General features: G+C 34.0%; 12 protein-coding genes across 22 annotated transcripts in view; 8 read left to right on the top strand and 4 right to left on the bottom strand.

Moving 5' to 3' along the window:
• Positions 1-535: 535 nt before the first annotated feature.
• On the bottom strand, positions 536-4,434 carry LOC114749259 (peptidyl-tRNA hydrolase 2, mitochondrial-like). The gene is made up of 7 exons (XM_028937757.1): positions 3,923-4,434; positions 3,785-3,843; positions 2,991-3,050; positions 2,843-2,912; positions 1,843-1,912; positions 1,021-1,047; positions 536-889 (listed from the first exon to the last, which is right to left on the bottom strand). The coding sequence occupies exons 1-7, from the start codon at positions 4,136-4,138 to the stop codon at positions 840-842; spliced, it is 552 nt and encodes a 183-aa protein (XP_028793590.1). The 5' UTR covers positions 4,139-4,434; the 3' UTR covers positions 536-839.
• Positions 4,435-8,627: 4,193 nt separating this feature from the next.
• LOC114749260 (TOM1-like protein 1) lies at positions 8,628-14,315 on the top strand. 2 transcript variants are annotated; one of them, XM_028937758.1, is made up of 4 exons: positions 8,628-8,725; positions 8,899-9,488; positions 9,848-10,093; positions 13,595-14,315. In XM_028937758.1, exons 2-4 carry the CDS (start codon positions 8,970-8,972, stop codon positions 14,024-14,026), a joined length of 1,197 nt encoding a protein of 398 aa, XP_028793591.1. In that variant the 5' UTR covers positions 8,628-8,725; positions 8,899-8,969; the 3' UTR covers positions 14,027-14,315. The 2 variants fall into 2 exon arrangements, with proteins under 2 accessions (XP_028793591.1, XP_028793592.1); XM_028937759.1 differs by lacking the exon at positions 8,628-8,725 and having other exon boundaries at positions 8,872-9,488.
• Positions 14,316-26,807: 12,492 nt separating this feature from the next.
• LOC114749248 (cytochrome P450 714C2-like) lies at positions 26,808-30,135 on the bottom strand. Its single transcript, XM_028937742.1, has 6 exons — positions 29,913-30,135; positions 29,132-29,358; positions 28,235-28,485; positions 27,696-28,128; positions 27,315-27,419; positions 26,808-27,233 (listed from the first exon to the last, which is right to left on the bottom strand). The coding sequence occupies exons 1-6, from the start codon at positions 30,133-30,135 to the stop codon at positions 26,808-26,810; spliced, it is 1,665 nt and encodes a 554-aa protein (XP_028793575.1).
• LOC114749247 (probable arabinosyltransferase ARAD1) lies at positions 27,086-44,966 on the top strand. Its single transcript, XM_028937741.1, has 11 exons — positions 27,086-27,092; positions 28,289-28,291; positions 37,402-37,888; positions 38,429-38,602; positions 40,157-40,314; positions 40,398-40,545; positions 41,384-41,499; positions 41,581-41,719; positions 43,023-43,133; positions 43,436-43,504; positions 44,623-44,966. Exons 3-11 carry the CDS (start codon positions 37,421-37,423, stop codon positions 44,752-44,754), a joined length of 1,515 nt encoding a protein of 504 aa, XP_028793574.1. The 5' UTR covers positions 27,086-27,092; positions 28,289-28,291; positions 37,402-37,420; the 3' UTR covers positions 44,755-44,966.
• Positions 44,967-53,168: 8,202 nt separating this feature from the next.
• Positions 53,169-59,684, top strand: LOC114749258 (cellulose synthase-like protein D3). Of its 3 annotated transcripts, none has more exons than XM_028937756.1 (4): positions 53,169-53,181; positions 55,696-56,163; positions 56,841-57,648; positions 57,739-59,684. In XM_028937756.1, exons 2-4 carry the CDS (start codon positions 55,706-55,708, stop codon positions 59,494-59,496), a joined length of 3,024 nt encoding a protein of 1,007 aa, XP_028793589.1. In that variant the 5' UTR covers positions 53,169-53,181; positions 55,696-55,705; the 3' UTR covers positions 59,497-59,684. The 3 variants fall into 3 exon arrangements, with proteins under 3 accessions (XP_028793589.1, XP_028793587.1, XP_028793588.1); XM_028937754.1 differs by lacking the exon at positions 53,169-53,181 and adding an exon at positions 54,076-54,363 and having other exon boundaries at positions 55,255-56,163; XM_028937755.1 differs by lacking the exon at positions 53,169-53,181 and adding an exon at positions 54,625-54,831 and having other exon boundaries at positions 55,255-56,163.
• Positions 59,685-70,149: 10,465 nt separating this feature from the next.
• Positions 70,150-74,803, top strand: LOC114749245 (probable low-specificity L-threonine aldolase 1). Of its 5 annotated transcripts, none has more exons than XM_028937736.1 (11): positions 70,150-70,308; positions 71,138-71,235; positions 71,799-72,252; positions 72,924-73,035; positions 73,253-73,303; positions 73,530-73,601; positions 73,665-73,797; positions 73,902-73,960; positions 74,085-74,185; positions 74,281-74,347; positions 74,540-74,803. In XM_028937736.1, the coding sequence occupies exons 3-11, from the start codon at positions 71,810-71,812 to the stop codon at positions 74,576-74,578; spliced, it is 1,077 nt and encodes a 358-aa protein (XP_028793569.1). In that variant the 5' UTR covers positions 70,150-70,308; positions 71,138-71,235; positions 71,799-71,809; the 3' UTR covers positions 74,579-74,803. The 5 variants fall into 5 exon arrangements, with proteins under 5 accessions (XP_028793569.1, XP_028793571.1, XP_028793572.1 ...); XM_028937738.1 differs by having other exon boundaries at positions 71,805-72,252; XM_028937739.1 differs by having other exon boundaries at positions 71,138-71,197.
• Positions 74,804-82,454: 7,651 nt separating this feature from the next.
• On the top strand, positions 82,455-87,703 carry LOC114749249 (receptor-like protein 32). The gene is made up of 3 exons (XM_028937743.1): positions 82,455-84,489; positions 84,582-85,493; positions 87,444-87,703. Exons 1-3 carry the CDS (start codon positions 82,455-82,457, stop codon positions 87,701-87,703), a joined length of 3,207 nt encoding a protein of 1,068 aa, XP_028793576.1.
• Positions 87,704-94,734: 7,031 nt separating this feature from the next.
• On the top strand, positions 94,735-102,343 carry LOC114749254 (poly(ADP-ribose) glycohydrolase 1). 4 transcript variants are annotated; one of them, XM_028937748.1, is made up of 11 exons: positions 94,735-95,013; positions 95,978-96,166; positions 96,559-96,662; positions 97,559-97,763; positions 97,866-97,970; positions 98,218-98,336; positions 99,370-99,513; positions 100,118-100,208; positions 100,364-100,561; positions 101,709-101,771; positions 102,035-102,343. In XM_028937748.1, the coding sequence occupies exons 1-11, from the start codon at positions 94,765-94,767 to the stop codon at positions 102,188-102,190; spliced, it is 1,623 nt and encodes a 540-aa protein (XP_028793581.1). In that variant the 5' UTR covers positions 94,735-94,764; the 3' UTR covers positions 102,191-102,343. The 4 variants fall into 4 exon arrangements, with proteins under 4 accessions (XP_028793581.1, XP_028793582.1, XP_028793583.1 ...); XM_028937749.1 differs by having other exon boundaries at positions 100,364-100,525; XM_028937750.1 differs by having other exon boundaries at positions 97,757-97,763.
• Positions 102,344-108,997: 6,654 nt separating this feature from the next.
• On the top strand, positions 108,998-111,526 carry LOC114749250 (uncharacterized). The gene is made up of 3 exons (XM_028937744.1): positions 108,998-109,555; positions 109,642-110,004; positions 110,694-111,526. Exons 1-3 carry the CDS (start codon positions 109,046-109,048, stop codon positions 111,282-111,284), a joined length of 1,464 nt encoding a protein of 487 aa, XP_028793577.1. The 5' UTR covers positions 108,998-109,045; the 3' UTR covers positions 111,285-111,526.
• A 1,835-nt stretch (positions 111,527-113,361) lies between these two features.
• LOC114749251 (uncharacterized) lies at positions 113,362-116,067 on the bottom strand. The gene is made up of 5 exons (XM_028937745.1): positions 115,863-116,067; positions 114,960-115,088; positions 114,308-114,352; positions 113,679-114,217; positions 113,362-113,457 (listed from the first exon to the last, which is right to left on the bottom strand). Exons 1-5 carry the CDS (start codon positions 116,065-116,067, stop codon positions 113,362-113,364), a joined length of 1,014 nt encoding a protein of 337 aa, XP_028793578.1.
• A 19,593-nt stretch (positions 116,068-135,660) lies between these two features.
• Positions 135,661-136,119, top strand: LOC114749252 (uncharacterized mitochondrial protein AtMg00810-like). Its single transcript, XM_028937746.1, has one exon. It carries the CDS (start codon positions 135,661-135,663, stop codon positions 136,117-136,119), a length of 459 nt encoding a protein of 152 aa, XP_028793579.1.
• Positions 136,120-139,547: 3,428 nt separating this feature from the next.
• LOC114749253 (uncharacterized) overlaps positions 139,548-144,179 on the bottom strand; it is a 5,064-nt gene continuing 432 nt past the window's right edge. Inside the window, exons 1-6 of the mRNA XM_028937747.1 lie at positions 144,053-144,179; positions 143,781-143,939; positions 143,272-143,403; positions 143,116-143,160; positions 141,339-141,865; positions 139,548-140,213 (exon numbers count right to left, since the gene is read on the bottom strand). The exon at positions 144,053-144,179 is cut by the window's right edge and continues 432 nt beyond it. Coding sequence (XP_028793580.1) covers positions 139,548-140,213; positions 141,339-141,865; positions 143,116-143,160; positions 143,272-143,403; positions 143,781-143,939; positions 144,053-144,179 — 1,656 coding nt within the window. The remainder of the gene's footprint in view (positions 140,214-141,338; positions 141,866-143,115; positions 143,161-143,271; positions 143,404-143,780; positions 143,940-144,052) is intronic.

The raw sequence follows: 144,179 nt of genomic DNA on the forward strand, positions 1-144,179 counted from the left end.
AAAATTAACCTTATACATGGTGAGTCAACAAGTGTGTGTAATAAATTTTGAGTCAGTGCAATTTTTAATTTTTTAAATTTGTTTTCATTTCAAGTTTAGCCTCTTAAATTTTAAATCATAAATTTTAAACATTTAAATTTATTTTCGTTTAAAACATTAAATTTTATAATTTAATAAAAACCTGAAACACTTTTTTTTTGGAACCAAATCAAAATGAATAAAAAAATTAATAGAACAAAAATTGTATTGACTCAGATTGTCCATTTAAAGAAAATGAGAAATGAAAGCTAATGAGGCACATATAAATTTGTAATGAAGTATTATTTCGCAAATTGAGTCTTTCTCAAAAATTTCAGATTCTTGTTCTAAAATTTGTCTCATCCTTGCCACTTCCCCTCTCTTTTCACCCTTCTCTCCCTATTTATATTTTCTCACCAGAAACCTAACACTCATGCCCATAATATGGATGGCACTTCCTCCTATTGATGTAGCAACCATTAATAGCTTGAAACATGATTCGTTTATGAAATCATAATTAAAAATAAGCATAAATTTAGATTCATAAATAAATTGGAACCAATACAATTCCATGAACCATCTTTTACATTAGGAAACTATCATTACATGTAACTAGACAATAACCCAGACTGTCATAAGTCATAACCCAATTTTTCTTCATCATCATCATTGTGGCCGTTAATTTAAGATTAAATATGAATCTTTATCAGGAGAAGCATCAATGCTTCTTGAGAGGCTAGGCTGAATAGCCACAAGCAGCAATTCTGTTCTCTAAGAACACCGGTTTTCATAAACAAGAGATCACTTGAATGAAATGAGGACTAGAGAAGTTTCAGTCCGCCGGTTACATCATCAACCACATCCACTGGCCCTGTACAAGGAAATTAAATTGAATATAAAGAAAAGGAAGAAAGAAATAAGCGTTGAGCTGAAAAGGAGAAGGAAGAGCCCAAATGAAAATGGAAAAGGCAGTATCCCATGGCATTAGAAAAGAGAATTTACCCATTATTGCCATCACTGTTCTGGAATCTAGAAGAAAGGAAAAAAAACATTAGTACAGTGAATAAGATAAGCGCTATATGGATATTAACAATAGCTGAGAGAATTTAATAATAGTGTACAAATTAAATTAAACAAAATGTGGAAACTACTAATGCCAGTAGTAACTACAGGTAGAAAAAACATCACTTCTTTCCACCAAAAAATCAAAAAGAAAAACTATCGTATCTTGTGATCGTCGTGATCAAGAGATTGTCACATTAGTTTTAGGACAACTGCATGAGTCCTATTATTCAATTATAACTTCTCTTCAAGATGTTCACTTTATCCAACAAAATTTCTATAACGTTCCCTCTCAAGACGTTCTCTCACCCTTTCATCTTCATAAGCATACGCATCAGCCAGTCTGATCAAAATGAGGAATTAGAGACCCTAGTTCATGGTCAATATATAGTTGTCAGTCATCTCTACAGCACTAGATCCTTCAAGCTTTATATGAACACGTTCTTTACTTCACAACTTGCTCATTAGCTTCCTTGTTTCCAGACCACTTCCCAGGAAAATGGATGAGATTATTTACAATAGATCCAAAGGAGACCAACTGTCTACTGACTAACGAGATATGGGCAGTCAAAATCAACACTGAACAATACTTTTCTTGAGAATCTGTAACATATATAAGATTATTGGCAAATGGAAATTAACTGTTGATCATTACAAGCAGAGCTTCAGCAATATCAGAAGAACAAACAACAGAGCAAAGGACCTGATAAACTTAAACCGAGAACTATACAATGACCCATATGCAAAGTGCTATTAACTCACTTGGTGCAATCTGTGTTCTCCCCGCATCAATTGTGATATGCGTAGGTAATTTCAATGATTTCGCTCTTTCCTGTCAAATTAAACAATGCGGATAAGCAAATAAAATTTGACATTGATTTTGTCTTCCGTGTATAGTTTACTAAATCATAATCCAGGACCAGTTTATTCATAGATGTGTTTGAGGCTACGAAAATTTCCTTCCGTTGCAAACAATGCAAAATTTCTAGCTAAATGTCCACTCCTGTCCTTTTCACTATCCCAAGCAACCATATATTATCCCCATATGACTCTATAAACATTTATCAAGAAACGCACTTCAAAAGATTATCAAGCATATGCATTTGTAGGGTTGCAGCCACCAGTAAGAACAGAAACAGATCTCCTTAAACTGAGGCTTTCTGTTAGTGTTTTCACAGCCAAGTCTCCTTAGACCAATATTTACACTTTCATGGTTTACTTCAAGATGCCCCTTTGTTACAATGGTAAATTCCACAACTTTGATCCTGCAGATTCGGGTCAGGTCATCTGCTAGATCTAGATGTTCCCCTCTGCATTTTGGTACCAATTTTATGACCTTAAGAGTACATAGTCCTTTCAAAAAAGTCATGAATAATCCAAATCACCTTCATTCATTTCTGGCTACTAAGTCTGATAGGATTTGTGTCCCCTAATTTTATTTTTACTTGCCGACCTACCCATTTGTACATTAAAGCTATGAGAATAGAAATCTGAACAAACCACACCGCTGTTAGCATGATGGTATGATAAGAAAACTATTCATGTGAACTAGGAATTAAACTCCCAACCCATTTTAAATGATTCATTAGCAGAAGTAGATTAAATGTCCAATTATGGATACTTCTGTGCATCATAATCATAATCATAATCAGCAACTCTGAATAATATAAAAAGGCAGGCAGGCATGCCAACACTCAGCTACTAAGTAGATTAAACAAAAACTTCGCTGACTTAGCACCAAATAATTCTAAATAACGCTCACCTGCAACACCAGCATATCTTCCTCGCTTTCAATTTTGACAACAACCTTGGGCTGTGCACACATCTCCCACCTGCATATTGACAAGCTTCATACTGAAGAGACACAATCACGGATGACCTAAGAGTGAAATCAAAACCTGTGGCTGTACCTATTCAAAGCTTTTGGAGCTCGATGGATAAGCTTTTTGTAGAGACCCAGAGTAGCGTGACTACAGAATAAAAAGAACTGGATTCAACCATATATCAGTTGGAAAACAAAATTTGTCCACTTAAATAAAATTAAAAACATAGAAGATCAACAAATGAAAGAGAAAAATCAGAACTAAACTTCGTGTTTAAATTACTTCTCATAAAGACAGTGAAAATAATGCATTCTTAGAACCACGCCAGTCAGCCCCATGTAATAAGAAATCATCCATATAGTATTTGAAGTTTAAAACATAGAAAGCAATGCTATCAAGTGGAAAATATTGACCTCTTTTGACCCACACCATTTTCACTCAAACCGCTACTGTCACTTAAAAACAGATTGTGATGACTGTCACCATGAATAAACACTTTTCATAAACCCTGCTATCAGTTCTCATTTTCGAAAGGCTTCAATCATACCAACAAGCCCCGGACAGAAAGCAGAATAAATAAGAACATTCAAAACCTCCTTAAATCTAGGATTTAAAGCAGCTGACCTATAATTTTATGGCCATTCTCAGTCATTCCATCTTAACAGCATCTAAGGGGAAAACATTTCTTGATTTTCACAAATAATGGCCATCAGAACTTGCTTCCAGATGTACATTTATCATTTGTTTTCTAAGTTCCAATCTTCAAATCACTCACTTTATTTAGGATAACCAAAAGCCAATTTCTGTATTACGAGTCAAACATTAAGAGATATATAATTAATGCATGCAATTAAAATTAAATTAAATCAATTAAGAAATACCTGCACTGAGCAGCAATTTTCCCTTTACCCATTTTAAGATCGTTTCTCACAACCAACACCTGCAGAAAAATGATGGTACATTTTCAAGCTTCCCACTGGAAATCAGTTAGTGGATTTGTAAGAGAAAGAATTAATTACCATTTTAAAATCATCAAGTAAATCAGCCAGATGTTCAATCTCAAGCGGCTCTTTGGGATTCTTCTTCTTCTTCCCTTCCTTCCCTTCCAACACTGAACTCCTTTTAGCTATCGCTGCTGAGATAAGTAGGCGAAGAGGATACTTAGAACCAATGAAATACCCAAAAGCAAGACAACCTGCCCCGACTAGAAGTGCATTCAACCATGTGAAATCCATCTGAAAAACACCTTCTTCTTCCCAAGCTCCTGAGAACTAGAGAAGGGTCGGAGGGTCAAAGACGGAAGAGGAGTTTAAGGTTGTTAATGTTAGGGTTTATCATGGAAAGTTCTCAGGCAACTCCAAAAGGGGAAAATTAATAATAAAATAAAAATGAAAATAGTGAAAGATGAGAAGGGGAGTGGGGGAAAAAAAAACACTTCGTTCGCTTCCGCGATCTGAAATAAGAATGTCAAAAGCTCGAGAGAAATGAATTCCCTCGCGAAAACATAGAAGGAACGATCCCTCCCGGCGCCACCCCAACCTCCCCCTTGCTGAAAAAGTAAGCATCTTACTAGTAAATAAATAAAGGGTTTATGCCATTTGAGTTGTGGGCGTCAAGCAGGTATATGAATATCGAGCCATTTAAAATATTTCATACTATTTCGGTACTTAATATAGGACTCAATTCTTGAGTTAATTTTGATTTTAAATATAAGACTCATTTTTCATATTTATCAGTTTTTTCTAAATTACCCTTATGGATATTCTCTCAACTATAATCAAGTAGAAAAACGAGAGGGAGCATTAAAAAAGATGATTATGGTATTTTAGGAAAAATATTTCACTTTTCTTATAATTAACTAACTTACCTAATTTTCTTAAACTAATCAAATTAGTTAAATAGGTCTTATATTAAGGACCGAAAGAGTAATATGATTTTACTTTTAAAAAGTATTAATTTATGTAGAAGTAATTGTGCTTTTAAAATAGGGAAAATTGCAAAAAAAACCTTGGAATTACAAAAACGCAGATAGGGACCCTTGACAACTTCACTTTGGGTTTTGACAACTTCAGGGCATATTATTCTTGTCAAAACCCAAAGTGAAGTTGTCAAGGGTCCCTATCTGCGTTTTTACAATTCCAAGGTCTTTTTTTGCAATTTCCCCTTTAAAATATTATTGTTGAGCAATTTTAACTTCATTATTAACTCTTCAAAAATTTGTTAAATGGATATATATTAAGCACCATAAATATTTACAATAGTTTTTATGGTGTTGAATCTAAAATTTTTTTAGGGTGCTGGATAAACTACAAAATACTATAACGTATTAAATACACCTAAAAAAATATTTTAAAATAGTGAACGTATCATAAAATATTTTAGAGTGCACCTTACAAAATACCTGAGAGTGTTGTGCTTTATGCACCTTAACTCATACCATTTCTTACAACAATAACAACATTCTTTATTCCATTACATGGGATTAGTTATATAGGGTTGGTTATATGGACAACATGATATTATTGTACTATATCAATAATCAAATTTTTAGACAATTGTTAATCAAAAAGTTGTATTCAATGATCTCATTCAATATTCTCTTTGGTTCCTATGCGGCTATGCCCCTTATAAGAGGATTCCAAATCATTTGATCTACCATTCTTATTAATGCTTACAAAGACTTCTGTGTACATGCTTATATCACCTCAAACAATTTCTAACTATTTTCTCTTCTATTGGTGTCATGCCTACTTTTTTCTTATATGATCATTTTGAATCTTATCTTTTCTTGTATAACAAGAATCCATCTCAACATTTTTATTTTTGCTACCCCATTTTATCATCGTAGTTAAATGAATTTTGATTTTTGTCCAAATAGTTCATCTTAATCTCTATAGTTTTACTTGTTAAAAGTATAGAGACTATTTATTAAACTTTTAAATAAAAAATTATAAAATTATAGACATTAAAATCACCGATTTAAAATTATAAAGACTGCACCAAAATTTCATCAAATCAAATCATAAGGATTAGCAATGGTATCACCCTTAGTTTTATTACTGATGAATTTAGTAATCGGTCCAAGTACTTCATTTTTTTTTTTTCAAACATTGTTGCCCATAGTTAGAACCCTAAAAATGAGAGTGTGTTATAAATGATTAGTTTTGTCATGTTACTTTTTGGAAACCATACAATGAGATCAAATCTCATCTTATTTACCACCTTTTTCAATAATTCACTGATCACTATTGCCAACCAGCAATGAGTAATGACCCGCGGCTAAAATTGCCGGTGATAATAGGAAGTAATTTATTATATAAAAAAAGGACATTTATATGAATATGTTCAAAAATTTACTTCAATTCAAGTTTCTTGAGGTTTTATTTCATTTGCTGATTTCATGAATTGACATTTGGATAATTTAGAGGAATTTGGATGTCATTCTTCAAAGTTAGAATTCTTCTTGATAGTGATGGATTGGGGGAGTCAACCCTCCTATGAAAACTAGGAAAGAAATTAATATATTTTAAATAAATCCATGGTCAAAAATTACATTTTACCTAAGCTACTTAGACTTAAATTAAATTTTAGCAGATGGCTCCATAGTCCAGTCTCTAATTATCAACCATCATATCATGTGGTGCTGATTAACCAACCATTTAATCAAGTTTGTTGCCTCTAAAATGTGTCTGAGGCTTTGAGTAACTTCACAAATCACCTTTCTCTTAAAGTAGCTTCAATATGATTAGCTAATTAATCATATCAGAGAATGTGCTTCCCTTTAAAACCAAAATTAAGGCGATCATTAGTTGCTTAGATTCCAAGCGAACTTTGACCCCCAAAAAAAAAAGATTCCAAGCGAACTAAAAGCATACCCCGTTGGGTAACATCCGTTGCCAGAATTAGATATCTACGTTTCTACAATTAACATTAGGTTGGGTAGACTAATCTTTTAGTTATTTTATTTTTAATTCATTTCTAACTCAATCCCTCACTTATGAACCAGTGTGACTCAATCTATAAATTTTTTACTTGCTTATAACTCAATCTTTTTTATTGTCACATAGGATAAGACAAGGATAATAATATTAAAAAAAAAAGATGAGAGACTAAATTATTGAGCTAGTTAGAGGTTTAGAGATTGAGTTGTAATAAGTTACAGTTGAAGAACTGAATTATAAGTGAGTTAGAAATTGAAAGACTTAAAGGTTAATTTTTTTCTCTAACATTTTATAAAAGTATTATCAAACTACTTTTCCAATCTTTAATATAGAAGCTAATTAGAGAGTTAATATTGGTTCCATATGTAAAACCTATTTTACATGTTTATTAATTTTTTTTTCCAAATTAACCTATTGATATTCTTTCAAAAATAACTAAGTAGGAGGAGAAATAGAGGAATTAAGAAAAATACTTAAAGTGTTTTAAAAAAATATCCTATTAACTAATTTAACTAATATCTATAATCTACTCAAATTGATTAATTATGTCTTACATTAATGATCGGAGTAGTACTAAATTAATAACAATGTATTGTCTCCTATTCTAAACATATAAGCTAGTTAGAAAGTTTCCTAGTCAAATAAAAAAAGCTAGTTAGAAAGTTTGTTTTATTAGTCTTAGATTTAAAACCTTGATCTATTTTAATCCTATTAATTACACATTAAACGGAATTTCTATAGATGAGAAAATTTCAATGTAGATAATTAAAAGTAGTATTGTAGAAAAATCATGGTACTTTTTTAATAAATAACTATATTTTTTATTAATTTAACTATTAACAATTTTTTATATCTATATTTTTTATTGCATGGAGTATTAATTTTAGAAATCCAAATTTGATCTAATTACTTCGTAATTTGAAGAAGAGAAGGGAAAAAAAAAAAGAAAAGTAAAATGAAGAAAATAACATATCACCAGTCATTATCTCTCTTAGAGGAAAAAAAAATGTATTGGTACATATATATATTTTTTAGCACATGTAATTGGTCTAACATATGTCCATTTTTATATTTAAATTTTTGAATGAAAATATTAAATACATAAAATTTTAAATTTTAAATTATTGATTGGCATTGATGTTGTTGGATTTTACTTTATTTCTGTTTTCATAAATTTTCTATCTCGCGTAACCCTTTGTTAGTTTCATTCATTAAAAGAAAAATTAAAAATAAAATAAAAGGTTCCAAAAGCTCGTGATTTTTTTTTTTGGCTTCCCAGCGGCTCGTGATTGTTTTTGCTGCATATAATTTCTTTTGTTTTAAAAAAATAACATTTCTTCAATAATCAAATCAATAATTAAAATAAGTTGAATTAATTATCTATAAATAATTGCATATTCTTCCGCCAAACTTATTCAAACAATTAATTAAAAAGTAGTACTCCTCCGGTCCTTATTATAAGACCCAATTTGACTTTTTATTTGGTCCTAATTATAAGACCCAATCCATTTTCTCTTTTATATTTATACATTTTTTTCCAAGATAATCCTTCTAATAATGATAGTTTTAGCCAATATACTTAATTAGCAAAGATATTTTAGAAATAACAACACTTATTTATTATAAATAACCAACTTAACTTACTTCCTTAATCTCCTCAAATAAGTCAATTGGGTCTTATAATTAGGGCCGGAGGAGTATTAATTATTAATAAGAATTAATGATGAACTTTAAAATCTCGCCGTACGTTTGTTGTAGGGAGTGTTAACAGAACTTTTCAAGGCTGCGAGACAACAGACTGAGGCTTCAAGGAACCCAACAACGCTTTTGCGCAGTTGTTGCGCGTGGTCTACTCAACCAAATTCATCTCAATATCCAAAGGTGCGTTTCAATTCTGACCCTTATACGTCCAAATACAGATTGGAATCTACCTTTTCGATTATGGAACTGACTTTTCTCTTTTTGGCATTTATGTTTTGATCCAAACATTTTGGTTTTGACTAACCCATTGTACGAGTATATCACTGCAATTTCCTCTCCGCTGAATTTTCTAGGTTTTGAGGACGATTGTTTGTGGGGTTGTTGGGGGGTTACATTTTAAAAGGGTGTCAGAAACAGGGAAGAGATGAGTGACAATTTGATGGATAAAGTCAGCGCCTTGGGGGAGCGCCTGAAAATTGGCGGGTCCGAGGTGGGTCGAAAGATGAGTGAAGGCATGAGTTCTATGAGCTTCAAGATGAGGGAATTTTTTCAGGGTCCAAGCGAGATTGATAAGCTTGTTGAGGATGCCACCTCTGAGAACCTTGATGAGCCTGATTGGGCTATGAATCTTGAGCTTTGCGATTCGGTCAATCATGAACAGGTCAACAGTTTAGAATTGATTCGTTCAATCAAGAGACGGATCGCGGTTAAGAGTCCTAAGGTTCAGTACCTGGCTATGGTTTTGCTTGAAACATGCGTTAAAAATTGTGAAAGGGCCTTCTCAGAAGTGGCAGCAGAGAAAGTCCTTGATGAAATGGTCAGGCTGATTGATGACCCTCAGACTGTTGTGAATAACCGGAACAAGGCCTTAACACTCATTGAGGCATGGGGGGAGTCAACCAGTGAGCTTCGCTTTTTGCCAGTATTTGAAGAAACGTACAAGGTATTTTAACAGTTTGGATGCTCTTAAACCTAATTATTTTAATCGTTATATGAAGAATTTTGAAGGAAATAGGAGGAAAAAAGCTGGAAGGAAGGAAACGATTTAATACAACATCGTAGGGCTTTCTTTTGTTTACTATTAATTACTGGTCCAAATCCCAATTCACTGAATGAGAAAATTTTGGAAGACTTTTTGCCAAAATGCTAATAATGATTTTAGAATTTTTTTTGGGATCATAACTTTGGAGTCTCAGGTTATAGTGCTTAGATAAATTCCTCGTTAGTTTATTTTTATGCCAGGAATCAATTATTTGAGAACTCCTTTATTAACTTTCCTTGATGACCACTTTTCTGGTCCAGAGTTTGAAATCAAGAGGTATTCGGTTCCCAGGTCGTGACAATGAAAGTTTGGCACCTATTTTCACTCCCCCTCGTTCAGTGACTGCTTCTGAAGTTCATGTTAATCAGTCGGGACAGGTTCAGCATGATATTCCTGTGCGGACTTTCACGCCTGAGCAAACAAAGGAGGCTTTCAATGTTGCAAGAAATAGCATTGAGCTTCTTTCTACTGTTCTGTCTTCATCACCTCAACAGGATGTTCTAAAGGTATTAATTTGTCATGTTGTACTGCTTTTATATATCCAATAATTGATAACTATTAATGACAAATGTTTGGACTCATATATGGTGCCAAAGATAGATCGTCATAGGATTTTGTTTGGAAGATTATCTGTCCTCTCTGACTAGGTACATAGCATATATCGTGCCATATTGTCTGGGGCTTTTGTGTCATGTCTCTGCCACATTCTATTGGGCTTCTCGGAACTTTTATTTGTGTACATGCTTGTTATGTAACTTATGTGGATAAATTGCACTCATTTGGTCCTAAATGTAAGAGTTACTTAACTAATTTGGACAGATTAAGAAAGCTAAATAAATTAATTAATTTTAACAAATGTGACATGGTCTTTGTAAAATACTTCTACGTAACGTTAGATTATATATCAATGTATAAGGTAGATAAATCAGTCTAGAAAAAAATGATAAATATGAGAGATAAAATAGATTAAGGTCTTATATTTAAGATTAAAGGTAGCTTCCTAACTAGCTCCTTGATTTAGGACCAAAGGAATATGATGTGCTTTAATTTTAAGGTCATAGGAGTTCAGAGATAATTAGTTTGTTGCTCCATGCTGTGGACCATAGTGCTACGAGACATTTATAACCTTGTGAATTTCAAGTAGCCACCCTATACACACTACTTTCCTTTAACTTTGCTTTGCACTGTATACCCTATGGCTAAATAGAGCAACACTCCTAATTTAAATCATTTTGAAAGGCTGAAGAATGTGCTTTTCAAACCAGCACCTGCTGCTAATGCACTGACATGACCAGACCTACTGCAATACCTCAACTGCTTTCTCCAAAAGATGAATGGAAAATTGAGGGATTATCTAATACCTAATGTGATTACTTTGATGATGATATTGCAGTTGAAGATGAGTTTGATTTAAATATCTTAGTTTAGACTGAAACTTTTTGAGTTATATTTTCATTTTGCCTGCAACCCTGTAAGTGTCAATGGTTAGCTCTTGGCTGCACTATAAATAGCTATGAACCATTAGCTGCATAATCTTCATGTTGCATTATAATTCATTACTTTCTCCAAAGCTGTTACATCTCATATCTTTGATTTAGCATATGAGAAACTCGATGTGAATTAGAGGGAGTTACGGGTTTGTGTGATGGTGCTGTCTAATAGTCAGTTTTTTTACCTTGTTCTGCTACTAAGGTTAGATAAAGAGCAAACATTTACTGAATTTTGAAAGGACCATACATATGGAAGTTGAAAATACTTGTTCTTGGTTAATAATTTTCATTTATTATGCAATACTGTGTGTCAGCTGCAGATATGTTTTGTTATGCCATATGTTCCACGTTGAATTTGCCATATGGCAATGAATATTAGGGTAAAATTCAGGATAAAAAGAAGCAATGTGGTGAGCGAGATGACTTCCACTGACGCGCAACTCTTACATTCATTGTGGGAACCTCCTCTTCCTGTACTCCTTTTATTAAATACACAACAAACTCCTTGTGATAATGATAAATAATGCTAAGACTCCTAGAAAATAGTTAACTTTATGACTCTTTAAGTAATAATGAACTGCTAATCCTCCAGTAGACCAAACTCAACGTGGGTTCTCAACAATTAGTACCTTTGTTTTAATTTTATTTACTATACTAATTCTGATGTGCAAGTAAGGTAGGGGGGGGAGAGAGAGAGAGAGAGAGAGAGAGAAGGGAAAGAAAGGGAAACGGATGGAATTAAGAGAGGGGAGGGAGAGGTAGATAAGCAGGAGAGAGGGAAAAAGAGGGAACAGAACTCAATTTCTCGTAAGCCTAGTTTAACTACCCCAACCAATTTATTTATGGCCTAATCCCTCGGCTCTTGTTAACAAACTAATCCTAACTTCCTAACTAATTCATATGTCCCCTATTTAATACATAACAAATTCACCGCTGGAGAGGGGGGGGGGAAACAGACAGGTAACAAAACCTAGCCCCCTAATATTTGGATCAAGATCAAATTGGAGTTTGCTACATAACGTATCCTGTGTTTTATTCCCTCCGTTCCTTATTATAAGAGACGAATAACCGAATTACGTTGATAAAAAAAACAGTTAAAATTAGTTAAGAACAATCAATGTGTAAAAAGTCTAATTTTTGTCCAAAAATGCCCTCATTAATAAGGAGAGAGAACATGAGAGAGAACAATGGTAAATTACTAAAAGAAAGAGAAGTAGGAAGGAGAGAAAGTGTGAGTTGGAAACAATAAATATGGGTAAAATAGGAAATCAACACAAAAAAGTAGATACAACTTTTAAGTGTCTCTTATATATAGGAACATGTCATAAGCAGCAAATGTCTCTTATAATAAGGAACGGAATGAGTATTGTGCTTTTCTTTCTTCTTTTTGCAATCATTCCATATTCCTTCTACCTTTGTCATGTCTAATTGTTCTCATACTGCTCGATTCTTCTACTTAATGATTTTGGCTCTCATATGTGGATGCATGTGCTTTGACATCCTACTTATTCGGTTGCCCAATCTCCATCTTGGTCTGATTGGAGCGGTTCCTTAATCAGCTTATCATATGTTTCTTTTCCTTTTTTTTGCCTGGGGTGTTGTTTCCGTGTTTCTGCCTAATTATTCTTGGGTCACAGACAGATTTTAGGTCTCCCATTTTTGGTCCAATAGCATTGTCCAGTCACAAACTCATTTCCTTTTTCTTTTTCGAGGCTGAAGAAGGAATTCCATTATCAAACCCTCTCTTCTCCACCAAAAATAAAAAATAAAAAATAAAGCGGAATAGAACAAATGATGTTGAGAAAGAGCATCTTCATCTCTATATAGAAATGAAGATGTTGAGAAAAAACATTGATGGGTCTAAGAATCCACAGCTTTAGGGAGAAGTAAATCACTTGCTTGATTGAATTGAGTTTATGACTGTTGTCTTTGTTGTTGAGGACAAAGTTGACTTTAAGAGAATAAATTCACCATTTTTTTATTAAAAGAATTATGGTAATCTTGATACCGCCTCTTTAAAGAATATTGAAAATTACTTGGTTGAACAGTTTTACCAACCTGTTTGATCTATGACAACTAACCAGTCACTAGTTTTAATTAATCTGTTGATTATTTGCATTTATTATTCTATATTGATGGCCATTGTCACCGTTGTTACAAATTTGCTATTTATTCTCCATTTTTTTGACCTGGACAACACCGGAGCAACACTTTATCGTAGATGCCTGTCAGCCATTCTTAATCCAGTTGGCTGGACATAGCTGATGTTAGACTATTATTTAGGCTTGTGCAATTTCTGGACAACCCACTCCCTCCTCCCAAAATAGAACAGAACGAAACAGGAGACTGAGGAAATTTGTTTTGAGTTTGAGCTTTTCATTGCTTTTGTTTTCCCCTTAATTTGATTACACTGTTGATATGTATCAGTTTTAGACTCGCAAGGTTCCTTAAAAGGAAATAAGCACACCCTAGAACTGTTGAATGCTGGAGGTACAAATCTGACCTTTTTGTCTGCAGGATGATTTGACCGCAACCCTTGTACAACAGTGTCGTCAGTCTCAATTTACTGTACAGAGAATCATCGAGACTGCTGGAGATGATGAGGCACTTCTTTTTGAGGCCTTGAATGTTAATGATGAGATTCAGAAGGTTTTCACCAAGTATGAAGAGTTGAACAAGCCGTCCACTACTCCTCCTCTTAGGCAGGAACCTGCTATGATACCTGTTGCGATTGAGCCAGACGAGTCGCCTCTTAATACTCAAGAAGATGCCTTGATTAGAAAGCCGGCTGGTCCGAGAGCTGGCAGTCGTGGAGGGAACAATGATGATATGATGGATGATCTTGATGAGATGATATTTGGCAAAAAAGGTGGGGAAGCATCACAGAATGCAGGCCAAGTTCCAAAGAAGCAGCAGTCATCTAAAGATGATGATCTCATTTCATTCTAATTCTAATCTGCCCTGGCTATAAACCCTAATTATAGGATACATTTGACTTTCATTTCATGGCTGGCTGCAAATTATATTTCAATGTTGGTCGTGGACCTCCATCAGATTGCTTGTTCATTTATTTTTTGCACATGCGTGCGTGCAATTTATGATTTAACTTCAGTATATAAGTTCTTGATAAGGTATAGGTGGGAGGCTTGAACAATTTTAGTGAGATGTTCTTCATATGTTTGCTACATTGCTTAGCAATCTGTTTGATTGTTACTTTGATATCTAGTTAAATTTCTCATGCATGATGCTAAGCTTCATGGTCTTATGCTTGAACAAAAATAAAGCAATAATTTATTGTCCAAAATATTGATAAATTTAATAGAATATTTGGTAAAATTAAGTAATTCAACTAGGCCCTCACCGATAAACGTGTATTTTTGCCATAATAACTTGGATGGTGATTTGGCAATTATTTCCCTCAATAACTTAAAATTAAAATTTGATTTTGATTAGGGGTATGTTGGTTGAAACTCAATTCATAAGATTCACAATAAGTAAAAGGCAACCGCACATTTTAATATCTCAATCAAACTAAACATCCACATAAGTTTATCTAAGCACAATGGACGTACATCAAGGGAGAATTCAATTACAAAAGAATAGTTAGGAGAGTCTGTTGAACTTATAAACAATGCTTCATTTATGAGGCTTCTTGATGTGAGAGATTTGCTATGATATTATTGGATTCCAACACAAATGTTTTGGCTATATTTGCGGCATGGCCTGGTTATATCTTGTGTAGTATTTTTGCTTAAGCTAGGAATAATCTCATGCTATTTTTGGTTGAGGCACTTGGAATTGCATGATATTCTCATCTAAGTGTTTGGTGTGGCACATATAACTCCAAACTTTATACCTAATAGAGTTAATTGCTTTAAAACACAAACATTCTGTTCATATTTTCACAATCTCAGCATGTCCGACCGTAAATTGTTTAGTGAGATATATGTTATCTCATAGTTTAGTCTTATTTAAGATAGCTATTATCACTGTCGATTGTATGATATTTTTGTTGAGATAGGTGTGATCTCGTGGTGATGCTTTCATCTAAGAGAGGTGTAATCATATGCAACACTCTCACACTTTACAACACCATTATAAATAGCAAAATCTTAAAGTGATTTTTGAGGCACTTAAGATAGGAAGTATCTCTTCTTCTTCTTCTTCTTCTTCTTCTTCTTCTTTTTTGAGGCACTTATACTTGCATGGCACTCTCATCTAGGTGTCTGGTGTGACACACATAGCTCCAAACTTTATACCTAATTGAGTTATTGCTTTAAAACAAAAATATTCTGTTTATATTTTCACAATCTCGGCATGTCTGACAACAAATTATTTAGTAAGGTACATGTTATCTCATAGTATAGTCTTATTTAAGACAAGTGATCACCATCGATCTTATGGTGTTCTTATTGAGGCAGCTGTAGTCTCATGGTGATGCTCTTATCTAAGGTATGTGTGATCACATGCAATACTCGCATCCGTTTTATAGCACACCATTATATATGGCTTTGTGTTCAAGTGATTCTCATCCATATCAACATTTAATTTCTTCCTCTCCCAAACATTTGCAGTTCTCAGCAACATCAGTTAAAATAATCTTTCTACAATATTTGTCCAAAGTACAATATTTCCAGCTTCAGATGAATGTTTAATTTACTTTATTTCCCTAATAATGACTTTCTTATGCTAAGGAACATAAAGCTTCATGGGGCTGGTCTAGTTTATTGGTTGGAAGGCATCCATTATACTTTGGCTCCCCACATATCTGATCTACTGGCAAGTTTTGGTGATGATGGGAGTATCAAAGATTGTTAAGATCGTTGATGCCGTTCTTTGCATCCTCGTTTTCATACTGCTCACTTTGTGGCTCTTGAAATTTGGGACATGATGATGGTAGAGGAACTCATTTTTGTACATGACAGACAATAATATAATAATGGAATATCATTTCTTCTATTTGGGACCTGTTCATTCTCTGAAGCCCTTGCGTTGTTCAGGACCCTACTTCTTCTTCATCTGATAACCCACACACCTTTATGCCTGTGGAACGAGATTTGATGTCAGAAAGTTTTTCACTTAATTTGCAAACAAAAGCTGAATCCATGGAAGATATACTTGTTGCTTTGGTGCAAGTGGGTGAGACTTGTCTTCTTTCCTAGTCCTATCTGTTTCACCATTGATGGAGAGGGATATACATGCGCGCGCGTGTGTGTAGTTATCAGATAGAGTTATAGAGTTACAGAGATAGTATCTCTTTTTTAATTTCATTTTTATATGTTTATGATAGTTTGTTCGTGACGTTTTGTATTGTATCAAGGTGTTTTTCTTGTTTATTGCTCTGTGTTGTAATTAAGTGTGTGTTTGTTGTTTCCAGTGCTTTGTGCTCTTTTGCTGTTTATGAACAAGGCATATCTCTCTCTGTTGGGCAGTAAAAAATTAAGCTTGATGAAAAGCGAAATTGTTTACCATTTTCAGGGGGAAAAAAAAGCCTAAATCTTTGGTCTTTATATAACTATTAATATACATTAATATTGATTCCTAATCAAGGAAAAGAAAAGGAGAAATGACTATTTACTTAGGGGGTGGTTGGAAGCATTTTTAAAAAACACTTTCATACAAATCAAGACAACTTGTATCACATATTTACTTTGTATACTGTTAATAGGATAGAAATGAAAATAGAGCAACATAATAAGAGAGGCACAGAGCTACATAATTCAAAATGTATTGTATTTCCTCACTACGATGTCTGTACAGTGGCTAGTTCAATATATAGAGAACACTATCTAGTACAATTGAGACACGTGTAAAGTAAACTCAAAGGATTGAAGAGCATTTCTATCTAGTTTGCATTATGGGCTTGCTTTTGGGCTTTGTTCAGATGTTGGGCTTCAATACGCCCTCGAGAGTTGAACTGGGCTGGAAGTACTGTGAGACTCGAGCACAGGGCAGAAAACCGAGAAGTAGGTAGAGGCTTGGTTAGAATATCCACAATTTGATCTCTGGAAGAGACATGCAAGATACGGAGAAGGCCAGCAGTGAGCCTTTCACAGACAAAATGATAGTCAAGAGAAATGTGCTTAGCCTTGGAGTGAAAAGCTGGATTGGCTACAAGATAGGTAGTACCCAAGTTATCACAATAAAGGAAAGGTGCATCATGCAGATAAATTCCAAGTTCATAGAGGAAGTCATGTAGCCATATAACTTCACTAGCACTAGTGGCAATGGCTTTGTATTCTGCTATGCTTGAACGAGCCACCGTAGTTGTTGTTTTGAGCTCCAAGCAATGAGATTGGGGCCAAGGTAGATGGCAAATGCTCTTGTTGATCTAGAGTCATCAGGTTTTCCTCCCCAGTCAACATTAGAGAAGACAGATAGAGTGAGTGAAGGAGAGGGCCGGATATGAAGTGTAAGATGAGAAGTGCCTCTTAGATATCACAAAATGCATTTGACAATAGTCCAATGGTGCTCTTTGGGATGATGCATATATTGACAAACTCAGTTGACAACAAAGGTAATATCAGGACAAGTAAAACTTAGGTATTAGAGGCTGCTAACAATACTTCTATAGTGTCTAGGATTGGAAAAATTAGGACCAAGAGAGGCAGTAAGAATAAAGCCAAAAGCAACAGGTGTGGAAACGGGACGAGCTTTGGACATCTGGGCTTTATCAAGGGGATCCAAGATGTATTTATGTTGAGAAAGAATGAGACCAGAGGAAGATGGAAGAAATTCAACACCCAAAAAGTAATGCAATTCTCCTAGATCTTTGACAGGGACAGATATACCAACCACGGCAATTAAATCTTGAACAACATTAATAGAAGACCTAGTAACAATTATGTCATCAACATAAATTAAAACATAGATAGTGCATTTGGAATTATGACAAATGAACAGGGAGGAATCAGACCGAGATGAAGAGAAGCCAAGTTCGGCTAATCGAGCACTAAGACAAGCATACCATGCACGAGGTGCTTGTTTTAGTCCATAGATGGCCTTGTGCAATTTATAAACATAATGTGGAAAATTAGGATGGACAAACCCAGGACATTGCTGGATATAGACATTCTTAGGAAGAAATCCATCGTCAAAAGCATTTTGAACATCAATATGATTTATTGGCCAACCATTGGAGATAGTAAGGGACAATATGAGATGGACAATGACTGGTTTGACTACAGGGGAGAAAAAATCAATTCTGAGTTGTTGATAAAAGCCTTTAGCAATAAGGCTGGCTTTGAACTTGTTGAGGGAACCATTGGCTAGATATTTGGTTCGAAAAACCCATTTACAACCAACAATATTCATAGAAGAGGAGTAAGCAACCAGATCCCAGGTGTGGGTAGAGGGAAGGGCGTGATATTCATCCTGCAAGGCTTGTCACCATTCAAGTATCTTGATGGCTTGAGAGACAGATGAGGGTATAGGAGGTGTAGAGATTAAGGAGTAGTGAGCCCATAGAGGTATATGTGAGAGAAGGTTAGGAGTGAGGGATTTGGGTTTAAAGATGTTAGCTTTTGATCTTATGACCATCAGATGAGACGGTTGAGCAGGTGGCGGTATGGTGGCAGGCAAAGTGGCAGGTGAAGAACCAGGGAAAGGAGAGAGAGAGGATGGTGAGGACACTGAAGAAAGGGAAGGGGAGATCATGTTGGGGAAGGGAGGAGAAGAGTAGGGTTGAATGAGGGAGTGGGCCTGGGTTATTAGGCTTGGTGATGGACGCATTAGGTTCACTAGTATTGGAAGTATTGGGCTAGAGGGAAATAATAGGAAGATGGGTACGTGGAGTTAAGAGGGTGTTGGGCTCACTAGTATTGGACTGGGCTCAAAAGGGAACGAGGTTTTCATAAAAAATGACATCCTTGGACGTGTAAATTCGGCCTGAAGGAAGATGTAAGCAGAGATAACCCAAATGATAAGGGGCATAGCCAAGGAAGATGCAAAGATGAGATCGTGGGGCAAGCTTATGAGTAGCATAGGGCCGTAGATTGGGCTAGCAACTGGTGCCAAAAACTTTCAAGAAATGATAGTTAGGCTTTTGTTTGTAGAGAACTTCAAATATGCTTTTATTATTTAATATAGAACTTGGCAGACGATTTAAAAGAAAAGATGAAGTTGAGAAAGCAAAGGTCTAGTAAGCCTGTGGAAGAGAAGCATGATGCATAAGAGCAAGACCAGTTTTGACAATTGTATGGTATCTCCTTTCAACAGTGCCATTCTGATATGAGCGTGAGGACATGTGATTCTGTGAAGAATGTCAAGGGAAAGAAAGTCTTTGTGCAATGAGCAAACCTCCTCAATCAGATTGGAAAGAACAGATTTTGGATTGATACAAATTTTCAACTAAAGAACGAAATTGGTGAAAGACACTACGTAGCTCACTTTTGGTGCAAAGGGGATAAAACCAAATATAACGAGAGAAGTCATCAACAAAAGATGCATAGTATCTGAAACCGTTTACAGACACAATGGGGGATGGGCCCCATACATCACAAAATATTAATTGAAAAGGAAAAATAGATTGGTAAGGGGAGGGAGGGGAAGGGAGATGGTGACTCTTGGAAGTTTTACATGCTGGACGCTGATGATGACGAACATTGACACTGGTGACACGAAGTTTATTTGAACGTAGAACATGTTGAACAACACGAAAGGCAGGATGACCAAGGCGTTGGTGCCAGTGAAGAGAAGAAGTACGAACGCCATAGTGAGCTTAGAGAGCAAGAGGGTACATGCACCTAAGATTCGAACCTTGAAGAAGAGGTGTCCCTGTTTTCTCATCCTTCACATAGAAATAACCAGAGTGAAACTCAAAAAACACATTATTGTCATCACAAAATTGGTAGACTGACGTTAAGTTTTTAGAAACAGTAGGAACATGTAAGAGATTAGAGAGGAGATATTTGCCAGTTAAAGTATTGAGAGTTCCAGAGCCTTGGTGATGAATAGCCATTGGTGAGCCATTGCTCACAAGAACTGAGTCATTGCCATAATAGCGTGTAGAGCTAAGATTGAGTTTCGAGAGGTCATTGGTCATATGGTGAGTGGTGCCTGTGTCTGGAAACCAAAGGGAGCTGTCTATGTTTGAATATCCTGAGTAATGTGCCGCAAGAGATGGAGGCAAAGGAGCCTATAGGGCATTATTGTTTCTTTACGCATAGGTTAGAGCAATGTGCCCAAAACTATCACAAAGCTGATAAGAAGCCTTCTTATCAAGTTGAAAAATGGAGAACACAGGATGGAAAGTGGAGTAACATCCTCTTCCACGATAAAGGCATTCGAGACCACGTCTTTTGTAGGGACCACCACATGTATGGCCTCTTCCATAAAAGAGGGGACCATGGCCAAAATTAGTAAAACCATGTCCAGAGCCAAACGAACATCCTTCTCTACCTCCACGAAACTTGCTTGGGAACCTGCTAACAGCATTTGTAGCAATTACAGTCAGTAGTGCGACAAAGTTTTGCTGGTTAAGACGCTTTTCAAAGGTTAAGAGGTGGCTTAAAATTCCTTTAGTGGTAAGTGAGGCACATTGAGTGGCTAATACGTTTACTATAATATCAAAGTCTAGCCTTAAACTAGCTAGCAGGTATAGGTAACAAAATCATCATTAGCGACAGACTTCCCTACTATAGCTAAAGAGTCTGCTAGGACAGTGGCACGTTTATAATATTCATTAATTGATTCTCCTTCTTCTTTGAGATTGGTAATTTGCTAGTGCAAATAAATGAGATGAGCTTGAGTTTGCTGTGAAAAAGATGTCTCCAAGCAAGTCACATAGCACGAGAGTTCCTATGCTTGATAAACTGAGGAATGATTTTTTCTGATAAAGAGGCAAGAAGAATGGAAAGAACAAGTTGGTCTTGTTGAAACCAAGAGATATAATCTTCATTTGGAAGTCCAGTAGATAATTTTGGTAGAGGAGGAACAGAGCCATCAATGTAATCAAAGAGTTGTTAACTATAAAGGTAAGAGGTAATCTGAGCTTTCCAAAAGAGATAGTTCTCCTGAGTAAGCTTAGTAGTAATATAGTGAGGGAAGGTGGATGGAGTAGCAGCAGAGTAAGAGACATTGGACAATGACGGTATGAAGGGTGGCATGGTGGTGGTGGACATATTCGGTGAGGGTGAGCCAAACATATTGTTGAGCTTACTAAGCTAGTCACAACTCTGATACCATAATAGGATAGAAATGAAAACAGAGCAACATAATAAGAGAGACACAGAGCTACATAATTCAAAATGTATTGTATTTCCTCATTGCGATGTGTGTACAGTGGCTAGTTCAATATATAGAGAACACTATCTAGTACAATTGAGGCATGTGTAAAGTAAACTCAAAGGATTGAAGAGCATTTCTATCTAGTTTGCATTATGGGCTTGCTTTTGGGCTTTGTTCAGATGTTGGGCTTTAATAACCATAAAATTACTTTTAAAATCATAGTTTAGTTTTTAGTCAAACACCACCTTAACTCCAATAAACTTTTGTCTCATTCAGTTATTAGTACACAGTTTTGGCCATATCTACCATATGAATGATATCTAAGGCGTGTTTTGTATTGTGAGATGCCCATCTAATTAAGGAAAATACTCATGAAATGTCATGTTATCCATGTTCTCTCTAATGAAAATGCTCCAAATGCCTTTTCTTATGGATTACACAAATTTCTATCATAATGAGTCATAAAGAGAGAAAAATAATCAAGAGAAATTTACGGGATGTGAAATCCATAAGAAAGGACACTTGGAGCATTTTTATTGGAAAGAGCATGAATGACATAACACTTCAGAAGTATGTAAGTATTTCTCCTAATTAAGATAGATGTAGTTGTGTAAGTGTAATATTACAATAACAATAACAAAACTCATCTCATTGGATGGGATCATTTATATGGATAGTGTTGTGTTTTTTTTTTTGGTACAACAGATAGTTTGATGTTATGGTGCTCTATCAATAATTAAGTTTCTGGATATATTGTCAATTAAAAAATCTCATTCAATAATTTCATTAGGTTTGTCAGTCCTCCTCTTATCCTTTTTAGATGATTATACTATTATTAACTTTACTCACTAGCACCTCCAATAACGTTCTTTGCATATATGTAAACCAAATTAAATGATTTTATATTATTTTTTTTCAATAGGAGTTACATCAATTCTTTTTCACATATGTTCATTATAAATTTTATCTTTTTTTCTCTTTTGTAATTAATTGAGTTATTGCTTTATGGTACAAATGTCTTGGCCATATTCACACAAATGATTATAGGAGTATTTTAGGAAATAAACTTCACTAATTTCATTAATCTTCATAAATTAGTTATCTAGTTTTTACATTTAGGATGGAAAAAATGTCTCTAATTGATCCTCGCATTACAAATATTTTGGGCAATTCACGCAACTGATCAATTGATAGCAATGAATTGTCTAAGATAATTGTTATCTCATGATATTCTTATCCGATGTGGTCATATGATAATGCGATTTGTTCATACACAAAGCTCCAATCTTTATATAAATATATACTATTCACACAAAATGCGGTAAGACTGGCAACAATAAATTGTATGTCTAAGAGCTCATTTGGAATTGTGATTGGATTTTTTAAAAGCAGCTTTTCAAACTTCATTTACAGAATATGAGGTAAGTATACAAGGGGAGTCTTGTCTCAGTTTACGTAAAATTACTTATAAGCTCTTATTATCACAAGCAGGTCCAAACAAGCCTCTTATATATGTTTTGTAGTATTCTTGTTTAAGATAGCTGCTATATATCTCATGCTATTCTTGTCTGACGCGCACACAGGTCTTCTAACTGAGTTATATATATTGCTTCACAACACAAATATTTTGGTGATATTCTCATAACTCGGTATGTCTGACAGCAAATATTGTTGAAAATGGTACGCGTTGTCTCATGGTATTCTTAATTACTACAGGTGTTGTCATTTTATGTCTCGAATCCATCGCAATGCAGAGACATAAATGGAATATATATTGAAGAGATCGACTTGTGACCTTGTTTCTGCTGTTAATTAAGGGTCGTAAAATGGTGATGATAGGAGCATCAAAGGTTGCTGGTTTGATCCTCGGTTTCCTCATTTGCCTGCTTGCTGTCTTCTTCCTCAGTCTCTTGTTCATCAAATTGGCCTCACAGGGGGAAAGCGACTACTGATTTAATTTGTGACAGGCAATATGGAGATTTTCTCATGTCCAGGATTATTTATTCTGCTAAGGTGTGGGTGTGTATATATATATACTGGGTGTGTATATATATGTATATATACTACCTCTTGTCTTTAATATATGAGCCAGTTAACTAATTTGAATAGATTAAAAAATTAGTAAAGTTAGTTATTTGTAATAAATAGGTATTTTCTTTCCTAAAATATCCTTATCATTTGATGAAAAATTTAATGTGTGCAACTACTACAAGGACTACTTTGAGAAAAAAATAGATAAATATGAGAGACAGAATAGATTGGGGTTTTATATTTAGAATTAAATTGAAAATCAAGCTAAATGTTCTATTAAGAACCGGAGATAGTATACATATATAAGGTTGTTCATTAATCAAGGAAAATGAGAGAAGCCCTTCTATACTTGTTCATCTCAACCCATGGCTTATGCTTATAGAACAAGATCTGGCGTCTGAAATTTCTACATGATAAAATTAAACACTTCATTTGGCCTCATGTGTTTTAGGAATATTCAGGAGACATTGTAGCAACAAGGGAGGCTAGCTCCTAGATTTATTCTGATGCTGAAGCTGATGAATCCATGTGTAATAATTGTTGCTTTGTTGCAAATCGGTCATATGAGACTTGTCTTCTTTTAGTCCTATCTCCTTCACCATTCATGGAGACAAAGAGAGAGAGTGTTTACCAGATAGAGTTACACACACACACACATAATAGTTTTAATTTGTAGGTTCCTTCGATTATTATATGTTTATTCCAGTATTTATATCTTGGGTCTGTTATTTATGAATGAAGTATCCGTAATAATCTCTATTGCCCATAAAAATGAAAAATTGAGAGGTTACTTGACCAAGCATTTAGGCTAATGGAGAGTTCGGTTTTTAAAAAATAGTTGAAATTTGAGTAAAATATCAACATGTTGTGATGCTTGTGTAGGTGTGTCAAAAAAAAGGCATCACATTAATTGGTAATGTGAGAGTTAGAATGACCACACTCTTATGAGGTTTTTGTGAAAATTCAAATATTATTTTGAAATGAAAGAGCATATCAAAATAATATTTATTGACAGCATTAATAAAGAAAAATTGAATATTGAATAGTTTTAATGCCTTAAACATGGAGCAAAAAAAATTCTTAATGGTGCTGAAGATTTCAAATATCAAACCGTGGGTTTTTTATTACACTTAAAGTGCCAAACGATTTCAATGCGTTATGAAACCGCATTGCCACCGTTTGAATAATTTAATCATCAATTCAAAACGGAGCAACCCCTTGAAAGCTTTTAAACATTTTTAATATATTAAATGATGATTTTGAAAATCAAAAGGGAATGTCATTTCTTTGCCTCCAATGGTTCAAATCATGCAATTAAGGGTGTGTTTGGATGAAACCAAACCATGGTTTGGAGAATAGATTCTGGAGAATAGATTCTGAAAAAAATAGATTTTGGGAAGAATAGATTTTGTGAAAAAGTGATTTTGAGAAGTGTGAGTGTTTGGATAGTTGTTATTAGAAGTACTTTTTATATATACAAATTGGCATAAATTAATATGATAATTATAGAAAAAATATATTTTATGATATATTTTAATTTGAAGGAATAAAATTGTTAATAATATATTTTTTATTAACATATATTAATAATATATAAGATAATATAATTAATAAATAATTAATATGTATATATATTTATAAGATATAAGATTAAATATGTTTATAAAAAATATGTTTATAAAAAAATAACAAGATATATATCCTATAGGCTCTCACACTCTCCCTTTTTTCTCCAAAAGTAAAAAATTTCTGCTTTTCCCAAAACCATGGTTTTGAACCCAAACCATGGTTTTGATTTTTTTAAGGGTGTTTGGCTAACATTTTTCTCAAACCATGGTTTGGGTCCCAAAACCATGGTTTGGGGTGCTTGCCAAACACACCCTAAGTCATTCAATGTCTTCAACGTTCAAAACTGAAATTTTATCACTAAGAGACAAGCAATGTTCAGATCTTGGAGCCTATATATATAAGGGGCATTGGCTAGAGGTGCAAATACATACAGCTCTAGAGTTTTCGAGCGCCTATTTCCCTTCTTGTGCGTTCTCTTACCTGCTGAGTTTACTACTATCTTTTGCTGTTCTGCTCACCCTATTTTGCAAGAAGAATCCGTTTATTCTTGGGGAGTGTCGCATCCTTATTTGCTGGTGGTTGCAGAATAGCTCTTAAGGACAGCGTCTTTAGGATGTGACTCGGATTAACTATTTATTTTGCAGATGCTACCATCCACACAACATACCCTTTTTTGTTTATTTGAACCCAAAAAGCAAAATTATTTCATGAAAATATTAGCCTCAGCATAAGATGTGTTTGCAGGAATATTGAAAGTGTAGGTAATATATTTCTTTTGTTTGAGAAAAAGGTGGAAACAGCTAAGGTGAGCAAAATCAAACCATAATTGAAAACCGAACCAAACCGAATTCAATTTCAGTTTTTCAATTCGGTTATTTCGGTTTTCGATTACACATTCAGTTTTTTTTTAATAATTCAGTTTCAATGTCCAGTTTGGTAAGTGGAAAAAAATTCAATCAAAACCAAAAAAACCAAAATAAATATATTGTATATTTATATTTAATAAATATTATTATAAGAAATATATATGTGGATATATGTGAACTCTTTAAATATATTTATATTCAATAAATATGGTTATAATACATAATATTATAATAAATCACATTAAATGATGAAATATTTATTAATTAATGGTTGTAATTGTGTTTTATTATTTTTTTAAATTTAAAATCACTTTTTACATTTATATATTTTGATTAATCAGTTAACCGAGTCAAAATATTTTAGTTAATTTAGTCTTGACTAGTTTAGTTAATCGGTTTCGATTTGGTGTTTAAAATTTGTTATATTCGGATATCACTTAAAACTGAGCTAAAAAACCGAATGCTCACCTCTAGACACAACTATACCATGCAGGATTAAAAAAAAAAACCATGGGAAAATCACTATGTAACCCCACATAATCTAGTCATTTAAAAAAATCTCACAAGTGAGTCATTTCTTGTATTAGAACTTGTCATTCCTTCTCATTTATTGTGGGATTTTTAGTAATAAAATTACTAACGTAAAACTGCACAGTACCAAAAAAATCGTTTCCTTTAAGTGCGTGAGCATGTGTGGTTTAATGAGGCAACATGTGGAGAACATAAAAACAGAAACATTGTTTTTCCTGCTATTGGTTATGAAACCAAAGTTAGAATCCAAGTTATTCTACTTATATAAGTGGGTTCAAGATCAGAAAGCAAGAATCAGAGGCATGTTTTCTATATGGACAATGGTGTTAGAGCAAGAAATATATAAATCTAAAGACAAGAAATAAGCTTTCTCTGCATAATATTTTGTTATCTCCCTTTATAATATTACAAGACCATTGCACAATGATAGATATATAAAGAAACATGAAAGCCGCTAGCCAGGGTGATAGTATATATGATAACCATACATATCATAATACTTACTACTAGAGCTTGGTAACCAGAAGGGGTGCTCCATATTTGGGAGAGAGGACCAAATTGTAGAAAGGAGAGTGACGATAATTAGGGGAAAGAGAGAAGGAGAAGTTTGAGAGGAGAAGAGTGAGGGCAATCTTGGCTTCTGTAATGGAGAATTTCTGGCCTACACATATTCGATTTCCGAGTCCAAATGGTAAGTATGCTTGTGGATACTTGCAAGCCTCTGAAACTCCTCTCTCAAACCTCTCCGGTTTGAACTCATCTGCATCTTCTCCCCACATCTCTTTCTCTCTGTGTATCGCACTTATGAACACCGAAACGTAAGTTCCTTTTGGCACCACCATGTCTCCTACCTTCACCTCTTCAAATGCCTCCCTTGAAACTCTTATTCCTGGCCCATACAATCTCAGAGTCTCTTGAATCACCATTGATAGCTACAACAAAACAATACCACATTATGGAATTAGTTTGAGTCACATAGTCATATGAACCAGAGGATATTTCTATCACTTTACATGACACTGGTCATCAAGTGGGAGAGAAGCCCCACCAGAAATGAGACCTAGAAATAACGGGTGGCATGCCAAGTGGCATCCTACATGGCATTCATCTTCCAATTGCTGGATGTGGAAGAAGGAAAGTTATGAATTAAGAATTCTGGGTAGAATACTTCTAGATTGCAAGAATATGATCAAGTCATTGTTGTGTTTTTTTAGCTAAGGATCTAGAAACAAGTTTCTTCTAACATTTAACTTATCTTATTTTCTGCGCTTTCTAGTGTTTCCTAAGGTCTCTAAATAGTTTTACTAGAGGAACCGTATCACACATTTAATAATGCAGTTTAAGGAGATATTAAAGACTATGTCAAATGTTTCAGCTAGGTCTAGGTTACCAACTTGCTTCATCTTTCGAAGTTTGTCCATATCACGAAAGCAGTGAGGCAATATGTTGGGGAAGGTCTCGAGAATTTCAGCTCGAAGACGATGTTGCCATTGAGGGTGCAAGGAGAGCTGAACGAGAGTCCAAGTGAGTAAAACAGCAGTAGTGTCAGATCCTGCAAAGTAGATATTTTTGCAGATATCCATAATTAGTTTCTGGGAATCACGTTTATGCTTGAACTTCTTCAATATTCCCCATGCACCACGCCTATTATTGTTCTTCTCCTCATCATCAGCTGTACTCTCAAGAATTATCTGAAGCAGATCCTTTTGATTCTGATCTTTAGAGCTTTGGTTATGTAACTTGTGATTATGAACCACTTTCAAAATCAGCTCCTTTATCTCTTTCTCCAACCTCCACACCTCTTTGTTCTCCTTGGTCGGAAGAATTCTGGGAACAAAATGCAGGTTTGTTTATATATCTCTGTGTGTGTGTGTGTAGACGATGAAATAGAAAGGAAAAAAGATGAAAGATAAAGGGGAAAAATGAATGAAACCTGGGGAATAAAAGTCCGATAACAACGGTGGGTTTAGCAAGGGCGTTTTGCAAGGCAGTAAGTTTGGAAAAAATTTGATTGCCAATATCATAAGACCCACCAAAGCAAACTTTGGAAATGATATCACCAGTGAGTTCCTTCATATCATTATCAATCACAATCTCTGCCATTTCCCCTCCATTTTCTTCTATAATCCTTTCCCATTTCTTGATCATTGTCTTTGTAGATTCCTCCATAAAATCCACCATGTTCTGCAAATTCCACGACAAACACTGCTACTTAAGAACTAGATAAATAATTTGTAGGGATTAAAAAATTTAGTTTAAATTGGTTATTTATAATAAATATACGATAGTGAATTACCCATGTAATCGTTTACATTACAAATTACGAAAAATTTTAATAAACTCTTCAATAGCCAATTGACATCAGTCAACTCCCCAAAAATTCTGAAATTTCATAGTCACCCCTTGGCCAAAATTTTATGTGTAAGAAGAAAAAAAATACTATTATTTTATGAGTTGTAAATCACTGAATTTGTATTGCAAATTACTGAATTCTTGTTGCAAACAACTGAATTTGAATTATAAATCTTTATAAATTTAATGGATGAATGAACAACTCAAATTTGGCAATTCGCAACTCGAATAAAATAAGGGTATTTTTGTCCTCTCATACATAAAATTTTGGTCAAGAGGGCAGTGAAATTTCATGATTTTTTGGGGCTGACTGTAATAAAAGAAGTTCTAATATGTACGATAAAAAAAGAGAATTTAAGAAAAAAATTCATAAATTTGAAAAATAAAATGGATTAAAACCCCTGTTACACTCTTACAATTAGAATCAGAAATAGTAATGGGCATTATAGAACAAGTGGAAGCGAAATGAATATACAACCTGAATCTTGGAGAGGTAAAACTGAGGGGCGATAAGATTCCTCTGAAAAGACCAGTAGCGTCCATTGCCAGTGATAATGCCAGAACCAAGCAATGGCTTTAAATGCTTGGTGAGTTGTGTGGGCTTACCAAGATCCCATGTCTTTAACCGATTTAGCTCTTTGAGCAGTTTGGGATCTCCCACCTGTAGATGTTGCCTATGTCCAGTAGTGTACATGAATGTTGCACCTGATCATCATAAACACATTGATAGATATTAAGACATTCGTTAGCTTAGTTAGGATTGAGGGAAAAATAGAAGGAAAATAGAGGGAAGAGAACCCCATGAAGGAAAATTTACAAAAATTAAAAAATCGGGTTAATATCATCTTTAATTCTTGAAATTTGATCTTGTTTTGGTTTTACTCTTCAAAAGCCCAAACTAAAATGAAGTCAAATTTTCAGTACTAAATATGATGTTAACCCTAAAAAAATGTATTATTGTTGGGAGATTTTCCTCCTAATGTTCTTTCCCCTCTAGTATCAAATAATGAGAGTAAAATAGTGGGGAGAATACTATAAAGGAAAACTCATAGTGAAAAAAATATTTTTGCTATATTTTTTTTACAATTTTTCCTTATAATATTCTTTCCTCTATTTTCCTCTCATCCTAACTAAGGGTTAGTGATGCTATAGAGACAGACAAACAGACACTTACGTACCATATTGTTTTCTCCAACGTTGGAGATATGGGAGAAGGGAGTGAAACCATTGTTCAGGTTGTGAGGTAGAGGAGAGATTACTGGAGAACTGTGATTGAATGTGTTCGATCTCAGAGAGGTTTCCCATGGGGAAACTAGGTTTTGGTCCTGTGATCCCTTGCTTCTCCAGAATTGATCTGATTCTTCTAGGTTTCAACCACAGCTTCTCCCATATTATCAGCACCATCAAGCTCACGACAATGGCTGCCACCGACCAAACCATCTCCTTCGTCCGCCATTGCCATGCCCATTCACCACCTTCCATCTCCCCCCCCCCCGGGGGTAACAACTGTGCCTAAACAATGTAAAATATTGCTGCTAATAAAGCTTGGCTCTCTGCTTGCGTCAGGGAACAATAATGACACACACATTATATTCATGTGTTTGTGCGTGTGTGTGTGTGTGAGAGAGAGAGAGAGAGAGAGTAATTAATTGGATTTTAAAATGAAAATATCTATAGTTATAAATAGTATTTATGGAGATATTAACAGATATATGGACGTTCCCTCAATTAAAGCAATATTGTCAGAGGTGTAATTAGAATGATGTTCATGTACTTAATTATAACGTTCATGCACTTAGAACAACTCATACATTGAATATTTAATATTTAATTGAAAATACATGTCATTAAATTTCAATATTTAATTTTTCCTTTGGGCAATATATATAAGTTTTAATCTCCCTTTCATGCTTTGTGATATTTATTTATGAACTCCCAAGATTCAAAGAACTTAATTTATGCTTTTATGAATCATGTTTGCAAAGTCCCTCCATATACATGAATTTGACTTATTATTAAATATATTACCAAATACATCCATGAATCTTTAATTTTGGGAATGCACCTAATTAAGTTGGAATAAGTGCAATGCAGTTCTTGAATATGCATGAATGTTCTAATATTCAATAATAATTCGAATATTCAAGAAATCAATTCACAATTTCTTATTCATATTAACACATCTTTGGATATCTCAAAAACATTTCAAGCTTTCAAGTTTCAACATCATCAATTAACAATATTCTTCTTCATTTGACTTTTGTCCAGAATCCAGAATTTCTAGCCTGACATGACCATGTTTTCTATCCTAGATATTTCAAGGTAAGGCTTTTCAACTATATATCTTTTTTCCTCTATTATATTCAACTTATTAGCTTTCTGTTTTCACAAAAGTGTTTCAGATTGCTTTATTTATTCTTTATAAATAGTCTCTTAACGTGGATTTGATTCATATTTTCATTAATCTTCATTGTTCATGGTTTGATAACAAATTAATAGAAATTATGTCTAGCTTTAGTCTAATTTTACACCTTTTACTATGGCTAATCTAAACAAAAGGAGGCTATATTTAGGTTGATTTGGTAATAATTTCAGTTAAATTAAAAAAAATTGGATAACTTATTAATAAAGTATATTAGCGTATAAAATTGACTCAAAAGAAAAGTTGTGTTCAATTTATTGTCCTATGAATGAAGCCCTAATTTATATTTTTTGTGCAACAGGTTGATAAAAAGCTGCAAAAGTCCTATTCGTTAAATTTGTATTCGACTCCTTACCAATCTCCTTTGGTTTACTCACATTCTAAACATTATGAATATGATATGGTGAGTTGTTTTTAATATTTTTATATACTCAGATTTGTTGATTCGTGCTTGCATTCATAAGTAGAGTTTATTGTTTTTTTTTTTGGAGAATTACAATGAGATTTCAATGAAAGGAAATAATTACCGGTAAGTTCTAATGACAGTATCCTGAAATTTGTTAGTACTGGCTGTTTTATTGTCATTAAGATTTTTTAGTAATTATGTTTTTTATTTGGGACTTCATAGTGATTCTTCCTTTTTTTTTTTTTGGTACTTCTCTAATCCTTAATATAGGACCTAATTAGAAGATTGATGTTGATCCTATTTCTCATACTACCTCCGGTCCTAATTATAAGACCCAGTTGACTAATTTGAGGAAATTAAGGAAAGAATTTAAGTTAGTTATTTGTAATAAATAGATAATGTCTTTCCTAAAATATCCTTGCTAATCAACTATATTGGCTAGGACTACAATTATTAGAGGGACCATCTTGGAAAAAAATACATAAATATGATAGACAAAGTGGATTGGGGTCTTATAATTAGGACCAAAATAAAAGTCAAATATGGTCTTATATTAAGGACCGGAGGTAGTATTTACTAATTTTTTTAAATTATCCCTATTAAATAATTAAATACCACAATAATACTTATTACTCATTAATAAGATACCTATATATTTTATAAAGTGAGTGAGTAGTTATTACTCATTAATTCCACACATACATCAATTCTACCATTTTTATTTTTAATAAAATAATTTAAAACATTTTTTGAAATGTCAGTTTTTTAAAGAAGTTTTAACTGAGGCTATTTTGAAAAACATGTCATATTTATGATTATTACCTAACTTAAGTAAATTTTTTAATTTAATTAAAGTAGTTAAATAGGTCCTATATTAAGGATCAGAAGAGTATAAAAAAAGAGTTCATTGTTTTTGTTTTCGGTAGATTAGGAATTTTTAAGATTTTGAGATATATAATTATTTCCATCTTTTTCACAGAATAATTTGTCTCTTCAATAAAAAAAATGTTGCTTTTCTTATGGTAGTTCCTTCGACCCTAATTATAAGACTCATTTTATAGTGTAAATTACATTATAACATAGATCTTATATTTAAGACTGGAGGAATATAAAACATCATGATGGAATTTTAATAATGAAATGAAAATTGAAATGAGAGTAAAATTAGATTTTGAATAATAGGAGAGCTTTAAAATATAAAAGACCTTAATACCATGGTCGAAAAATAATCAATTTTCCCATCAAATTAAATGAAAAGAAAATCTATCAAAGGTATGTGAATAACAGCAAGGAACACATTGAAATGTAGGAAGTAACTACCGTTGCTACTATTATTGCTGATAAAACCACAACTGCCGTCATCAGCACTGAGGCCATGTGGGTTTAATATTGATTCTCCGGAGAAGAAGGAAGAGGCTAGTCGAGGAGATGTGAGGGAGGGTGACGGTCAGACGTGGATGCGAATTGAGACCACATATGTTTGGTTGGGGCATGGTCTGAATTTGATGAAAGTTGGAGGGCATTCTGGTCACTAAAATTGGATTTCCTATAACTAAGAATTTTTTATAGAATTTTCCTTTCCAAGGCAAGGAAAGAAAGTTACCTCTTATCAAATAAAAGAGAAAGTCCTTTTTGTTGAATTTTATACACAGTAAGAGGTACATCCGTTACTATGATATTTCTTCCTTAAATGTATTTAGTATCCTGATATTTTGTACAGTATATATAACACTCTGATTTTATTTTTAGTGCATCGAACACCTTAAAGATTACGGTGCTAGATGTAACAAAAAAATAATATCAATACACTAAACGTATCTGAATAAGATCAAGATACTAAATATATTTAGGAAATAAGATCAAAGTACTAGATGCGCTTTTATCTTTTTATATATACCAAACAAGTCATTGTCGTCTACATGACAATATAACGTATCTCTTCACCTATTTACCACACCAAATAAGGCATATGCTTGCATCACTTAATGGCATGGCATACCATACATTATGTGCTCGTCGGTTGCCCGATACACATAATTTTTTGGGGGGCATAATATATGTTATAATATTCTTAAACATAAAAACAAAGTGTAGCTTAATTAGCTTTTTATGGGAATGTAATGAAGTATGATAAGATTTTGAATTTTGATATATTATCTCAATACTTATTTTCCCTTTAAATCCTTTCAGCCCCTCAAATAACTTTGCTGCAACCTCTGTTCAATCTCAATCTCTAATGGAGTCGATTGAGCCATGTTATGTGATTATTAATAAATATATATAATTAAGAAAAAAATTAATTTGCAAATCTCTATACTTTTATCCGATTTTTAATCAAGTTTTTGTAGTTAAACTTTAAGGACCTAACGAAAAAAAAACTACATAAAATTGATTAAAAACGGGGGTAAACTTATAGGTGTATGTACACATTAACTTTTCTTATAATTTATAAGATGTTATAAATGTGATTAAAAATGCGGTAAACTTATAGGTATTCCTGTCATTTTGTGGTTGAAAAGGAGATGAAGAAAATGAACCACTTTCTATCACCTCTAATTTCCACTAAAAACAATACAAATTTCCTTGAATGGTTGTACTCCAAAAATTAATATAAGACCAAAAAAATAACAAGTAAAATGTATAATAACTTATCAATGCACTTTTTGAGCTTATTTCAAGAAAATTATACAACACATAGGAGATTCATTTAGGCCCATTTGATTCACAAAGTGAAATCATGTGACGCTCTGTTATAACACCAAAGTTTCCCTGACCTAATTCTAGCATAGTCGGTATAACTAAGAATAGTGAATCACTGGTCTTAGGATCGACTCTCATTCGGATTGGACCTTTACCCAGTGGCTTAATCTTTGGATTTTATCCTTTACTACTTCTGCCCATCTTTTGTGCTGCTTACCTTTCTATTTGTTGGAGTGTTTGTGGTTAGCTCGGAATCAAATTTGTCACACAGGACAGAAGTTTTCTTCTCCTCAAATCATCTCCATGGCAATGACAAGCACCTTGAAGAATCAGAGATGTGAGTCTCACTATTCAGAGAAGCATATCCAATGGTATTTCTTGCAGCATCCTATCGTCCCAATCCAAGTGATGGTCATAATTGCACATCAGTACTGGTTTGTTCCAATTTCTGCAAGAAAATCAAGACAGCGACGAATAGAAATACATGTTCGTATGTCTTTTGCTCACACACAATTAAATTCATGTTGCTTTTCTCCCAATCTTGCCAAGGGAAAACTTCAGTTGCAGCAGCTAACTCTCCAGCGAGCTTGCTTTGTCATTTCCCATCGGACCTTGGTGTCACCAGGGGTGAGCAAAACCAAACCGTAACTGAAAACCGAACCGAATCGAATTTAATTTCGGTTTTTCGGTTTGGTTATTTCGGTTTTCGGTTATATATTCGGTTTTTATTTTTTAAACAATTCGGTTTCGGTGTTCGGTTCGGTTAGTAGAAAAAAAATTCGGTTATAACCGAATAACCGAAATAAATATATATGTGGGTATATGTGAACTTTTTAAATATATTTATATTCAACAAATATGATTATAATAAATATTATTATAATAAATCACATTGAATGACGAAATATTTATTAATTAATGGTTATAATTGTGTTTTATTATTATTTTTAATTTAAAATTATTTTTCATATTTATATATTTCGGTTAATCGGTTAACCGAACCGAAATTTTCAGTTAATTCGGTTTCGGTTAGTTCGGTTATTCGGTTTCGGTTCGGTATTTAAAATTTACTCTATTCAGTTATTCGGTTATCACTGATAACCGAACCGAAAAACCGAATGCTCACCCTTAGGTGTCACAGGCGTCACAATCTTGATCTATTCCTTTGTTTTGTAAACTTGGATTAGTGGGGGCAAAAATGAATTTTATTCTATTTGACTTTTGCAAACGTGATTTAGGACAAAAGTCGTAATGTGATTTATGTCTAAATTGACTTTTTATAAAAGCCAGTTTGATATATTGAAACTTGTTTGGAAAGTGATAAAAAAGTAAGTTCAGATATAAAATAATTAAAAAAGGTATTATTTTCTCCGAACTAATTTACTTGACTAATATATTTATTTGTAATCTAGTGATATGCATAAATATTTTAGAGAGATTATGTGACATATGATATAATCAAGTAATTTATCTAGCTTATATAATCTCTTCAAATTAGTCTTCTAGATATTATATTAAGGACCTAAAACAATATATCACATGTATATAATTTGATTAAAATTTAAGAAAAATAATAAATGAAAAAATAATTAACTTGTTACTGAAAAATTAAATTACTGGATCGAGATAAGATCCATTTAAATACTTTTATCTTTCTTTTCATTCTCATTTGCTTTCTCTCTCCTAAATGTAGCTGCAAAAGCTAAAAATTTTAGCTTTTCAGCATAATCAACTTTTAAAGCAAAAGTTGTTTGCACAAAAAACCAACCAAACAATCCAAAAACTCTAACTCACTCACAAACTAGATTTTTGTCAATTCCAAAACACATTTGGTGCTACCACCAAAAAAAAAAAACACATTTGGTACTTCAATGGCAATCCAAGTAGGTGCTTAAACTTTCTCAGGTAAAACTGCTAATGACTGGTAGCACGGTCCCATGGGAACTTAACTATCTCCTTAAGGATGTAAGAGACCTGCTGAATATGATTGGATCCTTTGCTTTTGTCAATTAATGTGAAATTTGCATTTGCTATCCAAAAAAAAAAAAAACCATAGTGAATCATTCACAATAGGCAATTCCCTGTGATATTTTTATAGAAACAAAGTGTTATCTTGTAACATCCGAGTATAAAGAAAGTATCATTAGTAATGTGATATCTTCATTTAAGATCGATGGAATCATGTCATGTTCTATTACAACAAAAATATTTTTTCTTAATTAAGGTGTAGCATACATGACATGACTGATGATAATAAATCATTCATGATAGGTATTTTCATATTTTAAAATAATTTATATTTTTAATTTTTTCTATAGTTGATGTGTCTAAAACTAAAGTTGTCTAGTTGATAAGTGGGAGAATTATAAACAAGTCTTAAAAAAATAATTAACACTAAATACTAATGATAAGTGAGGAATTGTCATTTACCACCTTAAAACTTATCATTATAAGCTACTATGTTATTATTAATTTTTTTTAATAATTATGTTTTTTATTTGAGACTTTATGACAATTCTTTCTTGCTAAACATGTCTTACTCAAGGTAACAAATATTTTGTACAAATGATGATACAATAAAAATACAATTACTCTTCTGATTCTTAATGTAGGACCTAATTATAAAGTTAATTTTGGTTCTAAATGTAAAGTTTATTTTCAATACTAATCAATTTTTTCCAAATTACTTCATTGATGCTCCTTCATATATAATCAAGTAGGAAAGAAATAGAAGACATTAAAAAAAGATGACTAAGCTATTTTAGAAAAAAAAAATTATATTTATTATAATTAATCAACTCACCTAACTTTTTTAAAATAATTAAATTAATTAAATAGGTTTTATATTAAGTATCAGAGATAATTTAATTTTTTGAAATTATGCCTAAAATACTATTGTCGTGCCTTATGATCATTTTCCCCGTCCCTTGTTGCAATTTTCGTTCCAATTTATTATTCAGAAGTTATTGGTTTTCATATTTTCCCTAATAATCTTTATAATTAATTCTAATTTTTTTCACCTCTGGTAAAAAAAAAAAATCTAATTTTTTTTTAACTGATTCTTCACTTAATAATCTGAAGACCATTTTCCCTTTCGCGGAGCTTCAGGAGATCCAAACGCAGATGCTTCGGTGCTTCAGTCTTGCTCGTAAGATCAGCTTCTTCATCAGAATCTCTACCTTGAAGTTTATTTGATTATTTCACCACCAATCTTGCAGAGAGATAGAGAGAAGGCAAAAATGGCAGGAAAGCATGTCCCAAGATCCAAATCTCGAATCCTCCTTTTCGGTCTCTTGCTTCTCGGATTCTCCCTCCTCTTCTTCCTCTTTTCCCCCTCTCCAAAGCGCCAATCTGTGCGTTCACAGTTTCTGAACCCTAACGTTAATGTGGAGACTTCATTTGTGGCCTCACTAGAGGATTTCCTCACACGTAAAGCCCCTACTGGATCAACATTCGGTCGCGATGATACTGTGAGTGGGGAAGCTGGGGAAGAGGAGGTGAGAAAGCTGGATAATAAGATTTATGAAATGGAGATGGATAGGTTATATGGAGATCCTTACTATCCTGTGGGTTTGCCGCTTAAGGTTTATGTGTATAACATGCCAAGCAAATTCACCTATGATTTGCTCTGGCTGTTTAGGAATACTTACAAGGAGACCGACAATCTGACCTCCAATGGCAGTCCAGTGCACCGTCTCATCGAACAGGTACCATCACAACTCAACTAGTTTCTGTTTTTCAATGATATTCGTTGTACTTTCTCTTTTTCGCTCTGTGAATTTTATTGTGCAATTGTTTTCCTCTAGGAGAATGTTTTGTTTAACTATGTGATGATATAAGGAATAGCGTGAAAGAGGATTGAAATCATTAGACAATCAAGTTTACTTTTCTCGAAGTTATTGTTATCATTACTGGTATTCAAGGTTATCTCATGCTATTTGAATGGCTGTTTTGTCGCGGATTAGTATCTAGCTAACGGAGAACACATAATGAAATGATTGTCTTAATCCTTTTGTAATTTTAGAACGCTTATTCTATGAAATTATGGGAAGAAAGCCATCTGTACTGAATTGACGTATTAGAAATATCTTCTTTGTATTCTTTCCCTACATGTAAATCTTGGGATATAGGACTATGTTGTTCTGTTGGTATTGTGTGATTGCTTTATATAACTTTCCATGTCCTTTTCTCTCTCCTCTCTCTCCCATAATCTCTTCTTTAATCAGCGAAATCTGTTGTCAATGCAGCACTCCATTGATTATTGGCTTTGGGCAGATTTGATTGCTCCAGAATCAGAAAGACTTTTAAAGACTGTTGTTAGAGTTCATCGGCAAGAGGAGGCAGATTTATTCTACATACCCTTCTTCACTACCATAAGCTTCTTCCTGATGGAGAAACAACAATGCAAGGCACTTTATAGGGTGTGAGTGCTCTTCCAAGAGTGTATTTTTTCCAGCTCATTGTTGTCCCTTGTCTGTGTTGGTACCTTTGAGCTTGATTATAAATGACAATGAAGAAATTCTTTTCCTGCTGCATGAAAGTTGTGCATTTATGAATTAGCAGTTAACTGGTTTCACTCAGAAGTTGCCTTCTCTTTTTGGAGGTTCATGTGTTGCTTTTATATTCATTAGTTGATTGTTCTCACTGTTGCAAGTTCTCTCCCATGGCTTATGACCAGAAATATTTGTCTTCTCAGTTGGTCCATCTGTTACACTTTGATTTGCTACTAGTTACAACATTATGATATCTTATGTTAATTGTGCCAGCAAGTCTCACTAATTCTTGGTTCAGCAATCAATTTATTTGCTTGTGTCTTCCTCCAATATTTAACGCCGGGCTGTAAATTAAGTCCTTTTTTCCCTGTTTTTTTCTTTCTCCAGAAGCAAGCACAAATGAAAAACAACTAGGTTGTCTTATTGTGTATGATGTGATCTCCCCTCTCCTTACCTTCTTGTTAAAAAGGTCTACTTTATTAGCACAGGTGAAGCATTAATACTGTTGAGTTATGATTTATATCCACACGGGTTTGATTTTATGTCATTATAACTACTATGCTGTCCTTTCTTTGTCTCTGTGGTAATATTTTTTCTTAATAAGAAATAGTGCTTAGAATTATTCACATTTCATTTGTTTATTAAATGTTTTAATTGGTTCCCCTTTCTTTTCATGCGTGCTTTAAGTAATAGCCAACCTATGGAGGATGCTGTTGAAGAATGTTTTTATAAATTCTATCAACTGAGTTGCTTTTGATTTAGTAGTTTTAGTTCGTAGTTCCATGGTAACAATTCCTGCATTTTTTAGGGGAGTGAAAAGAATCTGTATTGATTAAGCCTTTTCAAATCAATTAAGATGAAATTTACAGAATTATTATTAGCAGGAATCATTTCTGCTAAATTGTATGTGCAATTTCATCCAAAATCTGTTGTCATTCCACCCTTGAAATAAGTTTGCTGTTTAGTATACCTTGGACCAAGCCTATAATCCATTTCTGATACGTTTTTTTATTCAGAAACTTGCAGGGTAGAACCTCTCTGTTCTGAAAGACTTAGCATTTGGTCCATTTTTGTTGCCTTTTAACCATATAACTTAATCCCATCAAGTTAGACTGTGGAGCTAGAAGAGCTAGCTCAGATGCCTATTTTATGTGGGTTCATATTGTTTTTTCACTGCCCCTTGCATGTATTGTAAATTGTGTTTTGTCTCTTGTTCTTGTATTGTAATTTGTGCTTTCACCTTTCAGATTTTCCACTATGAATATATTTAAAAAGCAGCATACTGATCAATGTGTTTTTTTCCAAATTTTATGATTATTCTCCTGATAGTTGGGGCCTTCAGGGAAGCCATTTTTCATATTTAACAGGAACTATTTGTATCCCTTGTGCTTTATATATGAATGATTGATGTAATTTAACTTTTTCCTTATTAATAATTCACTATGTCTTCTATCTGTAATATTCTCTTAATTGTGGGCATAGGAAGCTTTGAAGTGGGTGCAAGATCAACCCGCATGGAAGCGCTCTGGTGGAAGAGACCACATACTTCCGGTGCATCATCCCTGGTCATTTAAAACTGTTCGCCGATTCATGAAGAATGCGATCTGGCTGTTGCCAGATATGGATTCCACAGGAAACTGGTGAATGCCTAAATTCCATTTAAATTTGTATATCAAAATTTTAGTCTTTGAAACTGGCCCTGATGATCTTTCTTATCTTGTAGGTACAAGCCAGGACAGGTTTATCTTGAGAAGGACCTGATTCTTCCTTATGTTCCCAATCTTGATTTATGTGATGCCAAATGTTTATCTGAAACAAATCCAAAGAGAAGTACATTGCTTTTCTTTCGTGGTCGGCTTAAAAGAAATGCGGTAAGCATGCTACTAGTTGAAAATATGAAAGTAAGAATTATTGTACTTGTTACTGAGTAATTGTTTATTTTTTTTCATAACCGCTTATGAGTAATAACATCCTATTTTAATAATAAAATAATGTACTAATTTCAAATCAATTAATCATGTTTTCACCCATTAGTCTGGCTTATTGTTGGGGCCATCATTTGTGGTAATTAGGTAGATATTGTGTGAAGTAATAATTCGAGACTTCTACTGTTCTTCATGTGATTACTTTACTTGTTATCTATGTCATGGAACATCACTTTGTTTCTTTTTGGAAGTCAAATTATCTTGATCATGTTTAGTTTAGGCTTAATCAAAATCAACTCTTGAAATGGAAATTGTAGCCTCATGTATCTATAGCATATCAGTTGTTGATTTATCTGATTAAAAGATTTTGATTGTAGACCTTTTTTCTTGCGATACTTAACTACCTTTTGAGTGGCTTTGGTATATGGAAATGCCATGGTTTTAAATGCACTTCTTTAAAGGTGTTATCCGGTATCCAGCTGTAATTTTCTAGGCACTTTTGACTCTATCTGAGTCCCTCAAGAATCGGGCAGCATCATGTGACTTCATTTGCATCCTTTAGATTATTTGATTTTCAATCAAGGTTACTGGATGGTGTTTGTAAAATTTAATTTGCTTATATTATTCATTTGCTGCTATGTGGTGGAAAACTGAAAATATGAATGCACGTATGCTTAAAAGTTTAGTCATTCATATGATTTGGCGGGCTAACATTTCTTGATGGATTTGTTGTTTATTTTTATATTTTGGTTTGGCTGATTTCATTTTCATCTTGCAATTTCAGGGAGGAAAAATACGTTCTAAACTTGTTGCAGAGTTAAGTGGAGCTGATGATGTAGTTATAGAGGAGGGAACAGCTGGAGAGGGAGGAAAAGAAGCAGCTCAAAGGGGCATGCGCAAGTAATCTAGATTAAACACTTGAAAATATTTAGCATGTTTACATACTTTGTGGTAATTATTTTGTTTCCTTCTATGGATCAGGTCTCTATTTTGCATGAGTCCTGCTGGTGACACTCCATCATCTGCTAGATTATTTGACGCTGTTGTTAGTGGATGCATTCCTGTAATAATTAGTGATGAACTGGAGCTCCCTTTTGAAGGAATACTTGACTACAGGAAGGTGTGTATGCATTCATGTCAGTTCCCTTGATAGATTCATATCTAGGGGGCGTCAAGTAATTAATTAGATGTAAAATGTTATATTAATCAATTGTTAAATAAGATGTAGCCTTGCGAGGTTGCTAGTTAGGTAGCCTAATTGATCTGCTGGCTTTATTTTAGCATGGAATATGTGGGCAAGTTGCTCTGTTATATCTGTTGCATTATTTGTCTGTCTGCATATATAGTTATAGCAAGCATATAATGGCTTAATGTATTTATGAAGCGTCGGATACAAACACGTTAACGTGTCAAATTTCAAAGAAAAATTTAAAACACATCTCAACATGGTGTATATTATTTGCATTAGTATATTTCTCAGTCGCTCATCTATGTCCAAGAAAAATGCAATCAGCATTATTCTAAATCTTAAATACTTGTGAACCTTATTCCATTATTTTCGGTTAAGTCTGTCATATAAAATGTTGTTTGATATGTTATTTGTATGCAACATCATGGGGAAAGTTTTTTTATTATCTCATCAAGATGAGGTGTATAGTCTCATTGTACTTTTTTTGGGGCCATTTTTTTGGGGTTTCTTGCTATCCAAGCCAAAAAGGGAATGTTTTGTCTTACATGTTCTGGCACTGTGTTGAGGTGGTGTTGATGGCTGACATGCCTGTGAAGATACTTTATGGATGCATCTTTATTGGAAAATGCTTTCTTATTCATATTGCCTATGAGAAACCTGCCAATCTGGAGAGGAATATTGTTTAGTCTTTAAGGATTTATTTCTTTGTCATTTAATCACTTAAACGCATATGAATTAAGTAAAATAATAAGCTGGGAACCAACAGGGCCTAAGTCTAATGGAAGGGACTAGTCTCCCATAATGTGGTGAACCAAGATTTGAATCCCCGCTGAGAGAGGTCCTTAGATTTAGTGCCCGACAGTACCTCAAATAGGATTACCTCTAATAGGAGGATATTTATGCTGACAATATAATAATAATAATAATAATAATAATAATAATAATAATAATAATAAGAAGAAGAAGAAGAAGAAGAAGAAGAAGAAGAAGAAGAAGAAGAAGAAGAAGGTGGGTATGATTCAGTTTTGGTACTTTTGTTTTATTGATCCATTGGCTGAAAACAGAGCAGATTTATCATTATAGACGTGACATTGGTGATGGTTGTCTTAGTCATATGGTTGTGTTGTCAAGTGTGTCATATGGCCAATTTAATTGTTGAAGCCTTAGAATATATTTTTATTTGATTGTTCAATGGGAAATTGCTAAGAGTCTGACTCCTTTTGCATATTTTCAGATAGCAATGTTTGTTTCTTCTAATGATGCCGTAAAACAAGGTTGGCTTTTGAAATATTTGAGAGGCATTAGCCCTGCTGTTATCAAAGAAATGCAACAAAATCTTGCCAAGGTTTGTGATCATGTTATTTCTTGACTTTGTAATTCTTATTTAGAACTTTGTTGTTTGATTCTTTTGCTGTGTATCTTGCAAAATATGGATGGTTATCTTTTAAAATCAATTTGCACAGGTATTGTTTGGTGTTAAGTATCATTTATACGCATGAGACTTGGAAATTGGTTATGTCTAAAATATATTCTAGAGTAATCCATTTTGTAATGTAAAGAAATAAATGCTCTTGTTTATACTTTTTCAGAAAATATTTTGTCCTTTGTCTTTCTGGATGTTGATTCTTTTGATTGTGTTTTCTTCAGTATTCAAGGCATTTCCTGTATTCTAGTCCAGCTCAACCGTTGGGTCCTGAAGACTTGGTTTGGAGAATGGTTTGTTTATATCTTATGCATTTAAAGCTCCCTTATTGTGGTTTCTTTTAATATTTTCCCCGGCATGGCATTAGATTTTTTCCAGATGCAATGCACGCTTAATACAGGGTCAATAAAATATTGTGGTGGTGATTGGGATAATCCTAGGTTTCGTCCTGACGATGGATGACAGACCGAACTGTAGCAATCCATGAGCTTTTTTAATTTAGAATGAGTCTGATTGGACCTTACTTGAACACCGTAGCGAGTACTATAATTTTTTAAAGATTTTGTTAGGTTCCTTTTAGTAGTTTGAGTCCTTAGATAATGGAAGTATTTGCATCCATGGATTAAAGTCATTGTGCTCAGGTTATTACAAATGGTTATGATACACGATCCCAAGTCCCAAAAATAGGCATATGATCCTCTCTCTGCGCATTTTGTTCAAGATTATTCCTTTAAACACTGATTTGATTATACATGTTTCCGACGAGTATTTTTAGTAAGATGGAGAACCCTCTCCCAGAAATTGATTATCGAAATGGGAGACCCAACCCACTTAAATATCCCATAAAGCACCTAATAGTAAGCCATGTGTATCTTAGGTGTGTCACCCTATTTTAGTCTTTGTCAATTTCTTCCACCTATTCCTCCAAATTTAGAGAATTTTAAATTGAAGATCTCTAGAAATACTTTCTCCGTTCCTAAATGTAGTTGTTAGATAATTGATCAGGATTAAGGAAATTAGTTTAGTTATTTGTGAAACATGTGTTGGTTTTTGTAAAATACCTCATTTAATCATTTGCATTGGAATCTACCTCCTTTAATATATGCAATTAATAGAAATAGTTTGAGAAGAAATTATAATCTTGAGAGATAAAATGGATTAAAGCCTTATATATAGGACCAAAGCTTACCCCCTCAATTAATTCCTGTATTTAGAACCGGAATGAGTATCAATGAAGAGCTACATAATCAGATCTTAATCACCACCACTTTGAGGTGGTTTGTGTTACAAGGGGCCCACTCTTAGGATTTGCGTCATATTAATGGTGTGTTGATGTTATAAGAGCGGTGCATTTGTCTTGTGTATTGTGAGTATAACGATGATGTTTTCTGTTGCGTGATGGATGCAACAGTTGGCTGGAAAAGTGGTGAACATCAAGCTTCATTTGCGAAGATCTCAACGGGTAGTAGAAGGATCTAGAAATCTCTGCACGTGTGACTGTAGGCGTGCCAATACCACTTCTAATAATGCTCCAGCACTATAAGATCTCTCTCAACGGTACTGTGTAAATGCTATCTTTATCTTTGTGATTCTGCTCAATTCTCTTGCTAGAAACCACTCCCAAATAGCTCATTATTTATTTATTTCTTGTGACTACTTGTGCTCAGATACAAAATTTACGTATAATTCTTGAGTTTAAAGAATTTGATTTTGTTATCGAAACGGAGAAGCATCCACATCGGCTTGGTTCTTTCCGATGGAAACACTATCCATCATAGTTGTCTTTAAAAAATATACAATTTTCAGATCAAGAATGGTAAAAAAAAAAAATTGAATTGCCAGATTTAATAATCAGTTAAAATAATATTAATATATAAAATGAATTGTGAGTATATGTAGTATGCATAAATCATTGCTCAATAGACTCGTTTATTGGATAATTTAATTGTTAATGGCTAATTTTTGGTGTAATAGTGTATAGTACTTTTCAGAGGTAATGAATTATAATATATTTTGGAAACTAGCATTTGTAAGGAATTCATTGCTTCAAGTTAGCTCGTCATTTTCTTTTTATTAAATTCTTCACTGCCTTGTAATAAATAAAGGGGTAAATAAAAAATTTTATTCTCCAAGCTTGCTAGTTGAATGTAAATATTTATCTAGATGTTATGATAACCCATAAATAAATAATGTAATACATTCAACTAGTAGTTTACCTTGTTATTTATCTAGAGGTTAATATATTTTTTTTTGAATTGAGTTTTTTGATTTTAAAATCAAATGCATTGGAGTATAAAAAAAACCCATGGTAAAACTATGCAAAAAAATTCAGCTAAAAAAAACTATACAAAAAAAATTCAAAAATTAGTAAAAATATGATAATCAGACATTGATTGAGGAAAAAAGCTTCCTTTTGAAAGAGGAAAAAATAAAAATTCAAAATATCCACTAAAAAAATTATATAACTCAAAAAAATGATAAATAACAACATGATCATAAAAATTATAATATTACTATTATAATGACAAATAAAATAAATTTATGAAATTAAGAAAAAAATAACTCCTCTGGTCCTTAATATAGGACCTAATTGTTGAGTTGATTTTGGTTCTAAATATAAGACTCATTTCTCATGTTTATCAATTTTCTCTAAATTATCCTTATGGATACTCCTTCAACTATAATCAAGTAGAAGAGGAAGATGAGGTATTAAAAAAGATGATTATGGTATTTTAAAAAAAAACGTGTTACAGTTTCTATAATTAACTAACTTATCTAACTTTCTTAATCTAATTAAATTAGTTAAATAGGTCTTATATTAAGAATTAGAGAAGTATATCAAAATAAGAATGGAATGGGACACCTTCATCTCGTGTTCTGTCATGTCTCGTGACTCTTGTATCCCATTCAGTTTTTGTCTCATCTCAATAATTGGGACCGAAGCAAGACACAATCAAACACCCTTAAGGAAATCCACATTCTAAAAGCTAAAGGTAGAGAGCCTCCAATAAAACCCCCACTTCAAGATAACCTTGGCGACAGGGGACTCATGACATGAGCCTAAATATTTAGTTAATGATCGTTGATGCAGTGACCTGCACTTTATCAAGCCATAAAGTGGACACATAAAGTGAAAACGCAAGGCCTGGATGTTATAAGGAAAGTGTGGTAAAGGGCATACTCTTAAACCTTATTCTTTTGACTAGAATTCAAAATCTCCATATAGTGCTCTTGCATTTCCACAGCCGAAAACATAAAGTGAAAAAGGTTATCTTTTTGGCCTTATGAAAATTCCAATTTTCTGTAAACAGAGTTAATTAAAACTTATCCACAGATCATTACATAGAGTCAGACGTTGCTCTTCTTTGCACTCAAATTGTTAAAGGAGGACACGAAGTTTGAAGATTGGTCAACTTCACCGCAACGGCAACTTCCTCTCAAAGTGGCAATTAAGTTATACTCTTCCGGTTCTTAATATAAAACTCAATTATTGAATTAGTTTTGTTCTAAATATAAAATCTATTTCTCATATTTATTAATTTTTTTTAAATTATCTTTATAGATACTCGTTCAATTATAATTAAGTAGAAGAGGAAGAAGGGGTATTAAGAAAGATGATTATGATATTTTAGAAAAAATGTGTTACATTTCTTATAATTAAGTAACTTACCTAATTTTTTTAATCTAATTAAATTTATTAAATGAGTCTTATATTAAGAACCAGAGAAGTACAATTAAAATGATTAGATATAAATATCTTGAGTAAAAGCAAGTCAATATTTTTAAACCAAATAGTATTACTTATAGGATCTAAATGTAATATCTCAATTCATTTTATTTTTTTATATTAAAAAAATTTCTAGTAAAAGATAGTTCAAATGTGAATGATAAAAGAAAAATATTTTAGAAAAATTAATATATATATTTTTATAAATAATTAATTTAAGTTATCTCGGTAAATTAGTTATTTAGAGGAAGTAATATCTAAATATAAACCATATTACATTAATTGATTTGTATTCTTAGTTTAGTTTGCAAAATGTTAGATGGAATAAAAGTTCCTTTTCATAAACATTAATTCAAACAAGCTCAACTCAAGCAAATATATAAAGGAAAAGCACACTAAACAAGTTCATATAAGATTTTATATGTATTCCTACTTGATTATGGTGTATATTTATATATACAAACATATATTATGATTTCTCATAAATTTTACAGAAACATATGATTAAAGATCTATTTGATACGTGGGAATAATTTGGGTTCCTAAGGTTTTCATCATAAATTTGATAAAGTTTGGGTCAATGATTATAATTTGATCTTTGAAATGACAAATGGGGACGAAAACGCAGAAAAAGCACGAAACGCGGTTGCCAATTCAAAGCGCATGTATCGGTAAAGCACATGTGAAAGCAATCATGATTCGAGATTGAGAGAGAAAGAGGGAAGCTGAGTGAGGAATATAATATCCCCAAATTAATAAATAAAATAAAATAAAACAAGAGTTATATTTTTTTTACCAGCCAAAAAAAAGGTTATATTAATATTTTACATTCTCATGATGGCAACAAGCATGTGAAGACGCACGTCTTGTCCAAGCAATGCTACGTATGTATTGGTTGCTTTGGTCGCCAGTTAAATTGAAGAACAAATAATCATTTTGAGAACTATTTAGGACTTGTTTGAAACTCCGCGCAAAACAAATTTTTAAGTAATTTTATGTAAGTTGAGATAAAATTTTTCTCATATATTTATTTCATGTTCCATAAATTACGTTTGAAAAATTATTTATAAACTATTCCAAATATTCTTTTATTGGATATATTAATATTCAAAGTATCAACGAATATTAAATGTGAGTATGTGTTTTAAAAAAGATATGTTCAAATCTTAATATATCATATTATTAAAAAAATTTAATTTCTTCTATTATTAGATCAAATCCTTTATAATCAAAATCGGCTTGATTTGAGGTGTAGAATAGAGCTAGAAGAGGTATTGGGTCTAATTGAGCCTAAATTTGGACCAAAAGCACAGAGCCAAGTTGCTATGTCTTATAGTGCAAATTATGAGCCTTTAAATCTCACATAAAATCTTCTCTTAGATTTCTGACAGGACCGATTTAGAGTTTTGTGGCTAGTAAAAAACCTATCGCTTTATTTGAGTTTTTATGTTTTATTTGACACTGTATGAGTGTTCTAATGGTTTGGCGATGATTTTTCTTGGACTTATGATTTCAGGCAAAATCCTAGGTTGAATATTAGGGCTTTTGGGTGATATGAAAGTTAGGCAGTGAACATGTGGTGTCCAAATATTAATACATGTTGGAATATGTTAGAAAAGGTGGTGATGAGTAGTAAGACAATTTGTATGGATGTGAGATTGAAAGGAGTAATTGAGGACCAAAATTTCATGGTTTAATCCTTTGGTTATTATAGTGGGGTCACTTTTTTCTTCAAAAACTTGTTATGAACATGAGTTGATTCGTTTTTTTTTTTTTTAAATGGTAAGCTCTTTTCTACCATTTGTAGTGTGCCATTGGGTTTATCTATCTTAACCGTGATTAAAAAAAAAAAAAGTTTCTCCCATCATGGTGTTTAATTAGTCTTTGAAAATAAAGGTGTTACACATAACATCCTCAATTTTCTTCTTTTGAGATTGACTTGGTTTAGGATTGATTACCTATTGTCTCCAGTTTTAAATACAAGATCTACTATTTTTCATACATAAAACTTTTAGGTAAAAGTTTGGGCTCAACCCAAGCTAAAGGCAAGGCACTTGACCTCAATCTCTCAAACATTAAGATAGACACTTTTCGGATGCCTTTCCAAGGCCGATAGAGAATCGAATCCCCTCCCTTATAAGTGAAAGGGTGTAGTTCTTACTGTTGAATCCATAGATGATAGATTAATAATTCAATTTGTATCACAAAATATATCTTATATTTAGGATCGAAAATAATATATATTTTTGTGGAGTCATCTAAAAATGCATTTCACACCTACGACATTTTTCCAAAGTGTGAAATGTAGAGACTGTTTTCACATTTGATCAATTTGTATCACAAAATATATCTTATATTTAGGATCGGAAATAGTATTTTTTTTTTTTTGGAGTCATCTAAAAGTGCATTTCACACCTACGACATTTTTCCAAAGTGTGAAATGTAGAGACTGTTTTCACATTTTGATCAAATGAAAACTTAATTTTTTTGGGGGGATAAGTGACAACGGATAATCTGGTCAAAAAACAAAAAGTGACAACGGATAACACAAATTATAAAGTTAAATGATACTGAGACTGTAAGTTCTGCTCGACAGCAGGTATGGTAGATGCGTAAATTCTTCTATTAGGTAAAAAAAAAAAAAAAGGAGGATGATTAACAAAAAATTACCTCCGATCCTAATTATAAGATATCGTTCGCAGTCTATAAATGAAGTCTTATAATTAGAATTGAAAGTAGTACATGTTGAATTTTGACATGTCAATTGTATTGTTTTTTTTCCCTCATTTTTCCAAAAGCAAATTTACTATTCAAGAATTAAAGTGAAAAAAAATGTGATGGCAATTTGTGTAAATAGGGAAAAGAAGAATGGCAATTGGCAGCAAAAGGAGAAGGGCATTAGGTGTTGAAGATGTCACACCTAAACAACAACTGGCAATTAACACGCACGAATTAGCCGTAACACGCTAATTTTGGTTTTGGTCAAAATTTTCATTTGTTCATGCATCAACAAAATAGGAAAAAGGGGTTTTAGAATCAGCAAGTCCTACCCAGTCATCTTCTTTCATCCTTTTATTTTCTGAAAAATTTAAAATTAATAATAATGATACTTATTATTTTATTCAGAAAAGCGTGTGCTAAAATAGAGGGGGTTCCCATTTGCGAAAAAGTCATTTTCTCGCATGTTTTTTTCTGACAAAATGTAGTATTACTTCCACAATACTAAATATAAGACCCATTTTATAATGTAATTTACATTATAAAATAAACCTTATATTTAGGATCTGAATAGTAAAATTTAAAAGATATTACAATTTATTATTCAAATCAATAGCTGATTTTTTCTCACAATTTAATTCAAGTGAAATAAAGAAGAGAAAACAAAAAATAAATAAATGGTTTTTATAGAATATAAGTGAGTTCTATTTTTTCTGGGAAAAAATTCAAGTCAAGATTGATTCAAGTCTGCTCTTAATTATTTTTTAGATATTAAAATTGAAAAACGATAAATAAAACAAATTAGCTAAAAGTGACAAGAAGTCAAGTGGAAGCTGGAAAGAAAAGACAGAGAATGATGCACATGGCACAAAGAAAAAAGTTAGCTATTATTCCGTCACAGATGAATAATAATATGGACATTTTTCTTACATACTTTTGCGATGCATAATTATATTTTGCTAAATTTATTTATTAAAAAATTATATAATTCTAGTTAATTTTTCTTTAAAAAAAGACAAGAAAATAGGAAGTATTTTATTGATAATATTTTTGGAAAAATTAAAGAAAAAGACGGAGAAAATTAAAGAATTCCAAATCAAGAATTCTTAAAAAATGTGTTGTTATTTAGAAATTAATTGTTTTCAAAATATATTAAAATGGTGTGACGAATTCTGATTTAAAATTGTGTAATTTTTACTGCCTATATTTATTATTTTCTCGTATTTTTAGGCTAACAGGAGGGCGAGGTCATGTAAGATCAACCGTGAAATATTAAGGGTATGTTTGGATTGGCGTTGGGCAAAACTGACTTTTAGCTCAACTGACTTTTGTAACTGAAGTTAGAGTAAAAGTCAGTTAGAGTATGTTTGGATAGGTGCTTTTGAAAAGTCAGTTGAAAAAGCTGAAAGTTGTTTGGATGATAAATGAAAAAGTTAGTTTAGTTGTAAAATGACTAAAAAGGGCATGAACTTTATTAAATAGTAGTTTTTGATTTTTTATGTTTTTAATGTGATAATAGGTTAAAAAAACATATAAAATTATTATGATAAAATATAAATAGTTTAATTGTGAAATTATGAAATAAAAATATTTGTGCTGAAAAAAATAAAAAAACACATTGGAAATAATTAATTAAATATACATAATGGACAAACATGAATATAAATTAAAATTCATTTAGTCTGTAATTAAAGTAAATGAAATAACATAACTAATTAGATAGTAAACTTTGCACAATTTGGTCTCTAATTGAGTCACGAACACGATTCATTTGTGCAGCAGATGTTAAACTTGACGAGGATGCCTCACCACTTGCATGATTATTTTCTTCATCTATTACACTTCCATGTTCAGCTTCTATAAAGCGATCATCAGTTGGAGAATTTTGCCTGATAAAATTATGGACAGCCATTGTTGCACAAACTATGCCGACCTGTGTTTGAAACTTGAATCTGGGCATATTGCTTAAGATTGCAAACCTATTCTTCCACACCCCAAAAGTTCTTTCAATAGTGGATCTCAAACTAGAATGATAATAATTGAAGGCCTCATTCTGATTTGTAAATAAACAAATTTATCAGATACTACCAAGACACAAAAATAAGCAAATTTATCAGATACTACCAGGACACATAAATTAGCAAATTTATCAGATACTACCAGGACACAAAGATTAGCAAATTTATCAGATACTATGGAGACACAAAAATCAGCAAATTATCAGATACTATCAGCACACAAAAATCAGTAAATTTAACAGATAATACCAGAGAATTAAACCCACAAACATACGGCAGATGAGTTCGAAGAACAATGAAGCAAAACGGTTGATCTGAAGCTGCGACCTTACCTGCGACCTGAAGCTCCGGGTTTGAAACAGGGCCAAGCGGAAGAGATCACGCAGGGAGAAGCGCCGACGCAGGGTAAATCAAGTGAAGCAGAACGAAGCTAACCACTTGCTTCTCGGCAGCCACGGTCAATCGAGTCGAGCGGGGCGAGCTCAATTAGAAGGACGGTGAACCTCAACAGATCCGGTGAAGCAAACGCACTGAGGATGCTAGAAGGGGCGAGCTCGGTCGAACAACCTCAGGACCACACTGATCTGTAACAAATACTCCAACTGATCTCTGGCACAACCCACGGTGAACGAAGTGGCGAGCTCGGTCGGACAACCGGAGGACCACCTGAAATGGAAGAACAAAATGGGAGAGCGTTAGGGAGAAGAACAGAGCACCACGCTCCACGGTGTGGGAGAAAATGGAGAGAGTGAAGGAAGGAGAAGCACCGGCGACAATCACGGATGGAGAAGCGCCGGCGAGAAGGAGGGAGGGAGAGCGGTCGGTCACGGACTCACGGTGAAGCAGGAGGGAGGGAGACCGTGGAGAAGCTCTACGAAGGGAGACCGTGGAGAAGCTCTAGCGAATGGATTCGGGGGGAGGGAAAATGCAGGGAGGGTTACAACTGGTAGGTGGTATTTTTATGGATCTAATAATGACCCGCAACGATAAATTTCAGTCTCAGACGCTCCAGAAGTAGCTCTCCTCAGCGTTGCCAACGTCCACCGTTTGCTTCAGAAGTCAGTTGGATAAGATATTGCAGCCAAACAACCATTTTCCTTCATTTCAGTTGCAAACGTTGGTTTCACAATTTCCTAGGCACTTTCACCGTTTGAATCGGCAATCCAAACATACCCTAACAAGTTTCATTATTTTAAGCAATGGATTTGAAAGAACTGAATGTGCAAATAAAACATTAAAAAGACAGCCATAGATATAAACATGGCTATGATGATTACATTGGCATTTATTTAATTCAAAAATCCTTTTTATTTATTTATATAATTCTTTCACTCGTCCAGTGTCCTTTTGCCTTTAGAGGAATCTCAGATTTGTGGCCCATATCATAATAATAATTACAATGAATAATAACATGCTGCCCATGATGCAGCCAATTGGGCAGATTTGTGATGACTCTTTTTTATTTATTTTTTTTCCTTTTAATTTTAATTTGAATAAAACCAGGAATAATTTGAAATGTGGTCAGCACTGATTAAGTACAAATATATGAGATTATTTAAATAAGAGTGAAATTTCTATTTTTTGTTTAATTTTTTTAAACTTTTACATTTATGCATATAATTTCCATACTATTAGTTTCGTTTATTATTTATCTACAAATGATTTAGAATTTATGGAATTTATCTTCATGTAGTTCAAAGTTTGAGAGCTTATGAGGGATACAAAATTAGTAGTATAGAATTATTTGCACAGACTTCAAAATTTATGAGTTCATTATTAAATTTTAAAAATGAAGGAAGTTATTTATAAATGATTCCATATTTAGAGAAATTTAATGTAATTTTTTTTTGCCAAAAAGAAATTTAATTTAATTTGATTTTTATTTTCTTGTGACAAAAGGCAAAGTCAAAGGATAAAATGTGATTTATACTGAGTCATTTTGGGAACATATTTCTTCTTCTTCCTTTTCATGGTGGAAATATTCTTAGTATCCCAACAAATCTCTTTATCCTTTTATTTTTGTAATAATCCCTTTCTTCCTTTAAGGTAATAATGTCCTTTTTCTTTCAATCTTATCTAGCTCTAATTTTTCGTATAATATTTAAAAAATAAATTTAAAATTAATTCTTAAGAGGTAAATTATTATTTTAAAAAAATTATTAATTTGAAAATTCAGTAATCTTGCACCCCTTAATTCAGGAAAACCGGGTAAAAATACATGGGTCTATAGCAAATATACAAAAAGATAAGGGCTAAAATTACAATTTAACCAAAGATTTAGAATGACCGTTCAGACACCATTTCTGCCACCTTTGACATTTTAAAATCGCAACCTTTCGAGACTCCTTCTCTCTCTTCCCTCCTACCCAAGAACCTTCACACTTTCTAACGCGAAATTTTTGTTTTTGGCACAATTTAATAAAAATATTTAATAGTTTTCTTCCCAGAAGAAGGCTTCAATCATGGTTTCGTAGTGCTTGTAGTTTAGCTCACGACTCAGTCCATCTGTTTCCGCTCTGTCTCTCTGCGTGTTTTTGCGTGTATAAGGGACAGTTGGATTGCAAGCTCTTCAAAACTTTGAAGCTTTCCTTCATTTTCTGAGCACAAGCTCCTTCTGCTTTAATGGGTTTCTGAGAAGATCGAGCAGAGATCTGGATACTCAGTGGCATTTAGCATATTCTTTCCTTAGGTATGCTTGTTTAAGCTATCTCTGCAACTTCTTGCTTGATCCCTTTTCCAAAAAAATGAATTTTTTTGTTATTCATTTACTGGTGATTTTTCTTGCATACGGGCTGCTTGATTGCCGAGATAAACGCGAGAAAGCGGTGGAAAAGGAAAATGGGCCAGATTTTTTTTTTTTTTTCCTTTTTCTTCTAGATTTATGGTCATTGTTTGTGGGTTTTGGTAAAGCGGGGAGGGAAGTCAAAGGGAATTACCTAATGCTGCTAACTTAAAGTTGATGAGATGGGTTAGGGAGGCCAGCGTTGTGCTTCTTTTCTTCTGCAATTTTGTCAAATCTAAGGAAAGAGAGACCGTAGTCGAGGATTGAGCTTCGTCATTAACACCTAGTTGTATTGTGAGCTTGGTTATGAGAAATCGAGGGGCGAAAAGAAGATTTTCGGAACAAGATCTCTATGAGTCGAGTATTTGCTTTTGGGTACTTCATATTCGGCCGAATCTGTCACCTCTCACCTCCTCTTCTTGTACCATTTGAATTTTTTTTTTTGTAGATTCTGATTACTCTGTTGGTCCATAGTGCTATACGGGCAAATGCTTTCTTAAAAGTTTCTCGCTTTTTCAACTTCTTGTTTCGTTTTTTTCCTTTTCTTTTCCTGGGAATTTCGGGTGGTTCATACTTTGATTCCTATACTAACAGAGGAATATGTGACGAAAGTTTTTAAGCTTTGTGATTGAGACTCTTACAATTGCCCCTTGCCATTATTTCACTTTATTGATCACCGTATTCTGATCCATAGAAGATTTAGATTCTTTTTTGAACTTCGATGACAATTTTTGACTTATAATTTACCATCTTTATAATGCTGAAATTAATCTCTTTTGGAACATTGCTGATTTGCAGGGCATAAAGACATATCAATCTTAGTCCCTAAACATCCCTAAACATGGCGTCAAGATCATTCAGGGCTAGCCGATCATCTCTGTCAACAAGTTCTGATGCGCCCGATGGCCAGAAGCCTCCTCTACCTCCTACTGTAACATTTGGTCGGAGAACCTCATCTGGTCGATACATCAGTTACTCTAGGGATGATCTTGACAGTGAACTAGGTAGTAGTGATTTCATGAATTATACAGTGCATATACCGCCAACCCCGGATAACCAACCTATGGATCCATCAATCTCACAGAAAGTTGAGGAGCAATATGTATCAAACTCTCTTTTCACAGGTGGGTTCAATAGTGTTACACGAGCCCATCTAATGGACAAAGTAATAGAATCTGAAGCAAACCACCCACAGATGGCTGGTGCAAAAGGATCTTCCTGTGCAATTCCTGGTTGTGATTCAAAGGTGATGAGTGACGAACGTGGTGTTGATATTCTTCCTTGTGAGTGTGATTTCAAGATATGTAGAGATTGTTATATAGATGCTGTAAGAACAGGAGGTGGAATGTGCCCAGGATGCAAGGAGCCATATAAAAACACAGAGTTAGATGAAGTGGCTGTGGAGAATACAAGGCCTCTTCCCCTTCCTCCGCCAAGTGGAATGTCTAAAATGGAGAGGAGATTGTCCTTGATGAAGTCAACTAAGTCAGCACTAATGAGGAGCCAAACTGGAGACTTTGACCACAATCGGTGGCTGTTTGAAACAAAGGGGACCTATGGCTATGGAAATGCTATATGGCCAAAGGAAGGCGGACTTGGGAATGGAAAAGAGGATGATGTTGCTGAGCCAACTGAATTCATGAACAGACCTTGGAGACCACTTACGAGGAAACTGAAAATACCTGCTGCTGTTTTGAGCCCATATCGGTATAGTTTATTGCTCTTAACCGTGAACTTCCTTTATTTCCTTGTAAAACTGGATTAAGCATTTTATAAGACATTGCATTTCCTCTTGGTTCAGAATGATTACGTCCTATACATTCTATTTTAATTAATATAACATCATGATTGGAATCAACAATGATTTCCTTGCAAAAAATTAGATTAATTTTTTAGACCACTGGGTCTGCATGCTATTGTTGATTGTAAACAATTGGCTTACAGTGATCAATTTTTAGGTAACCAATCTCACATAATGGCAACTAACTTCGTTAGTGGTGTACTTGGACTCTATTTGGCAAATTAATATTAGAAAACCATGCTTGATTTTTGTTGGAAGGTAAAATAAAATTAAGCTTGATGGAGTGTTTCTTTAGGGTCTATTTCAAGAATTAATTTAAGGGAGGAGGTTATTTTTTCAAGCTTTCGAATTGCTTAAATTGGAAGATTCATTTGTTTGGAGTAGCTGTTAAATGTGGTTGACCTCATTAATACGCTACTAAATTTATATTGTGGATAGCAATTAACTGCAAAATCTGTTGCATAACATACGTTTCTTTTTATTTTATTCTGTTCTATTTTTTGCTTCCTTGAACCTGAAATACTATATGCTTTCGTTCACGTCCCTGACCATGGCCTTTTTCTTCTTCCGTTTGTTTTTACAGTCTTCTTATTTTAATTCGCATGGCTGTTCTGGGCTTGTTCTTAGCATGGAGGGTCAATCATCCAAATAATGATGCAATCTGGCTATGGGGCATGTCTGTTGTTTGTGAGATATGGTTTGCTTTTTCGTGGCTTCTGGATCAACTGCCCAAGCTATGCCCAGTTAATCGTGCCACAGATCTTAATGTCTTGAAGGAAAAATTTGAGGCACCCACCCCAAATAATCCAACTGGAAAGTCTGATCTCCCAGGAATAGATGTCTTCGTTTCTACTGCTGATCCTGACAAAGAGCCACCACTTGTCACTGCAAATACCATCTTGTCTATTTTAGCTGCAGATTATCCTGTTGAGAAGCTTTCTTGTTATGTGTCTGATGATGGAGGTGCACTTCTAACTTTTGAGGCCATGGCTGAAGCTGCAAGTTTTGCCAATATATGGGTACCCTTTTGTCGTAAGCATGATATAGAGCCCAGGAATCCTGAGTCGTATTTCAATTTGAAAAGAGATCCTTATAAGGATAAAGTGCGGTCAGATTTTGTCAAGGATCGTAGACGGGTGAAGCGTGAATATGATGAGTTCAAGGTCAGGATCAATAGTCTTCCTGACTCTATCCGTCGCCGATCAGATGCCTATCATGCAAGAGAGGAAATCAAGGCCATGAAACTTCAAAGACAAAATAGGGAAGATGAACCTGTTGAAAGTGTGAAGATTCCAAAAGCAACTTGGATGGCTGATGGAACTCATTGGCCTGGGACTTGGTTAAATTCTGCACCTGAGCACTCTAGGGGTGATCATGCTGGTATAATACAGGTATTTGAAAATTCCTAATATAATTCTGTTCAATTTTGAAATTATTTTTGCATATGAAAATGAGTATATTATTATTCATCCATGATGCAGGTGATGTTGAAACCTCCCAGTGATGACCCTCTTCTTGGAAATGCTGATGATACAAAGCTCATTGACTTGACTGATGTTGATATCCGTTTGCCCCTTCTTGTTTATGTTTCCCGTGAGAAGCGTCCAGGTTATGATCACAACAAAAAAGCAGGGGCTATGAATGCCTTGGTTCGAGCATCAGCTATAATGTCAAATGGCCCCTTTATACTCAATCTTGACTGTGATCATTATATCTACAACTCAAAGGCAATGAGGGAAGGTATGTGCTTCATGATGGATCGTGGAGGTGATCGCATTTGTTATGTCCAGTTCCCACAGAGGTTTGAGGGGATTGATCCCTCTGATCGATATGCTAATCATAACACAGTTTTCTTTGATGTCAATATGAGAGCTCTAGATGGACTTCAAGGTCCAGTCTATGTGGGAACTGGGTGTCTTTTTAGACGAGTTGCCCTTTATGGTTTTGACCCACCTCGTGCAAAAGAAAACCACCCAGGTTGTTGTAGCTGCTGCTTTGGACGTCGCAAGAAGCATTCCTCGATGGCAAACAACAATGAAGAGAATCGGGCATTAAGGATGGGTGATTCTGATGATGAAGAGATGGATCTTTCAACATTCCCTAAAAAATTTGGAAACTCAACTTTCCTCATCGACTCTATTCCAGTTGCAGAGTTCCAAGGCCGGCCTCTTGCTGATCACCCTGCTGTGAAAAATGGCCGCCCACCTGGTGCTCTCACCATTCCCCGTGATCTTCTTGATGCATCAACAGTGGCAGAGGCCATCAGTGTTATCTCATGTTGGTATGAGGACAAAACTGAGTGGGGAAACCGTGTTGGATGGATCTATGGTTCTGTTACTGAAGATGTGGTTACTGGATATAGGATGCACAATAGGGGATGGAAATCTGTATATTGTGTGACCAAGCGTGATGCCTTCCGTGGAACTGCTCCAATCAATCTCACAGACAGGTTGCATCAGGTGCTTCGATGGGCTACTGGCTCTGTTGAGATATTCTTCTCTCGAAACAATGCCCTTCTGGCTAGCCCAAGAATGAAGCTTCTTCAACGAATTGCATACCTTAATGTCGGCATTTACCCATTCACTTCCATATTTCTCATTGTTTATTGTTTCCTTCCTGCACTTTCCCTCTTCTCGGGCCAGTTCATTGTTCAGACGCTCAATGTTACATTCCTTGCTTATCTCTTGACCATCACTGTGACTTTGTGCGTGCTTGCTATCCTTGAGATTAAGTGGTCAGGTATTGAGCTCGAAGAATGGTGGAGAAACGAGCAGTTTTGGTTGATTGGAGGCACTAGTGCCCATCTTGCTGCTGTGCTCCAAGGTTTGCTGAAGGTCATAGCAGGGATCGAAATCTCCTTCACATTGACTTCAAAATCTGGAGGTGATGATGTTGATGATGAGTATGCTGATCTCTACATTGTGAAATGGACATCCTTGATGATACCACCCATCACAATCATGATGGTCAACTTAATAGCGATAGCAGTTGGGGTTAGCCGAACAATATACAGCGTCATACCGCAGTGGAGCCGTCTGCTGGGTGGCGTCTTCTTCAGTTTCTGGGTCTTAGCTCATCTGTATCCATTTGCAAAAGGTTTGATGGGAAGAAGAGGAAGGACGCCGACCATTGTTTTTGTATGGTCAGGGCTGATAGCAATCACTATATCTCTCTTATGGGTTGCAATCAATCCTCCTGCTGGTTCTACCCAAATTGGTGGATCGTTTCAGTTTCCGTAATAGATCATTCTTTTTTCCCCCCCTTCTCCTTAATGTTGAATCTGTCCTGAAAATTTCTTATTTTACCATTCTTTTCTTCTTTTTTACTTTAAGTACTGTGCTCATGAATTTTGTTTATCAGTTATTTATGTAATGAGTAAAGATTAATGGCAACTGAGACTTCTGGCCAAGGCTTTTATGGCTACTAACCCGCATGATCTCTTGAATAAATCTGCATTTGCATCACACGTACAGACACAGGCACAACCTTCTGTGGGAGGGAGAGAGACCTGGAGGTGGAGTTCATGTTGGTAGTCCGTGGTTTCTCAGAATCCCCTAATATTTTCCCAGAAGCCTACATTTAACTCGGGTCTTTCTTCTTCTTCTTCTTCTTCCTTTAATCTTTTGATATAACCACTTGCTTGAGCCAAATTCGAGCATTGTCGGACTTAATCAAAGTGATTATGATTCTTTTTATGGTTTTTTTTTTCCCGCATTTATATGGATTTGAATTTGAATTTGAATTGAGATTTCGGTCAAAATTTTCACAAGGATTTGGCCCAATAGAAGGAAAGGAAGGGATGGATTTTAATGGAGAGAAGTGAAAGTGAGGAGAGGGGAGGGATTTTGATATTATTGTTCAGAAGAAAAGGGAGGGGAGAGATTTTAACATTATTTTGTTTGGTTCAAAAAAAGGAGGGAGGAAAAAATATTTTTATGTGGATAATTTTACTCTCATTTTATTTAAGTTGTTTTTCAAACTTTTTAAAATGTTTAATAAAATAGAATTATAAATGACATTTAATATATAAAATTATAATTTTATAATTATAAAAAAATGTAATTATAATAGACAATCAACATCTAACTCTATAAGTCAAGAAGTCTTGTTTTCTTTCTAGGTAATGTCGTTTTGTGTCGGGAAAAAAAATTTTCTTTAACATGTGACTGGAGTATTTTGCATTGTATATTATATAAAAAATGTTATAAAAAAAAAAACAGATTTCGCTCTTTACAAATAATAGAAACTAGCTTATTTCCTGTCATCCACACTTTGCAGTGCCTTTTTAAATAATAGTCAATAAAGAATTTCATTGAGACAAATGGACAAAACTAAAAGCAATTTAATAAGATGTAGAAAGGGTGAAGGAGGTTAGAGCGGATAGTTTGGGAGCATTAAATATAATCATGGCTATATTGGTCATAATAGAACAACAATATTAAAACTCCCCTCCAAATCCCCTCCAAAGGGGAGAAGAGGGGAAGAAAATTTTCCCTCCCCTCATACAAATTTTACAAAGCCAAACAAAAGGAGGAGAGCAAAATCGCCCCATTTTCTCTTTCCTTCCCTCTAAATCCCTCATACCAAAAAAGCCTTATATTTCTTCAACACACACTCACTATTACAAATAGATCATATATAGAAAGATTAAGATTAAACCCTAATCAATTAAGTGATGACTAATATGTCAACTTGAGTTGGTTCTCTTTTTCCTTAGTTTTACCAACTTGACCTTTGAGAAATTTTTATATTTTTACAAGTTAAAATGAATATAATAAGGTAACCATGAAATAAGAACTTAGATTAAAAGTTTAGGGTAAGTTTAACAGATTTTTCACAAAAATTGCAAATCTCTTTATGGTTATAATTTAGGTTATATATTAACTTTTTTATTTTGGTTTGATTAAATTACTGGTCAGCTAAGTGTTATTTTTTGTATGCTGTTGGAATATAATGAACTTGGAGTTTTGTTTTTGGAGGCAGACAATGAGGGTCAGAGACCAATTTAATTAACTAAATCAAAAGGGCATTAGATCCCATACAATCACCATTTTTTTTTTTTGGTACATCAATCACCAATCACCAATTTAATAACGAACTTGAAGTCTACATGGAAGACTCTGTGGTGACGGCCCAATGTTGTGAAATGATGAGGACTGTTTGTACAGATGATTCGTTTGAGTTATGTGATCTTCAATGGGCCTCCAACATAATCCATTAAAAACTGATTTTGGAAAGAGCCTTCAATGAACTCATACTGCTCGGTTTGGATGTGATGACAAAATCATTGTAGGTTGAGTTTAATAAAAAGGGTTAGTTCATAACAACATGACAAAAAAAATATTTGAATGCTTGATGAGAGAGGTGTCCCCATTTACTCCCAATAATGTCTTAAACGGGATTACCTTAAGCATGAGAATACTTGTGCTTATAAGAAATGATCAAAGGTGACAAAGGAGACTGGGTTATGGGATTCAAGAAAGAACCTTAAACTCTACCCTGTCACAAATTGCTGAGATTATGCCTATTAGAGCTGGCCTGGAGGTCTGCCAAAATCTAAATATTTCCAGCGTTTAGGTATTCACAGATTCTATAGAACCTTTCAACATTCTGATAAAAGTCTGGGCCCCCAATGCTCCAATCCTTCCACATTTTCTTCCCATACTTTTTTCCTCTTAACTTTTCCTTCTATTCAAACATGGGGTTGGTGTTAACTGAACTAGTTTTGCTATCAACTGTTTATGAGAGTGTTAAAAACACTATTTTCGGGCCTGTGCTTTGAAGTACTTGGGCAGAGATCATGTCTGAAGGATACTTAGGGTGTGTTTGGATGAAACCAAACCGTGGTTTGGAAAAGTGATTCTGGAGAATAGATTCTGAGAAAAAATGATTCTAAGAAGTGAGAGTGTTTGGATAGTTATTACCAGAAGCACTTTTTACATGTGAAAATTACCAAAAAGAGTATAAGTTAATATGATAATTATATAATTTTATGATATATTTTGATTTGAAGAAATAAAATTGTTAATGAAATTTTTTTTACTAACATAATTAATAATATATAATTAATACAATTAATATGTGTATATATTTTTATAAAACATAATATTAATATGTTTATAGAAAAATGATTTTTTTTTTTGCTAATAGAAAAATATTAATTTTCTTTAAAGATTTTAAACGTGAAATCCCATAACATTTTTTCACAACTACTTTTTGTAATAACATACTACATGTATAATAACCTCTGATGTTTAATACAATTAATTAATTAATTAATTGTCACCACATATATATATTCATAAAATATAAGAGTGAAAATATTTTTAGAAAAGATGAATTATTTTGTTGCAAATATAAAATCATGTATTTTTCATGAAGATTATAAACATAAAATGGGATGATATTGTTTGATAAAATAGAATAAACACATCTTTAAACAATTTATTAATTATTAATTATTAAAGTAAGTAATAATTAGCTTGAGAATATAAGGTATAATATTAATAAAAGAAATATAAATAAAGTGTCATAATAATTAAGATGATGCATCGATACAAAGCATTTGTAATAGGTTTTGTTTTTAACTACATATTACAATCTATGATAAAAGGAAATAAATAAGACATGACTACTATCCTTGTATTGAATTAACAAGTTCGTCTCTTATGCTGTCATGAACCTGAGCCATGTAAGATGAAGATTGAATTGATGAATGTATACGTGAAAATCCAACCCCATCATCATCTTCTTCTGCATAAGTACCTTCTTCTTCCAACTGAATGAATCCAGGATCAGTAATAGGTGTCGTTCTAATAAAATTATGTATAGCCATTGTTGCACAAATGATTTTAACTTGTGTTTCATAATCATAGGATGGCATGTTTCATAAGATTGCGAACTTTTTTTTCCAAACTCCGAAAGTTCTTTCAATTGTACTCCTTAAACTTGAATGGAAATAATTAAAGACCTCATTGTCATTTTCAAACCCAGATGTCCTTCGAAAATCAAGCAGATGGTAACGCTCCCGTCTATATGGGCCGAGATATCCATTTAGTGTTGGGTATCCAACATCCACCAAATAATATTTTCCTATATAAAAAATGAAATTATTGTAAATTATGTTTCTATTGTTAAGCTAAATATAAATAAAATGTAGGAAATAAAAAAATACCTTCAGGTGGATGGGGAAAGTTCATTGAAGGAGTTGTGAGGGCATGATCAAATAGCCGAGCATCATGTACGCTACCTTCCCATCCGGCCAAGACAAAAGTAAAACACATGTCCCAATCACAAACCGCCATGACATTTTGTGACACTGTTCTTTTTCTAGAGATAAATTTAGTTTGATCTGTTGCGCTGACAACGCAGGAAACGTGTGTGCCATCAATTGCTCTAATAGCATGTTTAAAAAAAGGCCAATATTTACCAAACCGAATTTTTGTATGAACATGCCGGAATGTTGGATCTTTTGGTTTGATATTAGACATGGCAAGTCTACAGCATGCCATTAGGACATTATGAAAATGTCTGCTAATTGTCTCTCTTAAATGTTGAAATCTTTCTTGTTGCATTCTGCTACTAAGTGCATGGCCAATGGTATGTAAAAACATTGCAACTGATTCATGTATCCCTATATTTTTAGTTTCTTTTAGACCATGTTGTTGCAATTGTTCCACCAGACTTAAGAACACGTCCCGTTCCATCCTAAACATGTTATAACAACGACTGGAGTTGCCATCTAAAACATCCCTTACCCATAAACAGCTTGTATAAGCACTTGTATGCCAAGGCTCTTTACACAAGTTCAAAGTAGCATATGCACCGACCAATGCTACAACTTTGTTAACCCTTTTTTTTCGTCCCTTAGCATGCTCTTCCACACATTTAATTTCAGCATCCATATTCTTTATCTTGTGCATATACACATAAAGTTTAGAATTCTTACGTAGAAATTATGAAACATTTATAAAAGTTACAGAGTTATTTGATTCATATAACAACCCACTAGTCACATAAAACGATACATATATGGAACTGTCTAATATAATAAACAAGTCATAAATCCATATTGTAAAACTCCAAAATAGGTAGAAGTTATTCCTTCTGATCCTTCAGAGCTGCATACATTTCCCGTGCCTCCGGCTGTTCCATAAGGAGTTGTGTGCATCGTCTGAAGAAATCAGGATCACTGACAACTTCAGGAACTATTTTCAGGTGAGACAGGACTCCCCTAATTGAAATCTCATAAGCACACGCTTTTTCTTCCAACCGTCTAGCTTCTACTCGTGAAATGACATCATTTCCACGCTCGGCCTCAGAAATATTTGTTTCAGCAATCTTGCTAAGTGCATCCGCTATTTTCATAGAGGGAGATGTGCGTTTCTTCTTAACTTCACTCTTCCTTCTGACCCCCAGTGAGCTACTAGGTTGACTCTTACCTCTGCTTGTACCCTCACCACTATTATCCTGCCTCAATTCAGTGTTGCCTCCACTACCTCCACTATTATCATTGAAGTTTACTGAGTTAAATTCCCCACTTATACTAGTTGGTACGCCTAAAATTTCATCACTATCTCTGGACCCTTCTTCCAAATCTTCATTCGGTTTTCCTTCACTTGGAAGTGTCATGGAAGAAGGTGCCCATGCTTGTGGTTCAGTTGTAGCCACACTCCCGAACAGTTGAGTTAATTGATCCCTAAATTGAAGTCCTCTTTCTCTGAATTTTTCGTAGTTTGGAACTTCCTGCACATTAGACACCAATAATATCATATAATATTCAAAAAATAGTAAATATGCACAAAACATTAACAGGTAGAGAAAATGTAAGATCAAAAGGTTCAATAATTATCCTTATTTTCCTCTCCCACCAATCATCAGTTGCACTAACAGTATTCCTTTCAATATCCCATCCCAATCCTGTCTCGCAAAACAGCCTATCCCATGTCTACCACTCCTTTCGTAGGGAATCATATTTATTCTTAAATTGAGATTTTTCATACACTCTCCCAGTTTTGGCAGTAAGCTTATCACCAAGAATATCCCAAGCTTTCTTTGTTAAGCTAGTACCTTTTCTTTCCCCTTGTTGCACAAGTTCAATGCATAGGTCAAGAAACACTTTTGTGGTTCGTAGGTCCCAAGAAGCTTTCACTGTATCCTTACCCATTATGTTATATCACAATTACAGCTCTTCAGTCATCCCAGGTTAATCAACTCAAAATCTATTGAAATAACAAGTGTCATTGTTACCCAAATCAACTATGAATACCATATTAACATTTTTCTTTCATTCATTATTATTTAAAACAAAAAGAAATTCAATCTATGTATTTATAACATGTAATTAATTTTTTAATCCAACATAAAATGGAACTATGTTCCCATTCCTTTCATGACTAGAAAAAAATTAAATAAATTAATTTTAATTACCACAAATACAATATCCTATAATTTTATTCAAAACAGGATTACAAAAAATAAAACATAAGGATTACAAATATATGTCTCTGGAAAAACTAGTCACTTGAATAGACCGAAAACCAATCCTCTAACCAAAATCAGATAAACCAAGCTACACAAATGAATCCTTGAATGAAAATCAACTCACCACTGAAGTAGAATGTCAGCCACAACTATCAACCAAGCAAAACCAGCACCAACCAAACACCCCAAGCTAGCACTAAAAAAAAAAAAATACCACGGTCAGACGACAAACCGTGACAAGTTCAATGCACATTTTTGTTATCATGATTCAAACATTAAACACAAAGATTTTGTGCGTATGAGAGTTTGGTGAAGGAGATGTGGAGCTAGATAAACAGATCTCATAACCAAAAACAAATTCACAGATTATAAACCAACCGAAGATACCATATATCAGGCTCAAACCAACCGAATAATTTCTGTCGTATGGCACGCATAAACCAACCGAAAATCAGGCTCAACCCCAAATTGTAATTAACAAAAGCAAATCTACCCAGAAGTAGAAGAAGGTCGACTCGATGTCGCAGCCCGTAGAGGAAGAAACAGAGGTTGCTCTGGTTTTGGCTTGCAAGTTGTAAATTTGCAATTACAAGTATGATCCAGAATCCACAAATACTAAAACGAAAATTGAGCTAAATTGACATTGAAATTAACAAAAGAGATCGAGTAGTATAGGATAAACGCCGGATCTGACCCACCTTACCTGAGCGCCGGAGAAAGAGCTAGGGAACACCGACCACTGCCGAATGCTTCAGAGCGAACCTGAGCGCCGGAATTCACAACTGATAGCTGCGATCTTCTTTCACCGAGCTGCGATTTCTCTCACCGGCACCTTCAAACCATGGCTAGACGGCGACTTCTTCACGGGCGGCGACTCGTTTTGTGAAGAAGGAAAGAGCGAAGGGGGAAAGGAAGACCGTGCACGGGGAATGAATGGAACGATGGGGAAGAAAGCGTCTCCAGAGGAGAGAAAGTGGACCGACTGGGGGAAGAAAGCGAGAGGAAGATCAATTATTTGGACCGACTGGAATGGAACTCTGAAGATAATTGAAGCCAGAGGAGATAATTGAAGTCGAGGCTAATTGGTCATGTGAGGAGGGCCCACCATCAACTTTCAGCAATTGGAGCCAGAAGCAGACGAAAGTTGCTTCTGATAAAACCATGGTTTGGGGGTTCAAAACCATGGTTTTATATTTTTCAGAGGCTATTTGGCTAGCATTTTTTCCAAAACCATGGTTTGGGTCCCCAAACCATGATTTTGGGTCCCCAAACCATGATTTTGGGTCCCCAAACCATGATTTTGGGTGCTTACCAAACAGGCCCTTAAAAGAAGATGGGTCTAACTTTAAAAAAAAAAAAACAGCAACGAGGAGGAAAAATTCAAATAAAACTATTTTCAATTAAAAAATACTTGTACGTGAGTAAAAAAAAAGTGAATAGGACACATGGCAATTGGGCATATTAAACCGGAGAAAAACAAAGAAAAATTAAATATGTGTAGAGAGAGAGAGAGAGTTGAAGAAGAACATAAAAATAAGCAAGAGAACATCAAAAAAATGCAGCCATATGATGACGTTATAAGGAGAGAGGTAGAAGACAAATTGCATATGAACACAATAATGTAGTTGAAAGAGTGAGATGCATAGGATCTGCCCAAGCATAGCAACTTGGTACTTAAAAATGTTAGTTAACTTGTGAAGAGAATCCATGTATGTGGTCCAATAATCCATAATTAATTTTTTTGGCCAAATCCATAAATAATTAGGCACATTATTTATGGCTTATGTGTGTGTGTATAATACTACAGTATATGCCATAAATTATTGTATCAATATATGTGTGCGTATATATTTATGCAAAAATATGCCTTTGATTTTTTATCTTCACACAAAATTTCATTTTGATCCCTTAATTTTATAAGATGCAAGATTGTGATAGGGATATAAACTTGGATAGTAAACTCAAATCGTAAACTTGTAAAAGTTTACTTTTATTAATAAATTAGTATCAAAAGTATATAATTAGATAATCAAAATATAAAATATGACAATAATGTCATTTAAATATATTTTGAATCTGAATAATTCGAATTAATGCCGCAAGCATTCATAATTTACCATATTCTACAAAGAAACTTCCATAAAATTCATATATAAAGTCACTAAAGGTCATTAAATAGAATAAATTTAGCACATGTTTAAAAACAAATCGACACAATTTCTTAAAGTAAAAATGCAAAAATGGTAAATTTGATTAGTCAACATGCAAGTTTAACCAAGTTTACAATTAACATGAGTTTAAGAGTGAATGGACACAATTTTGTTAACTGAAAACATAAAAATATTAAAGTCAGGATGATAAGGTGTCTTTTTGGTCATGTAATCTTAACAGTTTCGTTTAATAAAAAAAAATGGTGACATTAAAACTGTTGAATAATACACAAAATATGCAATAAGTAATTCTTTTTGAAATATGATCAACCTCATATATTGAATATTAATATCCATCCATCCTCATAGATGTGATATGATCAACCTCATAATAAATAAAAATTTAACTATGATTTTATTGATCTAATATTTGCATGGTTAATTAAATATTAATATCCATCCTCATAGTGATGTGCGTTTTGAGAATGCTAGTTGCCACCTTTTGACGTTTTGTATTGTGATAGGCTCAAAGTGGCTTTCCTAGTTTCTGACCATTACATTACATAATAAAGCTCATGAATTATATTCTATGGTTGGTAGGTACTCAGATTCATAACGAACTTTTGATAGCGCTTCTTCTACATAAATAAATAAGGCATTGATCTCCTCGAGGTCAAAGTCACAAATGAAGATATTTTCTATTCATAAGACATAAGCTCCAGCTCCATAGGAGGAATTTTGGCCCAAAAAAAAAAAAATTCATAGGAGGATTTTAAATTTTTTTTACTAATGAGATTAGATTTAATGAAAAGAGTTAGTTTTTGAAATGCGACAAATCAAGATAGGTAGTTTTTCACACTGTAACAAATTAAAATTTAAATCCCCGTTAAAAGAGATGCTCATATTTAGTGCAGATAGTACTTTGAATAATATTAACTCCAATAAAAAAAAATCTTATGTGTAGCCAAAAAAAAATTTCTTTTTAACTTTTATACTTCAAGTTTAATATTTTTACATTTTCAACTTACAAACTCTATCATTATAATATCAACTAATTTTTTCACGATATAGAGGATATAGGTCATGATCGATTCCTTTTTCGAGTAGATTTGTTTGATTAACCAAATCATGCATACCCAGAAAAATTAATTAGATTATAAAAATTGTTAAAAAATATCTCAATGTTCCATGGTTTTGGCCTCTATTAAGTAAACTAATAAAAGCATAATAATTATCACTTCACTACTCCTTTCAATAATTTATAAGGGGCTCATGAAAATGGTAGAGAAATAAAAACGCCCATCCATCATAAAAATATTACAATACAACTTATATTGTCAATTACAAAAAAAACCTTTTAGAAAACAACCCTAGCTCTTCTATATTATTTTCGTTTCAGTTTTTTTGTTAGATGAAATAGAATTTCAAGAAAATTGTGAGAAAGTTCCTCTTCGAGAATTTTTTTTCTTTGTAAAGATTTGAATTGAGCGGGAGCAACTTATCTTTATAAAGTGTAATGTTAGATGCAAATGTGTTCTGTTTTACATATAGATGAAAGTATTTTACATATATCTAAAACAACAGTTGCGTTTAAGCAAATTTTATGCATTTTTTTAATAATAAATATTTCAATGGATATTAATTCATTGTTGCTTTGTAGGCGCCTACGATGATAGTCCACCCGTTATCCCCAAAAAGAGAAAACACTTGTATTTAATTGTCAGCAGCCACGATAGAACCTGGAGACAGAGCTACCAGACAAATTGGATAAGGACAGGGCGCTGGTGGGTGAATTCTGAAATGGGGAATTTCATAGAAACTGGTTGCTGTTATAAATTAAAAAAAAAAAAATAGAAAGAAGAGGGGATCAATAAGAGAGAATATTTCTCATTCCATTCAAGAGCGCTCAATATATTATACATGGCCTCTATTTATAGGCACAACTTTATACCTTTGATAGAATCTACAGATTACATAATAATATAACATAATTGTGGTATACAGAGATAACGGGAGATATTAGAGATTATATGAGATATAGGAGATAATGAGAGATATATAGACGTCTATAAAAATATTATTATATTCATGACTTGCTAATATTAACTTTATATTCCAAAAAAGGGACCAGAACCTTGTGGGGAATCCATGAATTGTGGCCCCAGATTTTTATTTTCATCATCACTTCTTCATCAAACAACGTGCCCCATTTGTTTGTTTCTATATAAATTATAAAGCATGCAATTAGGAGGCTTAAAGTGAGAAACTTGAAGTCTTAGACGTAAGCCAGCATTTTTCTTCTCTAGTTCTCAATTCTCATCCTTCCGCCTGCAGCTCCGGGTTCGTGCTATTTTCCTCAGTCTTCGTGCTTTTCATGATCAACTGCTCGGATTTGCGAAGTTTCGTACACTCGAAAAGGTAATGATAATCTCCGATGTCCAAATATGAAGAAACTTGTTTCAATTTTGGAATCTTCCCCCTTTTTCTGGTATGTTGCTGTCCATTTGTTCAATGTTGAGGATAGCTGAAAAACTTGTGGCCAGATGATAACTTGTTTTTTTCTTCGTAGTTTGTATTAACTGTGTTTTTTTAACCTACATACAAGGGCGTTTGCTCGTGTTTATATTGTTAAATTACAGCGTCGGAGTATCTTGTTGGTTAATGAAGACTGTGTGTTTTGGCTTTTAATTCAAAAGATTAATATGGCTATGATAAGTTAGTTGCCTAGACCATGGGTTTTGTGTTGAATTACCTCGGAATACGATCTGTTTTCCGCAGTCATAAGCTATTAAGTTCCAAATTATTGTATATTTAATTTCAATCTTTCCTTTTAAGGAATTACAACTCGTATCTGTTCATCACTGAAAGTTAAATTGTATCAATGGCCCAAGCTAAGACTTCGCCCATGACGATCAGCTACGTTCAACACAAACTGATCTGGGTTATACTGCATTCTGTTGCTGTGCTCTGTTTTTGGCTCTATATTAAAAAGAGAATTGTTAAGAAGTTTGATATAGAGCTTCCTGTAAATGATTTTCATGACATTCAAAAGAGAAAATCTAGATTTTAATTTGTTGTAATTCTTGTGATGTATTTTGAGATGATAATAGTAAATTGGTACGTTACTTATGAAAATATAATGTAGGATAATTATATGAAATTTTTCCTTCTTAAGTATGTTGTGTATTTTTAGTTTTGACGATTCAGCAAAAGAAAAAAAATTTGATCACCCTCCAATCTCATGCAGGCTCTGCCGCTGATTTAAGAGCTTGTTTGATAGAGTTCACGCCTACTTGGAGTATAAGAAGTAGGTCATTGCAAATTGCAGTTTTATTGAAGTTTCTGGTACTTACTAAGACTTCACAGCTTTTCGTTTTCTTTCTTTGTTATGTAGGTGGTTGAATTATCCTTTTCTACTTCCAGTTTTGTAATTCATATGCTCGAATTCAAATTTTACCTTAAAAAAGAACCATATATATGGAAGAATATAATTTCAAAATTTTGCAGTTCCCTCTTCCATGTGTCACCCATTCTCTGTAGCTATCAGATGCTTGTATATCAACTGTATTTTCTTTTGCTTGCTTCTTCTTCTTCTTCTTTTTTTTTTTCCAAAATGAATATCACATTTAATCCAAGGCATTTTAGCAAATCAAATCAAACTTTCCAATGATCTTTAGAATTTCTATATAAATGAGGAAGCGGACCTCACACATTTTGCTGAGTTCCGGTTCCATTCTTATCTCGAGAGAGAATATAGTTTTTGGTTGGTTGTTATCTTATTTTATAATGGAATCTGTTTATGATTTTCCTTCTGCTCAATTAACTGTCGTACTCGTTTGGAATTTGGTGGGAAAATTTCCGTGTTTCCTTTTGGAAATATATGCTAATGTTCAGCATGGTGTGCTTAGTTTCAGAGAAAATGGTAACTAGGACGGTTGATTTTCGGTCAGACACAGTGACAAAGCCAACAGAAGCGATGCGAGCTGCCATGGCAAATGCTGAAGTGGATGATGATGTGCTAGGCTCTGACCCAACTGCTGCTCGCTTAGAAAAAGAGATGGCAAAAATAATGGGGAAGGAGGCAGCCTTGTTTGTTCCATCAGGGACTATGGGAAACCTGGTGAGTGTGCTTGTTCACTGTGATATCAGGGGAAGTGAAGTGATTCTGGGAGACAATTCCCATATTCATATTTATGAGAATGGAGGCATTTCCACAATTGGAGGGGTACATCCAAGAACTGTGAAAAATAATAAGGATGGAACCATGGACATTAACTTGATTGAGGCTGCCATCAGAGATCCAAAGGGGGAGCTTGTCTATCCAACCACTAGGCTTATCTGCTTGGAAAATACCCATGCAAAGTAATCCCACTTTTCCTATTATTTACTTTCCTTATTTTTGCCTTATAGCTGTATCACAATGATGTTAGATTGATTTTATGCCCTTGCACTTTGGGATGTGCATATTTTGTGACTTCATTGATGATTCGATTAACATATTCTTTGATATAATCCAATCATATGCCATCACGTTAGATTTGACTCTATAACTAAAAATTTTGGTCAGTTTTTTATGCTACTTTTTCATTGAAAGAGCAATCTGGTGTGTTAGTGATCCATTTTACTTGTTCGCCTAGGTGTGACTGCAGTTGTCCTGTGGTTGAAAACCAGGTTTAGTGTCCAGTCCTAGTCAACACTTGTCATTTTAGCTAGGTTTGATTAAGGAGCAGTTGTATCTTGATTAATAGTGATTGTTAGCTGAGGTGTGACAACAACTGTTTCATGGCAAAGGCCTATGTTTGAAGCCAAGTCATAGTCAACAAGGAGCCCTTGAGCTAAGTGCGATCAAGTAGAAAGAATTATGCCTTCAGTAATAATACTGACATTTGGTCTAATGATAAATTCTCAATCCAACATCAGCACGATCGATCCATCCCAATGTTCACCCTTAAGTTGCTTTTACTACTGTCTCTGGGCTCTGAAAATCCCTTTCCTTTCTAAACTGATGGAAATTAAATTACTCTTGACTGCAGTTCTGGTGGGAGATGCCTTTCTGCAGAATATATAGACAAGGTTGGAGAATTAGCTAAGAGCCATGGACTGAAGCTTCATATTGATGGAGCTCGTATTTTCAATGCATCGGTTGTGAGTACTTTATGGTTTGGCCATAATTTGATTTTACAATGGATGGTAAAATTAAGCTGGACAGAAAAATGTGAGTTTTGGTAAACATCTGCTACGAAAAGATCGTAAATAATACATCTGGTTATGTTAACTATAATGAAACTTCTGAAGCTTACACAGATTGCCTTATAATAAGCAGTGGTTGGATCGCTTACTAGAACACATTTTGATGTTTCAGGCACTCGGTGTTCCTGTGGATAGGCTTGTCCAAGCAGCAGATTCAGTTTCAGTATGTCATATGATTTCTTTTCCTTTTGGTCCGGCTGAGACGTCAGCATATTCTCTTGGCGTTGGCTGTGTTAGATGTTTCCATTCATAATGTTTCAGAAGACTAATCTATTAAGACTGTTAACCTCATTCATATCAAATTTGCACTCTGTTTCTTTTATGTTTATAATTCTAATGCATGAAAATCGAATTAACAAAGTTTTTGTTTCTTCCAATATATGAATCAGGTTTGCCTGTCAAAAGGTCTGGGTGCTCCAGTTGGATCTGTTATCGTTGGCTCCAGTAGCTTTATCACTAAGGTACTCTAAACATTAATGGCAGTCATTTTCCTACAGTAAGAACTTGACGTGTGTGTTATGTAGGCTAGGCGGCTCCGAAAAACCCTAGGTGGAGGAATGAGACAGATCGGCATCCTTTGTGCTGCGGCACTAGTTGCTGTGCAGGAAAATGTTGCAAAACTGGAGAGTGATCACAGGAAAGCTAAACTTATGGCTGGTAAATTTCCTGCTCTATTTCCAAATTAATCTGAAACATGCCCCATCTAAATTGCACTCACTTTTTTTCGATTTTGATCAATTATCTTTGTCTCTCCATTTTAGAAGGACTGAACCAAATTAAAGGACTTAAGCTAGATGTCAGTTCTGTGGAGACCAATATTGTGAGTATATTATACAAAAGCAGAACCCTGAACTGTGCATTATTAGTCTAATCTCACTACTTTGCTTTGAACACATATTCCTATATTTTCTTATGGCTTAACTGTAATGAGCTACTGGTACCAGATATTTATTGATATTGAAGAAAGCTCAAGAATTACAGCGGGAAAGCTATTCAAGGACTTGGAACAACGTGGTATCCTTTTGATGCTGGAAAGTTCTAAAAGGTCTGAATCCACTTTCTATTATTCTTGGTAGCTCACGAGTTCCTGTTTTAATGGACAATGTGGGTTATGAATCAATTAATGTTTGCAATCTGCAGATTGAGAATCGTGATGCATCATCAAATATCAGCAAGTGATGTGCAGTACGCCTTGTCATGCTTTCAGGTTTTGTGGTCTCATTCCTTTTACTAACATTCCAAGACTAATTTTATTTAGTACTTGGTGTCCCTACCTCAACCCACAACTATTAGGACCCTCCTAAGTGGGCCCCACCACCCAATTGGGTCCCAGTAGCTGTGTGTAAATGGGGCCCACGGACGTATGAACGCATACTGATTAATCTGTTGAATGCTGCAGCAAGCTGTGAAGGGGGTGCAAAGTGAAAATGGCATCTAGTCAGAAGAATTTGAGTTTGCTGCTTTTAATTATATATAATTCCGTTGGGTTATGTGAACACATACGTAGATGTAGACCTTCCTGTCTCTCTTAATGGGTCTTATGGAACGTATGTAAGAACAATTGGTCCCAGCTATGTTTTAATAAATTAGATTGAATAAATTTATTGTGCCCAAGTTATTTGAGATTATATTGGTGAAGAAGGTGTTCTTCAACTTGCCTTAACTCCCTGCACTTTTATAGTAACTTAATAAACATGGATCAATGTTCTTGTGAAGTTGCAATGAACTTTTATTTCACGTATCTATAATGTGCATGTTTGGGATAGCCTTAAGAAGTTTTAGAAGCTAGTTGGAACTGAAAAAACTAGTTGGATGAAATGATGTCCGGGTGCTTTTGAGGACAATTGACTTTTCCCGTTACTTTGAACTTGAAATAATTTTCCAACTTCTAGCTTTTGGCATTTCCTTATATTTGAACCTTTTGAAAATGACTTTGATATATTATTTAAATAAATTTCTATCAGACTAATTGTTTTTTTAATAAAAACTTATTCAACCATAAATCATAACATAATAATTGATTTTTTACCCAAATTTTTATTTGCAAAAGTGGACTGGGAGTCAATTTTACTAACGGTAGGCATGATATTAACAACCGCTGCACAGTTGAATCTACAATAATACTGGCTTGAGCATAGGGGGAGGGAGCTGGTGACTTGAAAGTTCATGCATGTTTGGAAACAAGTCGGAAAACTTGATTAAAACCACGTTCTGGCAGAAGCACCAAGTTAGATAGTGTGTTTGGTTTTGCTTATGTCAAAATGTGATTTTAACTTGTTTCAACTCATTTTCAAATACAGTTTCAGATGGATAAGTATGGGTAAAATGTTAGGTGAATAATATGAAATTAGAAAATATTTGAAAAATGAGTTGAGTGATAAAATTTTGCAAAATTAACTGTAAACTGAATCGACATCTTGTTTGAAAAATGAGTTTTTGGTGTAATTTACAGCTTATTTTCCAAGATTTATAACTGAATTATTTAGTATTTATCTTCTAAGATTTATAACCGTATTATGATTTAGTCATTTAGATCGAGCAAAAGGCATTTTCATCTATCTTATGTTTCCCCCGACATGTAAAGATCTTGAGATTGTCAGTCCAAAAAAAAAAGACAGATCTTGAGACTGGTTTGTCGTGTTGCAATTTGAGTAACTTATTTGTCATTATTTTCTTTACAAAGCACTTATGTGTCATTTTCTTAATAAAAATTGTGTAATTTATATGATAATTTAATCAAAATTTGTATAGTATAGGCTAAAGTACATATTTCGTTCTTTAACTTTGTATAAGTTTTTAATTTGGTCCCTTAACTTTAAAAGTATACTTTTAGTCCGTTAACCCTAAAATTGTTTAAAAATAATGATGACGTTAAGATCTTAAATGTTGATAAAATATTCTCAAATGTTAACATGTTAAGTTTATTTTTTAAAAAAATTGAAACCTTGTACAAAATTAAAAGACTAAATACTACCTCTGGTCCTTAATATAAAACCTCATTTGATTTTTATTTTGATAATAAATATAAGACTTTAATTTATTTTGTCTATCATATTTATGTATTTTTTTCAAAATAATCTTTCTAATAGTGGTAATTTTAGCCAATACACTTGATTAGTAAGAATATTTTAGAAAAAGATAACACTTATTTATTATAAATAAATAACTTAATTTATTTTCTTAATTTATTTATATTAGTCAGCTAACTCTTATATTTAAAACAAGAGATAGTATATGCTTTAGCCTATAATATATTATTTGTCAATATTCATATATCGTCAGCAGTTATTTCTTCTTCGTGTTTTCCTAATGCTACAATTGCAAACTTGCCTGCATATGACTATGTGATCGAGTGAAATTTAAATATTGTCAGTTGTAATTAGAAATAATTCTTTTAAAGATGTTTCCTACAGTTACGCAAACGAAATGATTTGTTGTTGTACTCCTCTGGTCCTATATATAGGACTTAATTGTTGAGCTAGTTTTGGTCCTAAGACTCATTTATCATATTTATGAATTTTCTCTAAATTACCTTTATGGATACTTCCTCAACCATAATCAAGTAGAAGAGAAAGGGGGGTATTAAGAAAAATAATTATGATATTTTAAGAAAAATGTGTCACATTTCTTATAATTAACTAACTTACATAATTTTCTTAATCTAATCAAATTAGTTAAATGGGTCTTATATTAAGAACCGAAAGAATATCTCTTTTTCCTAAATATGCAAATTTGTGTCGATGAAAAAGAAAGGATAGAATGATCTGAATATAATACTACATCTAGTTATTAACATAAAAGTCTTGACCTTCAATTTGATTTTAAATATAATATTTTAATCTACTTTATTTCTTATATTAATATATTTTTTTAAGGTAGTACTTGTAACAGTTGTCCATATTAAAAGTTTCACTTGATAGTTCTAATTAATATATAAAATTAATAAGAATATTTAAAAAAAATAACCCCTATTTATTATAAATAACTAGCTTAATTAATTTTTTAATCTGCTTAAATTAATTAATTATTTTTTATATTAAAGATATGAGGTAATATTGAAGATAGTGAGATGGCTAAAACTTAAATTTATCAAATAATGTAAAAACACCACCCACTAAAAAGTACTAAAATATTGCAATAGACTATAATAGTGAGATGAAATAATGGAACATAAAACATAATCCTCCTGCTCAAAATATAATACCTATTTTATGGTAAAATTACACTGTAAAATATATCTTATATTAAGAACTGAAAAATTATTAAATAATTGATCCTGCAATCAATAATATTTGAAGTATAAGTTATCTTGAGAATTGTAATTAATACTGATTTATAATAAAGATCATTTATTTTTCAGGAGATGGAACTATGAGAGATTACAGGTGCAATTTTAGAAAATTATATAATAATTTAAAAATTAAAAATTAAATTAAATTAAAACAAAATAATTTGTCTAGGAAAAATTGGTAAAAAAATTTTATTTGAAAATTTAATTGGCTAAAAAGACTTGAATTTGAATGAGTACAACTATGATCTATGAGTGCAACATATCTTCTATTGTGTATAACATATCATTAATGATGGGTAATAATTATTAATACCGAAGTCATTTGCACACAAAGAAAGATTAGAAATTCTTACATGAACTTGGTCTGTCACGTCATTTGTGGTGTGACCAATCACAAGCTAACAACTCAACTAATTTTAATCCTAGTTGGCTGATGATTCACTTGCTCTTAATCAATTTAATTTTTTTTCCAAACAAATAAATAAACCTCTAAATTCTAGGGAAAAAACTCGTCACCAAGGTTCAACAGAGATATTGAAGGGGTTGAAAAAGTATGCCCTAGCTGAGCCTTCCAAAATCTTCTTCGTCGGCAGGGAGTATGTAGCGTTGCTGTCAGAGAGTCCCTAGCGTCACGGTGAAGAGTCCATAGCTTTGCTGCATCTTTGATTTCAGTTTCACTTCTAGCGTGCGTTCTTCCTACGGCATCTCTCGTGTCACGCGTTCTTCATATTTGAATGGCAATTCCAAGTATTACGTCAAGTTTTTCTTTTGTCCTCTACATGGATAAATGGACCACCATGGGATGAGGACATGGTTTATTGTTAAATGGAAGATATTTATGGACGGTAAGGTCTTGTTATGTCTTGACGCAGAGTTAGTGGTGTCTATTTAATTAGTGCCTTCTTATGGGAAAATGTTAGATGTATAAGCTATATGTATGATTTGCTACATATTTTGTGACTGTTCCATCAAACCCATGCTACTCAGACCTAATGTTTAAGAAATAGACAATGTTTACCTAAGAATTTACCGTCCTCCTTATGCTTTAACTTTTAAAGTTTCTTTCATTATACTATAAATTCACCCCCCATCTTATTAGATTTTCTCTATGGTAGTTGTAATTTTTCCATAGGGAAAAAAATATCTGATGGGTATTTCCTGTAGATAACTGTTCCTTTTTTATGCCCAACTAGATTAGTGTTAATAATATCACGAATAAAAATGGTTTTGGGCAAACAAAATTGATAATTAACTAATAGATACAACGATGTCATATTTTTTATTTTGTAAATGTTTTCTCTTTCCTTCTGTATTTCACAACCAATTATATCTTAGATGCTACTCCATAATCAACTTAAATTATGGAGTATATCGTAGTGTGTATATATATCAATACTAGGGAAATGTATCCAAAATAATATCATCGTATAATACTTTAATACTTGACGTAAGAGCCAACTCATTTCATCCGATATATAATAATAGTATTAGATATCACTTTATATACTTAATATAAGAGCTAGTTAGAAATTAAATTTGGTTATATATATAAAACTCTATTCTACTTTATCTTCCAAATTTTTATAAGATTATTTATTTCTATTTTCAGAGTTGAACATTTTGAAACATATGCTGAAAGAAAGGTACTCTTCCGAACCTTAATATAAGATTTAATTGTTGAGTTGATTTTAGTCCTAAATATAAGACCTATTTTTCATATTTATCAATTTTTTCTAAATTATCCCATGATACTTCCTCAACCATAATCAAGTAGAAGAGGAAGAGAGAATATTAAGAAAAATGATTATGGTGTTTTAGAAAAAACATATCATATTTCTTATAATTAACTAACTCATATAACTTTCTTAATATAATTAAATTAGTTAAATAAATATTATATTAAACATCAAAAGAGTATCATTTTAATTTAGTTGAACTTTGACCAACACCGGCACTTATATAATGTCTGCAATTTGCGCTTGTGTAGTTTTCATAGAAGGGGCTTTTAATTCAAAGCTTGAACTGTCAACTTAAATTTGTAGACTCGTAACCTCTGATTATCTTCTCTTTTACATTTATGTTTTTCTTCAATTTAATTAATTTTACTTTTTAAACTGACTTTTACGCACCAGCTAAGATTTTGAACAGATGGAAAAAAATAAGAGAAATTCTTGTATGCACCAAGAGCAGCGCCATTTGCGATCTTCCCAATTTGACGAAAGTCACGAAACCAGCTCAGAGAAATTCAATCTCACAAGACATCACTGGTCAGAGTCAGAGAAATAAAAAGTCGTGGGTCCCACAAAAATATTTATTTAGCAATTTTCTCTCTCCGTCAATTTAATGCCTTTGTCTTCCTTCCATTTTCACTTCCAACAATGCCCCTTTTTCCTCTTCCATCAACCCACCAAATCTGTCATCCGTTCAAATTTGAGAACCGCCCCGGAAAACCTTCACAAGTAACCCCATTCCACCAACGTGCCCTCTCGGCAATATATTAAAAATCTTTATTTATAAAATTTTTACTAACTAAGTTAATGTTACAAAATGACAAATACATAGGTTTATATATATATATATATATATAATTTTTGAGTGGAAAAAACTATTTTATTACTTAGTAAACTTTGATTGTTATTGCAATTTTGCAAATTCTTTTAAATTTTAATCCACATTTAGATAAATTTTTTAACTTGTCAATTTTTAATTAAATTGTGACACGCACATGCTTTTATAGTTGATTTTGAATATAAAAGTTAGATAACTAATTTATAAATATTAATAAATTTAGTTGTATTAATTATTTACAACAAATATGTATTAATTTTCTTAAAATATTTTTTAAATCATATGCATTATAATCACATTACCCGTTCATGAAAATTTTCTTACTATATATAATAAATAAGAATACTTTAAGGCAAAAAACTACAAACTTGATAGATATAATAAACTAAGTCTTACATTTAGTCCTAAAATGAATATCTTATCTAGCTCGTATATTTAAAATGAAGATAATATTTTTTAAAAGACAAAACTTACATCAATTTACTTATATTAATTAGGTTTATCAGATCAACTCTTGTTATATGTGATTTTTTATGCAATATGCATATATCCCTTGGGTCCATTTTGTCATTTTATTTACATATGCATATGCATATAAACGTTTAAGGTGAAAAAATTTAATACATGTGAAAATATATTAAGAAAACTAAAATTTTATAACACCACTGAATTTTATTTAAATGTATATCAGATATGAATAAATATTTTAATATATAACTATGTATTTATTATTTTGTAACATTAACTTATTAGTTAACATAAATGTTGTAAACAAATATTTTTAATATAACAATTAATATGTTGTGGGGAAGCACGTTGGCGTCGTGGTGTCTTGGCAGAATGAAAAAGGATAAAGGTTCTTTAGCGTGGTTTTCTCACAGCCGAGCGATTTGGCGGTTTTTGATGGAAGAGAAAAGAAGGGCATTGTTGGAAGTAGAAATGGAAAGAAGAGAGAGGCATTAAATTGACGGAGATAAATATAAATTTTTGTGGGACCCACGACTTTTTATTTCTTTGACTAATGATGCCATGTGAGACTGAATTTAATTTGTCTTGAGTTGGTTTCATCTAATTGTAGAGATCACAAATGACATGGTACTCCCAGTGCACATAAGAATTTCTTAAAAAATAGAAAAGATTTTGACGATGCTCATAAATCTCTTCCTTTGAAGAAAAACCATACCCTGTGTCCTATGTGTACATAAGAGCCAGATTTAACTAGTTTACTGAAAATTAATGAAATTGGCTAGTTTTATTATTTGTAAAAAAAGTGTGCATGGATTTTTCTAAAAGAGCTCTTTTAATTATTGATGTTAAAAACTATTACTTTTGATCCTTAACATGAGAGTTAAATAACTAAATTGGAGAGATTAAGAAAATTAGTTAAATAGTTATTTGTAATAAATATGGATAGATTTTCTTAAATTACCTTTATTCAATCATGTACATTGAAACTATACTTGGGTGAAAATACTTTACAATCAACAGGAATATTTTTTAGAACACATTATAAATTTTGGAGACAAATTGGATTTGAGTTTTATATTTAAAATAGTCAACTAGCTTTTGTATTTAGGACTAGAGGTAGTACTTCATTAATAAAATTCTTTTTAACATATGTAATAATAAGAATAATATAGGACAAAAATTATAAATTTAAAAGAGAAAGTTGATTATATTTTTATATTTATGACCAAAACAACCTCTTTAAGCTCTTAAAGTATTACAAAACAATATATGGAAGTAAAGGGACTTGGCCGAGGGATCCCTCGTAGTGACCATCACAATCAAGACAACGTAGGAACATGGAATGGAAAGTCATGCAAACTTACAAACTATGCTAAAAGCTTATATGGGAAAATTAGGGGCTTGATGCCATGATGGGATGTCTATCTCACTGTTGAGATTAAAGAGACTTTGAAATTAACATAAACTTAGAATCATTCAATTCTAATGCAAGTGACAATGTATAAAAGAATAATGTGAAGTAAAGGGACTTGGCAGGGGGTCTCTCATAGTGACCATCACAATTAAGACAACGTAAGAATATGGAATGGAAAGTCATGCAAACTTACAGACTACGCTAAAAGCTTCTATGAGAAAATTGGGATCTTGATGCCATGATGGGATGTATATCTGACTGTTGAGATTGAAGAGACTTTGAGATTAACGTACGACTTAGAATCATTCAATTCTAACGCAAGTGACAATGTATAAAAGAATAATGTGCTTTGATAAGGCAAAAAACAGCCTTCACCTTCCTCATTTGATCATTAATAGAGAGGACTAGAGTCTCTTATATGCAATGAGGTCCATCCTAACCTTATGGCTTTTCTTGGTACCTTTCTGCATCATAAACTCGGGCATCAATATCTTTGTTGTGACTAGTAATTATATTAGCCATCAAAAATCTGCATTGCTTCATCTAAGGAACAACCTTGTATTCAACCCTTCCATGTCCGAAAAATTGGTTTATTGGAACCAAAGTCATGATTTCTGTGAATGGAATGGAGTAACATGTGACAATAAGGCACATGTTATAGCTCTTGATCTTAGTGAAGAATCCATCTCTGGAGGACTTGACAATTCCAGCAGCCTCTTCAACTTGCAATTTCTGCAAAATTTGAACTTGGCTTATAATGAGTTTGATTCTGAGGTTCCTTCGGAGTTGCACAGGCTGAAAAACTTGAGGTATTTGAATTTGTCAAATGCAGGTTTTAAGGGTCAGATTCCAAATGAGATATCTTATCTGAGAAAGCTAGTTTTTCTTGATTTATCAACCTCACTTCACACCACAAAACTTGAAGAGACAAATAAGGCAAAGTTCTTGCAGAACCTCACAGAAATTAAAGAACTATATCTTGATGGTGTGAAGATGTCTATTAAAGGAAAGGAGTGGGGCCAAGCACTATCTTTACTACAAAATCTTCAAATTGTTAGTATGTCTTCTTGTTTTCTCCTTGGACCTATTGATTCATCACTTGTAAAGCTTCAATCTCTCTCAGTTCTTCGGTTGAACAATAATAATTTCTCAAGCTCTGTGCCTGAGACCTTTGGTGGTTTAACCAATTTAACCACCCTGCATCTTAGAAATTGCAATTTGATTGGGATGTTCCCAAAACAAATCTTCCAGATATCCAACTTGCAAGTCCTTGATTTGTCAGATAATCAAAATCTTCAAGGCTCTCTACCATATTTCCAGCATAATGTATTTCTACGCTCATTGAACCTTAGTCATACATGTTTTTCAGGGCAACTACCAACTTCTATTCACAATTTGAGGATGGTGTCTTCATTGGATCTGTCAAACTCCAAATTCCATGGTAGGCTTCCCAGTTCTATTTCAGAACTGACTTCACTTGTTCATATAGACTTGTCATTCAACAACTTCACTGGTTCTCTTCCATTTTTCAATATGTCAAAGAATCTTTCACATCTGTCTATCAGTAACAATGGCTTGGAGGGTGAAGTTCCATCTTTTTATTTCAAGGGCCTTGAAAATCTTGTCTTCATTGATTTAGGTCGCAATTTTCTCAATGGCAGTGTTCCATCATCTCCTTTTACACTTCCATATTTGCATGGACTGAGTCTTTCTCATAATAAATTTGAGGGTCTATTGGATGAATTTCCAAATGCTTCTTCTTCCCCATTAGAGTTCCTCGATATCAGTGGGAATAATTTACAAGGGCATATTCCTCTGTCTATCTTTCATCTCAAAAAACTAAGTTTCATCGAGTTTTCCTCAAACAAGTTCAATGGAACCATACACTTGGATATGTTCAAAAGCATGCAAAATTTGGTGACATTAGATCTCTCTCATAACAACTTGCTGGTTAATGGAACTTTAGTTTCTAACCAAAGTCATCAGTCACCATTCCCTAAATTGAGCAACCTCATGTTGGCTTCTTGCAAGTTGACAGAGTTTCCAAGATTTCTCAGACATCAATCCAATTTGTTGTACCTTGACCTATCTAGCAACCAAATTCAAGGAACAATACCTAATTGGATTTGGAGGTTTCATTCATTGGTTTTCTTAAATCTTTCCAACAATTTTCTAACAGATTTGGAAGGTCCTTTTGAAAACATTAGCTCCAATTTGTTTTCTCTTGATCTTCATTCCAACCAACTCAAAGGCCCAACTCCCATACTTCCAAAAAATGTGTTCCATTTGGACTACTCAAGCAATAAGTTCAGCCTAATTGACCCACCAGAAATTGGTAACCATATCCCTTTCGCAACTTCTCTCTCCCTTGCAAATAATAATTTTCAGGGGAAAATCCCAAAATCCCTCTGTAACATGTCTTCACTTCGGATGCTTGATCTTTCTGATAATCAATTCAATGGTTCCATTCCTGAGTGTTTGATAAGAATGAGTTCGACTCATAGGGTGTTGAATCTAGCTGGAAACAACCTCACAGGCCATATTTCAGACACATTTTCAACTTCTTGTGCCCTCCAATTCTTGGACCTGAATGAAAATTTCTTGAGTGGTAAAATCCCACATCTTTGGTTAATTGCCTTAAACTGCAAGTCATAAACCTCGGAAACAATCAATTGATAGATAGATTTCCATGTTTCTTAGGGAACATACCCACCTTAAGAGTCATTATTCTCAGGTTAAATCGATTTTATGGGAGCCTTGAATGTCCAAATAGCAATGGAAAGTGGAAGGCACCTCAAATTATTGATGTGGCATCAAATAATTTAAGTGGTGCTTTACCTATTGCACTTTTGCAAAGTTGGAAATCATTGATGATGCCTGATGAAGATGACGGCAAATCAAAGTTGGGCCAGTTGTATATTGACATCTATGACAACATTAATCTCATGGACGTCAACGCTGGAATATCCTCTGTGAACAAAGATCTTGCATCGAAGCTAGCCAAAATTATATCAACAGAATCACAATTTGTGATCAATAGCATATTCTTTGATGTCAATGCATATGATTTTGGTCGTCGTAGTTACTTGGATTCAGTGACAATTGTCAACAAAGGAATACAACAAAAGTTCGTCAAGATTTTGTTCACCTTTGCTTCCTTGGATTTCTCATCCAATCATTTTGAAGGGCCAATACCAGAGGAAATTATGAATTTCAAAGCACTTCTTGCTCTTAACTTGTCAAAGAATGCTTTTTCAGGCAATATTCCTTCATCTGTAGGAAACTTGAAGCATCTTGAATCATTAGACTTGTCAATGAACTCTATCAGTGGAAGAATTCCATTAGAACTCGCAAGTCTAAATTTCCTTGAAGTTCTCAACCTATCCTATAATCATCTGATAGGGCCAATCCCAACGGGTACTCAAATTCAATCATTTGAGGCTGATTCCTTCAAAGGAAACAATGGTTTATGTGGGCCTCCATTGATACAAAATTGCAATTTTGATGATGTGCCAGGATTGTTGACCCCGACAACATCTGATGAATCAAATCATGGCAATGGCATCGATTGGAATTTCTTAAGTGCTGAATTGGGATTTACTTTTGGCCTTGGTATTATTATCTTTCCCATTATTTTTTGTTAGCAATGGAGATCTCGATACTTCAAATATGTAGATGACATGCTGTACAAGGTTATCCCTCAGATTGATTTCACATATGAACACCGTGGAGGGAAAACTTATAGACGCTTAAGGTGGAAACCTTTTTGATTTTCAGCTGAACAAGGGGAAAGAGCATGCAATTTCGTTTCTTTTTTTGCTTTTCTAATGTCAAGAAGAGATGAATAATTAGTTCTCTTAGAGAAGTCAGAAGTGAAATAAAGCTGGTTTTTCAATTTACAATTGCTTCTCTTTTTTTTTTTTTGGCCAACAATTTACAATTGCTATTTGAACCCTTATTTCTTCCAAGTATTATATTTAGTTTTATGAGTATGCACGTTAAGCATAAAATTAATGGGGGCTATGGTGAAATGTGAGGACTTGAAATATAGTATCTTGTATTTTTCTTTGTTTATCAAGTTTCTCAAAGTTTAATATTACCTTAGGTTCTAAATATAAGAATTAGTTGAAGATTCAATTTGAATCTAAATATATGACTTTAATCTACTTTATTTTTCATATTTATTTATTTCTCTCAAAATAATCTCTATGATGATGATTATACATGTTAAAAGGTTTTCATTTTAATACACATGATTAACAAAATTATTTTAAAAACGAAAACGCATATTTATTATAATTAACCTAACTAACCACACAAAATTTTGCCACTAAAAGTGTGACTTTCAACAGTGACATTAAGAGTCACTGTTGAAATTCTTACTTTCAACGATGACTATTATCTGCAACTCCTAATATTGCTTCTGAAAGTATACCTTTACGCTGTGTTTGGCATGACGGAGGGAAGGAGAGGGGAGGGATTTTAATCAAGAGAAGGGGAGGGGAGGAAAGGGGAGGGTAGCTACAAAGGGGAGGGGAGGGGAGGGGGGAAGGGAGGGAAGTTATTTTAATGATCTCTTGTTTGGATTGATTGGAAGGGAGGGGAGAGGAGGGAGAAATTTTAGTTACATCTTATTTTGTTCTAATAAAAAATTAACTATTTTAACATTATAAAATTTAAATGAATTTTCTCACTTTCTTATTTTATTAAGATATAACTATATATATAATGCAATTAACCAATTTTGACTTTCAAGACATAGTCACACACTTATAGGATATCAAGATAAAAAGTCATGAGTGATATATTTCAATCAGAGAAAAGACCTTGAAGGTAAAAGAAAATACCGACGGCCTCTTGGAATTAGAAGAAGAGAAAAAACAAAGGTTCACAAATGCTTACTAATTTTGGAGACAATTATCTCAACAACCTCTTGTTAGATGTTCAAAACAACTCTCTTACGTAGAAATGTTTACAACTGATTAAGAGTTAACAAATTGAAAGCGTATATGAGGAATTAAAATATTATCTCTCATCTCCTCTTTAAAAAAACCCCCTTTTGGAGGGGAGGTTAGAAGGGAAGAGGAGGGAAGAAGAGCCCCTCCCCTCTTTAAAAAATATCTTAACCAAACAAGGGAAGGGGAGCAACTCCCCTCCCTTCCTAAAATATTACACCGGCCAAACAAGGGGAGGGGAGTAACTTCCCTTCCTTCTCTTTCGAAAACCCTGTACCAAACATGATGTTGGTGGCGGCTAACCATGTCCATTGAAAGTATATTTTTAGTGGTGACCTAATGCCTGTTTAGGTTAGCGTTTGCTAGTTCAAACGTGGCTTAATTTTAACAAAGCCCGGTTGAAAATTGATCAACCATTTGGGAGGGCTTATAACATATTGAGCGTATTGAAAATAAGCTAACTGACCGTGCAGTGTAAATTAAGCCAGGAAGAAGAGCTTATTTTGTTAAGTCTGAAGAGCTTAATTCAGGACCATTCTGCAACCAAAGTCACCGGAGACGCTGAGCCCAGCCACTGAAGATGCCATACCTTACACTTCCCATTCAGCTACTAAAGTTGATTGGCAACTCTATCCACCGTCGTCGCCTTTGTTTATTGTGGATCAGCTCCTGCAACATCATCTACAAAACCATAGTCGGGTTCCACAAATCCGTGTAAATGTAACTGAAATCTCAGGGTTTGAAGATGATCATGTTGATTTGGTTAGGAATATGGAAATAACGGAGGCGATTACAAGAGTGAAAACCACGTCCCATATGCAAGGAGGAGTTCAAATTAGGAGGAGATGCAGGCAAATTACCTTGTGACCATTTCTTTTGCTTCGAATGTATCCATGTTTGGCTCAACATTGACCAAAACGATACTTGCCCTGTTTGTCATCGTCGCTTGCCTTCTCAGAATTTCCGATCACCTAGAATCGCAATCCCATCCCCATGTACAGTTCTTGATAGTCCCTGGGAATATTTCTTCTTCCCTCCTGCGCCTATTCTTACAAAGTGACGTCTTATTTCACTTTATATTTAAAATATTTTTTATAATTTTTTAAAGTTTTAAAATTTAATTCACCTATTAAATTTCATTTCTTCATATTAAATTAATTTAAATTCATTGTATTATGTTAAATTATTTTTTAATCATATTTTATTATTTATTAAAACTCATACCTATTTTGATAATTTTACAAACAAACTTATTTTTTCTTAATCATAATCTAAACAACATTTTGCCAATCTTATTTTTACAAATTAACCTTTTAAAACTCTAATCTAAATACAATTTAGCTTATCCAATCTTACTTTTCTAAAAGTCAGATTAAAAATAAGTTATTTTTTTCATCATCAACCCAACGGATCCCTAATGTTGCTACTGAAAAGGGCTTTTAGCAAAGTACCTAATTTTAGCAGCGACGTGTCTCTGCAAAAAGTCTATTTTAACTTTGTATTATTATTTTAAGTTTTTTTAAAAAAAACTATTATATTTAGACAATAATTTTGTTCATTAATATGATTTGTTATGACAAAATAAAGTATTTTCACATGTTATTGTGTTAGAAAGAGAGAGAAAGAGAGGGTTAGAGAGATAATATGGAGTGTGTGAGAGTAAGAGAGAGGGAAGGAGGGAGGAATGAATGTGTGTGTGAAAGTGAGATATTATAATTATATGTGTGAGAGAGAGTTAAATAATCATGATAAAATTTATAATTAAATTTTATTATTTTTTATATACTATTTCCATTTTTCAAATTATAAATATATAATATAATAACTTGAATAATTAAAAATAAAAATATATACCACAAATAATATTGTATAAATTGTATTTTTTAATACAAAATGGATATTATAAATAAATATTTTAATCAAATAATAAAATTAATTATAAATATTTAATAATAGTATTATTATTTAACAATATTTAATATGATCGTCTTTAGGCTAAAGGACACTGAAAGTCTATTTCAATATTTTATTACTAGTATATATATATATATAATTTTGCAACAATTATCACTAGATTCATTCCAACTTAATGGCAAAAAGAAGGCACGTAGAAGGAGGAGGTCAAGAGTTTGAACAATGAAAGAGCTATATTTAAGGTGATAATATCCAGTTAGTGATGCAGCACGTCAAGGTAGGGATATATGGCAGAGGTGAGGTGGCAATCAATGCGGTGACACCCACTCGATGAACATCCATGATGTAGTGGCAGCTAACAGTAGTCATATTTTTCTCTGGTGACTTTTTTATCGTCATTGAAGGGTCTTTTAGCGGTGACTTTTGTGTTGTTGCTGAATGGTCTTTTAGTGGCAACTCACTTTGTCACCACTAATAAGTTTCAGTAACAATCACTATGGCAATGATTGGGCCACAAATTTTTGTCACCACTAAAAACTTTCAGCCGCAACTTTTGTTGCCGCTGAAAGTTAATTTTTTTGTAGTGAATCATCACCACACATGGTCTATTCTTTTCTAAACCAAATATTTCCAATTGCTCGTTCAAACTCCTATCCATAAATATTGCATATTCATGTCTTTGTACATGACACAAAATCAACATTCAAACTTTGTTTTGGATAATAAAACGAAGAGACGAAGAAGAGCTCATTTCTCTTAAAGTTTGATATACATTGAAGTTGTCAAATTGAGATGTCAAGTAAATTCTAGATGATTTCTAAATTCAATGATAGTGAACCATACAAATTTTGCACTGGACAAAAGTTATTTTTATATTTCTGTTTACACAATATATGTTTTCTTAGATGTTACGGTAAAAATTCTTTTTCTATACAAAATTATGGTAGAAATTCTAAGACTCGCATATAATATATATGTTGCCCTATTTATACTCAATAAAATAAAAAAAAGTTAATATAAAATGAGATGCACTTCCCCCACTTTTGCCTGTAGGAATAAATTAATATAAATACTGTTAATAATGTCCTATGCTTTTCTCCCTAGGAGATATTACCTCCGATTCTTAATATAAGAATTAGTTTGACTTTTAATTTGGTCCTAAATATAAGATCTCAATTCACTTTATCTCTCATGTTTATCCATTATTCCTAAGACAATCCTTGTAGTAGTTGCACATGTTACATGTTTCATCAAATTTTAGTTCTAACTAATATACATGATTAGCAAAGGTGTTTTAGGAAGACAACATCTATTTATTACAAATAATTAACTTAACAAATTTTTTTAATCTACTCAAATTAGTTAACTAACTCTTAAATCAAAAATCAGAAGTAGTAAAATATCACTAGATGCTTCTAGCAGGCTTTGGTTACATAATTAACTAAGATGCAAAATTCTACAGCATTAATGTTCATTGTGGGAGTAGGATACAGACATGCCTGTGTGCGTATTAACTATTCTGAATGTTTGTTCAATTTTAATCAAGAAATATGACTACTTTTTGCTTTTGGTTAAAGCTTATAATCAAATCAAGTGGTGTAAGCAGCTAGTAGTTAACGAATCAAATAACAGTTGTTGTCTTTATGCATTAATCAAGTTATAAGGGGTAAATTTTTAATGCTTAGAATATGGCATCTGGTAAAGTAAAGACGCACGACCATTGTTGAATATACTCCTTATGCGAGAAATTCTTACATGAACTTGGTCTGCCACGCCATTTGTGGTGCGACCAATCCCAAGCTAACAACTCAGGTAATTTTAATCCTAGTTGGCTGATGATTCACTTGCTCCTAATCAATTCAATTTTTTTTTTCCAAACAAATAAATAAACCTGTAAATTCTGGGAAAAAAACTTGTCACCAAGGTTCAGCGTAGAAATTGAAGGGGTTAAAGAAGTATGCCCTAGCCCAGCCTTCCAAAATCTTCTTCGCCGGCAGGGAGTATGTGGTGTTGCTATCGGAGAGTCCTTAGCGTCACCGGTGAAGAGTCCGTAGCTTTGCTGTATCTTTGATTTCAGTTTCGCTTCTGGCATGTGTTCTTCCTACGGCATCTCTCACGGCACGTGTTCTTCATCATCTGTCTCACGTTGTGCCACATCACCTTTAGAGTTGGTCTTGGGTGAAGAAGGTTCGTAGCCGTAGACAGCATCCTCAAACTCTAGGTCTCCATTGTTGCCTAGAAGGGACAAAGGGACAAATATCATAGGTTCTGAAACTTCTATCTTTTATCTTTGTTATACTACTAGTCCAGCTTGTTCAAAAACTGATGTCCACATCTCTATATTTGAATGGCAATTCCAAGTATTATATCAATTTTTTCTTTTTCCCTCTACATGGATAAATGGACCACCATGAGATGAGGACATGGTTTATTGTTAGGGAAGAGAGCAAGAGCTTTCAGTTGTAAGTTAGACGGAAGATATTTATGGGCGGTAAGGTCTTGTTCTGTATTGACGTAGAGTTAGTGGTGTCCATTTAATTAATGCCTTCTTATAGGAAAATGTTAGATGGGAAATTAGTGTTGGATGTATAAGCCATATGTATGATCTGCTACATATTTTGTGACTGTTCCATCAAACCCATCCTAGTCAGATCCAATGTTTAAGAAATAGACAATGTTTATGCATAATATTATGTTATGATGCCCTTTTCAGGTTTATGCATAATTCTTTATCATAATAAGTTTGTCATATTATGAAAAGCTAAGTTCTTTTGGACAACCCACTACATAGTTACTCACCTTAAGTTTCCTTTCATGAATCATGTCAGCATAGGAATCCATGGTGATTAGATTTTCCTCTTTCTCTGCTTGCTCTTTCTTATTCAGTGGTTTCTTGCGAACCTACATCAGTGGTGTTATGTCAAAATGCAGTTTACTCTAGGAACTAAAAACATTTGCTAGGCAGTAGTCTAATTTATAATGAAATGATGGTATGCACTATCAAAATGAAAAGAAAGCCAGTTGAATGTTCAAATGTTCTTGCGAACCTGCTTTGTGCTTGTTGAAATTACTTAACGTGTTCAAATTGCTAGATCTCTAGTTAGTATATCACTGCTCTGATATTATAATTCCCTAATGTGATGCTGGTCTTTTTCAGACTTGAATATTCAAATGGCCAGTTGCACAAGATAGAGTTCTCACTAATTCTAAAGGGTTAGAAGACAATTGGCTCTTGACAGAAGTGCAACTTTGGATGTGGTGAGGAAGAGGCACTTTTTCATATTTTTAGAGGATGTCTTAGAGCTCGTGCTTGCTGGTATAGAATTGTTGGGGAAGCGATTGGTCTCAAATCAGTGGTGGAATGATGAAGAGTACAAGGATGAAGATTTCTGAATGTAGATTTGTCGGCTAGGAGAGCTCTCTAGTTTGACTTTGTTTTTTTCAATGTATTATTCAGTGCCAGGTGAATGTAAATACAAATATGTTATTAGAAGGCTAATCGGGCAGATGTAATTGATTTTTTTAAGAAAATAAGCTTCAAATGTTATTTCATCTCATGTTTTTGACTTTGTATTATTAATTTTCCATTATTGGTTATTAATAATTTTGTTTTGACAACCATAGCGTGTAACTTGTGATAGGCAATTACTTGCAGGGGATGAAGTTTTATTATGCTGATTGTGTTGCTCTGTTTTCAAAACCATAGCCAATAGTTTGCATCGGTTTTATTATATGAAGTTGCCACATATATCCCATCTCCTATGAGATGTATACCTACATATATAAAAAACTGTCATAAGTCTACCATCATATGCCATGTGGAACCTGCGCAAATAAGTATAGATGTAAAGTAATAGTGAAAAGCGTTAAAAAACTTCATTCATTCAATATGACATAAGTTCCAAGCTGAGACTGGCTCTTACAAGCAAACTAGTAAAGAAAATACAACCATACACAACCACAATCATCCCAACAAGGTATTGAACTTCTTCCCATTCTAGTGTCGTTATGTGTAAGACCCTCAAACCAAGACTTCAAAAAATATTTTCAAGCCCAAAGTTCAAAGGCCATTTATAAAAGCTGATAATAAATATCAACTTGACTCTAATTATCATCAAATAAGCAATTTTCCAAAACAAGATTTTCATAGCTTCCATGATTGTATTATTAATTTGAGACTTGCTCCTTGTCTAAACGAATCTCCTTCATGAGTCTTCATAATTCCACCAATATCAACTTTACTTGATGCCATTGGATGCTGGCTTCAACAAATGTTCTGCGTATCCTGCACTTTGACAATCGAAAATCAAATATTACGAATTTGTCCAAATCTTTATTACCAAAATTTGGTAGAAAAATGAAGCAGAATAATATTTACAGAAAGTTCATATGCTGAGAAATTTATTCCTACACCGAAGGCGAGCTATATCAAGAATTTATATGAATTTTGTTACACCCATTCAATACAACAAACTTATATTATATCCAGCAAAGATACAAAAAACTTAGATTGCACGAAAATGTATATTGATTTTGACATGACTAATGATTTTTTTATGAAGGCAATGATAATGATGCCATGCATTCCAATGACCAAATTACCAAATGAATAAAGAACTTGAGGTTCTACCTAAATATTGGTGGATGAATGTGATTTTCCGTTAGCCCCAAGTTTTTATCCGCCAAACCCCTCAAGGCTCCCAAGTAATATGTCCTGCATAGCCGGCGCAGTAGAAAAACGAATTGCATAGAAGGGGAAAGAAGAGCGGGAGAATACCTAAGGGAAGAAATCGATCTTAGATTCAGGCCATCTCACTGGGCAACGCCTCCTCATCGTCGCAATCTCAAAATTTCGAGGCCTTCATTGGCTCGGGTCGCCGAGTACAGGGAAGTCACCGGGAGAGGATGCGCCGAGGGGAGTCAGAGTTCTCCATGGTTTGTCGAGTCCCATTTTTTTTTTTGTTAATTTCAGAAGTTGAAATAAATTATTTCCTCCAGAAATTGAATCAAACTCATTTGCCAACCAGTAGCGCCGCAAAGATAAAAGAGAAGTTCCAGCACCTGCGATATTTGTCCCTTCCAAGCATCGGTGGAGACCTAGAGTTTGAAGATGCCATCCACGGCTACAAACCTTCTTTACCCAAGACCAATTCTAAACAAAAAGGTGACAGAAGGTGCGACAGTTGATGAAGAGTGCGTGCCGAGAGAGATGCCGTAGGAAGAACGCGCACTAGAAGCGAAACTGAAATTGAAGATGCAGCAAAGTTGCGGACTCTTAGCCGGCAACGCTACAGACTCTCCGGCGGCAACGCGACATACTCCTCGTTGGCGAAGAAGATTTTGGAAGGCTAGGCTAACCCCGGGCTTCCATTTGGTGCTCTGAGCAATCTGGACCGTTCAGATTTAATCTGTACGGTTCAGATTTAATATTATTAAATAATTATTTTAAAATAAAAAAAATTATATTTTTAAAAAATAATAGTTAAAAATTATCTTTATTTTTTATTCTATATCTATTAAAATAATTATTTTTAAAAATAAAAATAAAAATAAAAATAAATCTGGATTGTCCAGATCAGATATGGACGATCCAGATAAGTGATGAGCACCCAGTGTAAATCCGGCTAACCCCTTCAATTTCTCCCTTTGAACCTCGGACCCTTATTTATTTGTTTAGAAAATAAAATTTGAATTGATTGGGGCTGCTTAATCATCTGCCAACTAGAATTAAAATTAGCTGAGTTATTAGCTTATGGTTGATCATATAAAAAATGACGTGGTAGACCAGGTTCAGCTAAGAATTTTTCAAGAAAGATATGTTATACACAGTAGAAGGTACGTTATATTCACATATTATAATTACATTCACTTAAATTTTTCAAACATAATTTTTTAATCAAAGTTCCCATTAACCTATAGCCTATAAGCCCATACGCGCAACTGGCAACTCCTGCGTTTGCTTTTAAGCGTTGTCCTCCTCTTCCTCTCCATTCGCAATCACAAAGGAAGAAACTATGGAAGACAGAGAGGACTTGAGGTCAATTTTACCATTTCTGCCCCTTCTTCTTCGTTCTTCCTCTCTCTTTTGGCCGTCCCAAGTTGTGGAAGCACTCAAAGCTCTGGGAAGAGGGCCTCTTCATAGCCAAGTTGACTCCGGTGAGCTCTTGTTCCTCGCCATTTCCGACCTCAGGAACTCTCTCTGTCTCTGTACTCAACCTCTAGCCCCTTCCGCCTCACAAGGTTACGCCTTCTTCTTCGACGAGGTAATATACAGTTAGCTTGTCCTAACTACGTGCTACTTTGATGCTAGTTGCATTTGCATGCGTTTAATGATCGATTTCGTTCGATATTTTTATGGGGTTTGATTGAGAGTTTTGAAAAGATCGGGTTTTGTTGGTCATGGATTGAGCAGAGTGTTTTATAGAGTCAGTTGGCGGGCACATGGCTCGGTTAATTGAAATTTTAAGGTCGAAGGACCCTTTTCGGGAACGTGCAATGCACACCTGATAAACTCAAAATGGCATCATTTTGTTTTTCTTACCCTCTTCATGCTCAAGATTATTGGGTGAAATGTTGGGTTGGATACCTTGAATGGTAATGTAGTATCCATGTTTGCATCTAATGTTGGCTATGGCTTCATGTTTGACTGTTTAGCTAATTTTCTTAGCAATTTGAATGGTGTTAGAAATAATGAAGAGATAGAGAAGTTCTATGAACATGCAGGACGAAATTGACAGAAAACTTTTGGATGAAATTGAAATTGAGCCCAAACTTAAATGACGGATGGTTACTCTTGTTGAAGTTTAATGGTAATCCACTCCCATTGTTTGGATGTTCCAATGCCATTAATGAAGTGTGGTAGGTCTGAAGAGTGGGATTTCTACTGTGACTTATTTTAAAATGCAAAACATAAGAAAGGTATGGAGCAGTTTAGCAGAGAAGATGAAAATTTATTGATAATTCAATCCAATACAAATGCTTACTATGGAGGAGCTGAGTAAAATTGCGCGTTGGGTTGGGATGGGCTCCATTTCATTTGAACTCACCCCATTCCATTGCTTTTACACATCCAATTAGTGGTTAGAATTTGGACACTTAGTCCCCTCCATCCACTCCTGAGCTGTCCTCACAATCAAGCCTTAAATGGCCGAAATATGGGTCTGGAAGGAGTTCTTATGGCCTTTTAACATGTCTTTGGGTTGCTGAAATTATGGCCTGTTGATTCAGCTGATGTCTGGCGTGGAATCTAAGAAGTGGTTTGAAGAGGTAATTCCAGCATTGGCAAATTTACTTTTGCGGTTTCCCTCTCTCTTGGAAGAACACTATCAAAGTACAGATATGATTGTAGATGGAGAAGGAGGTGCTGGTTTACGCTTGCTTGAATCACAGGAAGCTGGAATAGTTTTCCTCAGACAGGTTTGCCTTTATAATATTTTATGTACTTGTATTTGGCTTTATTGACCTCTTGTTGGAAGTTGGTTAGAAAATTGAATTTTATGGAGTAATGAATGGATACAAGTTCTATATAGATTGGAAAGAGTTATAAGATTTGCAAACTTAGTTGTTCATGAATGTTACCAGCATGACAGAAACTGATGATCAAATCTGCAAAACATTTGCTTCAAACCAGTTGATTCCCATTGTCCATGTGATGCATTCCTAGCTAATCCTTCACATGCATAACATGTTTATGATGTCGTGTGCTTTGAGTATGAGTTTTTCTGGTGGCTTTAGGGCCACCAGTGGCATGAAAATTTGATGAGATTACAGTCATTTGTTAATATAGTGAATTACTTGCTTCCTTTCAGGAGTTAGTTGCTGCTCTCCTTTGTTGCTCTCTTTTTTGCCTATTCCCAGACGATAATAGGACTTATAAAGATCTTCCTCCAATCAACTTTGATGAGTTGTTTGCGTAAGTAACTTTTAGCCATATTTGTTGGAGCTCTGAACAGTCTTTTATGGCAGGTGATCTCTATGCTGGCGCACTATGACTTACTGTACTTTCTATTTATGGTAGTGCATAATTGCATTTGAATTTTTAAACGTTATGGCATTTTGCCTTGGCACCACTAACAACTATGCTTGTTCTGCCATTTTAATTTTCATTTTGTTCATTGGTAGTAGTGGTGTCAGAATGGTGGAGCCAATGCCATATCTGTGAGTGAGAGAGGGAGATTGGTTGGGAGGGGGTGGGGTATTGGAGCTCGGACTTTTTTTTTTTTTTTTTCCCCCAATGGAGCTTGGGAGAAAGAGCATGAGCTTTCAAAATTTGAGAAAACTACATACGCACCCTCAAACTCTAGCATAATTACAACTATGGTATATAGGACTTTAGAATTTAATACTTTACTTTCTATATGCTGTCAGACATGTTGAATACAATGTACATTGGTTAAAATTCATGTCTAACAATCATAAGGTTGTAGTTGCAGCGGAGAAATTTAGGGAAGATTATAGAGTTTAATGTGTTGATGGTTTAGGATTGTAAATCAAGATCATGACAACCTTGATTATTAAGACTTTATTTTTCTTTTTGGAGGCCTGCTGGCTAGTAGTGGCAATATTATCAAAAGCTGCATTGCCTAAATTTTATCTTTTATTTGTATTTTCTCAAAAGTTTCTAAGCCTCACTAATGAATCAAAGGACAATTGGTCTATGGCATTATTTACTTGCTTCTATTTTTTTCTCTTTCAAGGCATATATTCTCCAGTACAATTTATTGTCTATTAGCACCAAGTATTGAATTTCTTGTTTCATCTACTGTCGAAGAATTCTGAATCTAAAAGACTGGCCATGAATATTTTCAGGAGTCTGTATGATGATTATAGTCAAAAGCAGGAAAATAAGATTTGGTGCATCATTCACTATTTTAAAAGAATAAGCTCTGATATGCCAAAGGGCATTGTCTCATTTGAGCGGAAAGTACTTCCCTTTGATGGAAATCACCTTCAAGTTTCTTATCCTGATGCTAATTTTTGGAGCACTTCTGTCATTCCTCTATGCAGATTTGAGGTTGTCAATGGAAAAAAATCATTTTAAATTGTAAAAAAATTATGTTGTTTTTTTTAACATGAAAGTTTCATTTAGTTTCTCATGTGATCATTTGGCATATAGACTCACAGTTCTGGAGTCATAGAGGATCAATCAGGTGGAGCTCTTGAAGTGGACTTTGCAAATAAGTATCTAGGTGGTGGTGCTCTTCGTAGAGGCTGTGTACAGGTATGATAAGCTTATGTTCTCATCTATTATTTTTTATGCTTGAATACTTTGGAACTATGGCTTTTTCCTTTAAGTCACACTTTCTCTTTGTGTTTGAGGACAGTGTGCCTGATATCTTGTCTCTGTTTTCTGCAAATGTGTTTTTGTCTTCTTGTAAATGTTGTAGGTTGACAACTTGACATTTTCTTTTCCTTCTAGAAAATCACCACCTCGATATATAATACTGTTTTGTAACGACGTGATATAGGAGGAAATCCGCTTCATGGTCAGTCCAGAATTGATTGTTGGCATGCTTTTCTTGCCTTCAATGGCAGAAAATGAGGCTATAGAAATCGTTGGGGTGGAAAGGTTCTCCAGTTATACAGGGTGAGCATTAGTCAGTTAATATAAAATTGAGATCTTTATATAACTGAAGTTCATTGCTTGCCATGTCCATGTTAAATGTGATGGATAAAATTAATTTTAACACTCGATGGGAATGATTGCCTGGCCAAATACATATCCTTCAAAATTGTTGGAAAATTAATGATACATTTTTTACCGGTTGGCTTTGCTTGACTGTACTCTTGGGAATCTTGTATGATGCAGCAATGAAGGATTTAAACTGTGTGAATTTGAGTAGGCATGTGAACATTTTTGCTTTCTTTTTTTGGCTTGTTTTATTCAATAATGAGTGAGAGTTAAAGTATGGGATGTATTAATTTTTATTTGTTTATATTATTTTTATGCAATTTTGCTTGGAGATTTGTAGTAGGTTGACTTTTTTTGGGTAAATGCAGCTTGACTAATTTTAAACCTTAAGTGACTAATAATTTTAAGGGAAAAAAATGCGCATAGCTACAGTATATATCTCCATACTTAAATTTTGACAACTTTTGACTTAATTTTGCTTTAAAATTCATGCTGTTATGCACAGTTTCATCTCAAATTAGTTAGTTTAACTTTAAGCTAAATTTTTATGCAACTCTGTTAGTTATTCTCTACTCACTAACTTCTGTTACAACTCTCTTGTATCACTGAAGTACAAAGATATTATTTACATCCCCAATGAAGCTCCATGGCTTAGTTTTCTTTTAAATAGTTCATTTATAAATATGTCATTGATGATGTTCTAATTGAAGTCTGAATTAATAGCCAAGAGAAAAAAATTGAAGTTTTAATAGCTGGGTCAGTACGTTTTATCTCCTTTAAATAATAAAACAGACTGAAAATATGTCACGATATTTCTATCATTCTGTGTTGCTGTTTGCACTCATACAGCGGGATAAATTAGATATGAAAGTAATAATTTGATTGATGTCAAAGACATTAGGTTTTAACCTTTTGGACGTAGAGATTCTGTAATTGCGGGATTGTATCTTCATATACTGATTATGACTACATTTGCTGATTTGTTTAGGTATGCCTCCTCATTTCGATTTTCTGGTGGCTATGTGGATAAAAGGGACATAGATGAACTTGGAAGACGTAAAACCCGGATTGTTGCAATTGATGCATTATGTGGCCCAGGGATGAGACAATACAGGGAAAAGTTTCTTCTCCGGTTTGTAAATCTTGGTTTATTGGAATGCTGGTTTATTGGATGATGCATCCATGCAAGCACCTTACGTTAGATTATTGTGCCTTGAAAATTGCAATTCAGTACACTGTGAATCCTGCATTATTCCCAGAAAATGTTTAGAATTGATTTGGGACGCTTTTTCTCAATCAAATCGAGTATAATTTGGGATTTTGGGATGATGGATAGTCCGTGAACACTAATTTCTTGATGTAAGAATCGTTAACGAGGTCAAGCTGAGGAGAAGTTGGCCAAACTAGTGTCTGTGACTCCAACAAGTGACAAAAGTCTTGTTTATAAACTTTTTTAGTTTACAAGACCCAATGAACTTCAGTCTCCGTGAATTCTGAGGGCATTATAGGGTGCGCGTGGCATGCCAGTTCTAAACATATTAAGTAAATAGTAAACCATATGACTAAAAGGGCAGAGTAGCAATATGTAAAATTAATAGTTTTAGAGTGGATTATTATGCAATTATTATCTTCCTTTTTCACTTTTTACAAATTGTAACAATATTGAAATACTGATTTTGGTTCCATTGAAAAAAACAAAAAAAGGAAAACTGATTTCAGCACCTTCATTCCTGCAGTGAGATCAACAAGGCATTCTGTGGCTTTTTGAGTCAAACTACACATCAGCCGTGCCGGAAAATATTGCAAGATAACAGAAGTTCTGAGCTGGTTGGGTTTTCCTTTTGATGTATGATGTTTGAATAGCCTGGACATAAGCAGCTATAGTGTTTTAATGAGAATACTTCATTTAAGATACATTGATACCATAGATTGTCTTCTTTGATCATTTTGGTTTTCTTGCACATTCGTTGTTCTGTCCACAGGTTTATGCTTCCACCTCAACATCTGTGGAAGTGAGCAAAGTACAATCTGCAGATGAAGCATTCAGAAATTCTCCAAAGAGCTGTCATGGTGAGGAGCAGCACGATAGTATTGGGGTTGCTACTGGAAACTGGGGATGCGGTGCCTTTGGAGGAGATCCTGAAGTAAAGACCATAATTCAGTGGCTTGCTGCTTCTCAAGTAATTTTATATTCACAGCAATCATGATATGATTATGTTCAAAATTCTCATTATTTAGTCATCTGAATAATCCGGAAACGTTTACATGCACCTAAACATTAAAGTGAATGTCCCTATTGTCCTGTTTGGTACGAAGCATTGAAAATTAGGGATTGCAATTAGGATTACAATTGAAAAAAATTATTAAAATAGTACTTAGCATGAGTAATTATTTATTATATGGGATTAGGCAAACGCATAGAGGTGGGATTGGGGAATACCACTTCCCTCCATGGTATTCTCCAATCATACATACATGGGTTTGGCTAATCTCATATAACAAGCAATCTCTTATACTAAATACTCTTTTAATAGATTTTTTCAATTGTAATCCCAATCCCAATCCTTTATTTTTAATGCTTCCTACCAAACGTAACCTATATGTATTGCATTTGTTGTACATGTAATTCAATTTGATGTGGCATGGTTGAGTGTACTTCTGGGGTATGAAAATGTTGATGAACAATCTGCATTTGTATCTTCTTGCCGGGTATTATGGTTAGTGAATCCTTAGGTTTTGTCCGAGTCAAATTCCCTCCCTTGAGGATTGTAAAGCTGCTCTCCTTGACATTAATCTAGTGCGTTAAAGATTTTAGTCCTAGAGTGCTCCCTTGATCCAACCCAGGTTATTAAAGGGTAAGGTCATATCCTCTTACTAGTTGAGTTAACCCTTTTGGGGCATTTTGGCCCTTTCAGTGGTGGATGATGTGATTGAAACTTAGTGCAATTGGTATGGCTCAAAGTCTAACATCAGATCAGAAAATGGATGAAAATGAAACAACTGGAATTGAAACTTTTCAAATTTAATATTTAGCATCTTGTTTCTTGATTGTTGATACTAAATTGTACAAGTGCCGGGAAGCTGATGTGCATACTAAATCTGTTTGTTGACAAGGTGAAATCGCATGAAACTTCAAGACTCTGTCAAATCTGTTTACTCATTTAGTCTGATTTGATTTACACAGAATGTTCACATTTACTGTTTGTAACCCTTGAATAGCACCGTAAATGATATTAGATGAAATAAAAAGATTTTATATCATTTACTGTTTATATTTCTCCATTCATGCTCAAAGGCTTGTTTTCTTCTTTTGTTCATATGTTCCAGGCTCTAAGACCATTTATAGCATACTACACGTTTGGCTCGGAGGCATTGCGGCACTTAGATCAGGTATCTAGACCTTTCATTCACAGCTTCCAAATCTGAAAGGATCATTGAAATTCCTTACTATATGGTTATCCTTCCCTAGTCGTTTCCTCGCTTTCTATACTCAGTCTCATCCCTAATTCCTTTTCATTCTCCACATAAGCAATAAAATCTTTCATGAATTAAACTATCCTTATTTCGCACAGCTCCATTAACACAAGTCAACATAAACTCTTGGTCTTTCGGTTCAGGATGTCCAAAAAACATGGTTTGACATGTTGTTGCAGGTTGCTGATTGGATTTTATCACATCAATGGACGGTTGGGGACCTTTGGAACATGTTAATTGAGTACTCAACGTTGAGATGGAAAGGAGAGACCAATGTTGGCTTTTTCAAATGGCTCTTACCATCTATACATAAGCATGATGCTGGCATGGACTGACTAAATTCACTTGACCCTTAGTTGATAGCTTTTCTTTTTGCCAGTGTCTGTTCTCTGTTTCTCTATAGACAACAAGGTATATAGGTTTGAAAATATATCATAAAGTGTGATGTGAACGCTTACAAATAGTATCATTCTTGTACCATGCACAGTGTTTTAGAGTAAAACTAGCCTCAATTGGATTTGGATCCTCTACAATGGATCTTTTATCTCACACGCAAATGCAACCTACTTTTTTGGTCTTATTTTTAAGGTACTTCAATATGTTTCACTAGAATTTAAAAAAAAAAAAAACTTAAACTCATTAATTTTGTCTTAAATTTTAATGACATTTTAACTTTACTCTTATTTAATATATATACTTTCTACGAAAATCATAACTTATAGAATGATAAATCAGGGACAAAAGTGTATGTTCTTGGACTGATATTAAGGGGGGAAAACTATTTTTGGCCTCCAAATAGGACCAGAGGAGCATCATAATTACATTTGAGCTTTGTAAAATATAGGCATTGCAAGAGATCTATATCTAGAATAAATTACCTTTCGTTCAATGGTGATGGGGTTTGAATTTAAATCCAGTTGAAGTGTGAGATCAACCTGAGAATAAAGCAAACCTAGTTGATTAGGGAAATGCTTTGTATCACTATGTGCAACACATTCTACATTGTGGTGTAAATGAATGATTGGTCAAGGTTCTACTCTTAAACAGTTGATCAATGGATTTCTTAAATTGGAAAAGGTGAAAATCCTGAAACTTCATTACAAGATTATGTAACTTTCATTTTGTTATCACTTATGGAAGGTGTGAGATATGTTTTCCTTCAACTTTCAAATATTATTAATGCTGCCGTTTGGATAGAAGGGAGCTAGGGAGGGAGCTTTTTTAAAAAATAAATAAAAAATAAAAAATCCCTCAACTTAAATACAAGTAATATTGGAAATTTGGTTCTCAATATATTGATTTATACTAGAATTTATATTCTAAGTCATCAAATTCAACTAGGCATGTTTATTTCAAACATAATGGCACTTGAAAATTGTTTATTTTAATATTTTTATTCTGGATAAAATAAAATACAGAATAAATTAGGAGATTAAAAATATGAAAGCAAAAGTACTTTAAACCTGAAACTTAGTATATCTTTGATCTTTCAACAAGAAAAATTAGTAAAAAACAAATTAACTGACTTAATTTGAATTATGTTTAATGAAAACAATACAGATATAATAATCAACATCTAAAAATAAAAAGCAAGCACATATGGAAAGGAGACAAAATGATCCATGGCAAGTATTTGACTTTTGGTTTGTCCATAAGGACTAAACATCATCAAATAGATCAATCTCACCAACAAGGGTCGGCCACCAAACCTTTCTTAATATTATTCAGACTTTGAAAAAAGAAGAGACGTGAGAAAGTAAGTATTAGAATCGATGTGCTTTCTCCGAGAGAATAAACCTCAGAATAAACCCTTTTCATAATATTTATTTAAATCCCACTTTGGATTTTCACATTTTCATTTGAATTTGCAGCCAAAGTTGCAGACTTTCTTCTTCATCACTGGATTATGCGGCAACCATGGATATGTGTTTGTTGCTGGCCATCTAATATATAACTCTTATTTGATTAGATGGCCATCAACGAACATGTTTCCAATTTATGTGTTGTCCTCCTCTTCCTTCACTTTTTCTGGCTCTTGAGATGGCTATTTGATTGATTGAGTTGTGAGTATTATCAGACACAATTAAGGTAACTCTTCTGAAGACATTTTCTGCATTCACATAGACTTGAGCTCAATACCTCATGTTCAAGAGGTTAAATTTTGATGATGGTTTAGTTCAATAACTCTTCGTCTTCTCCTGTTTAGATCAAATTTCAATAATGGTTTAATTTAACTTTTTTTTTAAAAAAAAATTGTTCACTATAATAAAATCTCTATTGAAGATGAAGGTTTGTTTGTTGTACATCACAACAGAACAGAGGATAAGGTGCTTATAAACTTGGCTTTGCGCACACCATTCAATTGTCTCGGATATCCGAATCCAGATGTCGTCGGATTCGGACCTGCCCCAGCAATGATGGAGAATTGTCTAGATAAACATATGGCGAAAATTAAACTCTTTAACATGTTTTAACATTGTTGATGTAGTTTTGATTTGGTTAAAATTCAATTTCTAAATTTTGATTCGGTGCAAAATCACTATGATTGTAGCTATTTAAAATATTTATTGAGACTCTAGTTTTATTTCATGTAAAATTCTAGCTTTAGTCCAGCTAGAATCTTGCACCTCAATATGCACTGGACAAGATTTAAACTTTCCCGTAATCTCTTTTTTTGTAACAAGCTTTGCTTGCCCCTTTCAATTCGAAGGGAAAAAAAAAGCTTAAGTTAGAATCTCGTATCACCGTTATGTTATACTACCTCTTATCTTTAATATAAGATTTTATTTAACTTTTATTTTGATTTTAAATATAAGATCCCAGTTCACTTTGTCTCTTATATTTATTTATTTTTTTCTAAGATAGTCTTTGTGATAATAGTAATTTTAACCAATATACTTGATTAACAAAGATATTTTAGGAAAGACAACACTTAATTATTACAAATAACTAACTTAACTAATTAATTTTTTTAATCTATTCAAATTAGTCAACTAGTTCTTATATTATACCTCCGGTCCTTAATATAAGACCCATTTAACAAATTTGATTAGATTAAGGAAGTTAGGTAAGTTAGTTAATTATAAGAAAAGTAACACATTTTTCCTAAAACACCATAATCATCTTTCTTAATACCCCATCTCCCTCTTCTACTTGATTATGGTTGAGGGAGTATTCATAGGGGTAATTTAGAAAAAATTGATAAATATGATAAATGAGTTTTATATTTAAGACCAAAACCAACTCAAGAATTGAGTCCTATATTAAGGACCGGAGGAGTATAAAATATGCTGAGTCATGATGTCAATTTGGGAGCTTGTGAAATCGAAAGTCAAGGAAGCTCTGCTACAATGGGTTTTTTAACATTTTAAACGAACTTGATCGGTTTAAGTTGCGCCAAATTGAAATTAAGAGTTAAAATTATGCGGAGTGAGTTGCATAGAGTTAAAATTCAATGACTTAAATTATAAGTGAGTTAAAACAATTAATATTCTTCTTAAAATAAATAATAAACGCGAACTTCTGCACCAGATTGCTTGAAAGTTGGTTACCGGTTCAAAGGGAATATGGGCAGAACTTCTGCAACAGAAATATATTGCAGGGACTGGGGACTAGGTGGAGGACAAGAGATAGGGAAAGTGTCAAATTTTTTGAGGATTATTGTTGGTGGTTTAATGAGAAATGAATTGAGGATCTCTGCTTGGGATCTCTTAACACTTGCTGAACAACATTCCACTGCAGCTGAGTGGTTGAGCAATGGAACATGGGATTTTAATTTGATCCACTTAACCTAATGGGGTAATTTCTTCACTTATATCTGTCATTTCTCATCACAGCAATGAGTGTCTTATGCTTATCACTGTAATACAATATAAGCCATTTAAAATCTTATATGAATGATTCGTATTTAAAATTTTTAATATATAATTTTTTTTCAATGATAAATTTATTTTTCAAAGAAGTGTTAGCTATAAGAATATATGTATTTTAAATTCTGTATTTACTAAAACAAAAAATTAATTAAAATGTATAAAAAATTAAATTCAATCTAGATCATTTGAAATTGATCTGGATAGTTCAAATTGCGATAAGTATTTCATACTCATCATTATGATGAGGATGGAATGTGCTCAGCATTCTCCCTGAGATCCTTCTTTGGCACTGACATTATGATATAGAGTGGAGAGTTTTCAATTAAAAGTGGTTATCAAATCATTGAAAAAGATTTCTATAGTCACGCTGAAGCCATATGTGGAAGTGGAATGGAGCGGAAAGAGTTAGATTTGTCACATGACCAGTATATCAAAAAAGATTACCGAAAAGTGTCCATGGTAATTTCCAATTCTACCTATATGGGATTACTTAATCTTAAATAACAAGCAATTCCTCATATTAAATACTTTTTTAATAGGTTTTTTTCAATCTTAATCCCATCGTTACTTCTCATTCTCAGTGATTCGAATCAAATAGGACCTATGGGCGCGTTTGGTAGGTGGGATTGGGGGGGAGGCAATGGGATTGGAACAGGGATTAGATGAAATTGTCATGTTTGGTACAATGGATTGAAGATTACCAGGGATTGAAGATTACCACATTGGTGGGATTATACAATCCCACCTACACCCCCGGTAATGCCCTTTTGATCCTGGGATTAAAAGCTGAAAAAGACAAAAATACCCATATTACAATAAGGTTAAGACAAAATTACCCCTTTCATTTTTGCATTTCATCTCCTCCTAGATCGCAATCTCCATCTTCTTTCTTCCGCACGCTCACTCGGTCGCTCACGCCGGTCGCTCACTCGGTCGCTCACGCCGGTCGCTCACGTCGTCACTCTTGGTTGCTCTGTTCATCTTCAATCAATAGTAAGATAAATTCTATCCCTATTTTTTCAGTTATCATTAACATTTGTTTTTAATCTTCTTCGATGCACAAATTCTGGTGGATTTGGAAGATTGCTGGCATCACAAACATGAATCGGTTTAATAATGCTGAGATCATAAACGGTTCCTCAATGATTTATAGTTCCTTATTTGATCTCCCTCATCTGATTAGCCGTGCTTTATCATTAGCCTTATCTTCATCAGGTAGTGTGTATTTTACCTACTTATTGTCAATCGGTTCTTTTTTTTTTCAACAAAACATTGATGTCAAGGGAAGCATATGTCGAGGAAGGTTAAGGGGCATCATAGATTTAAGGCGATTCCATCCCGATCTCTGTTCCCGATTCAGTTTTAGTCATAGTATAAACCATAGATGAGAAAAGCAGCGAGCACTTCATACCACCAATCAAACTAAGAACACCATTAGTCGAGGTGGTTGAGAACAACATAAGGGGGATGTTTACAAATTTGATGTGAGCCGTTGCGAAACGCAATTTACCTGTTCATCTTTTCTGCATAATATGGGAGATTTGTTATCTTTCGTTTTCTTTCTTTTCGGTTCACTTGTTTTTATGCTCTGCAGTAAATGAGTTCATCATATAAGTCGATTTGTGCGAAATAAACTGTTATTTCTGGTTTGCTAGTATAAAAAATAAAAGAGGGGGGAAGGAGGAAAATAGGGAAATGGTATCTATTTGTTTGATTAAAGTTAGGTTGAGTTGCAATATATATAAGGCATACTATTCACGTTCGTGAGTTGCAATATATATAGTTGACTGTCTTTTCACTATCTATAATAATTCACTGTTATTTTAAACTCATCTGCGAGTATGATTTCTCAAAGGAAAAGGTAGTATTATTTATGCTTTCAAAACGAGACCCAAATGGATTCTCCACCATCTCTTTCTATCCCCTCTTGTGTGTATACATAAGATATAAACTTTACCATCATTCTGTTTTTTTTACTGTCACTCTTTTTCTCTAAATGCATAAAGGTAGAAACAGGGGAAATGTGATTTCATCCATCTTTGTCTGATTCAGTGGTCATGCTAACCAATTTTTTAAGCCCAGATTCTACGAGAAGTTTAATATGTAGTAAAAGCAAAAGTGGCATGATGATGACGATGATGATTTTGAATGAGGATGATGAATAAGATATTCTTAGCTTGGTCTTCACTCCTAATACCTATTCTTTTTAAGGCAAATCCAGCTTCTCTCACTTCTTAAATAGTTTAATCAGTCCTGCTTTTCTCACAAAAGCTTAGATCCTGGCCTCCAACTTTGAGTTCTCATTCACATATAGTAATATTTAAAATATGCATCTCTTTAATTAATCTGAGGTCCTGGATGGGATAATATCCATCTGATTTGGATCAATTTGGTTTATGAACAAATGAAGGGTGAGATCATCATCATGTTGCCGCTGCATGCATCTCTTTTACTACACACACACACACACACACAACATTCTCATCATCCTCATTTTGCCCTCTGTTTCCTCAGGCGTGGGGGCTACGCTATCATTGGCTTCCTTTCATTTTTACCCTTTTACCCCCTAACTATATATATATAATTATTGGATGGATGCCTCCATATGTCTCTACATGCGCACACACACACACACACATATATATATATATATATAAATAAGAGAGGAAGCATATGCAGAGTGATTCCAGTGGTCGTGAAAAACTACATTATATTCAATTCTACGTGATGAAATCTGAATCCGCAACATCATATATTGTTCCCATTCTCGCTTTCCTCTTTTTCCCACAAACCCATATCTCTACACACACACACACATATTCCATTTCTGGGGCCATACACACACACACACAAAGATTCAATATCAAACCCAAATCTGTCAGGCTCACATGCATGAAGCAAGACCACGTATGCATATTCATTCAGATTTCATCCCATGAAATCCTCATCATAAATTAATATTCCCCAGATTTTTCCGTCGTCCTCATCAGCTGAGGAGTGGACACCCGCCTTTCGAGTGGTCCCCGTTTCATTAATAAACAAGTGGATCCTCTCTTCAGAACTCCTCTCTTCTTTCATTTCTTTACTGCCCTCCCTCCACATGAGCCGTTTGTCCTCCACCATCTCTTTCTATCCCCTCTTATTTACATGTTTTCCTGTTCTTTTTTTTCCTGTTCTTTTTGCTTTTGGACATGTATATTATTTGCATATTCTGATTAAATTAATTAATCTGTGTATATGGTTACTTTGTTGGAGGATGAGTTTAGTTCAAGATTAGAGATTTAATTGTTCTTATATGTGTATATTGGTTACACAGTTATGGCATTATCTGAAGAAAAGAGAGAACTATTACGTGTGTTGCTTTTGTGGGTGAGCATGGCTGAGGCAGTGCAGGGACTGTTTTTCTGTATATGTATGAGTATCATGTTAAGGAGACAACGAGTCAAACACATAACTTACCAAATGGACTTTTTTGCTAAGAGATCTTATCTAACAAGAATGGTGTCTACTAGTGATGTGGCATGTTTCAACCTACTTAGAATGAATAGGGCAACATTTGATAGGCTATGTTATATGCTAAGAGATGTGGGTGGTCTCAAACCTAGTAAGCATATGCTTATAGATGAGCAAGTTGCCATATTTTTACACATATTAGCACATCATGTGAAGAATAGAGTGATACAGCATAACTTTGGAAGGTCTGGAGAAACCATTAGTAGGTATTTCAACTTAGTGCTTAATGGTATGATGAGACTTGGAAATATGTTGTTGAAGAAACCAGAGCCTGTACCGGAAGACTCAAATGACGATAAGTGGAAGTGGTTCAAGGTAGACGTACATGTTTTATATATATATTTATCATTAATTTTTAAAGATATGTGAGAAGTATATAATATGTGTTTTATTTGTTACAGCATTGTTTAGGTGCATTAGATGGAACTCATGTAAAAATGAGAGTTCCTTCTCTTGACAAGGCTAGATACCGAAATAGGAAAGGAGAGATAACAACAAATGTGTTGGGTGTTTGCTCACAAGATGGGTACTTCATATATGTTTTGCCTGGGTGGGAAGGGTCTGCAGCGGATGGACGAGTTCTTCGTGATGCCATTAGTAGGAGGAATGGCTTGAGAGTTCCACAAGGTCAATATTACTTGGTTGATGCTGGATACACCAATTGTGAGGGATTTCTTGCACCATATAGAGGACAAAGATACCATTTAAGCGAATGGAGAGAGGGGCGACATCCTAGAAATGCAGTATGGGATGAGTATGTAAAGGTAAATGTTTACTTTTGCAATTTACATATATGGCTATTATTTTTGTTAATGACCACTGATATTTTTCATTTAGCTGCTATTCACTACTATGATTGATACATGTAGACTATAAATGCGATAGTAAATAAAATTTTGATGATGACCTTCTCTCTTGCGAAGGTACCCCAATTAATATGATTCCCCTTCGCATCCCAACTTACGGCCCCCCTCCCTATTCTTCCTTATCGTCTTTATTCTCTCCGTTTTTCCCCCCTTCATCCTTTTCTATTTTATTCTCCTTCCCCTCTCCCCAAGCTGATCTGTATCCATTACATACACAAGGATATTTTATTTTCTCTTCTTTCTTCATCGTCATATGATATGATAATGATATATATTCCATGTTAGCCATTAGTTTAGATCCGGGTTGGCTGAATCTCTAAGAGCAAATAAACTCTTTCAACATTTAACATTTCAAACCGGTTGATGAAAATCAATCCTTCTTCAATGAGTCAATGAAAATACTTTATACTTTCAGAACTTGAAATAACTGAGGTTGTAACCCTTTATTATCCATTCAATTGTTTCATACCTCAACCAATTTGGTAATTTCATAACTGTTTAAGTTACAATTAATTTCATAATTGTATTTCAGGTGTTTGATTATTTATTAATGATTATAACTTGTGTTATCCTTACAGGCGCACAAGGAGGCAGCTAAGTTCCGGAACAAGTCTTTCTCTTATTATGATGAGCTTCATGACATGTTTGGCAAGGATAGGGCAACCGGCAAGGATGCTCAAACATGTGAAGATGTCCTTGAGGAGCTTCAAGATCAGAATGGTTTGGACAATTCAATGCTTGATGCTGACCCAGATGCTGATATGGATATATCACATGTCAACACTTCACATCCGGAAGACACTTCACATGTCAATAATCAAAATGAGCACATTTCATCTGATGCAAGTTCAGGGTCCAAAAAGCAAAAGCGCACAAGAGCTGATCGTGATGACATCTTACTCAAAGGTATTGAGACAGTTGCTCGTTCATTTTCTGAAGGTTTGATGGAGGCAAGTGATCGCCTGGGAATGCGTTTGGATAGGGTTGAACGTGAGAAACGTTTAGATGGGATGAAGGAGTCACTCTATGGTGATCTTATGAAGATTGAAGGACTTTCACACAAAGAACGTATGGCAGCTTATGTCAAGATGATATCTGATGAGAGCATACTGATTGGATTTTTTGCCATGTCTCAAGAGGGGAAAGTTGATGTGATCCGTGAAATAATATCTCCATGAATATGCTGATGAATATTTTGATATTTGTGTGACTGAAGTTGGGATATTTTCATGAGAAACATAGGAATATTTTGTTAGACTTGAAATATTTTGTTTCAAACAGGAATATTTTGTTATAGACTTGAAATATTTTGTTTCAAGTAGGAATGTTTTGATAGCCGTTTGAAGTAAGATATGGATTATCTTACTTACTTGAACTAATATTACAGAAAATTATAGCAAGACTTGTCATTTGCTTTTTATCTTTTGATCTTATATATTATTAATTTTAAAATGTATTACTAAATTTTAAGTAAATTATAATATTAAGTAAACTATAATTTTAAGGAGTTATTAATAATTTTTTGGGATGAATTTTAAATTTTTATTACGTTTTTATATTTAAATTTGATGGGATACGGTGAAAATTTTCTGATTTTCAAAATATTTAATTTATTTTTACTTATTTTTATTGTAAAATGAGGCAAATTTTAATATATTTATTTTTAAAACAATATAAATGACTATGCGGTCTTCTTTTTCTTAGAAAAAGAGTGCATAAAGTTAGAGTCCCAAGTTCTAAAATATCAAGGGTATTATAGTCTTTTAATTTTATATATCTTATTATAAAATAAAATAAATACATGTATTCCTTCCATATATTGCCTCCTACCAAACACAAATAAAAGCCCCATTCCCAATCCCATTACCATTCCCATTCCCAATCCTATTACCATTCCCATTCCATCAAAAACCAATTCCTCCTACCAAACATGGCCTAAGAGTCTGAGAGCTCCATATTTGTTGAGACTCTTGTAAATGTTCTTCTGACGACAACCTCAGTTCGAGGTCCTCCATGTCTCGTGTCCATCCATGAGTTGTCTGGGCTTACTAAGAAGTCTGCTCGTTCTTCTGCTAGCCTGCACCTTTTCTTCTCTCTCCCAAATTTCTTTCACCGTATCCCATTCTGCAAATTTTCAAACATGTATTTGTATTGCAATGGACACACATTTGTCAGAATATTAGTTTCATATGGTACATGGCGAATGTTCTATTTAATTAATGCAACCTTTTCCCAGTATCTACATGCTCTTTAGAGAGATTTTCAAAAGATAATTTAACATCCTATACGTGTAAAATTCCGTTCCTATAAGGGTTTGATAACCACCAGTTTCCAAGTGTGTCATCGTAATTAAGCATCCCCCGTCAGCAAGTTACACTCAAATCCAATAATCCAATCCAAAGCATCCACATAAACTTTAATTATACAACAAACTCATCAAATTAGACCAATCCAATCCAATCCAATGCAAAGCACCAATTAAGCTTAAGCACACCTCCAAAATATGAGGATGTGGAGAGAGAAACCAAGAGAGAGGGAGGTTTGGTAGGTGGGTTTTATAAGTATTTTGAATAATCTCTTTTGCAGGTGGGCTTTGTGGACATTTTAGTAATCATGTCCTTTGGAACCATCTTCTTAAGATTCTTCCATACCCTCTTCATCCCGTACTTAACGGCCATCATAATGGGAAATTGAGTCAATCCAAATAGAGTCACAGGGACGAACGTAATACTGTAAGTCAAACGGGAACGCCATCCCTCGTCTTCCCTCGTCCCAGTGGTCAGCAATATTGTTGATACAAAAGCCAGCACCATGCTGATCAAGGAGATGAACAAGAAGGTGAATCCCATCGTGAGTTTTCTGGGAAGAGACTTGTAGAACTCTTGCATCTGAAACGGCGACGTAAGGATCGAAAGGAACAACATCACTGAGACTAGTGAACTGGCCTGCCCCACAACATCCGTGACGGTGAAGAACTGGAAGAGAGGAGAGTTCTGGAGGTTTGGAATGCCGATCTCATTGGTGCCGCCGGGAACCGTGTAGCCTGCGGCAAAGACCACGGTGGCCACCAGAACGGACGCCGCCGAGCATGACTGAGCCGTCCCCTTGATCCACTCTCGGGCTTCCTTCAGCATTTTTGAGTGCTCTAAATCAAAAAGCTCTCTTGGTGTTAAATTATCCTTGTTGCAAAACAACTGGTAATGACAAGGAACTATCTTCTTCACTCTCTGCATGTACATATACAATAATATGTTATCAATCCCATTCATAAACCTTCTTCCCCTGGTAAATCCCTCCCTGGTCTATAATGCCGTACCGGATTCTAACATCACAACTGTATCCACACTTGGGCTTTCAAGCCACACACAAAAATGTCAAAATGTTTAACGCATTCAGTTTATGATGGGTCTTCTTTCACTCATCCTTACACACCGTTTGAATGGGAAGAAAAATTACTGAAAGAAAAGAAAATGAAGGGAAGAGAAAACTAAAAAGAAAAATAAAATACATTATCACTCTCCCATTTAGATAGGTAGGAAGAAAAGAAAGAAAATAAGAGTCGTAGAACTTACTTCGAACCAACGGAGCTCCTCCTGAAGTTGGAAGACAACACCAGGTTGGTTTCCTCCATCATAATAGTCCATCCTCGCAACTTGGTGCAAAAGAGTGCAATTATCAGTAGCTATATGAAAGGCCAACCCTTTGAGGACTTTGTATTCCTTGAGATGCTTATAGATGTTCCTCTGACGGTGCTTGACGGCGACGTGCAGGACGTTCTGTTCATCATGTTGGCTGACATGGGAGACGGCGTCGGGATGAGATTCGATGATTTTCTCGACGATTTCGATGATGCCGCTGCTCGCTGCTAGCAGCAATGGCGTGTAGTTCTCACACTTAAGGGGTTCCAGGGAGGAGTTGGTCTTCTCCAAGGAGGCCTTCCTCGTTGCAGCAACGTTCTTGGGTTGAATCACCGGCAGGACAACTTCTCTTCGTGAATTCATATGTTTCGTGTCCGTCCATGAGTTGTCTATGCTCACCAAGAAGTCAGCTACCTCCTTTGCGTCCTTGTTCTTCTTCTTTCTCTTCCAAATTTCTTTCACACTATCCCATTCTGCACATATTCATACATTATAATTATCTTGTAATTAGTGTAGCAGTGTGTACACACACATGTATGTCAAAACTGAGCCAAGATCCTTACCTTTGGCCACAAGCTGCCGGATAGCATAATAGCTAATGGAAGAAACTGCAGAACAGGAACATTCATATAAGGAATTTGTGTTATGATGACTAGTAATGAGTATATAGATGTCACCTCCGTCTTTACCCAGCTGACTAGTTTGGAAAAATTAAGAATGCTAAATAAATTACTACCTCCGATTCTTAATATAAGAGCTAGTTTGATTTTCAATTTGTTTCTAAATATAAGAACACCAATCCACTTTGTCTTCCATGTTTATCTATTTTTTTCTAAAATAGCTTTTGTAAGAGTTGAACATATTAAATATTTCATCAAATAATACTTGATGAGTAAGGATATTTTAGGAAAGACAATATCTATTGATTACAAATAATTAACTTAATTGATTTTCTTAATCTATTCAAATTAATCAACTAGCTCTTATATTGAGGAATGGAGGTAGTACTTTAAAGTATTTTTTACAAATTAATTTGTTTGACTTATAAAGTAATATGTATATATATGTGATATCTAATGATATATATATATATATATATATTTTCAAGTAATTTGTTTAGATTCTATAATATTCTCAAATTAGTCTTATATTAGGAATAAGGTAGCATATAAACTACAGAAAAGAAATGGTGTTCATAAGTATATGTGTGCGTACCTGCTGGAGATGGTGAGATGGTTTTCTTGGTCTTGTTTTTTAAATTTCCGCTTTCTAAATCTTCCTTCTCTCTAATAAACCCATCATCATCATCGTCTTCTTCTTCATCATAACCTTTGTTGGGAAGACCTATCACCCAACTTATATATCAGGCATCAATCCGAATCCTCTTCAATCATACAACTTGTATAATGTTATAAATTGTCAAAAATAAATACTACCTTCGATCCTTAATATAAAAACTAGATAACTAACTTGGAGATATAAAAAAAAAATTAGTTAAGTTGGTTAATTATAACAAGTTTATGTTGACTTTCCTAAACTATCTTTTTTAATCACGTATATTGAAAATATTCCTTAGTAGGAACCCCTTACAATTAAGAGGGATATTTTAAAGAAAATATTATAAATTTGAGTGATAAAATAGATTAAAATCTTATATTAATTAAGATCAAATTCAATCTCTAACTAATTATTATGTTAAGGATAAGAGGTAGTACAAAAGTAGCTCTCTTTTGAAGATGAACCGTACTACTGGTGCATGCATGCTTGGATTAAAGTTGCAAACATAATTCATGTTAAGAGTGATTAATACAAAGATAAATAGATCTTCGCCTTTCTCTATTTAAATGCACAAAGCAAGCTAATAGCTTGACACATAACGAGTGGGATCAAAACTGCAATCTCCCACATGCCAAGACCACAATGCCAAAAGGGCAATGCTGACTTTATTTTTACTCTAACACTTAAATTATGCATGTTGTGTGCAAGACTGATATGATAATTAGTAAATTTATGAACAAACACAAATGAAGGGGTTAAAATATAAACAAATAATTTGAAAGAATGTAATAGCAGGACTGAAGAAAGATAATAGGGGGAGGGAAGTAGTTTTGTACGTACAAACATAAATGAGGTTGTGCAATCCTGCCTGAGAATTATAGCTCTTGAAAGCTGATGGCATTCTTGACAGCAGTTGAAGACAGCTCAATCCTTTCTCCTTAATGACTTCGTCTGCAGATGCTACTTTCTCAATGCCTTCCTTTTTTGATAACCACTTAGCTACATCTGCACCGTCGTCAAGTTCAGTTTCTTCGTGTTCCGTCATTTGATGGCCAACAATTAAGCAATTACTAAACCACAAAGAAAATATATCTTGTAGGATTAATTATTGCGTATACATTAGGAAATTGGAAATGTGTGTGGGTATGAAGTATCTTTCTACCAGAAAAATACTTATGTCAAGTTTTTTATATCCATTATATCAAGTTTTTTAATACATTATGTCTTACTTTTTTCATGTGGGTTTATAACTAAATGATAATATTTCAAAAATAGGATATATAATCATGTATAATTGAAAAACTTAACATGACAAATATAAGAAACTTAATACAAGTATTGTCTCGATCATTCCCCCTCCCTACTATAAGTGGTAGTTTGAAGTATTATGATGAGAACTAGTAAAAATAGGCTTGAGATGATAGTGAGAATGGAGGATGGAGTTGTAAAAAGGTTTAACATTTATATAATATAGGTACCTGCAAAAAGAGCTATTGCGAACACTTCTAATATTATTTATGAGGATATTGTTAAATTTCTTTCCTTTTTTACTTTTTCCTCTATGTAAGTAGTTTTTTTTCCTAGATCGTAGGTTAATTTTATTTCTTAGCTCTTGTCCTTCTTTTACTTCTTGTATCTAGTAATACTCTTGTATTGCTTATTTCTATAATTAATGCATTTTAATTTTTTTCTATCTATCAAAATATATATTATGTGCGCGGAAGAAATTATATTAAGAAAAAAATTTTAGAGAGTATCAACTGCAATTTAACCATTATGGGAACCGGTTTAAGTTATGGGCATTCTAAACTCATCAGATCTAGAGTGACCATATCTCATTTAGATAGTCCGGATTTGATTTCTAATATGGTAAGTTTAATTTTCAAAAAATCCATGATTGTTACAACAAATCATTATTGAAGCTTAATGATTTTAGGATTAAAGGACTAAATATATACTTTTTAAAGTTAAAAGACTAAATGTATAAATGTATACTTTAGCCTAAAAATTTTGACTCGTAAACTCATACATAAATTTGAACATAAACAGTGCAAAACTGATGCAGATTCACTTGTAAATATGAGTTGTAAATTCGATAAATTAATAGAGAAGATATATATGCCGATACCAAAATGTTGGCCAATTATGGCAATGTGAAGGACAGAAGTGGAGTCTGATGTTCTGTAGAAGTGTGGCTCCATATTCTCTACATATTGCGCCATGCGCTTCAGCATCCTCAGCCTGCCGTACTTGGCGACCCGGTACACCGGCGTCTCGCCGAGGTCGTTGCGCAGCTCCAACAGATTCTCATCATCAGGCTTCCTCAGATTCTTGTCCTTCTCGTACTTCAGCACAAGGTTCACCATCTCCACTTCCTCGCACAAGGAAACTTGGTGAAGAAGCGTGTTCTTGTGAGCATTCCCCTCCCTCAAGGCTTCCCGGCGATGATCATCAGTGGAGGCTTGATAAGAATCAGAGTATTCGCGGAAAGCTGAAACAAATTCAATTCTCATATCATTCTGTAAAATGGCTTACATACTTAATACATCAGTCCACACCTCTTTATATTGGACAAAACTGAACTGAACGAAGTAACAAACTACTGGACTAATAGGCCTACAATATTCAACCAGACAGGCCCAGCTATCAAACACTAACTAAACAAAAACTATACATTTAATACTCCCCCTCAAGTTTGGGGCTGGTAAACGTTTAAAGCACCTAACTTGCTAAGTAACCGCATCTGTGTTTCTTTACCCACTGCTTTGGTTAATATGTCAGCCTCTTGATCAGCAGACCTTACATGCTGCAATTTGATTAAACCCTTTGTCACCTTTTCCCTTACAAAGTGACAATCAATCTCAATATGCTTTGTCCTCTCATGAAAGACCGGATTTGTTGCAATGTAGATTGCAGGTCTGCTGTCACAATGCACATCCACTGGCTCCTGTACAGACACCCCCAGATCGGCTAAAAGACCTCTCACCCAGATTACTTCAGAGACAGCTGAACCCAATGCCCTATACTCAGCTTCAGCAGAGGATCTTGAAACTGTCACTTGCTTCTTTGTCTTCCAGATTATAAGTGCATCTCCTAATTTGAGAAGATAGCCAGTCACGGACCTCCGCGTGGTCTCACATGACCCCCAATCTGAATCACAAAAGCAGTGAAGCTTCAAATCCCCCTTTGAGCTCAGCTGAATTCCAAGACCAGGCGATTGTTTGAGGTATCTCAGCACTCCCATAGCAGCTCCCCAATGACACTTCATTGGTAGTTGCATGAACTGACTCAATACCTGCACAGGAAAGGAAATATCAGGCCTTGTCATAGTTAAATATATTAGTTTTCCTATCAGCCTCCTATACTTCCCTGGTTCTGGGAACAAATCCTCCTTTCGATGCTTCCCTTCTTCATAAGCTGTCAATTTAAATGCTGTGGCATAGGCAAACTGAGGGGTCTACAACCACTCATACCTGTTTCTGCAAGAAGATCTAGTATATATTTCCTTTGGGACAGTATGATTCCCTTTCTGGACCTTGCCACCTCAATGCCCAAAAAATATTTCATGACACCTAAGTCCTTGATTTTAAAATGACTATGCAGATATGATTTAACCTGAATAATTCTTTGCTCAGAACTCCCAGTAATCAATAAGTCATCCACATAAACCAGAATAACTACAAAAGCATCATCATAATGTTTAATATACAAAGAATAATCATGTTTACTCTGCACAAAACCTCCACTAATCAAAGACAGTGAAAGTTTTTGATTCCACTGCCTTGAAGCTTGTTTGAGTCCATAGAGGGACTTCTTAAGTTTACACACCATATTATTCCCTTGGTTCTTAAAACCTTGGGGTATGGTCATGTAAACTTCTTCATCAAGATCTCCCTGCAAAAAGGCATTATTCACATCCATTTGATACAATGGCCAATTATTCACAGCGGCTATCTTTAAAACAGTTCTAACAGTGACCATTTTCACCACAGGAGAAAATGTTTCATATAATCAACCCCTTCAATCTGACTATAGCCTTTTGCTACTAATCTAGCTTTATATTTATCAATGGTCCCATCTGGCTTATATTTTACCTTATAAACCCACTTACATCCTATTGGCCTTTTTCCTTTAGGTAAATGAACAATATCCCATGTTTCATTCTGTTCTAAAGCCTTTATTTCATTTTTCATAGCTATTACCCAATTATTGTCACGCACAGCATCAGCATAGTAGATAGGCTCAATGACAGAATCAATCGAACAAAGAAAGCTCATATGTGAAGGGGAAACACCATCATATGATATATAATTCTCTATTGGATATTTGCATACAGATCTCTTTACTGTGTTACAAGCAGATTCACCAGTATTGGACTTCGCCATGTTACAAACATAATCTCTAGACCATATAGGGGGACGTCTCTCTCTCACAGGACGTTCATTAACACAATCAGAGTTCACACCAGTGCAATTTAAGGGCTGATCATTAGCATTATCAATCACAGAATCAACATTATCATCATTATTAGTCACTGAATTGGATGTAGAGCTAGAATTCCTTGTGAATTCCGACTGAGAGTGCTCATTATGATCATCAAAATAAAACATTTTTTTAACCTCATCAGACACTCCCCCTTGATCCGTACCATTGGTGATCTGAAATGGAAAAACATCCTCAACAAACCTTACATGTCTACTTATAAACAGTCTATGATCTTTTAGATTCAGCAAAATATACCCCTTTTTATTATCAGAATACCCTAAGAAAACACATGGTATTGACCTAGATTGAAACTTATCTGAATTAATAAGATTTGTGGCATAAGCTAAACAACCAAAAACTCTTAAATCAGCATAGTCAGGGGTCCGACCATGCACAAGTTGATAGGAACTCTTGAAATCTAATATTCGGCTAGGAATTCTATTTGCTAGATGAGTTGCCATTTTAACGCATTCACCCCAAAACTTGATTGGCAAACCTGATTGTATTATTAGACCTCTTGCAATTTGCATTAAGGTCCTGTGTTTTCTTTCTACAACACCATTCTGCTCAGGAGTATAAGGACAAGAACTTTCATGTATGACACCCCTATCTTGGAAATACTTTGTTAATTCATGGTTAATAAATTCAGTGCCATTATCGCTTCTTACCCTTTTAACAGATTTTTCAAACTGATTTTGAACATAAGCAAAAAAATTCTTGATATGACTAACAGTTTCAGATTTATGTTTCATCAAATACGTCCAAGTTGATCTAGAAAAATCGTCCACTATAGTCAGAAAATATTGAAAGCCTGAATGAGTGGGTACTTTGTAAGGCCCCCAAACATCCATATGAATTAGATCAAAACATTTTTTAGTTTTAATACAGCTAGAAGGGAAAGGAAGTTTGGTCTGCTTGGACTGGAAACAAACATCACAACTTTTATTCATATTCACTGATTTGTCATGTACAATGTCTAAGTGTCTCAACACATTCACAGGAGTGTGTCCAAATCTTTTATGTAAAAGCCACAGATCAGTATGATTCACAGAACAGCAAGTATCAGTATCTATCCTTGTATCAATGTAACTCTTTTCTAAATCCAGAAGGTATAAACCGTGCACTACTCTACCAATCCCCATCATTCTCCCATCCTGAAGGTCCTGCAACATACATCTATCAGGATAGAAAGATACCACACAGAATAGTTCTTTAGTGACCCTAGAAACAGATATTAGATTGAATTGAAGCTCAGCAGCATATAAAATCCCTTTTAATTCAATTCCATTAGGAAATTTAATATCTCCTACGTGAGTCACAGAAAATCTGTCTCCATTTGGAACCCTTATAGTTTTAATTGGTCCATTATAAGTTGCATAATTGTCCAATAATCCTAGGTCACTGACCATATGTGTGGTGGCTCCTGAATCTAAGACCCACTTACTGTGTTTTAAATTAGAAGAGTATAGAATTGGCAAACCTGTACCGCTTAACGCATGAGCATCAGCATTCGAGTCCTTTTTCAACAGCTCCAGCAAGCGTTCATATTGCTCTACTGTAAAGCTTGGTGAGACGGTGGAGACATTTGTGAGAGCCTCTCCTTCCCGATTGCTCCCACTCTGTTTTCCTCTGACTTCTTGATTCTGTCTCCCTTTATTACTTTTGAAATCAGCTGGAAACCCGATAAGCTCCCAGCAATTATCCCTTGTATGTCCTCTCTTATGGCAGTGATTGCATTCCGGTGGGGGATTTCCTCTCCCCCTACCTCTTCCTCTGCCTCTGCCTTTAGCAATCATCGCTGCCCCTTCAGTGACATTAACCTTCTCCATACTGGCAATATTTTTCTGTGCCTCAACTTCCAGAACCATCGCATATGATTGATTAACCGTGGGAAGGGGGTACATTAAAAGTATTTGGCCTCTCGCATTATCGTAGACCTCGTTTAACCCCATCAAAAACTGGAGTAACCTTTGCTGTTGCATAGCCTCGTTATAGGCTTTAGATGTAGCACATTTACAAGACGGGATTCCACAATATTAGCCTGCTCTTCCCAGAGTTCCTTTAACCGTGAGTAATACCCAGAAATTGTTAACTCACCTTGGCGCAGCGAATGTATTTCTCGATGGAGGGAGAAAACTCTGGAGCCGGATATCTTATCGAAACGCTCCTTTAAATCCTCCCACGCAACGTGCGCTTCCTGAAGATACACTAAACTGTTCGCCAAGTCCTTCGAAACAGAGTTCAAGATCCAAGAGAAAACAACGGCGTTGCACCGTTCCCAAAGATTCTGGAGATTGGGTTCTTGATCACACTTCTTGCATGACCCGTCGATAAACCCGACCTTGTTCTTCCCTCTCAAGGCTATTAACATAGCCTTGCTCCAGATTGTGTAGTTATCGCTGCCGGTTAATACCTGACTAATGATGGAAGCTCCTTGCGTCTCGGAGGGATGCAAGTAAAGGGGATGTGCGAAATTGACGCTCGATTCTCCGGCTGCCTTCTCTTCTCCCATGCTTCTTGCAATAGTCTGGTTAGGGTTTGCAGATTGTAAAATCGGTAAGGGTGCGTTCTTGGTTTCGGGACAGACGGTGAATATGTGAAACGAAACGCTCTGGGTTAATCTTGAACTTCCGACGCCGAGCTCGACTTGATGTATTGGGCTTCCTCACGAAATAATCTTTTGGATCGCAACATGTGCTCTGATGCCATGATAAGAATCAGAGTATTCGCGGAAAGCTGAAACAAATTCAATTCTCATATCATTCTGTAAAATGGCTTACATACTTAATACATCAGTCCACACCTCTTTATATTGGACAAAACTGAACTGAACGAAGTAACAAACTACTGGACTAATGGGCCTACAATATTCAACCAGACAGGCCCAACTATCAAACACTAACTAAACAAAAACTATACATTTAATAAGGCTCTTTCAAGCATGTCCAGTAGCTTCCGGAGGAGGTCGGGGTTGTCTGATCGAGCAGCGATGTGAATGGCGGTGTTTCCGGCCAAATTGAAGGGCTTGATCAGATCATCGGCGGCAGCGTTCTGCCGGAAGTAGTTCAGGAAGTTGTCCCATTTTCCAAGTAAAGCAAATGTCTGTGGTTCTTCCATTTTGGGATCAACTAATTTGGGATTTTCCTCTTCCCTTCTACCCCTTTCCACTGCTTTCTCTCTCAGATCGATAAGCTTTGTGGCTTTCCCACGGCTTCCTTGGTTGAATACTGTGTTTTGGTGGGTTATTTATATATGAATTCTTTGGAGTCGGCTTTATGGCAGCTCCTTTAAACTCTGCTTAATTTACGCCTGGTTGCCACACACGATAATGGGATGTGACTGGGAAGAGCAATTAAAATAAAATAAAGGATAAGATCTAATTGTATCCCAAAAATTTCCCGTACGTATTGGGTATCTTGAAGTTAAAATATGCAAACAAATGTCTGTCAGATTAGATTCAAGGAACAAAAAACCGGACCAGGAACTAAACTGGTCAAAACAGTGAATCAAGGGTCACTGGTTGAACCGGGGTTAAACGGGATCAGACCGGCTATATTAAAATAATATAATTTAATTCATATCATGAAAATAGAACAAAATTTATAAATAATAAATATCAAGATCCAAAAAATTGGACCGGGTATTAAACCGGTACAATTAAAATAATTTAATTTAATTAAAAATTTATAAATATTTTTATATTTAATCATGAAAAATCATATTTAAATAAACAACGTATAAATTGAATTGATTTAAAAGCTAATAATTCAATTAAAATTTCCCAATGCCTTAGGCATATTATAGGTCATGCATTGGTGACCGGGCTTGGTGCAGACTTGAAGCAGATGCACAGTGGAACTTTTTGACCTTCCATCTCTCTATGTGAAGCCTCGAGAACTTACAATTTTAATTAAGGGAGAATTACTGTAGAGTCCCACAGAAAACATTTTACTACTAAAATGTCCCATGAAATAGCAAAACAACTCTGAAATCCCTAGGGACCTAAGTGTGAATAATATGAAACGATCAATTACGAATTTGCCCTTAATAACTAAAGAAAATAAATTCACCCATTTGTTTGAATCCCACCCTCCTCCTTCAGCCCTCATCTCCTACTCCGCCGGCATCCTGCAACATGACCTCTCCACTGTTCTTACCAAGAGTCATGGTCATCTTGGTCCTCTCACGACAATCAAGGTCTTCCTCAAGAAGCTATTCTCAAGGCCATTTTAGGTTTTTTATTTTATTTTTTTGCTTGCAATTATTTAATTCATCATATTAAGAACAAGAATTTAGAGCAATGGTAGCATCAATTGTGGGAAAAGAAAGTAATGGAATTGTTATGAAATTTCCAGTAACTTTTGATAAGTGTACATTTGTGGACCTTGTAGATAAGTGTAAATTTGGTGTAGTTACATTGTACATATATATAAAGTGGTAAATGACATCTGGTTATAATCTGAAATAATATCATATCTCTATTTTTCTCTACTTGTCAATATGTTGTTATAGACTTGTTATCAGACATCATGGAGGTTGTTATTGGCAGTCTGAATTAAGTTTCTGATATAAAGTGACAATTTCTCCTACTTGTAGTGTTCAATGATTTCTTAACACATGATTTTAGTGTTCAAGTTGTAATATGATATGATTTAGTTATAATTTAATTTTTGTAGAAGTTGTGGTATCCCATAGAGTAGTGAGTTGTCAAGAGCACTATTGAGGTTGTTAACCACATCTCCTCGGGTTGTCAACAGCTGCTGTTGAGCTTGTAAATGAATCTCTGCAATAAAAATCTGTTGTAATCTTATTGGGTTCACTTAAAGCTGTTAATGACTTCAAAATGCTTCCCATTATATTGTTAAGGTTGTTATATGCACTGATAATACAATTTTTTTAGAAGTTATGGTATCCCACAGAATGAGTTTTCAGGGACACTGCCGAGATTGTTAATCACATCTCCTCGGGTTATCAACATCCACCGTTTAGGTTGTAAATGAATCTCTGCAATAAAAATCTGCTGTAATCCTATTGGGTTCACTTAAAGTTGTTAATGACTTCAAAATACTTCCCATTATATTGTTAAGGGCATTATATGTGCTAATAATACAATTTTTTAGAAGCTGTGATATCCCACAGAGTGAGTTGTCAATGGCACTGTCGAGGTTGTTAACCACTTCTCCTTAGGTTGTCAAAAGCTACCGTTGAGGTTATAAATGGATATAGTAGAGAGGATTATGCTATATACCTATCATGTCATCATGGTTAACATTTGTTTATCCAATTTTATTAAGTCTTCATTTTTGGACATGATCCGGGTTTGAAATGAAGAATTTCATGGTTATCAAAACACATAAATGCCATTAAAAAAACGTCATAACCAGTAAACGATGTCAATACACATTAACATAAATAAACATTCAGCTATCATTATATTATCAATAAAAAAAAACTTTGAACTTTACATTCAACTGCCATGATGCTGTCAAATTAAAAAACTAAATGTGTACTTTACATTTAGCTATCATTATGCTATCAAATAAAAAAACTAAATACAATATATACTTTATTTCTTCCTCTTGCTTTGGAGGTTTCCTCGTAGCAAAGATAGCACTTGATCACCATGCAGGTTGTTCTGATAAGTTACAACCCACCACAAGCATCCAACCTTCACATCATGGATTTCTTAAGTGGAGTACTTAGGCATTGTGTAGCCATCATCACCATATTTCGTGCCGTCCCACAATTGTAACCAACTCAAAACACGAACCCCACAAGAGTCCCTAAAAAGAAAATACTAGTACTTTAGTCAATGAATATTATCTCCCAAAAGCTCAAACACAATTAGTTGTTGTGCACAACAACTCGTGTGTTAGATTGCACATGTACTTTTGCCCATACAACTTCCTTGTCAATTTTGTCATTTTTGTCAAATAGTGTTGGCTTCACTCTACGAAGAACTTGGTAGAAGCAATCTCTCTACAAAAAAGAAACAAAAAAAAAGGAACAAGTTTAGGAGTAGTGAATAACAATTAATCAGCAGGCATTAAAAACATTGACAGTAGTGAATAACAAGTAATCAGCAGACATTAACAACCTTGACAGTAGTGAATGACAAGTAATCAACAAGCATTAACAACCTTGACGATAGTGAATGACAAGTAATCAGCAAACATTAATTGACAATTTATCAAAACCAATTCTTTTCAGCCTTTTCATCTTATCTTCACTTTTCTTTAAGTGCTTGCAAACTTTTATAAATTATCCCAAAGCACACCATGTGTGGAAGGGAACAATATGATTCTTCTCTTTCAGTAGGACTCTAATTTCTTTATCCCTTTCACCATATTGTTCGTTCTCTTTTTCTATTAGCTTCACTCAAGCCTTTATCATTCTCGTTCCCATGCCACCTCCAATATATTGCATTTCACCTACTATACCATTAATAAATTGTCCTCCTATATGGAGGTAACAGAACAAATGCTTCCCACTTAAAGTTATCATCCTTCATATCAACCTGTCACAATCACTTGTTAATGACAAGTCATACAGTTAAATTAATAACCTTTGATGTACCTATTAACAAGACATTTAACCATCGCATTACAGGGGTTATGACAATAAAAACCTATCATTTTCATTTATTTTCATTAAAAACAGAGCATCAATTGCTACATGATGAATTAAATAATTGCAAGCAAAAAAATAAAATAAAAAACCTGAAATGGCCTTGAGAAAGACCTTGATTGTCGTGAGAGGACCAAGATGACCATGACTCTTGATGAGAACAGTGGAGAGGTCATGTTGCAAGATGCTGACGGAGTAAGAGATGAGGGCCGAAGGAGGAGGGTGGGATTCAAAAAGATGGGTGAATTTTTTTTTTTAGTCATTAAGTGCAAATTCATAATTGATTGTTTCAGATTATTCACACTTAGGTCCCTAGGGACTTCAGATTTGTTTTGCTATTTCATGGGACTTGTTAGTAGTAAAATGTTTTCTGTGAGACTTTACAGTAATTTTCCCTTTAATTAACAAATGGCTTCTCCTTCACCTCTCAAATTCTTCTGCTCCTGGGCATTTCTCTCTCTCTCTCTCTCTCTCTCTCTCTTACTAGACCAAAGGTAAAAATGCTGTCATTATAGTTCTTTTGCGTTGCTTGGTGTTGGCAAGAAGTTGAGAACACAGCTACAGTGGAAGAAACAACCAAAGGCATGATTAAGATGATAGATAAGTGAGACATTCAATTTTTTCACTCATGTTTCTCTAATTCTTGATTTTGTTCTTATTTCTACTATTTTTCTTCTTAGTATATGTTTTATCTTCTTCCTCTTTTCTATCTTTTTTTTACTGGACCCCTTCCATTTTCCCCCCTTCTTCCCTTTTCTAACCCCAGATATGGTATTGCACTCAAACTTTAGAAAAAGTGGCCGATCTGGTTCATCCGCTCAATTTGCCAGTTTACCTGGTTTGTGGCCGGTTCACTATGGTTTAATCCGATCCAATACAGTTCACTTTTCCACTGGTTTTGTCACTAAACCAAACCGGACCTATGACCGATTCACCAGTTTCTGGTCTGAACTGGTCGATCTGGTCTGGTTTTTTATTCCTTGATTAGATCTTACGCCACTTGTGATCCTATGTGGACATAAATGTGCTTTCTTCTTTGATTATTTTTATCCTAAAAGATTTTAGAAGGCAACATCATTGCTATTTTGTGAAATCCTTCGTAACAAACTATTTAGTGGCAGAATTAGTGATAAAAAAATTTCATTGCTAACAATTTTGTTATAAATATTAGTGATAGAAATTCTGTGATGAATCTGTGAACAAATTGATGATGAAATAACATTTGGTTTTCTAAATAATACTCCCTTCAGCTCAAAATAAAAGCTAAACTTTATACATTTACATTTATGAAAAAACTAATTAAAATCAATTTAAAACAATAAATATGTAGGCATATATATTTTTTCCTAATATACCCTTATTAATGAAGAGAATAAATAAAAGATGCAATAAATAAATTAAAGAGGAAAGAGAATCTATTGGGGTAAATTTGGGGAAAAACTCATTAAATATTTGGATAAAAGTGAATATTATCTTATAAAAAAAACCAACCCTTTTAAGAAAGTGTAGCTTATATTTTGAATCAAAGTACTTGTTAGATTATGCGTGGCCATGAATATTCCATTTTTAGTGTGTACCTTGCAATAAATGGAACCATTTGTAGTTGATGAGCACTCTAAGCTTATTAAACTTGGACTATTCAAAACTGATTTGAATGGCTCAAATTTAAAATTTTTAATTAATTTTGTAAATAGAACAAATTATTTTTAAAAAAATAATAGTTGAAATTATTTTTATTTTAAATTTTATACCCTGTAAAACAATTATTTTAAACCAAAAAAAAAATCAAACCTAGACCATTAAAATCAAATCTAGATGGTTCAAATCTGATGAGTTTGAAATATTTATTAAAGTGATGAATACCAAAACTGGTTCCTGTAATAAACTGAACATCACTCAATAATCCTCCTTTATTCCAAAGTGAAACTGCCCTTTTACGTGACGAGTTTGGGTGCTCATCAGATCTCTATTATTTAAATTTAATATAGATAGTTTAGATTTAAATAAAAATGAACATTTTTTTTTTGCAAAAATGATAGTTAAGAAATTATTTTTATTTTAGATTATATACCTATTAAAATAGTTATTTTTAAAAAATAAAAATAAAAAAGTTTACAGACGGTTCAAATCAAATACGCTTAAGATGCTTATCAAGGTGATGAGCATCCAAACTTGTTAAGAGACTATAGTTAAATGTACAAAACTAGTTTCGGTACTCATCAAAGTGATAAGCACCAAAAGCTTATCAAATCTGAACCGTCTATATCTCATTTAGATGGTCTAGATTTGATTTTTTTTATTTTTATTTATTCAAAATAATGATTTTAATATGTATATAATCCAAAATAGTGATAATCTCTTAACTATCATTCTTTGAAAAAATAGTTTTTTCTATTTAAAAATAATTAATTAAAGAAATCAAATCTAGACCATCCAAATGAGATATAGACGGTTCAGATTTGATGAGCTTATAATGTTCATCAAAGTGATGAGCACCGAAACTGGTTTCTTAAATGTACTGGGCTGTAAGCCCAAGTTACTTGGCCCATTATGGGTCCATGCTTTGTATTATAAGTGTTGACAGTTTACTCAATAATTTTTTGGTTGGTATTTTCACCAAATCCATAATGTTGTTATGCTCTATTTCACATGGTACCAATAGCCAATTCTGGTGATTGAGCCCATATCCAAGGTGAAATTCGAAGGCCCATTGTCTCCTTGCCTGCAGAAATCATTGCAGTGTTGTAACATAGTCATTCTTGAAACATCATCTGCAATACACGAAGTCAAGATCGCGATCTAGCAAGGTTTCACAATTCCTCCTGAATCAATATTCATATCGCCGCATCACGAAGTTTTGGCTCACCAAGAACAGTACGTGAAACTGCCACTTTAATCTTTTCACGGTTTCCTCATTGAGATAAATCAAGAATCCATGATCTGTTGTCACAGTGATTCTGAAGATTTCAATGATTTGGTGATTATCAACTATTGCGCAAGCCAGTGACTCATGATAGATTCCCAGATTCTCTTTCGTCTCACTGATCAATCTTTGTAATCAGACTCGAGATTCTCTAAGAACTCACTACAATGACTGAGAAAATGAACTCTAATGTTCCTGTGATCAATGTGAATCATCCTCCCTTCTTACACCTATCAGACACCCAAGCGACCACTTTGGTTTCTCAAGTGCTTACTAGTTCCAATAATTATATCATTTGGAGCCGTGCTATGCGTCTAGCTTTACAAGGTAAAAAAAAACTTGGGTTTTATTGAAGGCACCTATACTCGTGTCAATAAACTGCATCATAAGGAGCAATGGGACCGCTACAATACAGTGGTTCTTTCCTGACTCATTAATTCTGTGGATAAGGAAATAGCTAATGGGATAGTGTTTGCTGACAATGCACACACAGTTTGGGCTAATCTCAAAGAGAGATTTCACAAAGTTGATGGTGCCAAGATTCATTCCCTGCTAAAATCCATTTCTTCTATAACCTAGGGGACTCACTCAGTATCTGCGAATTACACTGAACTCAAGGAATTGTGGGATGAGTATGCATTGTTGGTACCTTTGCCTTCCTGAAAATGTGACACTGCCTAGGAATATATCAAGATAGCGCAGCAGTAACATCTTTTTCAATTTCTAATGGGATTAAATGATAGCTTTCGACAAGCATGATCACAAATTCTACTCATGTCTCCATTACCGAATGTTAACCAAGCTTATGCTATGATCTACCAAGATAAAGATCAGTGACTCATATGCTCACATAATTCTTATAGTCCTTTTGAGGCAGCTACTACTACCATTAGAGGGGTGAGATCAAGCAGAGGACGTGGTAAAGGAAGATCAAAGGATGAATGTACTCATTGCCATCTCCGAGGCCACAAAAAAGAGTAATGCTTTGAGTTAGTTAGGTATCCTCCTAACTTCAAAGGTCAAAGAGTTCTAACATCTCAACTGAACCAAGCAATAACAGAACAGAAATCTCATTCCTCTGCATCTTCAGGTAACCTAGGCACACAACCCTCTATTACTCATCAGTGATACAATAGGATTCTATAGCTACTCAAGAATGATGCTAATAAAGAGATGACAGGCACGGCTGACTATATTGAGGAGCACATTTCTAGTAATATTAATGCACTCTCCTCTAATCTTTGTAGAACCCATTGGATATTAGATTATAGAGCATCATGTCATGTTACTAGCAACCTCACTATGTTAGATCGTAGTACTGTCTATTCTGGGCCCCTAAGGAAAATTAGATTACCAAATGGTGATAAAATCACAGTAACACACATTGGCACGGTAAAACTTTTTGCCAACATTACACTATGTGATGTTTATTATACCCTTGCATGCTACTGTAATCTTATCTTTGTGTCTAGAATAACTAAGGAGCTACAATACATAGTCTCTTTTTACCTTGAATTTTGTACATTACAAGAGATTTTAACTGGGAAATCTCAGGTGATTGGTAGAATTTGTAGTGGACTATACTTGATTGGCAAAATTTTAAACTTGGACAAGGCACTTATGAATTTTCAATCCAATGGCACAAAGCAGAAGATATCCCAACCATGACACTATAGACTAGGACATGTACCCCTGGAAGTCCTCAAGCATTTAGATATGATAAAGAAAGACATTGTAGATTTTTCCATTCCCAAATGTGATGTTTGTCCTCTTGCCAAACAAGCTAGATTTCCTTTTTCTCATTTTGTTTCTGTCACTTGTTTTGAATTGTTACATGTTGATATCTGGGGTCCCTATAGGGAACCTACCTATAAAGGACACATATTTTCTTACTATTGTTGATGACTTCTCTAAATGTACTTAGACCTTCTTGATGATCAATAAGAGTGACAGTTTTCAGTTGCTGTTCAATTTCATGACTTATGTTAGTACCCAATTTTCTGTTGTGATTAAAAGAATAAGAACTAATAATGGATTAGAATTTACTAATGGTAAATTGAAAAACATTTTTGATTTAAAAAAAGGCATTATTCATGAAACAACTTGTTCTTACACGCCACAGTAAAATGGTGTGGTTGAGCGTAAGCATAGACACTTGCTTAATGTGACCAGGAGTCTTCTTTTCCATTCTGGTATTCCAATTAAATTATGGGGAAAAAGCATCAAAACTGCTTCTTATTTGATTAATAGAACTCCTTCCAAAGCTTTGAATTACAAAACTCCCTTTGAGCTTTTATATCAAAAACAACCTGATCTAAATCACTCAAGGGTCTTTGGCTGTCTTACTTTCACTGTCTGCCAGTCTAATACTGATAAATTTCAACCTAGGGCTGAGACATGTGCTTCTATAGGATATCCCGCTAATCAAAAGGGATTTTTATTATATAACCTCAAAGCAAAAATTTTGTTTGTAAGTAGACATGTAAGTTTTGTGAAAAATAAGTTCCTTTTAAAGATGCCTTGTCTAGTAGTACAGAGAATAGGATTAGCAAATCTATATTAGATTATTTTGTGTATGATGACCACGTTTCTATCAAGTCTAATCCTGAACAGACCTCCATTGCTAATAATCCTGATATTACTAAACATACTGACAATCATGGTGATGAGATTAATATTGACACTGAACGCCACATGGAAGGATCACATAGGCCAACTCGAGATAGAAAATCTCCTACTTGGTTGAATGACTATATATGCTTGGAGGATGTAGTCACTACTAAGGAAAAGGTAAAGTGTAGATACCCTTTACATGAATATATCACTTATGCTCATATTTCCACTGATTTAAAACATTATTTGATGTCCACTGATAATGTTGTTGAGCCATATAGCTTTGAGCATACAGCAAGTGATCCCAAGTGGATGAGTGCCACGAGAGATGAAATGAAGGCAGTAGAACAGAATCACACTGGTGAGATTGTGGACATTCCAAAAGGTAGAAGGGCTATCAGATGTAAATGGGTCTTCAAAGTTAAGTATAAATCTGATGGTAGTGTTGAACGATACAAGGCCCGATTAGTGGCTAGAGGGTATAGTCAACAAGAGGGAATTGATTACTTTGAGACTTTCTCTCCTGTTGTCAAGATGGTTACTGTTAGATATATTTTAACTCTTGCAGTCATGCATTGTTCGCATCTATTTCAAATGGATGTCAACAATGCATTCTTGCAGGGGGGACCCCCATAGGGAAGTTTACATGAAAATCCCCCAAGGGTTTGATCAGTTTACAAGCATCAAAGTATACAAACTGAACAAATCTTTATATAGTCTCAAACAGGCATCTAGACAATGGAATGCCAAGCTTACTGAGGCTTTGATACAAGGGGGGTTTCAGCAAAGTAGATATGATTGCTCCCTTTTTGTTAAACAAGATAAACATGAGATTACTATGATTTTGGCTTATGTAGATTGTAACATTTCAAATTTTGTTTTAGGATTTAAGTTTTATTAAAAGGAGATTAATTAATAGTACTTAAATTTAATCTTACTACCTAAATTATAAATCATAATTTTGATGAAAAATATAAATATAATTTTAAAAAAATAAATAAAAAAATATATTAGAAAATAAAAATTAAAAATTAAAAAAATATATAATAATGAGGAGGGGGTAAACCCCTCCTGGGCCATGGCCCTTCATAATATATATAAATATATATATATATATATATATATATAACACTAGGGACAAATTAGTAGTGGGGGTCAAGTGTTACCCCCACAGTTAAACCATTCTCCCCCTTCCCCTTTCATTCTCACGTTCGTTCTTTCCTCCCACCGGTTCGTGCGTTCTTCCGGCAAGAGTGAGTGAGTGTGAGAAGTAGAAAGAGGGTTTGTTTTGGGGCTCTTTTAAGATATTTAGGTAAGCTATTTTCATCCCACTATTTTTATTTAGCTTCTTCTTTTTATTTTTGTAAGTTTATGACAGAAAATGAAATTTGTTAGGGCTTGATAGATTTTTAATCTTTAAAGCTTCTAACTTATTTTTATGATATTAATGGAGCTTATGGGGTTAGAATAAGAGTTTTATGACCTAGATTTTTATTTAGATGGTTGATTTGAGGAAATGTAAGTTAGGGTTTGGTTAGAAAATTGTGATTAGTGACAATGGTGATATTAATTTTTAAATTGATCTCTTAGTTTAGTTCATTGGAGATTATATTGAAGATTTAATACTTGAGCTTTGAGGATTTTTGTTGGAATAAGAATGTTGATGATTTTTGGTGAAACTTTAACTAGTGGAAATTGGGTGTTTTGAATAAATTGGGAAAAATGTTATACTTTAATGATCCTAATGAATGAATGATGATTAATGGAAGAAGGGAATAGGGTTGTGATGATGATTTGAGGCATAGTGATATATGGTTATTTTTCTCTAAGAATTAAAGTGAGCACTTTTAAGGGCTTTTGGATTATTTGAAGGAATTATTCTTATTAATAATATTAATGAGTGAAATAGAGTTGGGAAGTTCTAGAAATTATTATTTGGAGGAACAAATGAATTATTATTATTCCTAAATATTTTGTAAGTAAGCTAATTGTGGGGATTTAATTAATAAACTATTTAAATGCTATATTAATTATTTTTTATTAATTTATTATTGTGGAGTGAGCTTGGTTTAGGCTCTTGAGTCTTGAATCCTCCCAGTTTAGTTCTTGTATCAGAACTTGAGGTAACCACTTTCTCGTTTACTTTATATGCTTGTTGATGTGATTATAAGTATGTGTTAATATTATAAATGTTATCAGTACATGTTATGGTGATTTATGTATAAAAAGTGAACAATATATATATATATGAAAATTTATGTTTTGATAAATTTATTAGTTAAGTGGGTATGAATTATTTATCTTGTGATTATCTTATTGATCTTGAACAAAACTTTTATTATTGAATATGAAAATACTTTATGAATATTGGATAGTGTGAAATTGGATGGTTGAAATGTTTATGAAACTATATTGGGTTGTGCTGAAATGTAATTGTGGGAGGTTTAATTATTTTAGACCATATGGTATAGCTACCACTTGGGACCTAGTGCCTAGCTTTAACATTCTTAGGGCCCTCGGTATCACCCTTCTTTTGGCCAAGTCAAGGGTCAGCCCAAGGGACATGACACCTTTCTGTATTTCAAGAAAAGGGAACCCATGGTTCGATATGAGTTTTGTAACTTTTGGTTGAGTTACACCTCATTATTGGAGAGCTTGGTATAGTCTTGTTAAAAAGACAAATCCTGTTATGTGTGAATAGCCCATAGGTTCTGTCAAAGGTTACGAAGAGGTTATAAGGATGGTTGATGAAGTTCTGTACATGCAAGTTACTTTTAAAATGATTATAATTGTTTTCTGTAAAGACATTTACCCTATATGTTATTTGAAATTGTACTTTGCCCACTTAACGATCTTATAATCACTTTATGTATACTTGTTGAATTGGAATTGTGGTTACTGGGTCAATTTGACTCACCTTGTGGTTATTTAATATTTTCAGGTAAGGGTTCAAGTATTCATCCCAAAGGAAAGTTGTCCGAGGCTAGAGTTTTCCTTTCCACTCTATATAGCTTCTATTTTGTCATATATGATTTGATTGATGTATATTGCCAAATTTTAGGGCCTTTTTGTTATACTTAACATATTCTTAATTTTCCCACTGTATTCTGGACTTATACTGTTGGGCGGAACCCTTTTTGGATATATGTGACTTTTATTCTTGCTGCGATTGATATAAGCAGTAGTGGTAGTTATTTTGATGGATTTCAAATGTCCTAGCTCATTTACAACTAGTTTTAGTTGTATTTTGAGATTCCAGGGTATTGTTGATGGATTTTTCATATACATGAAAATCAATTGTTGGTTATTTCTTGTTATATTAATCATTTTGGCTATTATGAAATAGTGACTACTGCTTTACGATAGATGCGAATTGTTAATAACCATGGTGGACTTCTACTTGATTAGTTTTGCCCTTTATACCATGGTTGATTTTTTGAAATGATTAGCAAGGCCTTTTATATAACTAGAGTAGTTCTTAATTATATGATTTATTCTTTCTACCATAGTTATTTCCTAAATGTTTTTGGTTAACTCTTTTCTATTTATTGATCTTTAAAGTATTAATTATTATTTTAGAAATGTTTAATTACTACTTGTTACAATGGCTGTTACATAGATGACCTTGTGGTTGCTAGAAACAGCATTGACAGAATTAATGAAACTAAAAATAACTTGCATCAAAAGTTTAGAATTAAAGACTTGGGAGAGCTTAAATACTTTTTGGGATTAGAGTTGGCAAGGTCTAAGAAAGGCATCATCCTTAATCAGAGAAAATATGCTTTAGATTTCATTTTAGATACAAGTTTAAGTGCAACCAAATCGTTGAGGTCCCTATGGAGAGAAACGTCAGGTTATCAACTCAAGGAATTCAAATGAGGTCCATCAAGGCAAACAGAAAGAAACAAAAATCTCAAGCAAACTTGGATCCTCTTCTTCAAGAGCCTTCCAACATATTGACATCTAGTGGGTAGGTTATCTCATCATACCATGACTCGACCTGATATATGTTTTGCTGTGCAGACCCTTAGTCAGTTTATGAGTGCCTCACCAAAATCTCATATAGAGGCAATGACATGTGTTGTGAGATACTTAAAGGGCAATCCTGGATTGGGAATATTTCTCACTACAACAAACAGAACAGACTTGGAGCGTTTTGTAGATTCTGATTGGGCAACTTGTCATGATACAAGGAGATCAGTAACTAGCTTCCTAATTAAATTTGGCAAGTCTCCAATCCACTGGAAGTCTAAGAAGCAGCCAACAATGTCAAAGTCATTAGCTGAAGCAGAATATCAAGCCCTCAGATCAGCTGTTTCTGAAGTCACATGGCTGATACGCATACTTAAAGATCTGGACATTAGAGGACTTGAGCTGGTGAAAGTTTACTATGACAACAAAGCTGCAATTCATATTGCAAGTAATCCCGTTTTCCATGAACACACATAGCACATCGAGATAGATTGCCACTTCATGCGTGAGAAGTTACAACAAGGAGTAATTGATTTACAACATGTTAGTAGTAAGAATCAACTAGCAAATGTCTTGACAAAGACTCTAGGTAGTGAGGACCATGAGAGATTGATACGCAAGTTAGGTGATGTTAGTTTGTATAACCCCCAACTTGAAGGGGGTGTTAAGAGACTATAGTTGAATGTATTGGGCCGTAAGCCCAAGTTGCTTGGCCCATTATGGATCCATGCTTTGTATTGTAGGTGTTGACAGTTTACTCCATTTTTTTGTTGGTATTTTCACCAAATCCAGAATGTTGTTATGCTTTATTCACAGAACTTATTCCCCACTTCACTTGCATTTTTCTCTCTTTAAGAGCTCTCTTTTATAAAAGGGTCAGCTTTTCTAAATAATTTAAGCTTTTGATGGTGAGCTCAATCAATCATTCAAGTTATATGTCAAAAATCGCAGGAACAAAATATTGCAAACTCCGAGTCAACCTCTCCTTTTTATCCTCAAAGTCGCATTCATTATACCTTTATTTTTTTTTTTTGTTGGGATGCCTAAACAGTAAACAAAAAAGTGTCCGGTTAATTTGCCTTTGGAACATATGATTAGTTCATTTTAATTTTTTTTTTTTAAAAAAAGGCGAGGTAGAATTTTCTTCTAGCTTTTGGGACCCAAATATTTTAAAATTGTATTTTAGGTACACAAAAATGAAACCATTTAACTAACACATGGATATAGAAATTTCACATTAATTTTTTTAAAATTGGACGGAAAAAAATTAATTTCTTTTGGCAAATAATGCCCTAAAACTTATTTAACTAATATGCAAAATAGCAAACTAGTATTAGTTAAACAATTTAACATGGAGAATGGATGCTTAATTGAAACATCATCCTCTTCAATTATTTACTACTAACGATATAATACTTTACAACTATCAATTAATCTTCTAATTTCTAACATATATGAAACAAAAGAAAAATGGGTAACCAAGTAAAATAACACATATGATTGCTGAGAACCTTTGGTCCGTTATTGCCCTTTGAAAATATGTTAGTTTAGTTCTAAATTATATAGTTAAATTGATGTGTTAGCTCCAAAATATCATTCCTAGCCTTTTCCCATTTTATCTTTTGAAGTAAAGATATGACTATTTTTCCAGCTAACAACAACGCCTTTTGATATCTTCAACTTGCCTCACTTAAACTGAAAGACTTAATGAGAGGATCCAAAAACTAATTCATATAGGTAGTATTAATACGAAACATTAAAAAATAAAGGATAGAGAATGGGATTATGATTGATAAAATAGTATTTCCTTCAGTTCAAAATATAAGCTAAACTTTATCTATTTACGTTTTTTAAGAAACTAGTTAAAATCAATTTAAAACAATAAATGTGTAAGGGATGCATTTTTTCCCCCTAAATATGCCCTTATTAATGAAAGGAATAAGTAAAAAATGTAATAAATGAATCAAAGCGGAAAAAGATATACGGGGGTAAAGTTGAAAAAAACTCATTAAATGCTTACACAAAAATAAATGTTATCTTATAAAACATACGAAGCCCCTCCAACAAAATTTAACTTATATTTTGAACCAAAGAAAGTATTTAGCATGAGAGATTGCTTATTATATAAGACTAGACAAATCCATACATGTGTGATTGGAGAATACCATGGGAGGAAGTGGTATTCCCTAATCCCACTTCTATAAATTTGTCTAATCTCATGTAACAAGTAATTACTAATGCTAAAAAAAAATTTAATGATTTTTTTCAATATCCCTATTCCTCGTCTTCAATACTTCATACCAAACGAGACCATAGAGTCAGGTATGATCACAAAAGGCGGCAAATTAAAACTCTCCCGTAAGTAGTTAACACGCGATTGTACTCAAAAGATTCAAACTCAAGACCTCTAATTAAGCTGATACGAATCCCTACCAATCAAATCAAGCACTTGATGGTAAAAGTTAGGACTGTTGTGTGTTGGCAAGAGTTTAGAAAGATGAATAACTTGTCAAAGCTGACGAAGAAGGTGCCCAATATGCTGAAATGTAATGAGGAGGGGACCAGATTGGGCTGAAGGTTCAGTAGAAAGACCATAAAGAGTAAATTTATTATCACGCAAACAAACAGGTGAGAGAAGCAACCCAAAGACTCCAACTACGCCCTCAAAAACTAAGTAACGGGATTAAATGTAGTCGAAATGGGCTAGTCCTCTCATAATATGATCAACCAAAGTTCAAAGCTTCATTAGAAGAGGTCCCACTTGTTACTTGTTAGTCACGTATGTGTCAATAACTCATGTACTTCATCTCTTGTACATATGTGACTGCATGTGTGTGTGTGTGTATGAGATTGTACGCGCCAACTCATCATCTTTTGACTGTGAGCTTTATTCACTTTTCTCTCCATACACTTTCTCCTAAATTTCTTTTTTTTTTTTGGTCAACCACTTTCTCTTAAATTTCTAACTTGGCATTAAGAGACAACACTTCTAATAGGACTGTGTCCAATAGGAAGATATTCACGTGCTTGAGGGGCAAACTAGGTCATATAAATGAATAGCAACAATAATGATTCACTGCGCACCCACAGTCTCATAATAAAATGAAAAATGTTTTGTTCAACTCTTAAAATCCAACTTGATTTGGCAAGAAAATGGCTGGGAACCTGAAAGAGCCACTAGACAAAGCGGAAACAATGAAATCAATGAGTGAACCAGAATGTTGAGATTGAGACCAAGTTTGAAAGCCACAAGAGTAACATCATGATTGGAACGATAAGGAATAGCTATATTTCATTCATATAATATAATACATGAAGAAGAGATAAAACAAAGTAACTACTATAAGTTATAAGGACACAAACTATTTCATATAATTTATCCAATTCATGCCCCAGAGCTCTGACGACCGGCCAGCTAGTGGGGGCATTTAATTTTTTAAAAAACAATAAATAAAATAAAGGACAATATGGTCATTTTAATAAATTTATAAATGGCAAATTGATCACTTGTGACTAAATTGGGATTTTGTAAATTCAAGTGTCATTTTCATGTCATTTTTCCTTACATTTATTTTGAATTATTTACTTATTAAAGAAAAATATTTTTAAAAATCAAAAATATAAAAAGTTAAATCTCAGCCGCCTATATTAAATTTTAATGTTCGAGATTTGATCCGGGACTAATTCCGTTTGAAAGCCACGAAAGTAACATCATGTACGGAAGGAGAACGAGTAGCTATATTTCGTTCATATAATATAATACACCGTGATAAAACAAAGTTACTACTATAAGTTACAAGGACAAAACTATTTCATATAATACACGAAGAAATTTATCCAACCCATATACATGAATATACTTAAAACATATAATAATGCTTCTTTGGACTCGATCGAGATGCTCGTCATACGTATTTTGAGTAAACTCTTTTCTTCTTGGGTTTGGTGGATATGGTAATAATATCATTGGGAATCAACCTCTTTATGGTCTTCTTCAGCCTCTTCATTCTGTACTTGATTGCCATCACAATGGGAAATTGCGTCAATCCAAAAAGAGTCACAGGGAAGAACGTAGCACTGTAAATCAAACTGGAGCTCCATTTCTTGTTCTCCATTCTTATTGTCAGCAAAATGGTTGACCCAAAAGCCAGCAACGTCGTGGTTAAAGAGATGAACAACAAGGTGAATCCCATTGTGAGCTTTCTGGGCAGGGATTTGTAGAACTCTTGCATCTGAAATGGGGACGTAAGAATGGAAAGGAACATCATCACTGAGACAAGAGAACTTGCCAGCCCCACAACGTCCATGATGGCGAAAAAGAGGAAGAGTGGAGAGTTGATGAGGACGGGGACGCCGTTTTCGTCGATGCCGCCTGGGACCGTGTAGGCTGCGGCGAAGACCACGGTGGCCACCAGGACGGACACCGCGGAGCACGACTGAGCTGTGCCCTTGATCCACTCTTGAGCTTCCTTGAGCATTTCTGAGTGTTCTAAATCAAAAAGCTCTTTTGCTGTTAAATTATTGTCGTTGCAAAATAACTGGTAAGGAATAGGTACTATCCTCTTCACTCGCTGCATGAACATTATATATACAATAATAGTTAGCCTTCTTGTATCAAAAAACAAAAACGAAAGTTTTCTTTCTGGTTCATATTACTTTCTTGAAACTTTGAAGTGATGATTGCAACTCATCAGTTTTTTAATCTAATTAAGAAATTCTTACATATTGCACATCAGATAGACATCACTTGTTAGAGCTCAAGGATTGATGAGTAGTGGAAAGAAAAAGTACCACATAATCAAGGGATTAAAAACCCAACTGATCATTAAACCGGACTAAGATAATTTTTCAGGAGTCTATGGTCTAATTGTGATTAAACCAGAATCAACCCAATGATAAGAATAACACAATTGTAATTAAAATATACAACATATTCATATAAAATTATGAATAGAATAATATTTAAATAAAAAGATTATTAATTCACAAATAAATAAAGTTAATAAACCGCGCATGCATGTATGTATATATATTTTTCTTTAAACTCAAAACAACATTGTTTCAAACTTTGTAAGAGAAGAAAAATATAAATTTCAATTGGGTCAACCCGTGGTCAAACAGAACTAGTTTCGGTACTCATCTCTTTGATGAGCACTATAAGCTCATCAGATCTGAACCGTCTATATCTCATTTGAACGATCCAGATTTAAAATCTTTAATTAATTATTTTTGAATAGAATAAACTATTTTTTAAAAGAATGATAGTTAAGAGATCATCATTGTTTTAGATTCTATAGATATTAAAATAATTATTTTGAATAAAAAAATATAAAAAAATCAAACATGCACCACCCAAATGAGATATAGACAGTTCAGATCTGATTAGTTTATGGTGCTCATCAAATGAATGAACACCAAAACTGGTGCCGTGGTCAGACTTAAAGACTAGTTCACCAATTCACTAGTCTGACTAAGCGACTTGGATTGCATTTTAATACCTTGCACATAATCAAAGCTATTTGAAAATACACACACAAGAGGTCTATATATGGACTTATAATAGCTTATACCTACTCTATTTATATGCTTTTTCTGCAAGTTTAATGAGAATTTGGTCAATATGTGATGTTAAACTTATTTATATGCTTTTCTCAACGCAAACCAAAAGGCTAATTAATTAATTATACTATACTTACTTCGAACCAACGTAGCTCCTCCTGAAGCTGGAAGACAACACCAGGTTGATTTCCTCCATCATAATAATCCATCCTCGCAACCTGATGCAAAAGAGTCCGACCTTGGTTGGCCATCTGAGATCCTAAGCGTCCGAGAGCTCCATATTTCTTCAGAACCTTGTAAACATTCTTCTGACGATGCTTGACGGCGACATGTAACACGTTCTGCTCATCATGTTGGCTCACATGCGAGATGGCGTCGGGATGAAGGTCAACGATTTTCTTGACGATCTCGACGATGCCGGTGCTTGCTGCTAGCAACAATGGCGTGTAATCTTTGCAGGGAATGGGGTTTTCTAAGGATTGTGTCTTTTCAAGCTTGGCTTTCTTTGTTGAAGGTTGAATCACCGGCACAACAACCTCAGTTCGAGGTTCTCCATGTTTTGTGTCCATCCATGAGTTGTCTTGGCTTATTAAGAAGTCTGCTAGTTCTTCTGCTAGCCTGTGCTTCTTCTTCCTCTCCCAGATTTCTTTCATCATATCCCATTCTGCATATTTCCCAACATGTATGTCACAAGTCAGAATATTATTAGTTTGGTACGTGGCGTATATGTGTTTTATGGACCTAATAAGTTGCATTTAACATTTCAACCACTTCACATAAGAGAAAATCACAATCAAGTCCCTTTTTTTAGAAACTAATGGCACACAAGTGTTTTAAATTTGCAAAATAAAATACGAGTGCCAAAGTTTTTCACTGAAAGAACAAGCTTGATTGATGAAAATGCCCTTAATTGAAAATATATGTTAATGTTCCATCATAATTGTAAATACATTGAATTGGCAAAAACGATTTATTACCACAAAAAAAAAAACTGTGAATTAACGATGGAATTTGTAAATTCTATCGTAAGGAAGACCATAACTAATTAATTAACCATGGAATTTTGTCACTAAATTAATTAGCGACCCTAATTCACTATTTTTTTAGTGACTGTAAATATAAAATTTTCATTTATAAATATAAAATTGTAAAATTTGAAATACAAATATGAAAGTTTAACCTGTAAATAAGAATTTTTTAATACCTCGTTTTTTTTTTACTTTTTTTAATATTTACATCCACCCCTATAGTATCTAAAAATGACATAGATTTGCATTTGTATTTTTTGTTTTTCATTTTTTAAGTTTGTACTCGCCTTCTAAAATATGATAGACTAAAATTTAAACATTAATTTCTCATCTTTTTATTTTACATTTCAAAGGATAACCTAAGACCTGCGAATGATTTTTCGGTTTTAAAATTACCTACAATAAAATTCATTATTTAGGGAAGGTGTGGTTCACCTAGCTCACTAAAAAGTGGTTTAGTTTATTAGTGAATATTAAAGTAAAGAATGCTAAAAAGTATTACTATATACCTCCAGTTCTAATTATAAGAGCTAGTTAACTAATTTGAGGAGATTAAGAAAAAAAAGTTAAGTTAGTTATTTGTCATAGATAGGTGTTGTCTTTCCTAAAATATCCTTGCTAATCAAGTGTATTGGCTAGAACTACTATTGTTAGAAGGACTATCTTGGAAAAAAAATGCATAAATATTAGAGACAAAATGGATTAGGGTCTTATATTTAAAACTAAAATAAAATTTAAACGAGGTCTTATATTAAGGAGCGGAGGTAGTACTTTATAAAATGATTATGATACTTTTTCTTTTTTCGTTGGTGGTGAGGGAGGGAGGAGAGAGAATATTGCAAACAATTATACGGACGAAAAGTGAGGCAAGATTAAATCATCTCACCTTTGGCCGCAATTTTCCAGATGATATAGTAGATCCTTGAGAAAACTGCAAAAGTAGCATCAAATTCATATCAACAAGACATCAACTATGTATTGTTCTGATGATGAAAATAGTTTATGTGTTTATGATCCAATACGTACGCATACATATAGGTACCTGCAGGAGACGACGACATGGGTTTGTTTACCTTTCTTTTTGCACTTTCTAGATCTTCCTTCTTCCCTTTCTTCATGAATCCATCATCTTCATCATCACTACTGCTTTCATCATAACCTTTCTCCGGAAGAACTACACACCCAAGTTATATATATACGTATATATACACACATATGTATAATCAATTCCAATGACCTTAAAAACTTGCGGGAGTTTGAAACATCCCAAAAATGTTCTTAAAAAGAACTTTTCAATAAATCAAGACAAACTCTTTCATGTATTTATTTTATATATTATAAAATTACTTTTTAAACTGTAGTTTGGTTTCTAGCGGACACTCTCTCGATCTCATATCACCCCACCATGCTCTTTTTTTGCCATGACTTTTCATTTAATCCTTTTTTAAGGGTCCTGGGACCTTGACAAGTTATACTACAAGCAATTTCACTTTCTATGTAAAGTATTAAAAAGAGAGGGAGAGAGACTAGAGAGAGAAGTGGTACACGTACAAGCATAAATGAGTTTGTCTATAAATCCAGCCCGGGAATTATAGCTCCTGAAAACTGAAGGCATTCTTGAAAGCAGCTGAAGACACGTCAATCTGTTTCCATCGTTCGCAAATGCTACCTTCTCAATCCCTTCCATTTTCGATAACCACAATGCTACATCTGCACCATATCGTCAGCTTCAATTAGCTTATTTAAATTCAACCTTAGTGTCTGAGGATTATGCTTCTTGATACTATCCAACTAAGAATCTCAGAAAATATATATATAGATACCAAAATGGTGGCCAATTATAGCGATGTGAAGAATGGAAGTTGTGTCTAGTTTTGGTTGGCGTCTGTGAAAATGGTCCTTTATATTTACAAATCCGGCCATGTGCTTCACCATCCTGAACCGCCCGTA

This window comes from Neltuma alba, unplaced genomic scaffold (assembly GCF_004799145.2).
Source record: "Neltuma alba isolate B1F8T4 unplaced genomic scaffold, ASM479914v2 tig00006003_pilon, whole genome shotgun sequence".
Classification (NCBI taxonomy): Eukaryota; Viridiplantae; Streptophyta; class Magnoliopsida; order Fabales; family Fabaceae; genus Neltuma; species Neltuma alba.

Coding starts and splice junctions, on each gene's coding strand:
- LOC114749260 (XM_028937758.1), top strand. CDS start 8,970: ATGAGTGACAATTTGATGGATAAAGTCAGCGCCTTGGGGGAGCGCCTG. Junction 9,489..9,847: donor TATTTGAAGAAACGTACAAG/GTATTTTAACAG, acceptor TTTCTGGTCCAG/AGTTTGAAATCAAGAGGTAT. Junction 10,094..13,594: donor CTCAACAGGATGTTCTAAAG/GTATTAATTTGT, acceptor TTTTGTCTGCAG/GATGATTTGACCGCAACCCT.
- LOC114749254 (XM_028937748.1), top strand. CDS start 94,765: ATGGAAGACAGAGAGGACTTGAGGTCAATTTTACCATTTCTGCCCCTT. Junction 97,971..98,217: donor TTCGTAGAGGCTGTGTACAG/GTATGATAAGCT, acceptor GACGTGATATAG/GAGGAAATCCGCTTCATGGT. Junction 99,514..100,117: donor AGGGAAAAGTTTCTTCTCCG/GTTTGTAAATCT, acceptor TCATTCCTGCAG/TGAGATCAACAAGGCATTCT.
- LOC114749258 (XM_028937754.1), top strand. CDS start 55,298: ATGGCGTCAAGATCATTCAGGGCTAGCCGATCATCTCTGTCAACAAGT. Junction 56,164..56,840: donor GCTGTTTTGAGCCCATATCG/GTATAGTTTATT, acceptor TTGTTTTTACAG/TCTTCTTATTTTAATTCGCA. Junction 57,649..57,738: donor ATCATGCTGGTATAATACAG/GTATTTGAAAAT, acceptor TCCATGATGCAG/GTGATGTTGAAACCTCCCAG.
- LOC114749248 (XM_028937742.1), bottom strand. CDS start 30,135: ATGGAAGGTGGTGAATGGGCATGGCAATGGCGGACGAAGGAGATGGTT. Junction 29,359..29,912: donor CATTCAATCACAGTTCTCCA/GTAATCTCTCCT, acceptor TATGATGATCAG/GTGCAACATTCATGTACACT. Junction 27,420..27,695: donor AACTTCGAAAGATGAAGCAA/GTTGGTAACCTA, acceptor TTCCACATCCAG/CAATTGGAAGATGAATGCCA.
- LOC114749245 (XM_028937736.1), top strand. CDS start 71,810: ATGGTAACTAGGACGGTTGATTTTCGGTCAGACACAGTGACAAAGCCA. Junction 73,036..73,252: donor GTATTTTCAATGCATCGGTT/GTGAGTACTTTA, acceptor TTGATGTTTCAG/GCACTCGGTGTTCCTGTGGA. Junction 74,348..74,539: donor ACGCCTTGTCATGCTTTCAG/GTTTTGTGGTCT, acceptor TGAATGCTGCAG/CAAGCTGTGAAGGGGGTGCA.
- LOC114749249 (XM_028937743.1), top strand. CDS start 82,455: ATGTCCGAAAAATTGGTTTATTGGAACCAAAGTCATGATTTCTGTGAA. Junction 84,490..84,581: donor GAATGAAAATTTCTTGAGTG/GTAAAATCCCAC, acceptor CATGTTTCTTAG/GGAACATACCCACCTTAAGA. Junction 85,494..87,443: donor GGGATTTACTTTTGGCCTTG/GTATTATTATCT, acceptor CTTCCCATTCAG/CTACTAAAGTTGATTGGCAA.
- LOC114749252 (XM_028937746.1), top strand. CDS start 135,661: ATGACTCGACCTGATATATGTTTTGCTGTGCAGACCCTTAGTCAGTTT.
- LOC114749247 (XM_028937741.1), top strand. CDS start 37,421: ATGGCAGGAAAGCATGTCCCAAGATCCAAATCTCGAATCCTCCTTTTC. Junction 37,889..38,428: donor TGCACCGTCTCATCGAACAG/GTACCATCACAA, acceptor TTGTCAATGCAG/CACTCCATTGATTATTGGCT. Junction 43,505..44,622: donor AAGACTTGGTTTGGAGAATG/GTTTGTTTATAT, acceptor TGGATGCAACAG/TTGGCTGGAAAAGTGGTGAA.
- LOC114749250 (XM_028937744.1), top strand. CDS start 109,046: ATGGCATTATCTGAAGAAAAGAGAGAACTATTACGTGTGTTGCTTTTG. Junction 109,556..109,641: donor ATAAGTGGAAGTGGTTCAAG/GTAGACGTACAT, acceptor TATTTGTTACAG/CATTGTTTAGGTGCATTAGA. Junction 110,005..110,693: donor TATGGGATGAGTATGTAAAG/GTAAATGTTTAC, acceptor CAGGCGCACAAG/GAGGCAGCTAAGTTCCGGAA.
- LOC114749251 (XM_028937745.1), bottom strand. CDS start 116,067: ATGACGGAACACGAAGAAACTGAACTTGACGACGGTGCAGATGTAGCT. Junction 114,353..114,959: donor CATCTCACCATCTCCAGCAG/GTACGCACACAT, acceptor CCTGTTCTGCAG/TTTCTTCCATTAGCTATTAT. Junction 114,218..114,307: donor CCGGCAGCTTGTGGCCAAAG/GTAAGGATCTTG, acceptor GAATATGTGCAG/AATGGGATAGTGTGAAAGAA.
- LOC114749259 (XM_028937757.1), bottom strand. CDS start 4,138: ATGGATTTCACATGGTTGAATGCACTTCTAGTCGGGGCAGGTTGTCTT. Junction 3,051..3,784: donor AAAATTGCTGCTCAGTGCAG/GTATTTCTTAAT, acceptor TTTATTCTGTAG/TCACGCTACTCTGGGTCTCT. Junction 2,913..2,990: donor GCTCCAAAAGCTTTGAATAG/GTACAGCCACAG, acceptor GTCAATATGCAG/GTGGGAGATGTGTGCACAGC.